This window comes from Jaculus jaculus, chromosome 4, assembly GCF_020740685.1.
Source record: "Jaculus jaculus isolate mJacJac1 chromosome 4, mJacJac1.mat.Y.cur, whole genome shotgun sequence".
Classification (NCBI taxonomy): domain Eukaryota; kingdom Metazoa; phylum Chordata; class Mammalia; order Rodentia; family Dipodidae; genus Jaculus; species Jaculus jaculus.
Genome location: NC_059105.1, coordinates 168,100,634 through 168,219,154, shown reverse-complemented (window position 1 = coordinate 168,219,154; position 118,521 = coordinate 168,100,634). Strand labels below are relative to the sequence as shown.

Here is a 118,521-nt window from a genome sequence, read left to right as displayed (position 1 = left end):
CCAGGTGACCTGGAATTCACTCTGTAGTCTCAGAGTGGCCTCGAACTCATGGTGATCCTCCGACCTCTGCCTCTCGAGTGCTGGGATTAAAGGCGTGCGCCACCACGCCCGGCTTCCTGGTATTATTACCCCCCTAGTCTTTTTGGATGAGGATACTGCTTATTCAGGCATATTAGCAGTAAGGTTTCATGGTCACCCAACAGACAACATCGAAATTACTCTCCTTTGGTCTCTTGAGAAGGCTCTGTAAGTAGGAAATAAGTCCAGCTAGTCTAGTCAGAATCTGGATTGGCAGTGATGCCAGGTTTTAGTTGATTCTTGAGGTAAAGAAAAAATGAAGGCTAAGAAAGAAACGTTACATCTTATAGGATTTCCTCAGGATCCTGACGTGCTTACTTAAGGAAATCACCCCTCCTCATGTACAGGCTTGGCCTGGAATTAATACTGCTATTTGCTTTTTAGGTGTTAATGGCCAATATTCCATAACTGCAGTAAAGTAAAAATAATGCATTAGATGGAACGAGGCTGAGTATGAATTTAGTTCAATATTCTTGTTGCCATTAGTCTTAAAAACATTTGAACCGGGTGTGGTGGCGCACGCCTTTAACCCCAGCACTTGGGAGGCAGAAGTAGGAGATTGCTGTTTGTTTGAGGCCAGCCTGGAACTACAGCGTTGAGTTCCAGGTCAGCCTGGGCTAGAGAGAGACCCCACCTCAACCTGCCCCCTCCAAAAAATTTGAGTTGGTTGATGACAAGTGTGTGATCATTAAAGGAACAGATATGTGGATGAGTGAAGTGAAGTTCAATTTAGGTTTTTGTTGCTGTCTCTTGGCACATTGTCACAGTCTTCCATACAAAAGGGATGCAAGACTGGGTAATCCTGCTAGGAGTTATGAGATAGGATGGGGTATATTCAGCTAAGAATCACATAATTTTACTTTACTAATTCATTCGGATTTCCAATATTACAAACAAGAGTTACCCCAGGGATGTGCTGAAGAGGTGGCTTAGTGGTTAAGGTGTTTGCCTGCAAAGCCAAAGGACCCAGGTATGATTCCCCAGGACCCACATAAGCCAGATGTACAAGGTGGCACATGCATCTGGAGTTTGCAGCAGCTAGAGTCCCTGGTGCACCCTTTCTCTATCTATACCCACCTCTCAAATAAATAATAAAACTTAAAAATATAAAAAAGAGTTACCTCAGGGATACAAGATTCTTTGTGATTTTCCTGTGTGCATTTGTAGACTATTTCAGTTTATTATAATAGGGTTGCTTGGTATTTTATTTCTGAGTGTGTGTGCACACTTGTGTGTGTAGGGTGTATGTGTGAGAGTGCATGTCAAGGCTAGAGGACAACCTCGAAGGTTGTTCCTCAGGAATGCCGTCCAACTTTTATCTGATATGGGTTCTGTCACTGGCCTGGAGCTAAGCAGTTAGGCTCGCCTGGCTGGCCAGTGCGCCCCGGGAACCCATCTCCATGCTGGGTCACAAGGCTCCCTACCATGTTTGGCAGCTGCTCATGGGTTCTGGTGAGTAAACTCAAAGCAAGCACTTGATGGACTGAGCTACCTCCCCACCACTAAAGATATATGTTTTATTATTTAAAAAATCTTAATTTTTTTTTAAATCTTAATTTTTTTTTAACATTTACTTTTATTTGTTTATTTGAGAGAAAAAGAGATAGAGAGAGAGAGGGAGGGAGAGAATGGGCATGCTAGGGCCTCCAGCTGCTGCTAACGAACTCTGGATACATGCACTACCTTGTGCATCTGGCTTACATGGGTCCTGGGGAATTGAACCTGGGTCATCTGGCTTTGTAAGCAAGCGCCTTAACCACTAAGCGTTCTCTCTAGCCCTTCCCCCGCCAAATCTTTCTTGCAGGTAATTTCTAAAACAGTTCACAGAAAAGAACATTTCATCAGTCTTGATAGGATCTTAAAGACTGAAACATTCTTTGAATTCAAGAGCAGTATCTCCGTATCTAGGACTAGGGCTATTGACGAGCTGTAGCTGGGAGCGTGAAGAGGCGTTTCACTGAGTTCCTGGGTGGTCTTTGCCAGCATTATTATTTGCCTTTGGAATTGCCTTCCTGCTTATCCAGGAGCTGTCTCTTTTGTGCCCTAGTTTGCACATACTTTAAAGGCCTGCTGCTGACCTCACCTCCAGTGACACCAGAACACGCCTAGAATCTCTGGAAGTTGCGTGTGTACCGTCTTGTGCTGTCTTTGGTGCCACAGCTGGGTGGGGGGCACCCTTGATCACAGTTTGTCACCAAGTGTGGAATGGCTCTGGTAGGCTGCTTGTCACTAATGCAGAGGTACTAGAACTGGCCACTTGGCCCTCCCTTTTGTTACTTTTTTGTTTCCACTTGATACCAGTATCTTACATTTAAGCCATAAGGACATTTATTTTTTATTTTTTGAGGTAGGGTCTCACTCTGGTCCAGGCTGACCTGGAATTTACTATGTAGTCTCAGGGTGGCCTCGAACTCATGGTGATCCTCCCAAGTGCTGGGATTAAAGGTATGTGCCAGCACTCGTGGCTCATAAGGACATATTTTCCTCTACAAGTTCAGGCAGGCAATTACTTGTCCTTTTTAAAGTTTATTGTGCTAAAAATACATATATTTCAACAGTGGCTCTAGACTGTTCTTTTGGATGTTCCCAGTGTGATAAACTCAACCCTGGAGAAACCAAGAAGTACAAACTCCCCAGATAAGCCCATTGTTCCAAGACATATCGCAGAATCGGAACCGGGTGCAGGTACCTGTGTGGGTAGGTGGAGAGAACCTGCACTACATCCTGAACCTGGTTAGGTTTCTCCCCTAAGCCACGCAGTCTGCGTCCTGGCACAGCAGAGGCTCACTTGAGTACCTAGTTGGCGCAGGCAGTCATGACAATGGCCGCATCGGGAAGTCCGGAAGGATCTCTGCGACCTTTCGGCGGAGCTGCTCTCTCCTCGCCTCTCTCACTCTTTCTTCTTTCGTGAATTTGACAAATTCTTTCCATCTCTGAAATGTGATGCTGCAAATCTTCCTTCAAGAAAAGGGGATTAAAAAGTAAAAGGTAGTCATCAGGGAAATGCAGATTAAAACTACATTGAGATTCCATCTCACTCCTGTCAGATTGGCCACCATCATGAAAACAAATGATCATAAATGTTGGTGGGGATGTGGAAAAAAGGAACCCTTCTGCACTGCTGGTGGGAATGCAATCTGGTCCAGCCATTGTGGAAAACAGTGTGGAGGTTCCTAAAGCAGCTAGAGATTGATCTACCATATGACCCAGCTATAGCACTCCTAGGCATATATCCAAAGGACTCATCTCATTTCCTTAGAAGTACATGCTCAACCATGTTTATTGCTGCTCAATTTATAATAGCTGGGAAATGGAACCAGCCTAGATGTCCCTCAACAGATGAGTGGATAATGAAGATGTGGCACATTTATACAATGGAGTTCTACTCAGCGGTAAAGAAAAATGAAGTTATGAAATTTGCAGAAAAATGGATGGACCTGGAAAGTATTATACTAAGTCAGGTAACCCAGGCCCAGAAAGCCAAGCGCCACATGTTCTCTCTCATATGTGGATCCTAGCTACAGATGACTGGGCTTCTGCGTGAGAATGAAAATACTTAGTAGCAGAGGCCAGTAAGTTGAAAAGGAGACATAAAGGGTGGAGAAAGGAAGGGAGGAGGATACTTAATAGGTTGATATTGTATATATGTAATTACAATGATTGTAATGGGGAGGTAATATGATGGAGAATGGAATTTCAAACGGGAAAGTGTGGGGGTGGGGAGGGAGGGAATTACCATGGGATATATTTTATAATCATGGAAAATGTTAATAAAAATTAAAAAAAAAAAAAAGTAAAAGGTTAAGGAAAAGTTGAAGTACATTAAAAAATTCCATGTTTGGGGCTGGAGAGATGGCTCAGTGGTTAAGCGCTTGCCTGTGAAGCCTAAGGACTCCGGTTCGAGGCTCAATTCCTCAGGACCCACGTAAGCCAGATGCACAAGGTGGCGTATGCATCTGGAGTTTTTTGGCAGTTACTGGAGGCCCTGGTGCACCCATTCTCTCTCTCTCTCTGTCTCTCTCTGCCTTTCTCTATCTGTCATTCTCAAAAAAAAAAAAAAAAATCCAATGTTTTCCGTTGACGCTTATTAAAAACTTCTGATGTGAATGAGAGATATAGTAAGGGTATAGAAATCACACCTGGGATCCTGACAGTATAAAATGCCATGAAAAAAATCAAGTCATGGAAGAGGAGGATGGTCTTAGAGGATGGTTGCTCACAGTTGTGACTGGGTGGTCAGGCAAAGCCTGCGGTGAGGTTCACACACACACCTCTGCTGTGAGCACAGGCTGTGAAACACTCGTGGATTATCTGGTACAGGCTGTATACTGTGTCCAAACCAGGACCGGGGGCACGGACCAGGGCTTGGGCAGCCAGGATGCTGAAGAATGAGCTCATGACAGGCATTGAGGCCCGGTGCTTGCAGCAGAGTGTAAAGGCCGCTTCACCTTCAGCATTGCCAGAACGTGTCTGGAGTGCAGTGCAGCCGAGTGTGGGCTGTGGGGCAGCAGGTCTGGCCTGAGGACTGACCAAACCTACGCCAGCTACATGCTGGGGCTGTTGAGGTGAGCGAGGTAGTCTCCACCTAAGGGTGCAGCCACCCCGCTCAGCGCCTCAGGTGGAGGGAAGGGACGGCGGGGGGCTGCAGGGCAGCGTGGGCGCGTGGGAGGACGTGTCTCAACCGAGTTCCTGTGTGGCCCGGGCAAGGCTTTCCCAGAGAGGGCACGTCTCGGGGAAAGACCCAGGGGTGAGTACTGTGGTGCGGGGGGATCACAAGCAGTCACGCCCCAGAGCGCAGACCCGTGACCACTGTTTCCACAGTGAGATGCCACGGTGAGGTTTGTCCCGCGCCTCTCAGCCAGGTAATGAAGACCCGGGGTACATCACAGCCTCTGTTAGCCTTACGAGGGTTTACTGGTGATGTTGGGGATGGTGCTGATTTCTGTTGGCAGAAATGCCACTTTCAAAAGGGTGTGAGGGCTGGAGATCTGGCTCAGTGGTTAAGAGCACTTCTTCATGAAGGCCTGAGGGGGCCTGAAGCCACCCGAGTTTGACTCCGCAGCACCCACAAACAGCTGGGTGTGGCCATGTACGTCTGTAATCTGTGGGAGGCTGGGGGCGCATAAAAAAATGGCAAGCTCTGGAACTGGTAAGAGACTGTGTTTAATGGACAAAAGGTGAATAAATAATTGAGAGGGGACACCTGCTGTTCTCTGGCTTCCCAAGCAGACACCCCCCCCAACACACACACACGGGGCGCTGCGTCAGCACATACATGTGCATACACCACACCACACATGCTGAACACATGCACGCAGAACAAACACAGCTAAATTTCTGTCCACTCAGCCCACCATCGATACCTCGCGGCCTCCTTTCTAGGACCCTCTCCAGCCTGGACACCGGCTCCTGGCACAAGCTGCTCACAGCCCCTCCCCACACTATCATCTAGGTCTGACTTTTCTATTTTAGCTCCTACTGTTCTGCCCTACTGAGATCTCTGTCCCTCTGGGTAAATGCCTAGAGCAGATAAAGGGATTGAGAGCAGCAGAGGCAGCAGGCAATGCCTGAGCAGAACTGAACGTCGGGAAAGCTGAGAGCACGTGGACGCCGGAAGCTGAAGGGAGCAGCGTGGTGTGTCTGCAAACAGAATGGGAGGTGGGAGGGGCAGCAATGCAGGGACAGAGGAGCAATGCCGGGGATCAAGCAGCCACAATGCATTTTTTGATCACTGCACAGAGCTCGATGCTGATTTCCGAGCATCAAACCCTGAATAAGAACATGATCTTACCTCTACACACTTGACACGTGACAGTAACTTTGGAACATGGGAAGGAGTTTGATGTGTTAAGAAGAGAATATTCTAGGGTGAGAAAACCTGGTATAGAGTCGAGAGAGCCTCCGGTGCTCTTTGTGCCTGGCGGGTGTGATTGTTCCCTTGCCTGAAAGTGGAATCATGCCCACCCAAACCCACAGTCACACTGTAGTCAGGTGAGGTGGCCCAGGAGCCCCAGCCTGTGAACGGAAAGCGGAGGCAGGCAGAAAGGGTGCTTCATCACGTGCATTCAGGCGACACTGGACTCAAACACATACTGAATGCTTTACCTTGCTTAGTCTTCAGAGCAACCCCTGGTTCTGCAGTCACCCGCACTTGTGAGAGGAGTGGGAAGTCACACAGATACCAAGTCCTGGCTGCCTCACTCTGGAGCCAAAGCATTTTATTCAAAGGCAAGTCTTCTGAATACTCTCATTGCATATTTATTTTAATTTAGACAAAAATTATAAAACTTCAAAAAAAAGCCGGTTGTGGTGGTGCATGCCTTTAATACCAGCACATGGGAGGCAGAGGTATGAAGACTGCAGTGAGTTTGAGGCCACCCTGAGACTCCATAGTGAATTCCAGGTCGGCCTGGACCAGAATGAGACCCTACCTCGAAAACGCACACACACACAAATAAAATTATAAAACTTGCTTATCGGTTTCCAGTCCACTGATCTCCAGAGAGTCAGAGTTTCCTGAGAGATCCAGGCCTCACCTGTCGCAATGTTCTGCCGCAATCTTGAGCTGGATCTGAGAGTCATCCCTCGCCTTCCTGACCATGGCGAGCCAGGCCATGGAAACCTTCTTCTGCAGGAAATGTTCACAGAATTTTCTCCCTTCTTCCTCCAGAGCAGCCACATACTGGGAATGAGGACAGGAAATACAAGGGGACAAAAAATCAGTAGACACAGACTTAAAAAAAGTAAACAGTGCAAGCAAGAGAACTGAAATAGCGACACAGCACAAAGGACACCAGCGACATGAGGAGGAAGGAACAGCAAGCTGGCAGCCAAGGTAATAGCTTCTGTAATATACTTTAAAAATAGAGGCGGAAGTGGAAGCAGGTATGAGGTCACAGCAAGATTTCTAATGAAGACAAAAACCAAGAGTCAGTATAAAAGCAAAAGCTGATTTAAAGGACACACACTTTGTGGTAAGAGACATGTGCTTAAGGTTTTAACACTAACAGCGTTTGTTAGGGTAATGTTTAAGATTTTATACTAACAAGTGTCTCGCTATATACCCCAGGCTGGCCTTGAACCCAGGACAGTCATCCTGCATCGGCCACCCAGATGCTGGGTTAGAGGCAAACATCACCAGCAGCAGCTCAGGAAGTTGTATTGCCCGTGTCCTTCCCCACGGCCTCACCTGTATCCAGCTCCGGATGACTCTCCTAAGCAACAGTTGGGAATAAAGCTGACGGGCCAGGGCTGTCTTTGTAGCCAGACTTTCCTGCCAGTAGCTGCGCCAGCTCAGCAGGCACTTCTTCTGTAAGGCCAAAGAATGATGCTCGTCTGCCACCTGGAGAAGAGCAACTCCGTCCTTACGTTTGAAGTCATGTGAAGGAACACACACCAGCTTGGCGAGTGATGCTAGATACATTTTGGCAGTTACTGAGAGCAGTCCTGGGGTGTGTGTAAACCCGTCCTAAGAGCTGTGATGACTGACCCCGTTCTGTGGAGGTTACGGACTCGCCTCCTGCACAGCCTTTCAAAGCTGACCCCCCCGGTTATGGAAATGGGACCAACACGCTTCAGAGCGACCACTGCACGTCCACTGAGTGCTGGACTGGGCGGCTGGCAGGATTCCGTGTGCTCTCCTAGAACCTGGACAGCAACTGCTGAACAGGCCTCTCTGCATCATGTACTTAACCACCGTCTAATTGAAGAAATGCCAATACTTTCAATTAGTTTTGTAGAATGAGCTGTCACCAGGATTGAAATTTAGACATTATCAATAAGCCCCAACACTGATTAAAAAAAAATAACATCTTGAGCTTTTGAATGTCTTACTGACTTAAGTGGCTCAGAATATCATTCTATCAAAATAAACATAACCCAGTTTACACATTTGAAAAAGCAACATTATTTTAAGAGACAAGAGGAGAAAAACCCTTCTTGTTTCAGCCTTTTCTAGGCAATGCACTTTTCTAAGCTTAATCTACCCGTCTGGCACTCTGAACCTGATTTATCCAAGCAAACATCTTGCCGGTCATATTTACTGGCCAAGATGATCATTACAGGGCGTTCTGTGGCACAAGTGGCCCGAAAACCACAGGCAAGGTGGCATTTCATCTGTTCTGAATTTCGTCATCATTTACACGGATGCCTACTTTTTGTACCTGTAAACTTGTTAGGGAAAGTTTGGAAGTTTCACTGGTGTTTGATTTCTTGTCTGTGTGGCAGCGCGCAGGGCTGCTCTCGAATAGCATTCTCCACTTGTACCCTTTGCAATGTGGCCTCACAGCCCTTGCCAGTGAAGCCTCCCCTGCCATGACCTTGAGTTGCATCTTATTATTTGATTTGTCCAGTGAAATACTAGTGGACGGCCTTAGGTAGCTGGTTAAGATATTAGGACCATGGAGAACACTAGAGTTGGACCCCATTTCTCTCAAAAACTCAGCAGCTTGTAAAATCAAGCACTGTAAGTACAGGATTCTGGCCACTGGTCAGAAGAATGGGATCTGGGTATACCTCTGGCTCTAGGGGAGACATGATAGTTTTAACTGCCTAGAAGGTTATTAACTGATAACTATCTGACCCTTAAAGGTTACAGTCTAGCCAGCAGCTTTCTGATAAGGAATAAGAAGATAGGATTGCCTCCCCCAATCCAAATGGGCCTGTCAGTCACCTAGACAGGAACAAACCCCTCTGGAAAAGTGGCTTACTGTGGAACGATAGAAATAGGGTAAAACCTGCCTTAAAATACAGAACAGGAAAATGTGAATATACTCAAACCACCTATGTCCTGCTACAAACCCTACCTGGTTCTCCCTACCCTCCTGTGTGATGCACACACGTTCTCAGTGGAGTCACGAGGACCAGGGAGCTGAGGGAAGGCCAGAGTGAGGTCCTGGTGACAGACTACAAGGTTTCCTGTGGTTTACATAATTTGGTCTTTCATTCAGGTCTGACAGTTGCCAGTTGGGAAGCACTCCCTGAGGAGCTGTGGAACCAGGGTGAGTAGGGACTGGGAAGAGGCCAGAACCTGCAGTGAGGAGTGAACATTGAGTCGCAACCCACTGACATTTGGGGGTGGTTTGTCGTGCAACTTTACTATAGCAGATGTCTAATAAGCCTTAAACTCTGCTAAGATGGACAGAGACCTCTATTCATCTTATCTTGGTGATCTTTTCTTTACAAAAGTAATTCTAGATTTTTGCAACCTGTTAAATTACCAGTCTTTAAAAGATGAAATCTAAACTCTTATACAAAGCATAAGACATATACACACTCCAACCATCTATCTATGTGGCTTTTATGCAACTAAAGTCACCCCCACAAAGCCCAGCTGGACCGTCCTGCTGTTTGAAAAAGCCCCTTTCCTAACTGGGGTGATGTGACAAGGACGCACCTGAATGTTTCGCTCGCTTTGCATTCTCAATCTCATCCACGGCTCCAGACCTTTCTTTCTTAGCAAAACCTTTTCATAATGTCCTTTGGCTACTGCTTCCAATTCATGGTTTCTCTTTATTCTCTTCTGTTTCTCTAGTTCTTTCTGGGAAAAAAAAATAATGAAACAAAAAAATGTGATAAAATTCCTGATGAATTTCATTTCAACAAAAAGCTAATGACCCTTTCGGCCGGAGCCGCCACCTTCCAGTAATTTGCCAAGATGACAAACACAAAGGGAAAGAGGAGAGGCACCCGGTATATGTTCTCCAGGCCTTTCAGAAAACATGGAGTTGTTCTGTTGGCCACGTATATGCAAATCTACAAGGAGGGTGACATTGTAGACATCAAGGGAATGGGTACTGTCCAAAAAGGAATGCCTCATAAATGTTACCATGGGAAGACTGGAAGAGTCTACAATGTCACTCAGCATGCTGTTGGCATTGTTGTGAACAAGCAAGTCAAGGGCAAGATTCTTGCCAAGAGAATTAGTGTGCGTATCGAGCATATTAAGCACTCTAAGAGCCGAGACAGATTCCTGAAACGGGTGAAGGAAAATGACCAGAAGAAGAAGGAGGCCAAAGAGAAGGGAACCTGGGTGCAGCTGAAGCAGCAGCCCGCTCCGCCCAGAGAAGTGCACTTTGTGAGGACTAATGGAAAAGAGCCGGAGCTGCTGGAGCCTGTTCCCCATGAGTTCATGGCTTAATAGATGTCCTAAATGAATCAGACCTAGATTGTCAAAATGCTTTTCTTCATTAAAGTATGGTGTCCTCACTTAAAAAAAAGCTAACGAATTTAATTTTAATAAGCAACCACCAAACACTGTCCTAACCATTGAAAGAGAGCTCTAGAACATTAAAAAAAGAACTCTGCTAAAAGGGTCAGAACAAGTTGGTTACAAGTCCTTCAAAACTTAGGGCTATGGCTGGAGAGATGGCTTAGTGGTTAAGATGTTTGCCTGCAAAGCCTAAGGACCCATGTTCTACTCTCCAGATCCCACATAAGCCAGGCACATAAGGTGACACAAACTCAAGGTTGCACATGTGTCTGGAGATCAATTTCAGTGGCTGGAGACCCTGGCATGCCAATCCTCTCTATCTGTCTCAGTAAAAAACAACCATAACAACAGGCCTATGCTCATTCCTGGATTTGGTTAACACTACTGCAGAAATGATCTACTTCTCCCTACATCTCTAGAAAGTAAAACTGATCAGGAGAACAACTGAGAAATATTCCCTCATTATTATGGAAAGCCCAGCAATGCAAACTCTTCAATTAAATTATGAGGTAGAGTTTTATATATAAATAATACTGGTCAAATTTAAAATACTACATCAAAAATCAAGAGAAATTTTCTTACTTGTGTATCTGTAATCATCAAACAGCCTTCCCTCCTCTGAGGAGAAAGATTAACTACCCTAGTGGTCCACTGAAAAAGGAATCTCAGGTCCCACGCAGCACACCAGCACTGCGGAGCCATTGAAGGGAAAGATGACGGCAACTCAATGGTCTCCCTCCCCGTGTCACTATGTACAGCAACTCAATGGTCTCCTCCCCGTGTCACCATGTACAGCAACTCAATGGTCTCCTCCCCGTGTCACTATGTACAACAACTCAATGGTCTCCTCCCCGTGTCACTATGAACAACAACTCAATGGTCTCCTCCCCATGTCACTATGAACAACAACTCAATGGTCTCCTCCCCATGTCACTATGAACAACAACTCAATGGTCTCCTCCCCATGTCACTATGAACAACAACTCAATGGTCTCCTCCCCATGTCACCATGTACAACAACTCAATGGTCTCCTCCCCGTGTCACTATGAACAACAACTCAATGGTCTCCTCCCCGTGTCACTATGTACAACAACTCAATGGTCTCCTCCCCGTGTCACTATGAACAACAACTCAATGGTCTCCTCCCCATGTCACCATGTACAACAACTCAATGGTCTCCTCCCCGTGTCACTATGAACAACAACTCAATGGTCTCCTCCCCGTGTCACTATGAACAACAACTCAATGGTCTCCTCCCCGTGTCACTATGTACAACAACTCAATGGTCTCCTCCCCGTGTCACCATGCACAGCAACTCAATGGTCTCCTCCCCATGTCACTATGAACAACAACTCAATGGTCTCCCTCCCCGTGTCACTATATACAACAACTCAATGGTCTCCTCCCCGTGTCACTATGTACAACAACTCAATGGTCTCCTCCGCGTGTCACTATGTACAACAACTCAATGGTCTCCTCCCCGTGTCACTATGTACAGCAACTCAATGCTCTCCTCCCCGTGTCACTATGAACAACAACTCAATGGTCTCCTCCCCATGTCACCATGTACAACAACTCAATGGTCTCCTCCCCGTGTCACTATGAACAACAACTCAATGGTCTCCTCCCCGTGTCACTATGAACAACAACTCAATGGTCTCCTCCCCGTGTCACCATGTACAGCAACTCAATGGTCTCCCTCCCCGTGTCACCATGTACAGCAACTCAATGGTCTCCTCCCCGTGTCACCATGTACAGCAACTCAATGGTCTCCTCCCCGTGTCACCATGTACAGCAACTCAATGGTCTCCTCCCCGTGTCACCATGTACAGCAACTCAATGGTCTCCTCCCCGTGTCACTATGAACAACAACTCAATGGTCTCCTCCCCGTGTCACTATGTACAACAACTCAATGGTCTCCTCCGCGTGTCACTATGTACAACAACTCAATGGTCTCCTCCCCGTGTCACCATGTACAGCAACTCAATGGTCTCCCTCCCCGTGTCACCATGTACAGCAACTCAATGGTCTCCTCCCCGTGTCACCATGTACAACAACTCAATGGTCTCCTCCCCGTGTCACTATGTACAGCAACTCAATGGTCTCCTCCCCGTGTCACCATGTACAGCAACTCAATGGTCTCCTCCCCGTGTCACTATGAACAACAACTCAATGGTCTCCTCCCCGTGTCACCATGTACAGCAACTCAATGGTCTCCCTCCCCGTGTCACTATGTACAACAACTCAATGCTCTCCCTCCGCGTGTCATTATTACTTCTACTTTTGTCCTTTAATAAATGAAGCCTCTATTAGAGGCTTGAGAGAAAAAAGTCTAAAAAATATGGCAAGTGGTACAGAAAGACAGACTGTAGACCACTTCACAGTGGAAATCACCTATGGACATATGTACATATACCTTCCAGTTTCTTTTTCTTTTTATCCCATAACTTCATGTGAAAGGGGAAGTGGTGAAATGGCTACTTTGACAAGCTATTTTAGGTGCCTGAGCCTCTGCAAGAAAAAAAATTATCGAAAGCAATGGAATATTTCTAATATGAAAGGGAGAACTGTTCTCATCTCCCAATGCAAACCGCTTATTTCTGTACACGTCTCTGAAAATGAAACGTTCATTCTCTCTGAAAAACTGAGCCAAAATAACCCTTATCATCTTCAACTCAGGCTCTTCAGTTACTTGTTGAATAGGATGGCCAGAAATAAGAACTGTTTATAAGAACTTCTTCATGAGTGGTTTGAAGAAGGTAAGGAAAGGAGGGAAACAGAGAATTGGTTGTTTCCACGTGCACTTGTCCCTTCACAAGGCTGCAGCTTGCAGACAGAAATTCAACCTAGACTACAGTCCTTTGGAAAAACCCTCAGACTCTGCCAAAAGAACCTTTCATAGATTCTTGAAACTTATGGTATATCTTTCTTCCAAGAATTCTAACCCGTGGCTAATAGTTTAGGCTCCAAAAGGAAAATCACTTTCACATGATTGCAAAGAATAGCAAAAACCGACAGCCAGGCTTGGAGGCCCATGCCTTTAATCTCAGCTTTCTAGGAAGGCTGAGGTAGGAGGACCATGTGAGTTGGAAGCCAGATTGGGGCTATAGACTGAGTTCCAGCTCAACCTGGGATAGAGTGAGATCATACCTTGAAAAAAAAAAAAACAAATAAACAAAACCCACAAAAAGAGCTCACTGTATTTCTGTGGGAAAAATACAAAGAAAAACAGAGTTCTTCATGAAGTAAAAATTTTGTATTTTTACATGACTTAACTCAAACAAGTAATTTTTCCCCCTTCAGTTAAGGAGGATTCCTTACTAGTGTTGTATTGAAGCATTTTAGGTGGACAGGACCCCAAAGCGAATAGCTTTTTCCTTGACTAAATTTGGGAGCTGTCTTTGGGCCTGTATGGGAAAATCTAGGTCATTACACTTTACTACAGGGCAGCAACATCAGACGAGTCTGGCCTCTCTTTATCTATGCCCCCTTAGGGAGTCCTTCCCGTCTCTTCTGGGAAGGCCCTTCCTAGAGACTTACGATTTCTAAGAAGATTGCCCTTTTAAGAAATCTGGACCCCAGACACCTAATATCAGGACTAGACTGGCTAAACCAGCTGTCTATCCATGAGGTTCATAAAAAAACCCCAACTTGAGTCTCAAGGTGGGCTTCTCAAACCTCCTCTTGCCTCCTGGGCAAGAGCTCTACCTTCCTGTCTTCTTTTAAATCCAGAGCTTCTCAATCCCCATCTTACCTCCTTAGGCAAGAGCTCTGCCTGCCTTCTTCCCTCCCTCCCTTCCTGTCTTCCTCCCCCTTCCTCCCTCCCTCCCTCCCTGCCTTCCAGCTCATCTTTTCTTAAAGCTGTAAGCTATAATAAAATTCTTCTGAGCTTTATTCTCTGGTCTATAGATTTCATTCTTCAAATTCATAACATAAGAATCTGAAAACAAACCCAGATTCCTGGTGCATTTGGAATAGCATATTGGTGCATTGGTGAGGACTCCCCAATGCCTGTATTAGTATCCATCACTACTATTTTATTTTATTACTACTATTTTTATTTTATCTTATTGTCCATCTCCTTGAACACCAACTGTATAGCAGCTATTTCTAGTGTGCTGTGAGATGACATGATGACTGTGCTCTGACATAGTATTTATACTGTGACCTATACAAAGGGAGGATTTCAAAAAGCACAAAGTCCCCTCAAATTAATAAGGAATATTAAATACAGGTTTCTCTCTGGCATAACTTATGTTTTATATAATTGTAAATAACATACAAAAAAATCTACTTTAAATGTTTATCTGTATCGACCACTATTATCTTAAGAGATAGATCAGGAATTGCAGTAATGTTAAGAAAAATACAGGGCAGTTAACATTGCTCAAAACTAATTTCTTCCTTGCTTCTGGACCAACATCAGAATGTAAACATGTGCTGGTATCTCCCAAGTAAAAGAATAAATAAATTAATAAAAGAAAAGAAAACTACAACACAATCATAGAAAAAAACTCCTTTGTTTCAGTGTGGCTTCCCGTGTGTAGTCTATTCCTCACCGATCCTCTCCCCTGCTGGAAAGGGGCTCCTCTCCAAGTAGCCACTGAAAGAACTCTTGTCTAGCTCATGAATGGTCCCCATGTTCCCCAGTCAAAGAATCACTTGTCTTTCTTCTTAACTGAGCTCCGTCATTTACCATGACCACCACCCCACAGGGAACACTTCTCTCAGGCATTTTGATTTTAAGCTCCCTGGTCTTCTCTCTTCTCTAGCTCACCGGCCTCCAGGTGAGTAAACATTTGCACACCCTAAAACCTGGCCCTGCACGCTCACTCCTGCAAGTCTAGGTGATCTCCCGGTTCATTGCCCTGACTGCTAGGGCACTGACACCCTGACGTGATCCCCGCGTCCACACTCTGCTCTTGCTATCTGGGCTCATGTGTGATGCTGCCTAAGTGATGTCTCCTTGTGGACTAATCTAATCATTACCTCAGTTGAATTTGTGCAGACTGGTCTGGTTTCTCTGGATCCAGCAGCTCAGATATCAGTTCAGCTCAGAGGTTTCTGCCCCATCTTGTCTGTCCCGTTACTCTTTTCCCTCCCTGACTCGTTACATGTTGACTTATTACCTGTTTTTCCAAACTAGCACCGATTCTTTCTGAGGCAGGCTAGTGTGTGTCTTCTTTATTGCCCTAGTCTAAACGTTCAGAGCAAGGAAAGGCATGTAAGTAGATGTTTCACAGGTATTTTTTCAATGAACAAATATATTTACTAAACATGGAGGACTTCAAATCTTGCCTTCTATTCTCAGATAAAACTCTTTTCAACCACAAAAGTCAAGTGTTTATAGTCAAAAGTATATTTATATGACACAAAAGTAAGTGCCTGATAAGTATTACAGGAAAATAAGCACCTGACAAGATTCAGAGAAATGGGATTTTAAGAGGAAGTTAGATTTTCATTTTCAGGTCATGAATGACAATCTTACTGCTGCACATAACATGGTCTCCTGTCAGGGTCACAGAGACACGAAGCCACAGTCCTGTCTTATGCCTACGCCCCGCCCCCTTCCTGAACATAGAAGACCAGCTTAACATGAGCTCACCCATGAAGAATTCTTCTAATTCTTTTGCTCTAGAGCATGTTATTGGGCCATTCACACACATAACTATCCTCATTTTATATTTTATATCCAGAGAAACATATGTGATTACCCCTTCTCTCTTCTCTATCACATCATCAGCATGCTTGTTCATCTGTAAATTAGGAAATATGGTGCCTTGGGCTGGAGAGATGGCTTAGCAGTTAAGGTATTTGCCTGCAAAGCCAAAGGATGCAGGTTTGATTCCCCAGGATCCATGTAAATTAGATGTACAAGGTGGCACATGCGTCTGGAGTTCATGTGCAATAGCTGGCGACCTTGGCACACCCGTTCTTTCTCTCTCTCTCTCTTTCCCCCTCTTTTTCTCTCAAATAAATTAATAAAATTAAGAAAAAAAAAGAAAATACGGTACCTCTTTTGACAGTATGCTGATAGACTCAGTGAACAAAAGAACTGGTCAATGAAAAGAGGCAAGGCAGACTTCCCTCAGACTGCCAGCCACATGCAAGTGACAGAGGAGTCCCAGCAGGCACTGGCTCACACACGCCATTCACTTTCTGCTGTCCACAGTGATGGCATTACCCAGGTGTGGGGCTGCTCATCAGGATCAGCGACCTAAGTATGTACAGAAGACTGGAAGGGCTGGAGCACAGTATGAGGCCTGAAAGCGTGAGGACCGGTGGGAAATGGGGCGGGGTAGCACGGGTGCATAGCACGGAGTCACCGAAGGAAAGGCCGACAAGGGCCTCATGCACGGTAGAGCCAAGGCCGCTCTCAGGGAGGACTCCCTTACAGCCAGTCTGCAAATGCACTGATCCCAATCTAGAAGCTGAAGATTGACTATATGGAAACTACTCCATGTGAAAACAAAACAAAACAAACAAACAAAAAACACACCTCTTTGTCTATTGCTATGGACTGACACTGCTAAAAAGGAAAGATCTGGGCTTGGAATAATGAAATAAAACAGATCTTGGCCTATAATACATTTTCTACCATTTTTTGTATGCACAAGCAATTTGTGTCCAACAAGATAAAGCTGGACAGACAACAAAATGAATTTCTAATCAGAAACACATAATCACTCCCCAATCTGGAGCGACAGAGACCTTTAAGAAGCCACAGGAGAGTTCAAATATTTGCCTACCTGAGGCAGAAACTGAGGCAATGAGCTAGTGAGACAAAGAAATAGAAATTTGGGTGAATTGCTGGGGACTGAGAAATCACCGAGGTGAGAAGGATGCAGCTCTTAAGGAAGTGGTTCCCACTCCTTTGTAGGTTTTTCCTCCAGGCACGCCACATGTTTTTCAAAAAGGGGGGGGGGATTTGGAGGAACTTTCCTGCATGCTTCTGGCTGGGAGAGAGAGAAGAGCATCAACTGCACATTCTCCCCAGACCACCGCTCCCTCAGAAACTGAGTTTCCAGCTTTGTGGTCCGTCTGAGAACATGGGGGTGGAAGGCGCACTGCATCCTGGGGACTCTCAGACACTCTGCCCCCTACTGCTAGAGTGGGGGGCTTAAGATCATGGAATGAGAGAACGGTGGAAACCTACCATGGTGAACAGGAAATCAGGGGACAGAGAATTCTAGTTCTGCAGCAGAAGCAGAAATTCTTGTGCTCAGTCCTGGGAATTCCGAAGCCTGAAATGTAACTGGAAGTCAGAATGCTCCCCTTCACCCATACCCTGCCACCATTCTTTACAAACCTCCAAGAGCAACACCAGGTGGCAGCTAGAACTGGAAGGACAGGGTCTGGGGCATGGCACAAAGACAAGACCCAAACCCAAAGGAGAAAATCAAAGCCACTAGAGAAACAAGAGGTCTCTGGTGCCATAGCAACAACAAACTTCAATGGTAGTAACCATAGCAACAACAAACTTCAAACAAAGCCCAATTCCTGGCTAGATTAACATAAATCTCCACATTAAGTCCTTCTTATTTGAGTACTGACTGTCCAAAACAAAATGACTGATTTTCAACAACAAAAATGTGATATACCAAAAAAAAGAAAGAAAGTCTGAAAAGAAAACAATCACCAGAAGAAGATATGGATATGGCACAGATGGTAGAACTGTCAGACAGAATTTTAAATAATGTCTGACGGTGTTAGAGGCCCCCGTGGAAAAGGTGGACCTCATTCAATATCAGATAGGCAATCATAGCAGACATGAAAACTATGATTCAGAATAAAAATGCCAGATATCACAAACACATGGAAACAGAAATAAGGGCCTCCACTGTGCTTATTTCTAGACGAAACAGCTAAAGAAAGAATCGGGAAACATGAAAATGCAATCATGGAAGTCATGTTAGCTGAAAAGTAAAAAGAAAAGAGAGTGACAACTACCAGTGCCACTGTGAACTTGGGGACAATGTAGTTCAGGCAAAACAGAACTCAAAAGGAGAATGAAAAGATTAGGACAGGTGAAATATTTGAGGAAATGAAATAATAAGTAAAATATTCTGAAATGTCGTGACAAAGCACAAAACTATATGCTATCTCTTACTCCTCCTATTCAGTCTCATACTGTAAGTCTTAGCTAGTAGGATAAGGAAAGAAAAAAAATAAAAGATTGAAAAGGAAGAAATAATACTGCTTTGTTGTCAGATAATGTAATTATCTTCATAAATTTTTTTTAACCTACCAAAAAATCCCTACAAGTGAAAAATGAACTTATGAAGTTGCAGGATTTGGCCAACATATCAAAATGAACTGTGGTCATACATATTAGAAATTAATATATAGAATATGAAATCTAAAGACATTTATAATAGTACAAAATGAAACATAGATATAAATCTATAAAATACACATGAAATCTGTGGAAAGCTAGAAAAGGTCTAAAAAAAAAAACAGGCTGGAAAGATGGCTTCGTGGTTAAGGCTTTTGCCTGTGAAGTCTAAGGAACCATGTGTGACTCTCCAGGTCCCACGTAAGCCAGATGCACAAGATGACGCAAGTGCGCACAGTTGCACATGCGCAAAAGGTGGCACACGCACGTGGAGTTCAACTGCGGTGGCTGGAGGCCCTGCCATGCTAATTCTCTCTTGTGAGCATACTCTCTCTCTCCTAAAAAAAAAATTACAAAAGAAAACAGAAGGCATTTCCAGGTGGTAGAAATGAAGCCTTCTATCTCCCTGTCTCAGAAGTGTTGCTACTGGCAAGTACTGTTGCAGGAGGCACCTTTGTGGGGGCACGGTGTAGAAGCTGGGCACACTCAAGATGGCAGGTAGACACCTGCATGGCTTCCCTCCTAGGATGGCACAACTACTTTCCAAGCAAGACCCTCACAGACTACGCTTTCTCCTGTGCGGGAAAGTGAGAACACAGTCAATGAGCAGCCAGCTCCATCAAGCGTGTGGAGTACTGCCCAAGAGGCAGTTTCTTTCACCTCACCCAGACTTCTGAGATGGTCTCCACAGCTCAGGGGTTTGGAGAGGATGGAACTACCAAACAGAAACCACGAGCCCCACTACCCAACATACAGACCATTAACAATCATTGAGATTAAATCAGTAACTAGAAAAAAGCAAACAAACAAACTCCTGCTGGGCATGGTGGCGCACACCTTTAATCCCAGCACTCAAGAGGCAGAGAGGTAGGAGGATCACCATGACTTTGAAGCCACCCTGAGACTACATAGTAAATTCCAGGTCAGCCTGGTCTAGAGTGAAACCCTACCTTGAAAAAACAGCCAACAAACAAACAAACAAACAACTCCCAACAAAGAAAAGTTCAGGATCTAATGTCTTAATTAGTGAAGTGATCTATCAAATGATCAATAAAGAATTAATGTGAGTAGGAATAAAATTCAGTACCAGAGGCCAGTAAACTTGAAAGGGGATATAAAGGGAAGAGAAAGGGAGGGAGGGGGGGTACTTAATAGGATGGTATTATATATATATAAGTAGAAGAACAGAGAAATGAGGGTGAAAAGGCCTAAGTGAGGTCAGGGGAAGGTACTGAGTAAAGGAAAGGTAGAAGGAGGGCTAATTAAAATCTAGGAGAATATAAATAAGTTATATGGAAACCTACTTTTTTGGATAATGGAACACTTAGAAGCCATAGATTGTTACTTGAAAATTTTCAGTGCCAGGGATGGGATACCTTCTAGTGAGTTGTTGGCCAGGGAGGACCCTGATGCCCCCAAGACATTACGGGCCATTGTGTAGGCTCTTGGTTTCCCACCAGAAATAGATGGTAAGACCTTATTGCTGAAGACTTCATATACTTGGGCTGCAAGGTCACTGAGAAATCCTGCTGAAGCTGAGCTGATAACCTCCTCTATATAGATCAGCTGACAGAAAGCTGGAAGAAGCCATTCTGTATGCAGTTCAATGGGAGAAAGAGAAATCACTAGTGGAGATATTCAACAGTGGATGCTGCAAGCCTCCATTTTGGCCAGCTAGACCAAATGAGCCAATGTTATGGGGGAAACCAACTGCCCTCTAATTTGACTGGAGGCCTGCTCCATGGGAGGGAATACATCCCTCATACTGAAAACCTGTAACAGGGGTAGTCATGAGCCCTAGGGGTGTAATATCTGCTGGTGTCTGGCTAAATGTATATACTGTGCTCACCAAACTGCCCAGTAAGCACTTCTCTTAATATTCATACACATATATTAATGCTACTCTCATTTTTGGTTAGAGAAGCTTCTCTTTTCAGATGGAAATGACCTTGGGATGACTCAGAAGGCATCATGGTACTGAGAAGTGACAGAGGAATGCTCAGCACTAAAATATCTACATCACATCTTCCAAGGCTCAGGGTCCACTATGGAAGAGGTGGTGGAAAGAATGTAAGAGCCAAAGGAAGGGTAGGACTCCTTACAACGTGCTCCTCCAGACACAAAATGACCTGGATATCCATGACCTCACAGTGCCTGACACTACCTACACAAGACCATCATAAGAGGAGGAAAAAATGATGACATCAAAATAAAAAACTGATTGAGAGGTGGAGGGACAATGATGGAGAGTGGAGTTACAAAGGGGCAAGTGGAGGGAGGGAGGAATTACCATGTGTTATTGTCTACAATTATGGAAGTTGTCAATAAAAAAAAATAAAAAGAATTAATACTTCTCAAATTCTTGCAAAAACTTAAAGGAACATTTCCAATCAATTCTATGAGGCCAGTAGTACTCTGAAAGATGATATAAGAAAACTATAGTCCAATATCCCTGATGAACACACGTGCAAAAAGCTTCAATGAAATGATAGCAAACAAAATTCAAGAGTACATGAAAAGGATCAGTCATGTACCATACCAAGTGAGATTTATCCTAGGAATGCAAGGATGATTCAATGCACTCAAACCAATAAATGTGATATACTATATTAACATAATAAATAAAAATCCTATAATCAATAGATGTAGGAAAAGCATTTGAAAAAATTCAACATCCTTTCATGATATAATTTTTTTTTTTTTTTTTTTTGGTTTTTCGAGGTAGGGTCTCACTCTGGTCCAGGCTGGCCTGGAATCAACTAAGTAGTCTCAAGGTGGCCTCGAACTCTCAGCAATCCTCCTACCTCTGCCTCCCAAGTGCTGAGATTAAAGGTATATGCCACCACACCTGGATATGATATACATTTTTAATAAGTTGTATATATAAGGAATATACCACAATACAATACAATAATGATCACATATGATAAGTCATAAGTAACATCATATTCAGCAGGAAAAAGCTGAAACCTTTTTCTTTAAGATCAGATGCTGATCTTTGCTAGACCTGGTGCTATAGGTCTGTAATCCAGAGGCTGAGTCATGAGAAGCACAAATTCAAGGCTAGTTTGGCTACATAGTGAGTTTAAGGCTGGCCTGGAAAACTACCGAGACTCCGTCTGAAATACATATGTGGAGAGGAACAGGGTAAAGGAGGGCGGGCAGTGGGGCAATACACAAAACTAATGATGGCACAAATTCTCTTGAACAGCTAATTAAAAGACATAACTCCCTTAGTGACAGCAGGGGAAACAGTTTGGACAGAAGCGCCCTGCGGGAGTGGACAAAGCTAACCCTAAAACCACAGGCTACTGCTGGTCAACCCCAGTGTCAGAATGGGGTTAGCCCCCACACTGAACTGTTGGTCAGGGCTGCCCATGCAGGCCATTGCCAAAGTACTTGATTACCCACCAGATCTAAAGGGTAAGACCCCACTGTTAAAGACACAACAGGCTGTTTGCAGGACGCTGAGCGATCATGCTGGAACTGGGGTGGAAGCCTGCTCCCTGCTGGCTAGCTCCCACAGCGCTGGAAAGTGCTATGCAATCCCTGGCAGACTAAGATCATCAATAGCATGAGCAAACAGAGCATCTTGAAAGCTACAAAACTAACCAGCCAGAGAAGGTGCACACACCAATGAGACAGTGGCACACAGGCCATGGAGGTAATCTCCTGCTCTCTGATTGGATAAGAGGCCTACTCAATGGGAGGGACTTCATACTTCATACTGAGCACCAAGTCAAAAGCCTATGAAAAACTAGACAAGAAAAAGAGACAAAATGCACTGAAATTGGAAAGGAAAAAGTAAAACTTCAGTATGCAGAAAACATGGTATCACAAACAGGAAATTCTGAAACACTCCACGAAAAAAAAAGAAAAAAGAAAGAAGAACAGCCAGAACTAATAAATTCAGAAATGCTAGCCAGGCATGTTGCCCACCCCTTTAATCCTAGCACTTGAGAGGTTGAAGTAAGAGGACCACTGTGAGTTCGAGGCCACCCTGAGACTACATACTGAATTCCAGGTCAGCCTGAGCTAGACTGAGACCCTACCTCAAAAAACCAAAATAAAAATAAAAAATAAATAAATTTAAAAAATGAAACAAGCAGAAAAGCTACTGGATAACAAGTCATATAAAAATCACTTGTTAGCTTACAAATTGTCAGAGAGGGAATTTACAAATAAATAAGATGGGATAGGTACAAAGAGATAACAATAAACTCTTTTGTTAAGCTAGAGACATTAGCATGAGTTTATGCTTAAATATGTGTGGGTGTGTATGCACATTACATATAAATGTGAATATGCATTTTCTATAAAGAAATGGCATAATTAGGTGTGAACACATGGCTTAGTATAGAAATGTATATTATCTACCTCCAACTACCAAGATCGTAGAGTCTGTGATATTCTAATATCAGTTAGCATCCCTCTTACTCATATCTTGTTTTCCAAACCCCATGTATAACTAAGGCATGTTGGAAAAATGGATGTTTTTTTAGGGCTGGGCAGTGAAAATATGAGAAGAATGGCATCAAAATATAAAGTGATCAAAAACCACATCAGGATGAGGATATGTCTTAAGGGACCTAGGAGCCAGCCTTAAAGAACTTCCAAAGCTGGTCTAATCCAGAACAACTTAAGTAATAAAAGAAATAACAGGACTTTTTACCACCCAAAGTATAAAATAAATGTCATATATATGAATTACTAACTAGATAAATGGAGGAAGAGCAAATCTTATATACAGAAGAATTTTAAGTAATATGTACCCTTTCCTCCCTATTTTGAGAGTATACTGGATTTATTTATTTATTTGGTTTTTTTGAGGTAGAGTCTCAGTCTATCTCAGGCTGACCTGGAATTCACTATTTAGTCTTAGGGTGGCCTCAAACTCATGGTGATCCTGCTACTTCTGCCTCCTGACTGCTGGGATTAAAGGTGTGCACCATCAGGCCTGGCTGGATTTTTAAAAAATGTATTTTATTTATTTGAGAGAACGAGACAGAGAATGGATGTGCCAGGGCCCCCAGCCATTGCAAATGAACTCCAGATGCATGTGCCTCCTTGTGCATCTGGCTTACATGGGTCCTGGAGAGTCAAACCAGGATCCTTTGGCTTTGCAAGCAAATGCCTTAACTGCTAAGCCATCTCTCCAGCCCCATACTGGTTTTAATGCATTGCTTCCAGAGGGTAAAGTAAGAAAAGGGAAGAACAGTGACCTAACATGGACAAGCCTTCCAGGCACGGCTAAAATTAGAGTTAACACGAGCAGCGATGAGCCCTCTGGCTGCCACGCTTGCAAAGCCTGCTAAGGCGCGATTCAGAAGGCATTCACCTTGCTGCCATTCTTCCTACGTAAGAACCCAGAAAATAGTAAGAAAAACACAAAACACAAATGGAGGGACAATCTACAAGATTACCTGACCAGCAATCCTCAAAATTTTCAGTCTTTAGGAAGGTCATGACAAACAAGGAAAGGCTGAGAAACTGTCACAGGCAAGAGGACACCAAGGAGACAAGACAACTGCAGGGAATGTGGTATTGGGATGAGTCAGATCTTGAATAGCAATGGGAAAACTGATAAAACCTAAACCATTTCTGCAAGTCCATGTTCCTGTTGATTTTTAACAAATGTATCACGGTAACAGGTGATAAGAGGAGAAACTAATGGAATGAGTTACATAGCATGTTTTCTGCACTACTCTTGTAATTTTCCTACGAATCTACCTTATTCCAACACAAAGATTATTTCTTTATTTTTATTTTTTAAAATTTATTTGACAGAGAAAGAGGGGAGAGAGAAAGAGAGAAAGAATGGGTGAGCCAGGGCCTCCAGCTACTGCAGATGAACTCCAGATGTATGCGCCCCTTGTGCATCTGGATAACAAGGGTCCTGGGGAATTGAACCTGGGTCCTTTGGCTTTGTAGGCAAATGCCTTAACTGCTAAGCGATCCCTGCAGCCCTATTTTTATTTTATTTTATTGGTTTTCTAGGGTAGGGTCTCAGTCTAGCGCAGGCTGACCTGGAATTCACTATGTAGTCTCAGGGTGACCTTGAACTCACAGTGATCCTTCCACCTCTGCTTCCCAAGTGCTGGGATTAAAGGCATGTGCCACCACACCCAGCTCAAAGATTACTTCCTAAACAACATTTTATATATAAATGAAATGGCCTTAAGAATTCTGAATGGCAAGAATATACTTATGATAAAATCTAGAAATTATTTTAAAAAAGCAGTTATCACAAGAGAAAAGATCAGCTGCAGATATACTAAATAAATAGTAATATACTTATGACTGTTAAGTTAGTATTTAGCTCAGAGAATTTTTTCTTCTTCTGTTTTAGAAATATTTGTATTTATTTGTGTGTGTGTGAAAGAGAGAGAGAAAGAGTGCAAGAGAGAGGGAGAGAGAGAGAGAGAGAGAGAGAGAGAGAGAGAGAGAGAGAAAAAGAGAGAGAATATGGACATGCTAGGGCCTCTGGCCCCTGCAAATGAACTCTAGACACCTGGGCCACTTTGAGCATCTGGCTTTACATGGGTACTGAAGAGCTGAACCCAGGTCAGCAGGCTTGGTAAGTAAGTACCTTTGCCCACTGTGTAATCTTTTCAATCCCATATTTGTTATATTTCTCAATATTTTAAACTTAAAAAAAATTTATTTTTATTTATTTATTTGACAACAGAAAGGAGGGGGGAGAGAGAGGATGGGTGTGCCAGGGCCTCCAGCCACTGCAAATGAACTCCAGACACATGTGCCTCCTCGTGCATCTGGCTAATGTGGGTCCTGGGGAATCAAACCTGGGTCCTTTGGCTTTGCAAGCAAAAGCCTTAACCACTAAGCCTTCCCTCCAGACCCCTCAAATTTTCTATGATGTTACTGGGTACTTGATAAAAGGGGACTCTGTAGTCAGATATATGTGACTATATATATGTATTATGTATATGTCATATTATATCCCTCTTCTGGAGACTCCTAGACATAAAAGTTCTGAGAAGTCAGGCTGGAGAGATGGTTTAGTGGTTAAAGTTGCTGGCTTGCAAAGCCTGATGGTCTTGGTTTGATTCCTAGTACCCACATAAAGCCAGATGCACAAAGTGGTGCATGTGTCTGGAGTTCATTTGCAGTGGTAGAGGCTCTGGAGTGCTCATACTCACTCTCTGTGTGCCTTTCTTTCAAACAAATTATATATATTAAAGTTCTGAGAAGTCAACCAATGAAGAATTTTTTTTACCTTAAACAGCATTTTCCAAAATTGTTTGACTACAGAATTTATACTTTCTCAAAACAATTTATTTTCTCAAGAACTTTTAGGATCACAGAGAATCTAGCACATGGTAGAGAATGTGACTTGAAAACCCCTCATCATAGCTTTTAAGGGAAGAAACAGCTGTTCGTAGAGATTTCTTAGACTGACGTTGTGAAAGATGAAAATGCTTTTACACCCTCCAAAATATTCCTAGATTTTGGCATGCATGAGTTCTTAAACCTCTTTTGCTGTGTGTAGCGCATGACAGCAAATGCTATATTGTCTTGATAAATATGCATTTTTAGGCAGTGTCTTCCCAAGTATAATTTAGTGACCTTAAACAGGAAGAGATTTGTCTCTTATTTCTTCTGTATGTATTTTCTTCCATTTGTTTATTAATTTTTTTAAAAAAATGTATTTATTTATTTGAAAGCAGAAAGATGAAGAGAGACAGAAAGAAGAAGAAGGAGGAGGAGGAAGAAGAGGAGGAAGATGAGGAGGAGGAGGAGAAGGAAGAGAGGATATGTGAGCCAAGGCCTCTAACCACAGCAAACAAACTCCTGAACTCCAGATGCCTGCGCCACTTTGCCCATCCAGCTTTACGTGGGTACTGGGGAATTGAACCTGGGTCATTAGGCTTTGCAGGCAAGCACCTTACCACTGAGTCATCTCTCCAGCCCTGTTTATTCCTTTATTCGTTCATGAGACATGTTTGCTGGATGCCTCCTATGTTAAAATCACACTGCTGGCAAAGGCAAGACTGAGCAACTCCAGACTAATTGTTCCCTTTATTCTTTTTAAAAATTTTTTCTTTTTCTTTCTCTACTTATTTATTTGGTTTTCGAGGTAGAGTCTTACTGTAGCTAGCTCAGGCTGACCTAAAATTCACTATTGTAGTCTCTCCACAATCCTACCTCTGCCTCCCGAGTGCTGGGATTAAAGGTGTGCGCCACCACGCCCGGCTTTCTTTCTCTATTTATTCATTCATTTGCTTATGCGTCTGTGTACATATGTATGCATGTGCGTGGGGTGTATGTGTGCCACTATGCACGTGTGCAGATCAGAGGAGCCGTCTGTGCTCCACCTTCTTTGAGACAAGGCCTCACTGCTGCAGATGAGCTTAGCCCATGAGCAGCTTTATGTGGGTGCTGGGGAATTGAACCCAGGCCAGCAGGCTTTGTTGCAGTTGCCTTTCAATTGCCAGGACAAACATCTGGCCAGGAGCACCTTATGGTAGAAGAAGCTGGCTGGAGGAAGAGTTTAACTCAGGCTGAGGGACTCTCAAGAGCAGATCTAAAGCAGAGTGAGAAAAACTCACAGCAGCAGCACAGACAGCCAGAGCTCAGGCTTCCTCCGTATACCTTGTGGGTCTGGACTGAAGAGCCATCTCCAGTGACATGCCTCCTTTAGCAGGGCTCTGCGTGCTGGAGACTTAAGTAGGAAGTTTAATCTTAATGAAATAATACCTGAGTCCATGGGGACATGCACTTGCATTCAAACCATCATAGCAAGTGTCTTTAACCACTGAACAATCTCCTACCCTTCTCTTTCTCTCTTTTCTCCTTTAAAAATTTTTTTTCGTTCATTTTTATTTATTTGAGAGTGACAGACAGAGAGAGAAAGAGGCAGATAGATAGATAGATAGATAGATAGATAGACAGACAGACAGATAGATAGACAGATAGATAGAGAATGGGAGCCCCAGGGCCTCCAGCCACTGCAAATGAACTCCAGACGCGTGCACCCCCCTGTGCATCTGGCTAATGTGGGTCCTGGGGAATCGAGCCTCGAACTGAGGTACTTAGGCTTCACAGGCAAGCGCATAACCACTAAGCCATCTCTCCAGCCCTCTTTTCTCTTTTTTGAAGCAGGGTCTCACTCTAGTCCAGGCTGATCTGGACCTCATTCTGTAGCCCCTGTCTGGCTTTGAACTTATGATGTTCTCAAGTGCTGAGACTAAGGGCCTGTATCACCACACCCGCCCACCGCCTCTATTTATTCTTAAGGGGAATACAGTTTTGCTGGGGATAGAGAAATGAACGAAATAACCACAAAAGAGATGAATAACTATAAGCATTAGTAGTGCTTCCTGGCCTTAGATGGCAGGGAGTCAGCAGAGTAGGAAAGGCTCATTTGGATGAAGCCGTGTTTGAACTAGAGCTGAAGCGGTTTTACTGAAAAGGATGGAGAAGGGGGGTTGGAGGTGCATAGTCTTCCAGACAGAAGGTCTGGGTTGGGGACTGTGCACAGGGCTACAGGTTTATACACAACAGGACTCCACTAACCATTCTCTTCAGTCTCTTTTCTTCTCGTTTTCTCTCAAGCTGCGCTTCTTTTTCTTCTGTCTCCCTCTTCTGACACTCTTCCTCCTGGGCCTTTAGCTGGGCCTGATGAGATTAGAGTGCAAGAAAGAGAGTCAGGGCTGAAGGGGTGGCTCAGTGGCTGGAGGTGCTTGCCAGCAAAACCTGATGCGCTGGGTTCAACTCCCTAGGACCTCCATAAAGCCAGATCCATAAAGTGGCACATGTACTTGGAGTGCATTTGCAGTAAAAAGAGGAAATGATGTACCCACTCTCTCTTTACTCTTTTTAAAAATTTCTTCTATTTCATTTATTTATGAGAGAGAGAAAGGGTGCACCAGGGCCTCCAGCCTCTGTAAATGAACTCCAGACACGTGTGCCCCCTTGTGCATCTGGCTAACGTGGGTCCTGGGGAATCGAGCCTCGAACCAGGGTCCTTAGGCTTCACAGGCAAGCGCTTAACCGCTAAGCCATCTCTCCAGCCCTCTTTACTCTTATATAAAAATATAAATGAGAAAACCAGAACTTCCTTATTCATAGGCAAAAGATATTTTGTGTTGAGGTTCAGTCAAGCATTTACCAAATGCCTGCTTTGTGTGTGAAATACATCTGGCTTGTGATAAAAGTGGAAACCACACTGTGTGTTATCAGTCCTGTAACAAAAAGTTTCTCTTAAAGGATCCCTTTCTATAGTGAGGGTGAGGCTGAAGGTAAATAAGGCTATAGTTTGCATGATAAATTATTTTTCAGTTCTTACTTTCATCTGTGAGAGACAAAGTTTAGTATGGGGATTTTTTTTTTTTTAATTTCACCAAATCATTCCAACCCCCAAACTGTTAGAATGGTTAATTTTTCTTAGTAGGTACAAAATTTACTTTTGACAGTCTAGGTTAAAACTGCATTGGGTCAGACATCTATCTGTAACATAATAATACTAAACTTGATTATGTGTGACTCTTCCAATTTGCTAGTGCTCATTAATTTTAGTAACTTTTCCCATTCTGCTATGCTAATGATGTTAATATTCTGCAAACCTTCACTTTTTCCCTAAAGTTATCATAGAAGTCAGAGTTGTCCTCAAGCCAGTTGCAAAGCTGGTTTAACTCTTTTTATTTCAGAAGGCTTGACCAAGTGAAGTTTCACTTTTTAAGATTCAAACACATAGTTTTTCTTGCTTCAGTTTGCATTCTGAATTTATTACCAATTTCTCTTCTTCTTGTTTTTTCTTCCTTTCTGCCAAGATCCGCCTACGTTCAGCTCGTTGAATTGCTCTCTCTTCCATGGCTAAAAAATAGTAACATAATTCTAGCATGAAAAATATGAAGAACTCTACTAAAGTAATGCCTTCATCTCATAGTGACATTTAGGGTTATCATTAGTGTCCTTGTGAGCATTCACTAACTCAGAAAAAATCATATATGTGGACCTTATGTAATTTGACATTAAAGACCTATGGTGCCTTTCTTGGCAATGTTGTATAATTTATGAATTCACCATGATTTTGTTTATATTTTCTTAGAATAATTTTTATTGATTTAAATCACATAAGGTACTTGGATGATAGACTTTTAGTATGTGAAAGTCAGAAGCCAGAATTTTAATTTCATTATGTCTGATGAACACAGAAAAAAAAATTAACTACAGCTAACAAATACTTGTAGATTAGAAACATTCCTTCAATCCCAGTTTGAGTGAACCTGCTAATTTTTCTGGAGTAAACTGTCCAGGTGTCTGTGTAGGCAATAACAATAAGAAAGATCAAGTTTGGGGTCACAGTGAATATATTTTAATGCAGTTATAAGACCTAGATATCCAGATGGGCAGGAAATGGAAGTGTACCAGTCATTTGGAGAACTGGCATCAGAACGAATCTGAGTGTTAGACTCCTGTTCTTGACAGTTTATTAAATATCGATCCAAAAGAAACAAATGTGCAAGATGGTCTGATAATATGACTCTGTAGTCAGCCGGGGCTTTCACAGGAAGTGGAGGCACAGGCAGGAAGAGCATTGAGCTCTGCTCACTGCAGCCGGCCAACAGTTACTTTCAGTTCCTTGGGCCATGTTACAGAGAATTGAAGTCCAAGTTTTAAGAATTAATAAACAAAAAACTTCCTAAGCTATTTCTTACAGATATTAAGTGTCTGCTCTGCCATAAAAGATGAGAGGTGGTGCCACAGAGAGCGGGAGCAGGACTGCCCTTAAGAGGAAGGAATACACTAGAGGATTGAAGTGAGAGGCCCGAGGAGGCAGTCTCAGGGCCACATCCTTTCCCCATCTTTTCTAGAGTGAATCATTGAAGTCTACTTGAAAAACAGACTAGGGTTCTGAAATAGCTAACTCCTGGATCAAGCAATAATTTTCACCAAGTTATCACCCTGAACTGGGCATTTCCTGATTAGCCTTAGACGTGGGCAAAGTTGGCATAAGCAGCTGTCCTGGCAGACAGTTGGTGCCAAGACAGCCAATTTGTTCAGTGACAGAAGTAATTGCAGGCACAGTGTCTGCACTCAGATGTCATTATTCTTGTTAGGGCAGCAATCCTGCCACAAGCAAAAAAAAAATTGAAAACCACAATACCCAAGTGCTGACCACCATATATAAACATGTGTAGCAATTACCCAAGTGCGATAAAGACAATTAGAAGGTTTTCTAGGTGGGTAAATCTGAGCAATGCCCCTAATCTCATAGTATTGTTCAGTTTGGAAATAAAGGCTTCTATGTACATCTAAAATGTTATCAAATTAAAATGTCTCATTTATACATTTCATGACCAAAATCCTATCATTAAGAGAAGATTCATCAAGAAGTAACACAATGACTTCACTTGGACTGCTATAATCAATATTTTAGCATGGAAAAAGTACAATGGCAGGTGATCTTTATCAGTGTTTAATCTTCTAAGCTACTCAAAGTTCTCATTGGTGTAATTTTCCTATTATTTTTTCACAGTTCAAATCTCAAATTGCAGAAAAATAATACCCCGTGTTTGTGTGTGTGCACATGTGTACACATACGCACGTGTAGTTAGTGGGCAAGGCCACAGGGTTGGTAAAAGGAACGGGAAAGAGGTCGTGGAGCTCTCTGGTGCTCCACTGCGCCTGGCGCCTGTCTCACAGTCCAGGCACGCCAGGGCCCGGCCCAGTCCGCGCTCTACTCCAGGAGAAGACAGCCACCACCCACGTTGTCACCGGGACCTGCCTCTCAGTATGGGATGGGGTGCCGTTAGTGGCTTTGGGGTCCTTCTGGATCCAGAAAGAAAATTTTTGGAGTCATTTCTCCCATCTTCAGTTCTAGGAGTAGAAACAGATGAACTAGAAGGAAACAAGAAGAGAAGAGAATAACAACTCAGACCAATAACCAGCTTCCTTCAGAGCCTTTAACCCGAGGAAGTGATAGCACTGTAGCACATTTAGTGAAGCCCTCCTCCGAGACACAGGGTGTTACTGTACCCGACTGCACAGTCGCGTCAGGATACGTGGGGGGTCCGCAGCGCAAGTTGGGCACTCTGGCTCCTACCCCAGTGCATCCAACCCACACTCTCACTGCTTTTCATCCTGCCTCCTGTCGCCCAGGGAGGGTGTCTCGAGCACCCTGGAAACCATCGGAAATGACTTTTGGGGAATTTAAGTTCCTATTCCAAGTTTCAAAGACACTGACTTTCATTCTGAAAGATTAAAGAGTCAATCTAGGCAATTAGCCAGCCCCAAGACTGCTCCTGATTTTAACTGGTCTGACTTCTTAGCACTAAACACAATTAGAAGCCCAGAAATCTAGTTAGAGCAAGTATTTTTCTCTTTGCCTAGATAATTACAGAGTTCCTTTCACAAAGGTGGCTGTGACCCAGATGCCAACTGTGTATTGGGATACGTATAGGTGGCCACTTGCTCTAAATATCTACTTAATACCTGTCATGGACAAGTTAGAATATATGTGGCTTTTCTGCTTTGACAGGGCACAGCTGGGCTGGAGATGGCTCAGCAGTTAAAGGCTCTTGCTTGCAAAGCCTGCAGGCCAGGGTTTGATTCCCCGGCTCCCATGTAGGGCCAGGTGCACAAGACGAGAGCGCACACTGATGTAAAGATCATGGGGTCCACAGGCAGGCACAGATGACCCGCTGCCTCTTCATCTCACGGCAAAGCAAAGCATCAACACAGCCCAGGGCCCTGGCACAAACAGCATACTTTGGAAGCATCTGGCAGGCTCCTTGTGGCTCCCCTGCTCCTCTGAGGTTAAGAGCCTGTGCTTGCATGGCAGCCGCCCACCGGGCCTCTGCCAGCCGCTGGTTTTCCTTCAGCTCCAGAATGGTTTTCTGCTGTTCCTGAAGTTTCCTCTTTTGTTTCTCGATCATCTGCTGCTGGTAGACGTGGCGGCTATGGAAGTGCTCCAAGCAGGCAGGTTCCGCTTGCTGGCCTGTGGCGCCATACTTCTTGTTGCCACCAGGCTGTTGAGAAGTCTTGGCTTCTGGGGTCTTGTGCTGCTTCAGGTCAGCTGTGTCCCCAGGGACATTCTCAAGAGGACCCCGAGAATTATCCTTTGTTGTTCTTCCTGAGGAAGGGCTGAGCATACAACCACCACTTCCCAAAGGTGGCTTTTCCCACAAAGGGGGTATGACAGTGACCTGAAGAAGAAAGATGATATTCCAACTCAGCCACTTAAAGGACTAGGCTGATAAGATCCAGCTTTGGTCTAGGCAGCACTGTTTTGTCCAGTGCTCAACTCTGGGAGCCCCAGCCTTCGCCCTTGCAATGTGTACTGGCCTCACTGAGAAGAGTAGGTGTAATATGGCCTCAGCTTGAGAACTGTGGCCAGGAGCCAAGACAATAGGGAAAGCACTCTCTTACGAGTCCCAGTCAATCTCACTCACGCTTTGCCTTCTGTCTACCTCTCCCTGCTCCCCCCTTACCCTCCACATTGGTTTTATGACATGGTGTAGCCCAGGCTAGCCTGGAATTTATTATGTAACCAAAGCTGGCCTTGGATTCCTGATCCTCCTGACTCCACTTCCCTAAAGTGCTGGAATCAGACATGTGCCCACCTTGCCTGGTCTTCTTTCATGAAGTGCTAATTTGGATGCTTCATTTTTGAATTGGGCAGATTATTCTAGATACATGTTGTGAGAAATTTAATATGAAAAAAATGGGCTTTATAATTTGAAAGTTTTGTAGTAAAGGATATGCTCTTTCTCAAGGACGTTTGGAAACTAAGGTATATCTTCACAAATGAATAATGCCTGTGTTCCTTCAAAGTCCTAAACTAATCCTTTGATGAAGGATAGCACATAAATTAATTTCAGCACCAAGTTCTGATTTAAAGACTAGACTCTGCCTACTTAGCTACTATTTGTATTTGTGGAAGTACTTGAAAGGCCAAGATTACTAGGCAAATATATGTATTGCATAAGATAAGCAATACCTAAATATTATGTATTAACATTTGACAATAGCTTTTAAAGCTTTATCATGCATATTCTCTTTAACAGAATTAATACTTTGTTATAGTTTCTGTACCGTGGAAAGAAAGAAAAGCAGTAAAATTTTTTTTGTTTATTTTTTTTATTTCTTTGAGAGTGACAGACAGGGAAAGAGAAGGAGAGAGAGAGAGAGAGAGAGAGAGAGAGAGAGAGAGAGAGAGGGAGAGAATGAGCGTGACAGGGCCTCTAGCCACTGCAAACGAACTCCAGACGCGTGCGCCTCCTTGTGCATCTGGCTAACGTGGGTCCTGGGGAATCGAGCCTCGAACTGGGGTCCTTAGGCTCCACAGGCAAGCGCTTAACCACTAAGCCATCTCTCCAGCCCAGAAAAGCATTTTTTAAAGATTTATTTTTATTTATTTATTTATTAGAAACAGAGAGAGGGAGATAGAGAGAGAACCGGTGTGCCAGGGCCTCTAGCCATTGAAAACACACTCCAGAGTCATGTGCCACCATGTGCATCTGGCTAACATGGACCTGGAGAATTAAATCTGGGTCCTTAGCCTTTGTTGGCATGCGCCTTAACCACTAAGCCATCTCTCTAGCCCAAGAAAAACATTTTTGATCAACAAATATCCTGGCCAAAATTCATGTCAAGTTAAAATGTCTCCCTTCGAATGGTTTGATCCCATGATCCCAGGTCTGATCATGTACTGATTCTTCCATTTGCAACGGCATAAGAGGAGATCATCATGGGGAGTTTCTGTATTTAACAAAGTGCCATCCTCAAGTACTCAAAGATAATTTTGATGATGATGGAAATGCTCTCTGTAGACTTGGCTGAAGTGAAAGATGCAGTATATGAAAACTGTGACACATTAAAGACTTTTAAAATAACCTTTCCTTTCAGAAATGTCAATGGACATTTATTCACACGAACACCTGCTTATGTAATTTAGCATCCGGCAGAGTAGATGTTTTAGGCTTCTTTTAAACGTTGTGGTAATGACACGTTATTAACCCAGCAAGACTGTGTAAAAGCCTTGAGTACAGTAACAAGATTTCTTTTGGATCATGGTAATTTCTTAAGGTTAAAAAAATAAGAGAATGAAACAAAATCCTAATGGTACAGATTGTACTTAATAGAAAAGGACTGAGTGGCCTGGCCTAATTAGAGAAAATTACCTATTAGGTAACTCATAATTTTGAAGAAATTTTAATGTATAATATGAATTCTTGGTACATGAGTTTCTATGCTTGTATAATTAATGAGCATCTAACTAAAAACTTTGTATTTCCAGTTGTTCATGTTTTACTTTACATTCTAGAAAAAGACTGAGCCTATTTAGTCACCTGCAGCGTCTACTGCAGCCCTCTACTTTCATTTGCTCTCCTTGTTACAATCTTATCCTTCCTTGATAAAATCTGTTGTTCTTGATTTCAGATACCTGGCAGCTTTTTCTTAAGTCTAAACATGTATATATACACACACACATATATATGTGTATTTGTATATATAATTCTTTCCATTTTTGTACAAAAATATTTTCTGCTGACTTTTAAAAAAAATGAATAAGCTTTGTAAGGGAAAAATAACTTCAATTCAGCTATTTCTTAAGATACAAGTCTCTCCTGGGTTTCAACAGAGACAAAGTCATCTAACTGATTTAAAGGTAGATAAATTGCCTAGGGGACGGGACACAAGGTTACATAAGTCCCAGTAAGCATTCTTCTGGTCTCCCTTTGCTGAGAGGCTAAGCTTAATAAAGCCAGACTATCTGCTAGAAGCACTCAGGGTAAAAAGCAAGGTTAGGGCCCTCAGGTGGCCAATTTAATTTTAAGTGTATGAATTAAGCTAAAATAGCATTATGAGGAAGGTAAGGGAAAGGCGGTGAGGATGGCTTTCTCTTTTGAAAAAATATTTATTTTATTTATATAAGTAAAAGAGAGACAGAGAGAGAGAGGGAGGGAGGGAGAGAATGAGCACTCAAGGGCCTCTAGCCATTGCAAATAAACTCCAGATGCATGCACTACCTTGTGCATCTGGCTCACATGGGTACTGGGGAATTGAACCAGGGTCCTTAAGCTTTGCAGGCAAGCAACTTAACTGCTAAGCCATCTCTCAAGCCCTAGAGATTTTTTTTTGAGAAGGGTCTTACTACGTAGCTCAGGCTAGTCTGGAAATCATCATGTAACCCAGGTTAGCCTTGAAATCACAATCTTCCTGCCTCGGGCTTTCAAGGGCTGGGACTATAGGTGTGTTTTCTTTATTCTCTGTGATTTTCTTCTACCAAATAGTTACAATTAGTATGCAGAAAATTTCTCATTAGAAAACTATTTTAACATTCCTTCTTATGTCACAAGCTCATTTAAAAAGAAAATGTATAGAAGGTGGAGAGATGGCTCAGCAGTTATGGTGCTTGCTTGCAAAGCACAGCAGTCCAGGTTCACATGCATCTGGAGCTTGTTTATAGTGGCTAGAGGTCCTGGCATATCCATATTTTCTCTCTTTCTCTCTCTGCTTGCAAATAAATAAATTAATGAATAAAATATTTACAAATATATAAAATATTTAGCTGGGTGTAGTAGCATAAGCCTTTAATCCCAGCACTCTGGAGACGGAGGTAGGAGGATCACTGTGAGTTTAAGGCCAGCCTGAGACTACATGGTAAATTCCAGGTTAGCCTCAGTTCAAACAAGACCCTATATGAAAAAAAATTTTTTTTTAAGGACATGTATAAAGATCAACCAAGAACAGTTCAAGTGAGATAACCATTGTATTAACTCTTTCTAAAGGAATTTCTCAGTTAGTTACATTCTCTCCCTATAGTATGTCCTTATTAACTTGCAACAATCCCGACGTTGACACAGGATGACACCCAAGATTCAGTTGAAGAAAATGATCCCTGCCTGAAAGGGGACCTCTGTGCCCACTAGCAGCTCCCGCCTTTGGATAGCCCAGATGAGGCAATCTGACTACAGCTGTCATACCATAGCAGGCCACGAACGTGCAAAGCTCAAATGCTTGTGCGTTAATAAACAAAAAGACCAAGAAAAGAAAAAGCAACGCACCTCTCCACTTCCCCCCGGCGGGCTCGCCCCGGCCGCTGCCTCCTCAAGTAGGCCAGCGCTGGAGGATGCGCTCCTGAGCTTCCCGAGAGCCACCGCCTTGAGCAGCTCGTCCACCTTCTTCCTGGTTTGCTCCTTTGCCAGGGCAAGCTCCCTCTTCAGCACCTCTGAGCCATGCCAGTGCTGCCACTGAGCAAAGCAGTGCCGCAGAACTTGTTTCCGGTTGTACTCAGTGGCCAACTGCTGTTTTCTATGAGACAAAGCAGTTCTGTTAAAATAAAGAAGTCACTTCCAGTGTGTTAGTTGATAACGGAAATGAAAAGCCCAAATAATCCTCAGAGTGCTCTATCTGGGCTCCAATTTGAGTTTTTATATTAAGCTATTGATGCAAAGGGTCTCTTTATCACAGGCATCAACACCTCAACACCTTCAGAAGAAAGAGTAATTGTTCTGTTCTGTTACATCACAAAGACACTAAAAGTTTGTGATGGGAACATGGCTCGGTTGAAAGTGCACAAGCAAGCCTAGCAACCAGAATTCAGATTCCCAGACCTCAATGTAAATCCAGACACAAGTAGTCTGCAATCCCAATGCACCTCTGGCAACAGGAAGAATCTCACAGGCCAGCTATTCACAGTAGCAAAACAAGAGACCCTGTCCCAAAACAGGGTGAAAGGCACGTACCATCACCCCAAGCTTGCTTCTGACCTCCACACATGCATCGTGGCCAGTGAGTGGACACACACACACAGCACTGAGTTTCTTATTATTATTATCATAAAATAGTTTCTAAGGCTTTTGGAGGGGAAGGAACAAAAAGAAAAAGAGGGCCTGGTGTGGTGGCGCACGCCTTGAATCCCAGCACTCGGGAGGTAGAGGTAGGAGGATCACCATGAGTTCGAGGCCACCCTGAGACTCCATAGTGAATTCAGGTCAGCATGGGCTAGAGTGAAACCCTACCTCAAAAAGCAACAACAACAACAACAAAAGAACATAAATAACTATTTATTTATATTATTAATTATTATTTTTTAATATTTATTATTATTTATATTATTTATTTATTTATAAAAATGTAGTTGGGTGTGGTGGTGCACACCAAGGCATAGGTAGGAGGATTGCTGTGAGTTTGAGGCCAGCCTGGCACTAGAGTGAGATGCTACCTCAGGGGAAAAACAATGTGTGAGGGAAAGTGAGGTTCAACTAGTAGTGGAAATCTAAGAAAAGCAGGTTTAGGATAAAGAGAAAAACCAAAACTGTATCACTTAACAAATGATGTTAACAATTAAGACTAAGACTTAGCAAAGTTAAAGTCCAACTCTTAAAGTAGATCTTATGACAGACTTTGGGAAAGATGGCTCAGCTGCTGAAGTCCCTTGTTTGCAAAGCCTGCTGCCCAGTGATTAATTCTCACGTCACCCATGTAAGCCAGACACCAAAAGTGGCTGAAGTGTCTGGTGGTCATTTGCAATGTCAACAGACCCTGGCATATCCTCCTTAACCTCCTCCCCCAACATGCTAATAAATCAATAAAATTTAAAATAAAGTGTAAAGAAGAGACCTGGCCGAGGAAAGGGTCACTGATAAAGAGGACTCACTTAGCAAACCCTGAAGTGAATAAAAGCCCGTCTTGTGGATGACACAGCTAACTGGTGGACACGTGAGGGAGACACAGGCCAGGCCCCAGGGCTCCTGGAGCTCACCCATTCCATAAGGAACAGTTTGTTTGGCTTCCTGGAAACTTGATAAGCGTTAGGATACCTGCCTGGGTGGAGCTGTGTGGTGAAGGCACTGCCTTCCTGCCAGAAATCTTCCTCAACAGACTTTGGTGGTAGCTTGTCAAGAATTCAAACCTTGGGGACTGGAGGAATGGTTCAGTGGTTAGGGATGCTTGCTAGCAAAGCCTCACAGCCCAGGTTTGATTGGCCAGTACCCATGTTAAGCCCGATGCTCAAAGTGGTGCATGCATCTGGAGTTCGTGTGCAGAGGCAGAAGGTCACTCTCTGTATATACCTCTTTCTGTCTCTGTCTCTCTCTCAATAAATAAATATTTTAAAAAAGAATTCAAGCCTAGACATCCGTGACATCTCTGTGAGCTTAGAACTTAGGTGGCATCAGGAAGCAGTTTGAGAACACATATGACTGTTGTGATGTTGTTAATATGCTCACTTGATTTTATCTTGTCAAGGGGACTTAGTTCTCTGTACCACTGTTTACATAGCTGTTTCTGTTAAACATGCATAATATTTACTTCTTTTCATGGATTCTGGGATCTTATCAAGAAAATTATATGCTTTTAGATAAGTGAGTTAGGAGAATATTTCTATCATCCTTAATACTAATGTGACTTTTAACTTTTTTATTTTTTATTTTTGCAACTTGCAGTGAAAAATCTATCCTGTAACTCAGTATTCAAGTTTCTGGGTATACATAGCTGAAACAAAAGTTGCCAAACAGCATTTCCCCTCACTGGAGATACACTGTTACTTCTTTTCTGATCTAGTCTAGATCCCTGCGATGGTTCCTCTCCACTGTCAACCAGATTGGATCCAGAATCACCTGAGAGACAAACAGCAAATCTCTGGTATATCTGATAAAGTTCCTCGATTAGGTTTAATGAGGTAAGACACACCCTGACGGGGGGGGGGGGGCACCTAGGGTCCCACAGTGTCTAGAACAGAGAAAGAGAGCTGAGCTCAAGCCTTCCTCTCTCCTTCCTGACTGCAGCTGCCTCCGCCCTGCGGCCACGCCTTCTTCACCACAGTGGACTGTGCCCTGGACTGTGAGCCAACACAAACCTTCTCTCCTAAGGTTTGCTTTTATCAGGTAATTCCCACGACACCAGAAAATAACTGATGCGATGTTCCCTCCAAAACAAATAAGGAAATGAATTCCTGCTGTAGGGGCACAAAGAGATGGGCCTTTGGAAAGGACACTGGGAGGCTGGAGATGGTAGCTCAGTGTCAGAGAGCCTGCCTACCACGCCAGTCAAACAAGCATCAAACAGGTACTTGGGTCAGGACTCGTTTGCCTGCATGAGTGATTAATGCTATTATTTTGGACGTGGGCTCCTTAAAATAAAATTTAAAAAAAAGGACAAAAGCCTTGTTGTAATGGAAAAAAAAATGATCTAATTTGAAATTGACTAAACTTGAGATAAAGTTTTAAAAAGAAATAATAAATTAAGCAGCAGTACAGGTAGGAACAAGGCTACAAAAAATTGTATACATAGGGAAAAAAAATCCTAAAGATTTCTCAAGAGAATAAAATCCATAAATTTTAAGACAGAATATATATTACTCCTCTGATTAATGCGAATTTCAATTTACTTTAATCTGCACAGGAAGGAGGAATATGATCTTTACATAATGTGTTAATTTCATGTTTTTATAGCACAAACAGCCAGAGGCAACACTGGGCTTCTGTCAGAAGGATTATTTGGACACTATAAAAGGCAAAGAGAAATATATTTCTATGACTATAAGTAGACCAGCAGCTAAGAAAATGAGTAAAAAGACAAAAAGCCATGTTCACTGTAGTGCACAGAATCCACTCTGTAACGATTCTGTGGGAGATCTGAACTGCGGCTGTGACATCTGCACCTGAGGCTGAGAGGAAGGACTGAAGAAGGAAACCAGTAAATCTTGTTCCGCTCCTGCTCGCTGCAGTTTGTTTTAGTAGAGTAACAGTAAATATTTGTGAAAGGGGAAAACTAATCATCAAAATTTCGTAAGACATTAACTATAACTTGCTTGGCTAAATTTATGTAAAGAAATGACTCAAGACACAGTTCTACAGATAACTAGAAAATAAAGGACAGAATTCCTCATGGAAAACAGCCCGTCCCAATAGGCGTGTGAGCGAAAATCACAACACTTCTAGCAAGCATGTATAAATTGATCATCATCATTATATAACTGCATGCAAAGAAAGGCTGCCTCTGCATACTTAAGAGCACGAAGCATGAGAGGTTGAGAGATGAATTCAAGCGTGAGCCTCGCTGCCCAGGATCAACACCTCCAGTGAGGCTCAGTGAGAGGTGCAGTCGAGAACGGAGGAGTCAGGACACTGCACACGGGATCAGGACACCGGAGAAGTAGGGCCTGTTTCCAAGCTGCATACTTATGCTCAGAAATGGTGTTGAGACAGTGTACACTGCCTATCCTGTAAAGACTTCTTTCTCTGAGAATCTATTTAAATATTTAGAATAAAGCCTGAACATGTACAATGAAATTCGTATGTAAGGCAGTAATGCTCTTTTACATCAAGACTACTGCATATGTAAAAAGTGTCTTGAATTTTTAAAAAGGGACTGAGGGGCGACAAATAATCACGTACCAGTGATCTGACATCTGAGGCAGAACGTAAAAGCAGCGGTGACAGGAGCAGCTGCGTCTGGGATGAGCAGGTTCGGCATGGATAGGAATGAGTGGCTAATGCAGCCAGGAACGCACTAGGTAGCCACTAGGGTACCGGGGGAATAGAAGAGAATTTTCCAGGAGAGGTTTTAGTGAGACAAGCTATCCAAGTCTATCTCTTGGAAGCTTGGCGAGCTGCACATATCACGTGGCTTCTGGCCACTCACCTGGGTAGCCAGGTGAGCACAGGGGGAAGGACAACTGAACATGACTAATGGGGCGTTCTGTACATGACTGCCCCAAAGAAGGCCAAAATCAGTGCTAGAAATGAACCACGGGCAATCGAGAATCACAGGAACAGAGTGAGGGGCCTAGAGGGGTGAAGGGTAGAAACAAAAGCATGTTTCAGGGAAGAGCACTTGTGCAAAAGAAGGCAGGACTAGGGCCGGAGAGGTGGCTTAGCAGTTGAGGAGCTTGCCTGTGAAGCCTAAGGACCCAGGTTCAACTATCCAGTACCATGTGTTGCAGTCAGGTTTGCATTGCTGGTAGAAATCACCCAACCCAGAGCAGCTTGTGGGAAAGAAAAGGTTTAGTTTGGCTTACAGGCTCGAAGGGAAGCTCCACAATGACAGGGGAAAACAATGGCATAAGCAGAGGGTGGACATCACCCCCTGGCCAACACAAGGTAGACAACAGGAACAAGAGAGTATGCCAAACACTGGCATAGGGAAACTGGCTATAATACCATAAGCCTGCCCCCACCAATACACCACCTCCAGGAGACTTCAATTTCCAATTGCCATCAGCTGGGGAACCTAGCGTCCAAAACACCTAAGTTTATGGGGGACACCTGAATCAAGCCACCACACCATGTAAGCCAGACGTACAAGGTGGCGTATGAGTTGAGAGATTGTTTGTGGTGGCCAGAGGCCCTGGCGCACCCATTCTTTCTCTCCCAAATAAATAAATAGAAAATAAAAAAGAAGGCAGGACTGAAGATGCACTGAGGCTAGCCCAGTAAAGGGCAAGACACTTCCTAGGAAAGGCCTGTGAAAGCAGGGTTTGAGAAGGGCTGACAGAAGGTGATGAAAATATACCTTTTTGCACTTTTGTTTAGGGCTTGTGGGCTTGTCAAGGACAAAGGAAGAGAGGAGACAGAAGACTTGAAACTAACTTGCAGAAGAGAACTTGGTAAAGAAATGAAAAATGTCAATTTTGTTGTTGTTTCCAGGTAGGGTATCAATCTAGCCCAGGCTGACCTGGAATGCACTGTGTAGTTTTAGGCTGGCCTCGAACTCACAGCGATCCTCATACTCCAGAGTACTAAGTACTGGGATTAAAAGTGTGTGCTACCACACCTGGTTAAAAAAAAGTTGAAATTTCAATACCATTGTATCAAAAGTGTTAGTACTGCAGTTTTGTCGCATCACCTTAAGTAAATCTGGAAATACTTGTTAATGTTAAAACTATGATATTGTGTTGATTTTTTTTTTTTCAAGGTAGGGTCTCACTCTAGCCCATGCTGACCCAGAATTAGGCTCAGGCTGGCCTTGAAATCACAATTATGCTCCTACCTCAGCCTTCCAAATATTGGGATTCAAGGTGTGTCCCACTATACCCAGTGTTTTTTTATTGAGAACTTTGTTATAAGAACATATTGCAAAAAACAAATAAATAAAAAACAAAAAAAGCTGTGCATGCTGGTGCATACCTTTAATCCCAGCACTCTGGAGGAAGAGGTAGGAGGATCACCATGAGTTTGAGGCCACCCTGAGACTACATAGTGACTTCCAGGTCAGCCTAGCTAGAGTGAGACCCTACCTCAAAAAACCAAAAACAAACAAGCAAACAAAAGAACATATTGCATATTGATCATTTTTTATTTTATTTATTTAATAGAGAGAAAGAGGCGGATAGAGAATGGGTGCAGCAGGGTCTCTAGCCACTGCAAATGAATTCTAGATGCATGTGCCACCTCGTGTACCTGGCTTACATGGGTACTGGGGAATCGAACCTAGGTCCTTAGGCTATGCAGGCTAGTGCATTGACTGTTAGGCCACCTCTGCAGCCCGCATATTGATCATAGTTCCATCAGGTTATACTCTTATGTTCCCTCTTTCCTTGTCCCCAATCTGCTGAGAGCTCTCCTCAGTGGGGTTATTAGTATTCACTGTATGGGACCAGTCATTGAATGTCCAGTCTGTTGGGGGACAATGCCTCAGAGTACACCTTCCCACTCGGTGGCTCTTATGTTCTTTCCACCCCTCTTCCACAATGTTCCCTGAGTCTTGGAGGGAGTGTTGGAAGTCTGCTTTGGTGTCGAGCTCTCAGCAGTCTCTGGTTCTTTGCCTTGACGAGTCTCTTCAGTGTCTACTGCCATCTTCCTGGAGTGGTTCTAGGCTAGCGGTGAGGGCAGCACTCAATTTTATAACACCATCAGTTATAATAATTACATGATTTTTGTGCTTTGTTTATTCAGCGTAGGGTCTCCCTCTAGCCCAGGCTGACCTGGAATTTACTATGCAGTCTCAGGGTGGCCTTGAACTCATGGCGATCTTTCTCCTTCTGTCTCCTGAGTGCTGGGATTAAAGGTGTGAGCCACCACACCCCACACTCACCACCCACTTCTGCTTAGTTTTTTTTTTTTTTTTTTGGAGACAGGGTCTTCTGTGACCTAGGCTGGCTTCAAACTGACCTTAGACCCCGATCCTCCTGACTCTACCTCCCACGTGCTAATATCACAGGCCACCCTGGCACAATAACGAGTTTCAAAAGAAAAGAAATGAATAAAGATAGAATGACCATGGTTGTTATTAGTGAAATCAAGACGCATCGTAGGGTTAAGTGGAGAAACCACTAGAGTGAGGTGAGACTAAGTCCAGGCTCATCAAGAAAAGATGGTTGCTAAGACATGGATAAATAGACAGGGATCTGTTGTTGATTCTGTGAGTAGAAGACATAAGAGGGCCTGCAAGCTGGCCCTGCATAGGAAACAGGCCACGAGGGGACACAAAGGTGGGCACGGGAGCTAGAGGACAAGGACTCGGGTGATGTCTGAACAAGAGATAACATCAAATGGTTTCAACAGCTTAGGCTGGGCCACAGGTATCTATTCCTTAAAGGCTAAGTTCCTAATGATTATAATACACATTCCCAATTGCTTGGCACGCACTAGGAAGAATGCATGTGAACCCTCTCAAGTTAAATTGCAAGAGAGGAAGCCACTGAGCCTCTGTGCACTCACTGGCTACTTACTACTCAACAAGCATGCGTTCAGTGTCTGCTAAGGCACCAGGAGAGGCCCTGGCCAGCACGGTGAACACGGTTCTGCCTCTGCCGACACAGCCAGGCCCTTGGTCTCTGCTTGTAGCAATGACTCTGGAACTGATTCCCTCTACCTTTCCTAATCCAAGTGTCTTTGAACAAATTCATGCAGCGGAATTTCCCCACACAATTTGTAGGGCAATGCACACCATGCAGAAGGCTGGGTTTTTAGAGTCAAGTCTGGGAGGAATAGCTCCTTCTGCCTTATATAGTCCTCAGAAAAACTCTTGGTTCTCATTTGTTACCATCTAAAGCAATGCCAATGCAGTGGACAAGATGGCTGACCTAGGGAGCCACAGCCCAGACGCCATCTGCTTTAACGATGAAGTGGTGGGCGGAGGAGAAGCAGAAGTCCCAACCCTAACAAGGCTCTCCTCCCGGACCAGGGCTCTCCTTAGCTCTGTGACTGGTGGCCACTTCCCCCAGCTGGGCTTCCTTTTTATCCTGAGCAAAATGAGGGGCTGAATCATACAATCGCTAAGGTGTCTTCCTGGCATAGTTTTTGTTCTAAAGCTTTATAGTAAAGGATAAGTTAAATATTTTCTAGTTTCAAGAGTTAAAAAAAGTACCCATTCTGAACATTTAAAAATAGACACCTGAAAATAATTCAGATACCAGACGAAAAGTTCTGAGATCTTAAAAAGAAAAGTTGGCACATCATACTATTTTGAAATCCCCATTTAGTGCTTTTATATTTAAACTGTTTAATTGGAATGGAATCCTGAGTTATACAGATTTTTCTTCTACAAGTTTCTTCTAGCATGCAAATCTCATGGGCCACTTTTAACTTTGACATCTTGCTCTATGCCCTTACATTATTCCCGTTTTACAATTCTCCAACTAACAAATGCTCCCATCATCCATTTTTTTTTAGTAAGCTGCTATCCCCATTCCTTACATCAGTCACCAAGTCCTGAATTCTGAAAACAGATTATAGAGTTTTCTACATTGATCTTTTTCTTCTTTAAAAATATTTTTAAATTTATTTTTTGGGGGGGCTTCTTTTTTTCTGAGGTAGGGTTTCACTCTAGCTCAGGCTGACCTGTAATTCACTACGTAGTCTCAGGGTGGCCTTGAACTCACCTCATACCTCTGCCTCCCGAGTGCTGGGGTTAAAGGTGTGCGCCACCACACCCGGCTTTTAAATTTATTTTTATTTGAGAGAAAGAGGCAGAGAGAGAGAGAGAGAGACAGAGAGAGACAGAGAGATAATGGGCATGCCAAGACCTCTAGCAGCTGCAAACGAACTCCAGATGCATGTACCACCTTGTATACCTGGCTTATGTGGGTCCTGGGCAATTGAACCTAGGTTTGGCTTCGCAGGCAAACACCTTAACCACTAAGCCATCTCTCCAGCCCAGTCTTTTTCTTTTTTCACTGAAGAATCACCCCAACATACTATAGAAAAGGGTCACTCTCCTACTTGAAAACCATCAAGAACTCACCTTTTCCTCTGGGAAGCTGATGGACTTGATGGTCTCCAGCAAGTCCAGATGGCTGTACTTCATGCCACCCCCAACCCTCAAGACCTATCCTGAAGCCTTTTCCACACAATCTTGGGAAGCCTCATCTGCCACAGAGACACTTCCCTCTGCCACGTTCTCAGCAGAGACGGGAAGTTATTCCTCAGTGTACGATACTGCTTAACATCTGTATGTCTCTAGGTCTTGTTTTTTTCCCATATGAAGGTAAGGGGCCATGTGCCATTCTCCTACAGTACCTCCCACAGCTTGACGCAATCAGCGATTTGCATAGTCATGCCCTTCTCCGGAACATTCATTCACATATCACTTGCTTAATTTTTCATCTTGAATGAATGAAAGTTGTCAGGAATGCTGCACGTAAGAATACGAATACTCTTTCCACCAAAATAAACAAATGGCTCCTCTACATTGAAGATACTAATTCTAGCATACACACTGGGTGGGCCAGGGGCATGTAGCCCAGTAGTAGAATATGTGTTTAGCATGTGTATAGGTACTGGGTTCACAGCCAGCACCACGACACAACACAACACACACACACACACACACACACACACACACACACACACACACACGGAGAACAGACAAGAAATTCAGAATGCAAAATTGAACTAGGAAATAAGGAAAAAGGCATTTAATTTTAAGACCATGGAATACAGAAAGCTTTATTTGAAGACAAGTTCTGTGTGACAGTACCAGCATGAGAGGGAAATGATATAAAAGTGTCAAAAGCCCCTAAATAAGGTGTGGAACAAAAGACAGCAGTGTGGGAGGAATCGTTCTTGGCAGGTTGGCCCTCCCAGATGGATGTTCCCATGTCCTTAATTAACATTCTGTGTGCAGACAGAGATTTCTATCAATGAGAATTATTGCCATATAAACCAAATTCCCTCTTTAGAACTGTAAGATGTGCAGAGCACAATGCTGCTCTATTTGCTTTAGGAAAAGCCCAATACTCCTTTAAGGAAACAAAATGAGGTTCATCAGTACATTTTATTTATTTCATTATTTATTTATTTATTTTGGTTTTTCGAGGTAGGGTTTCACTCTAGCCCAGGCTGACCTGGAATTCACCATGGAGTCTCAGGTTGGCCTCGAACTCACGGCAATCCTCGTACCTCTGCCTCCCAAGTGCTGGGATTAAATTTTCAGTTCAATTTTTCTAGTTGGGACACAGTATCAAAATCCCATAATCACCCTATTTATACGTGGCTGAGATGTCCCATTGGACAGCGTTTTGGGAGTTTAGGTTCTTTGGGAGGCAGGTGTCCTAGATAATGACATGACAAGGAATTTCACAGTACAAGCCATGGTACCTGTTTTCTTCTCTGAGATCATTTTCTAAGGCATGGGTCTCCCGCCTCAACTTCTGGGATCTTGTATAACCTCTCCAGGCTCTTAGCACCTTCAGTTGAAGCTTCCAGTCAGACAGGGTCCCAGCTTTTCCCAGCTTAATCCTCTGATCCAGAATTAGCTGGTGCCAGGCAGAGAAGTACCGTTTTTGACACTGCAATGGGAACATTTGGAAAAAATCACCACCAATCAGCGTTAGTGTTTCAAATATGTACTATTGAGAGACTTGTCCTCAGATTCCTCCTTATGCTCTTTCAAACAAATCCACTAACTGTGGTCCTCATAGAGGAGAAGAAAATACAATTCTTTCATGCTTATAGTGATGAGAAATATTCAAGTCATGCAAATGTGGCACTCTCCATCTCACAACTTAAACGAAAAGACCCGATTGTCACTATAGGGCACTGTTCCCAATGAAAGCTGGGATAACAAAACACACCTAAGATGGGAACAGAAGGATTTAAGAGACTTGAAAGACCTTCTTCTAACATGACCTGCCCTCTAAGCTGACTTGGAGCTTAAAATACTAAGTATTTACTTCATTTCTGTTACCAGTACCACTGATATCCTACCCACATGGGAGATCACAGAACAGAATGATACTTTTGGTCCCTGAAACAAATGTCAATTTTAGCTAGGGAAATTTACTCATGGTCCAGATCTCTGAAAATCACCACAACCTGGTCCTTGCTTATACCTTCTATCTCCTAGCAAACTTTGTGTTCCTTTAGTTTAGTCTACTTTCACTGCTGGTCTCAATACCACCCAAACTACCTCACACGTTCCTATGTAGTTATGCCAACTTTTCTATCTTCCTTTTCTCTCCTTCCCTTACGACTTCAGGATTCAGCCTCTCCCACTGTGTTCCAAGAGCACCCTATGCTTTCCTCAGGCAAAGCACTAGCCACACTGTATCAGTTATATTCCCAATTATACAAAAACATGATGTTAGAATTTCTTATTGAGAGAAACCATGGAAAACTCAAACTCCCTGTTCCTGGGGCATCATTTCAAATGAAGGCATGATTTTTAGAACCTCATCTTAAACACTAAGAGGGAGAGAGGGAAAGAAAGAGGAAGAAGAGGATGGAGAGAAGAAAAGGAGATTGTTCTGGATATAGGACATATCTTTAGCTAGAATCAAATGATCTACAGCTGCCAGGTTAAGGGGTATGAAGTTTTAGGTTGTCAACTAGATAGTACTTACAATCATTTGTGAGGGATCATGTTTCTTAGGTTAGTCTCTGTCCACTTTGGGGGGGGGATTATCTTGAGTAGGTGAATTAAGGTAGGGAGAGCCTCCTGAACTGTGGCTGGCACCATTCCACGAGCCGAGGTCCTGGACTAGGTATGGAGTAGAGAGATGGCTGAGCTGTGGGCGTGGAGTGAGTGTGAGCAGCTGCCTCAAGCTCCTGTACCACGTCTTCCCTGACATGATGGACTGTAAACTGGTCCATGGAACTGAACGCTGAAATAACCTTCTTCCTGTAAGTGGATTTTTGTCAGGTATTCTAACAGATACAAGGGCTATGCTTTTTTTTTTTTTCTGCATTATTATCTATCTTATAGGATATAATTTTTTTTAAACATTTTATTTATTTATTTGAGAGCGACAGACACAGGGAGAAAGACAGATAGAGGGAGAGAGAGAGAATGGGCGCGCCAGGGCTTCTAGTCTCTGCAAACGAACTCCAGACGCATGCGCCCCCTTGTGCATCTGGCTAACGTGGGACCTGGGGAACCGAGCCTCGAACCGGGGTCTTTAGGCTTCACAGGCAAGCACTTAACCGCTAAGCCATCTCTCCAGCCCAGGATATAATTTTTTAAAGATTATTTTGGGGCAAGGGATATGCCCAGTGGCAGAACTTTGACCGGCACATATGAAGCTCTGCATTCAATTCCAACATCACAAAAACAGAAGGAGTGAGCAATCCCTCTTGGTTGATTTAGTATAACATTCTATGCACAGCTGTCTCTAATTTCAACTTCTGGATTATTTACCATGGCAAAACATTACAACTTAACAATAATATTGTAAGTGTCCCTAAAGTCTATATCCCTCTTTTCAGTAATTGTAAAGTAAGCTGTATGTACTATGTATTTTTTAACTAATTTTTTTGTTTGTTTTTTCAGGTAGGGTCTCACTATAGCTCAGGCTGACCTGGAATTCACTATGGAGTCTCAGGGTGGCCTTGAACTCAAGGCAATCCTCCTACCTCTGCCTCCCAATTGCTGGGATTAAAGGCGTGCGCCACCACGCCTGGCTATTTTTAACTAATTTATTAACTATTTATTTATTTTATTGGTGACAGAGATCAAACCCAAGGCTTGCACATGCTAGGAAAGTGGTATGCCATTTAATTTTTATACATGTACTATATTTTATTAATTTTAAAATCATCATTACAAAGGAGATAGTGTAAGTATTCTTATGATTTATATCACCAAGTTAAAACTTCAAATATGAAAAGGTCTAATGACTAAATTCACAAACCAAAGCATTAGTGTTACATCCGAGGACCAAACTCAAATGTTCTGGCATCCTGATTACTACTCTACTAGGTAATTAGTCTATCGTACAAGTGAAGGGAAAATTCTTTACTTCTTTTTTTTTTTTAATTTTTATTTATTTATTTGAGAGCGACAGACACAGAGAGAAAGACAGATAGAGGGAGAGAGAGAATGGGCGCGCCAGGGCTTCCAGCCTCTGCAAAAGAACTCCAGACGCGTGCGCCCCCTTGTGCATCTGGCTAACGTGGGACCTGGGGAACCGAGCCTCGAACCGGGGTCCTTAGGCTTCACAGGCAAGCGCTTAACTGCTAAGCCATCTCTCCAGCCCTTTACTTCATTTTTAATGGAAGAAAACATAACTACCATGATAGAAAAGCATTGGTTAGGAACTCAACTGGAGCTTCCAGTGAAGATAGTGGCACAGGAACCATGCCAAAGCAGTCTAGGGGAGAAAAAGCCCCCCCCCCCAAAAAAACCCCAGCAAAATACACTCTTCTACTAAAAAGTGAGGTGTATAAGAAATTAAAATGGCAGCAGAGAAGTATAAGAGATCAGAGCATCCAGAGCCCACACAGGCCGGCAGAAGTGGCTCCAGCAGCAGCGGCACCAGGTCTGTGGGGCCCCAGCTGCCAGGTTCGCCTTGAGGTGCAGGAAAAGCCAGGTGAGGGGATTTTCCACTAAAGAGATTTTACACTAAAGAGAGACCCAAGCAGGAGCGTAGCATAACTGAGACCAAAATCATCCCAAAAGGTAACTGGGACTACAACAGGTCAGTACCTGCCAAATAAACCTGGTATATAGGCCTGAACTGGAAGTGCTAATTGCACCTTCCATATCAGGATAAATTATATGTTACATCTATGGATGGTCAGATTTGCCATTCTTTTTTTTTTTTTAATATTTTTTGTTCAATATTTTTTTATTTATTTATTTGAGAGTGACAGACAGAGAGAAAGACAGATAGAGGGAGAGAGAGAGAATGGGCGCGCCAGGGCTTCCAGCCACTGCAAACGAACTCCAGACGCGTGCGCCCCCTTGTGCATCTGGCTAACGTGGGACCTGGGGAACCGGGCCTCGAACCGGGGTCCTTAGGCTTCACAGACAAGCGCTTAACCGCTAAGCCATCTCTCCAGCCCAGATTTGCCATTCTTAAATAAGCTATATTTTGGGCTTGTTATTTGTTGCTTCTTGATTTATAGTGGCTTTGTTTCCTCTTCTGTTATACATTAGGGGAGGGTCTCTCTTGGTCACAAGCTGACTTGGGACCCTCAACAGACGAGAAATCTTAACCTCTTTGTTGTCAGGATTAAGGGTGTGGGACACCACACACCCTAAGGAACAGTTAGAGGATCTGGTTGTCATAATACCTACTCTTGCATAAATACTCTGTGCTGGTTTTCACTGAAAGTGTACATTGTTTAGTTAAATTTTAGAATCTGCCTGTATTTTGTTACACTCAGCCTACTTGAATACTCTAATAGCAGGCAAACCCAACACCTAGGTCACTTTTGTAGATACTCTGTGTCTTAAGAGCCATAACTAGCACCTTAAGCTCCTGCCCTGAAGATATATAACATCAGATTGATTGATACATCTAATAATACTGCAGCTAACTAGAAAACCCAAGCATTAAATTAATCCAAGATGCAAAAATATGTACATTATAACACAAGAAACACCAAAAATCAAGACAATATAAATCCACCAAAAAGTATTAATGCATCAGAAATGACCTCCAGTGAGAATGAGTTAGAGGAATTGCCTGAGAAAGATTTCAAAAGAATGATTGTAAATATGTTCAAAGAAGTCAAAGAAGAAATCAAAGGAATGCAAGAAGAAATCAAAGGAATCAAAGAAGACACAGGATACCAATTTAATGACATAAAGAGGTCAATACAAGACATAAATAAGGAAATAGAAATAACAAAGAAAAAACAGCTAGAATTACAAGCAATGAAGAACACAGTCCATGAAATAAAAAACTCTGTAGAAAATCTCACCAGTAGAATGGATGAAGGAGAAGACAGAATATCTAAGCTAGAAGACCAGGTAGCAGACCTAATGCAGTCCAACAAAGAGAAAGACAAACTAATAGAAAAGTATGAGTGGGAATTTCAAAATATTCAGGACACTATGAAAAGATCAAACATAAGAATTCAGGGCATAGTAGAAGGAAAAGAATTCCACTCCAAAGGCACAGTAGGCGTCTTCAACAAAATCATAGAAGAAAACTTCCCCCAAATTGGGAAAGAGGTGCCAATGCAGATACAGAAATCCTTTAGAACACCAACCAGACAAAACCTGGAAAGAACCTCTCCTTGCCATATTATAATCAAACTACCAAACACACAAACCAAAGAAAAAATATTGAAAGCAGTTAGAGAAAAAAAATCAAGTTACCTTCAAAGGCAAGCCCATCAAGATCACAGCACATTACTCCATACAAACTTTAAAAGCCAGAAGGGCCTGGAGTGATGTATTCTAAGTTCTGAAAGATAACAACTGTCAACCAAGGTTACTTTATCCTGCAAAGCTATCCATTCAAATAGACAGAGAAATAAGGACATTCCAAGACAAAAGCAGGCTAAAGGAGTATTTGAAGACAAAACCAGCTCTACAGAAAATACTTGAAAGAATCCATGCAGAAGAGAAAGGAAAGCACACATATAATGAACCTGGAAAAAATAAACAATACTGAAATACTAGTTAACACAAGAGAGCAAAGGTAGAACCAGAATTACAAAGAAAAAAAAAGGCCCAAAATAAACACACACCTCTTAATAATATCTCTTAATATCAACAGCCTCAATGCTCCAACCAAAAGACACAGGTTTGCAGACTGGGTTAAAAAGCAGGATCCTGGGCTGGATAGATAGCTTAGCAGTTAAGCACTTGCCTGTGAAGCCTAAGGACCCTTGTTCAAGGCTCAGTTCCCCAGGACCTATGTTAGCCACATGCACAAGGGGGTGCATGTGTCTGGAGTTCATTTGCAGTGTCTGGAGGCACTGGCACGCCCATTCTCTCTCTGTCTCTCTGTCTGCCTCTTTCTTCCTCTGTCACTCTCAAATAAATAAACAAAAATAAAAATACAAAATTTAGAAAAAAAGCAGGATCCTTCAATTTGTTGCCTCCAAGAAACTCACCTTTCTACAAAGGAGGGATACTATCTTAGAGCAAAAGGTTGGAAAATGGTGTTTCAAGAAAATGGGCCTAGAAAACAAGCAGGGGTTGCTATCCTAATATCTGACAAGGTAGACTTCAGTTCAACATTAATTAAGAAAGATAAGGAAGGTCACTTTATATTGATTAAAGGCACACTCCAACAGGAGGACATTACAATCCTCACATATATGCACCTAACATGGGGGCTCCCAAATTCATCGAACAAATTATTAGAACTAAGGTCACAGATAACACTGAACACAGTGGTAGTGGGTGACTTAAACACCCCACTCTCATCAATTGACAGGTCATCCCGGGAAAAAATAAACAGAGAGGCATCTGGACTAAATGAGGTCATAGAAGAAATGTATCTAACAGACATATACAGGACATTTCATCCAAATGCTGCAGAATATACATTCTTTTCAGCAGCACATGGAACATTCTCTAAAATAGACCATATATTAAGACACAAAGCAAATCTTAACAAATACAGGAAAACTGAAATAATTCCTTGCATTCTATCTGACCACAATGGAATCAAACTACAAATCAATAGCAAGAAAAGCTATAGAGCATACACAAAATCATGGAAACTAAACAATACACTACTAAATGATGAATGGGTCAATGAAGAAACCAAGAAGGAAATCAAAAAATTCATAGAATCAAATGATAATGAGAACACAACATACCAAAACCGTTGGGACACAACGAAGGAACTGAATTTAGGAGAGGCCCATTTGAGGCCCGTATGCTTCTTTTAAAATATGGCAGTTGAGGGGATGGAGATATAGATTAGTAGTTAAGGCATTTGCCTGTGAAGCCTAAGGACCTACGTTTGATTCTCCAGGACCCACGTATACCAGATGCACTAGGAGGCACATGCGTCTGGAGTTCGTTTGTGGTGGCTAGAGGCTTTGGTGTGCCCATTCTCTCTCTATCTGCCTCTCTCTCTCTTTCAAATAAATAAATATAATTTAAAATACTGCAGTTGGGCTTTTGATAGCAAAATGGTTGGTTCTAAAGGTGTGTAAGTCAGCTTTATTATACAGAAACTAACACCAGTAAAGGAACAGACTCATCCAGCAAGGGTTTTACTGAAATTGGCTTGCTGCTGTTTATTCTCTACCTGCTCTAAAAGAAACACTATTAAACTATAAAATTAAAAAGCATGAATCAAAGCTGCCTCATTATTCTTGATTCATAGCAAATATTATTGAAGTAAACATAAGTTCTGGGGCTGGAGAGAGGGCTTAGCAGCTAAGGTGCTTGCCTGCAAAGTTTAAGGACCCAGGTTCAACTCCCCAGTACCCACATGAGATACATGCACAAGGTGGCACATGTATCTGAATTTTGTTTGCAGTTGTTGCCCATTCATTCTCTCTCTCTCTATTTTATTTTTTTTCTGTCTCTCTCAGATAAATAAATAAAATATTTTTATTTTTTAAAATATTTTATTTTTATTTGTTTGACCAAAAAAGGAGAGAGAGAGAAAGAATGGGTGCACCAGGGCTTCCAGCCACTGCAAACAAACTCCAGACATGTGCACCCCGTTGTGCATCTAGCTAACGTGGGTCCTGGGGAACAGAACCTGGGTCCTTTGGCTTTGCAGGCAAATGCCTTAACCATTAAGCCATCCGTCTAGCTCTAGCCCTGTTTATATTGTAATACATATACATATATATATATATATATATATATATAATATTTTAAATATAAAATATTTTTTAAAACCTAAGTTCTGATAAGCATGCTTGACAGAAAATACTGGTGAAAGGAATGCATTCTCAGTCTTTCTCTGTGTTTATTTATAAGGGACCAGAAGTGGCAAACTTCCACAGATACCATCTATGTGTTTGTTCACCTCTTTTCTACATTAGTTACTAGTCTCACTGCTGTGACAAAATGCCTGGCAAAACCAACTTAAAGAAGAGATAGTTTATTTGTGCTCATGGTCTGAGGGCACACTACGTCATGGTGGGGACAGCATGGTGGTGACAATGGTTAGGCTGTAGCCACAGGAGCTTGAGGTAGCTGGTCATGCTGCTCTCGCACTCAAAAACCAGAGAAGAGGTGGGGGAGAGATGAGTGGTGGTGCTTGTCTCACTGCCTCATTGTTCCTCTTTTTATTCTTTCTGTATGATATCCCAGTCTATGGGACAGTGTTGCTTCAACTTAGGGTGAGTCTCTCGCCTCAGTTAAACCTCTCTGGAGGGCTGGATAGATAGCTTAGTGGTTAAGCACTTGCCTGTGAAGCCTAAGGACCCTGGTTCGAGGCTCAATTCCCCAGGACCCACGTTAGCCAGATGCCCATGGGGGCGCATGCATCTGGAGTTCGTTTACAGAGGCTGGAAGCTCTGGCGTGCCCATTCTCTCTCTCTCTCTCTCCCCCCCTTTCTCCCTCCTTCTCTCTGTTGCTCTCAAATAAATAAAAATTAAAAAAAATTAAAAAAAAAACAAGCTCTCTGGAAACAGCCTCACAGATAGCCAAGAGGTGTGTCTCCCAGGTGATTCCAAATCCAGTCAGGTTAATGGCAATGATTAACTGTCAAACTTCCCTCTCAGAGAACTCCCCCCTGCTCCTGACTAACTGCACTCTGGAACTACAAGAGTGCTCTATCTTTTTGTTCTTTGAAACAAAAATTATATTAAGGCATAACTGGGTTAGAAGACAAATGTGTTCTGATTAAGCCAGAAGAACTTAAATGTTTTAAATGCTTATCCTGATCTATATTTCTTTCTAATTTTATTTGTTTCTGTACCATGTTTTTCTTCCTGATAGGCTTTCAAATATAGTCTTACATTCTTTTCTTGGTTTCTACCATCTCTTTATCATCGTTACAATGATGGGCTTGATATGGGTTAATGAAACAGAGAAAAATCACTGTGGGGATGAGCTGCTCCTAAGCACATGTCAGTAATAATTTTTCAAGTAAAATACTACAACATGAAATTTAGAAAGTTTTCAACTGAAATGCTTTCTTCCCTTAAAATCTTCCACAAGACACCATTTGGTTTTTAAGAATTCCACTCAAGAGAAGAAATGACAGCTCGCCCTGCTAAATTTATTACCTGCACTGGAGTTGCCCTTGTTCTGTTGGCAAGAAAAGCTCTTCCCTGAAGTGTAATCACACTGCTGTCACTGGAAATGATTGACGCTGGGTGGAACAGCAATTTGCTATCTGATCTTCATTGTAATTCTAACCCTGTCGCTAGAGATGCTTGTTCTGATTAATGAAGTGGGTAACTCATCAAAATTCCTCAGCTATTTCCCTTTTGTCAGAAAGCTCAGTGATAATTGCATCAAAATTCCCTGTCATGGAAAAATAAACAATGAATTGTAAAGAGGACAAAAATGTCAACAAGTTTACAATTTATTTCTGCTGAATGGAACTAGCTATGGGGCAACTAGTGGTCTTGGGGACTTGGCCCAGGTTCAAATGTCAGGAAGAAAACTGCACGCCTCCTGAACTCCCAAGTAACACCTAGCTTCTCCCATTCTGAGAGGAGCAGACATCCCGTTGCTGCAATAGGATGTCCTTTTATCCTTTGGGGAACCACTGTAGATAAGTGAAAGACCCACCAGATGTGACAAAGAAGGCAGGGCTTGGGAAAAGAAGATCTTTACCATGGCAATATAAATCTCTGGAGGAAAGGGCAAGTCATGAAGTTTAGAATGGAAAAGGAGTGATCTATGACTTCTGCTCCCTTTTCCCCATCATTTTGCCCCCTACAAGAGAAGAAATTATGATACCTCTCCTTCCCCAGTCATATATAACTGATTATATTAGAGGGAATATGTTCAGTTCCAAGGACACTCAGCTAAGACCTGGGTTTCAGTTAGGTTTTATAGAAAAACCTAGAGACCTAATGTTTGACAACCTCTTCCAGGAGAAATTCTGGTATTTAATTTTTTTTCTTTCCTTCTTCTTTTTTTAAATAGCCCACTGTTACAGAAATTTAACAAACATATCCAAAAGTAGGATAAAAGAATAAACCTTCACTTAGCTTCAAAAGCTATCAGAATTTTGTCAATCATGTTCCATCTGTCTCCCAGCACCTTTTTCCCCACCTGCGGGATTCAAAAATAAATCCCAGACATCAGACACTATAACATTTTACACACAAATGTGTCAACATATACCAGTAACATAAGGATATTTTGTAAATTCTTAGTTCTGCTAATGAGTTTCAATCAACAATACTACTGTATTTATTTAACAGTTTTTCTGTCTTACTCTAGAAGTAGTAGAATTTTAGGAAGCAAAACGTTCACCATTACTGGGAAGATGGTTCATAGGTTACAGGGACTTACTTTTGCAAAGCCTGATAGCCTGGATTTGATTCCTCAGTACCCAAGTAAAGCCAGTTAAAAAAAAAATGGCAGATGTATCTAGCATTAATCTGCAGCAGCAAGAAACCCTGGCATAAATAAATAAAGTTTTTTTAAAGTGTAATTTAAATTATTTATCATAAGGTAATTTTTTTGTTTGTTTGTCTTGGTTTTTTGAGGTAGGGTCTCTCTCTAGCTCAGGCTGACTTGGAATTCAGTATGTAGTCTCAGGGTGGCCTCAAAGTCATGGTGATCTTCCCACCTCTGTCTTCTGAGTGCTGGGATTAAAGGCGTGTGCAACAAAGCCTGGCTAAAGTAAATTCATAACCAGCAGGAATTTCTGGCCTCTTTTAAAGAAGAATGACCTTTATATACCTATAAAACCTACAAACTGACAAGTATTAGGGCACTGCTCCTTCCCTAACATAGGCTAGACCAACTCTCAGGATGCCATCATGTCTTTAGAGAAGGAAGACCTGGGCTGGAGAGATGGTTCAGTGATTACAGCGCTTAACTACAAAGTCTAAGGGCCTGAGTTTGATTCCCCAGTACCCATGTAAAGCCAGATACACAAGGTGGCACATGTATCTGGAGTAGCATTTGCAGTGGCTAGAGACCTTGGTGCACCCATTTTCTCTCTTACTCTATCTGTTTCTTTCTCTCTCTCACACTGTCTCTCAAATAAACAGATAAATAAAATATTTTTTAAAAGAAGGCAGACCTGGTGCTCCCCCTTGTTTTTCTCTTCCTTTGAGACTTTCTTGCACCTCTCCATCAAGCTCTACTCCCTGCTTTCTCTTCCAGGTACCTGGCCCCTTATTGGAAACAAACAAGCAAATATTGCTGAAGGAGAACCTCTAGGGTCAAAACAAGGCTTACAGAACTTTGAAAGGCAAAATACTGGCTCAAAAGTACTTCTGTAAGTTAGTTCTCATTCTCCTCGGTGTGAGGATGCAGGGTGACACAAGAAGAATGACAACAAAACAAGCAATCTTTTGGTTAAGATCAAATTTTAGTTGGAAGCTGGGCATGGTGGCGCACACCTTTAATCCCGGTGCTCAGGAGGCAAAGGTAGCAGGATCACTGTGAGTTCAAGGCCACCCTGAGACTACAGAGTGAATCCTAGGTCAGCCTGGGCTAGAGCGAGACCCTAACTTGAAAAACCAAAACAACCCAAAAACATGCAAACAAAATTTCAGCTGGAAATTTCTAGAGAGTGAGCTACAGAAGAGTAACATAAAATGACTTCTCATTCAAACACCTCAGAAAATGTACACCATGCATTGCCTCTGGCAGGAAACGTCAGGGGCAGAGTGTCATGAACCTCTGTCCTCTTCGTCAGTGGCCCAGCAGTTCTCTCTGCAGTCTGATTGGCAGGAACGTTCCCTGAACAGCACACCCCGCTGAGGACAGTTGCTATGTGTCAGTTCAGAAGCGCTTCTGCTTCCCCGCTGTGTAGGACGTTCTGACAACACTATGATTTTTGGAAGGAATCATGCTACATAAATGAGGTACTTAGCCACAGTTTCCAGTATCCTGCCAGAAAAAAAAAAAAAAAAGCAGGTTTCTTTTCCATATATTGCCATGCTTCCTAGGTTTACTCTGGGAGGATAGATCTCTGGGAGGACAGGTTTCTGGAAGGTTCTATGCCACTAGCACAATACTAAAAGTAATTTCTTTAGGTGATTATTATCTTAATCTCTAACAGAAAAACCTAACCAAATAAGCAAATCAAAATCTTCCCCCCAGAGAATTAAGATTTAGGTTAGTATTCATTATCTTATCTTATTTTCCATTGTTCTCTTCAATTTTCATAAGCAGAAAAGATCATAGGGTTTCTAATCTTATTAAGAAAACAAAAATGTATTTCAGGACAGACTGAGAATTAAGAAAGGCGCTTTCCAATAGTGTAAGAATTTCAGAGTTAATCCCTTGTTGTTTCTTCTAATTAGCTGTGACATGTGAATTGCTGGATCTCCCTAAGAGATTTCAGTATAAGATCAAACAGAAAATAGAATAGGCTTAAAGTGGAAAGCTTCTATACAAAAGTAACTCTCTGACACAAGAGCCTTGGCAAGGAACTGGGTAGGAAAGATGCGTGAAGAGCCTGCACCAGAATTTGTGTGACGATTAAAAAGACAGTGCATTCTTGGAAAGTCTCCTAACACATGATGTGGCCCGCTGGCCACAGGGGGCTCATGTGTGTAAACCCAGCACTCAGGAGACTAAGGTAAGAGGATTGTCAGGAGTTCAAGGCCAGTTTGGGCTACAGTATAAGGCCCTGTCTCAATTTTATAGCCCAAATAGGATGTTAAGAATTTGGTGGGGCAAATAAAATCCCAGAACCAAAGCTCAAGGAATCACAGGAATTAAAGGAACCCAAACTAGAAACCGCTTCTTTAAGAAAGGTCTTCCTACAAATATGCTATACAAATGTTTCTCTTGGGTTTGAGCCAGATGAATGTTCTGAGAAGCCGATGTAAGTTCCTAGGTACCTTGCTGCTAACGGTGTTGCACATTTTCCTCCTGTGCCTAGTGCAGGCTGCTGATATACAGGTTTCCTCACTCAAGGGAGGCTTCAGGCTTCTTTAGAACTGGGCTGGGAATGTGGACCTGGACCAACATGATGATCCTGGAGGGCCTGCCTACTGGGTTGGAATTTATCAGGGAAGTTCTCTGTCTCCAGCCAAGTCTGTACAAACATTAAGTTGGGATGGAGAGAAGGCTCGTCATTAAGGCACTTGCTTGCAAAGCCTAATGGCCTGGGCTTGATTTCCTGCTAGCCATGTAAAGCCAGATGCACAAAGTGGTACATGCATCTGGAGTTTTCTTACAGTGGCAAGAGGCCTTGGCATGCCCATTCTCTTGTTCTGTCTCTGTCTCCCTCTGCTTGTAAATAAATGATATATATTTTTTTGAGATAGGGTCTCACTCTAGACCAGGCTGACCTGTAATTCACTATGTAGTCTCAGGGTGGCCTTGAACTCATGGTGATCCTCCTACCTCTGCCTCCCGAGTGCTGGGATTAAAGGCATGCACCACCACACCTGGCTTATAAATAATATTAAATTTTTCTGTTTATTTTTATTTAAGAGAGACAGAGAGAGAGAAAGAGGCAGTTAGATAGAGAATGGGTGCATCAGGGCCTCTAGCCACTGCAAATGAACTCCAGATGCATGTGCCCTTTGTGCATCTGGCTTACGTGGGACCTGGAGAATTGAGCCTTGAACTGGGGTCCTTAGGCTTCACAAGGAAGCAGTTAAGCTAAGACATCTCTCCAGCCCATAAATAATATTTTTTAAAGTAAGAAGTCTGGTAGGCGGATTTTTACTGTTTCATATATATACTGCAGAAATCTAAATTAAAGATTCACTCCCCACACTTTAATGTAATAATGTAATAATGAAGGGGAAAGGGAAGAAAAGAGCTTAAATAACTTTAGAAGATAGTATTTTGACTAAATACTACAAGACTAAAAAATACTATGCTTTAGTAAGTACATTTGCTTTCATGGTTGCAGGGGTTAGCAATTCTTTTTCCTGTTTTTGTTTTTATGGGACAGGGACTCATGAAGTCCAGCTTGGCCTTGAACTTACTATGTTGCAGGGGATGACTTGAACTCCTTATCAGCCTATCCTACCTTCCAAGAGCTGAGATTATGGGCATGTTCCACCACAGCTGGATGATGGGTTCGTAATTCTAGTTTCAGCTCTTTTATACTAAACTAGAATTAAACTAACAAGCAAAGAGCATGTGGTTGATGAGGGCCAGAGATTCCATTGTCAGAGAAAGAAGCAATACATACTTAAGAGAGAAAGTCTTCACTGGTAATATCATTATGAATTCACAATGACCCGGGACATATTCAGAGATCGGGTGTGTCCAGGGTGCTATGGCAGCGACGCTGGTGCTGCTTAGTACATATTCATAGAGTCCACAGGTAAGTCACAAATAAGGAAAGGAAGAGATATCACATGACTCCTGTCTTTGTGCTGGTATACTGGAACTAGAGGTATCAGAAGGCACTCATGGATTTTAGCATGTGTATGATATAAATGAATAGAAATAAGTGTGGGTATACACGCATTAGTAGACACACAGATGTCTTAGCTCTGTTTGCTGAGAACAGAAACAATGACGCCCAGCAGCAGTGCACACACGGGTCATTCTCCCGTAACAAGAACCGCTGTTCCCCGCAGGAGACAGGGCAAGCACGAGACGAGTCTTGTGGTACAGCACAGAAGGGGGTGCTTGAAGAAGAGTGGGGCATGCTGGAAGGGCCAGGGAGATGACACCCTGACAGCCTCCCCAGTGCTCAAAGTTGGAGCAACTTAAGTAATAAACCGCAGCACAAGCCACAGGACAAAATGAGTACTAGTGAGTCCACACGAACACGATGATTATGCAAACAATCAAATAAATGAGAGACAGTTCTTCCTTCTACAAGAGTTTCAATGAATAAACAGAAAAAATAAGAGAACCCCGCTCCCACCGTCTTTAGTTAACTACCACATCAATAACTGGTACAGGCAAGATCTCTGCCTCAATTGGTGGGTGAGAGCTTATGAAGGAATAGGTTATTTACATAGTTGCATAATTTCTCCTGGAAGACATTTATGTAAGGGAAGATAATAACTTTTTAACAGAGAAACCCAGCAGACACAAAATTCTAACCAAGTGGGTGAGGTTAATATCAACAACATGTACTTCCTCAGATGGAGGGAAAGGTGAAGTATCATTTCATATGGTATTCTTACCAAAAATGTACAATCTCACTCTAAGCAGTAGACAAAAATGGAAGACTCAAATTGAGAGGTATATTACAAAATGCATGTTGTAATTATCTTCGCATTGCTGGGACAAAGCACCCAACCAAAAGCAGCTGATGGGACAGATGTTTTGAAGCTTCATGACGGCAGGGAAGGCATGATGTGAGCCGAGGCTGGACATCACCTCTGCCCCAGCAGGTAGAAAACAGCAGCAGAAGAGTGAGCGAAACTAACACTGGCAAGCCAGAGGCTAATAAACCTGAGTCCACCCCCAGCAACACCCCTACCTCATCTAGCAAGACTCCACTCCACCTCCCAAACTGCCATCAGCTGTGGATCAAGCAAGCATTCAGAACACATGAGATTATGGGGGACATCTTATTCAAGCCACCACCATACCTAGCCAGTTTTTTTTTTTTTTTTTTCGATGTAGGGTCTCACTCTAGCCCAGGCTGACCTGGAATTCACTATGGAATCTCAGGGTGGCCTTGAACTCATAGCAATCCTCCTACCCCCAAGTGCTGGAATTAAAAGTGTGTGCCACCACGCCTGGCTCTAACCAGTTTTTTATGATTATTTTATTTATGTATGTGAAAGGAAGAGAGAGAATGGGCATGGCCAAGACTTCCAGCCACTGCAAAGGAACTCCACATGCATGTGCCACCTACTGCATCTGGCTTATGTGGGGACTGGGGGATCAAACCTGGGTCTTTAGGCTTTGCAGGTAAATGCCTTAACCACTAAGCCATCTCTCCAGCCTTGCCAACCAGTTTTTTTAAATAATGATGTCAGGATCTTAAAATACAAGGAAACATGTAAGAATTATCATTTATTGCAGAAAACTGGAAAAAAATGAATTAAAATTAAAGAAATATGATTCATGGAATAAGTTCTGAAACAAAGGATATCAGTGGGGACACTCTAATGGGGTCTATTAGTTATTGGTATCTATAGTACTGATCAACATTAATGTCTCTGTTTTGATCATTATACTGTGCTAATGTAAGAGCTTAACATTGGGAAAAGCTGAGTGAATGGTATTCAAGGACTCCAGTATTTTTGCACCTTCTCTGCCTACTAGAAATTATTTGAAAATAAAACCTTAACAATAACAATATATAGGCACAAATCAAGCAGAATCTGTGGCAAAATAACTTATTCATAATCTGTCATTTCCCTTATTTAAATACAATGGAGTGTCCTTTTAAAACCAAGTAATCTGATTTAGATGGGTCACTGATTTTGTTAAATTCTGTGTCAAATTTTACAACTAGCAGATCTACCCCCAAAATATACAATTTCTATGGTATACATGATTTCTTTTTACGTAGTAGACTTCATTTTAATTTTTAATTTTTTTATTGACAGCTTCCACAATTATAGACAATAAACCATGATAATTCCCTCTCTCCTCACATTCCCCTTCGCAACTCTACTCTCCATCATTGTCTGACTGTAATTTTTAAATTAATTTTTATACTATTACATAGATTTCAAAAGTTCAGTAATAAATGTTAGCTATTGCTCTTAGTAGAGTATAGGCAATATTCATGGGTTTTTTGTCGTTATTGTTGTTTTTCAGGGTAGGGTTTCACTCTAGTCCAGACTGACCTGGAATTCACTATGTTTTCTCAGGCTGGCTTCGAACTCACAGCCATCCTCCTACCTCTGCCTCTTGAGTGCTGGGACTAAAGTTGTGCACCCCCACGCCTGGCTTAAAACTAATGTTTTAGAGAACACATGTCTCATTCATCTCTGATTGGCTGGGTAAGATATTATGGTTGTTTTTCTCTGTGCCTTCTCAAGATGCCCCTTGACTACTCATTTCTCTTCCTACACTCTCTTGGAATCATCACCATTATGCCTGTGTCCTGAAGGACGTCAAAGCTGAGTCCACGTATCTGTCTCAAAAAAATTAATTTAATTTATTTTTTGAGATAAGCCCAACAGACTGGCTTCCACCTCCCCCCTCCCCCCCGAGGTAGGGTCTCACTCTAGCCAAGGCTGACCTGGAATTCACTCTGTAGTCTCAGGGTGGCCTGGAACTCATGGTGATCCTCCTACCTCTGCCTCCCGAGCGCTGGGATTAAAGGCGTGCACCACCACGCCTGGATAGACTGGCATTTTTTTTTTTTTTAAATGAGCATGAGAGCAGGGGAGAGAGACCCACAGCCAGTGTACTCAAACTCCAGATGCATGTGCCACCTTATGTGCATGAGCGACCTTGTGCATGTGTCACCTTGTGCATCTGGCTTATGTGGGATCTGGGGAGTCAAATGTGGGTCCTGAGGCTGAGCAGGCAAGTGCTTTCACCACTGAGCCATAAAATGCTACTCTTAACTCTTAACATTTCCTCCATGTTCATCTCTGTTTCTGAAACCAAAACTGACCAAATTTACATGTAATATTAAAAAGGTGCAACTTCCTGCCCATCATCCAACATGTCACCATCAAATGTGCCTATTTTTTTTAATCACATTGACTACTTTCTTTATGTCATGGTTATCCATCTCATTCACAAATTCCTGTTACTGATTTCCAGAGCCTTAGTCATTCCTCCCTTTTGGGAGGTACTTGGATAGAATCAACGTCCTTATACATACTAAGCAAGCACTCTAGCACTGAGCTATATCCCCAGGCCTCTGGGGCCTTTATACGTCTGTTCTTACATTTCTCCATATCACTGAATACCTTCCTAGGTTCTTTCTTTTCATAAGTCTATTCATTTATGTTTTCAAGTCATTAACTTTCACATATTTTAGCCATGCCTAAGGCCCTAGAGTAAGTGTAGTGAAGAACAGAAAATATACATATTTATTTTTCTTATCCAACTACCTCAATTACAAATAAGTCAAGTAATTCATTTCCCATGGGAAAAAAATATCTGCTCAAGTAGCCAGAGGAAGTACTATGGTTCCAATCTGAAATGTCCCCCACAGGTGCGTGACTTAAGTGCTTGGTCCTTAGCTGCTGGTGCTATTTTGGGAGATTCTGGAAACCTTTGGAGGTGGGGTCTACACAGAGGACGTAGGTCACTTGGCAGAAGGTCCTTGGAGGTATATATCAGTGCACATTTTTTTGATGTTTCCCTCTGTTTCCTATCTGCTGTGGTGTGAACAGCTATCTTCTACCACACACTTCTGCCACCACGATGTGCCTCATGTTCCCAGTGTATGGTGGCCAAGCAATCATGGACAGAGCTCTCTAAAACTGTCAATGAAAACAAATCTTTCTTTCTTCAAGATTTTTCTGTCAGGCATTTTGGTCACAGTAATTTAAAAGTAAGTAATCCAGGAACATACTCATTTGTTAATATATAATTAGGCAAATATAATTTATAAAAAAAGTAAAAGGAAGCAAGAGAAGCACAAACATAAGCATATCACTGTGTTAGCGTTTAAGATTTGTATCTTCTGAATAATTCAGGCATAGAGGTCCTTGAGACTGTCTATGTGGAAGTCAAGTATTAAATGCACAAGTAGTTTACATACTACTCTGAAGAGGGAAACACATCTCCCAATTTCCCAGGATTTCACCCTGCATTTCTATGGCATGAAAAGAACAACCCAGAGCAGGGATCTGGTGCCCTGCCCTGTAGACCAAGTCATTAGCAGGTCATCTGGTGGTCAATGTGAGTATTTAGGATGAGGCTTTCAGTGGGTTTAGTGATTACTTCATATTCATTTATTTGTTCATTCATTCATATTCATTCTTTTCTTCCCTCTCTCATTCTTTCTCTTCACCACCAAGGTTTTTGAGATGAATTCTCATTATATAGCTTAGGCTGGGCTTGAACTTGTAGCAATCCTCCCATCTTGGTTTCCCACGTGTGAGCCACAATGCTACACGCAGTTTACTCCATACTTAATGGAGCTTTGTCATTCATACTTCAGAATATGAAAATTTATCCCACCTGTTGATTTTCCTTGAAAGTTCAGATCAGTATCTCCTTTGTCAATTTATACTTCAGAATGTGAAAATTTATTCCCACCTGTTGATTTTCCTTGAAAGTTCGGATCAGTATCTCTTTCAGTTTCCTTTGTTTTTCTTTTTCTTCATCCAGATGAATGAAAGCACCTTGAAGCATACCTTTTTCTAGATTCTTTTGAGAATTTTCTTCTTGCCTTTTCTTTTCTCTATGAATAACAATTTAAACATACATATGTAAGCAAAATAGATTGAATAATAAGTACAACATATTTTAGTGGAGTGAACACTAACTTTTATGGAAGACACTGAATTTTAGATCTGGCTTGACAACTACATAGCAAGGTAATTTTCTTTTGCCTTTCTTTATTAGCCTATAAATATGGATTAAGTGAACTAGAATTGCTATAAAGTGCCTTTACAAACAGCCCTAATATATGCTTTAATAAATTATTATATTGAGTTTAATATTTAGCTATATTTTGATCAAAATTTGAGAGTTAAATATAAAGTTTTCTCTAGACATGTTTCATATTTTACTAGAGAGCAAAGAATTCCTTAAGTAAAAAAGGAATGAGATTCTTGTCATGGGTTTTTATGAGTTTTCTAGGAAGAAAAATAATGGAAGAATAAAGTCTTACTAAGTAAGGAGAATGGAATAGAGGAAAAATAGCACTGAATGACACAAGGAAAAGGACATTAGGGAGTTACCAAAATCTTTTATTTATTTATTTATCTATTTATTGCTTTTTTGTGGTAGGTTCTCACTCTAGTGCAGGCTGACCTGGAACTCACTATGTAGTCTTAGGCTGGCCTTGAACTCACAGCAATCCTCCTACCTTTACCTCTACCAAGTGCTGGGATTAAAGGCATGTGCCACCAAATCTGTCATATTAATTTTTAAGAAATATTTTATTTATTTATTTATTTAAGACAGACAGAGAGAGAGAGAGAGAGAGAGAGAGAGAGGGAGAAAGGAGAGAGAATGGGTACACCAGGGCCTCTAGCCTCTGCAAACAAACTCCAGACTCATGTGCTACCTTGTGCATCTTGCTTTTTATGGATATTGGGTAACTGAACCTGGGTCCTTTGGCTTTGCAGGCAAGTACCTTAACCATTACATCATCTCATCAGCCCTTATTCATTCTTGTATATCATAATGAGGGCATACAGCATCATGCCTGATTACTGTAATAACGTCACTTGGCTAACGAAGGTGACTTATCTAGGGTAACAAAGCCATTATTTTTCTCTTTGTAATGAAGGCTCTTCAAGGAAATGCTTTATGCAATGAGGTGGATTCAGGATAGCTTAGAAATAAATTAAAAAGCTCTATCAACAACAATATTTTATTAACTGTTCACAAACTACTAGTTCTATACAGTGGGTGTTAAATAAACATTTCTAGGGATGGAAAGATGTCTTAGTAGTTAAGGTACTTGCCTGCAAAGCCTAAGGACCCAGGTTCAATTCCCCAGTACCCAAATAAGCCAGATGCAAAATGTGGCACATGCACCTGGAGTTCATTTGCAGTGGCTAGAGGCCCTAGTGTTCCCATTCTCTCTCTGTCTCTTTCTCTATCTCTCAAGTAAGTAAATAAATAAAATTCAAAAAATATTAAAAGAAACAGTTCTAAGAGCTTGGGATAGAGCTCAACAGTAGTGTGTTTGCTTCACATTTTCAAGTTCTTTGGTGAGTTTCCTCAATGCAAGTTTCCATCAGTACACACGTATACAGATACATACTTGCATATGTAAATACCATTTCAATTTTTATTTTATTTGAGAGAGAGAGAGAGATAAAGAGGAAGATAGAGACAGAAAAGGAATGGGTGTGCCAGGACCCTCAGCCACTGCAAACAAACTCCAGATGCACACGTACCTTGTGCATCTGGCTTACATGGGTTGTGGGTAATTGAACCCAGATCCTTTGGTTTTGCAGGCAAGAACCTTAACTGCTAAGCCATCTCTCCAGCCTTGGATCTGAGTTTTAAAATAACATTAAAAGATACATCCTTATGAATGTAATATCTGCTTAATGTGAAAAAATGGAGAGGTATAAGAACCATACATTTTCTCATGCAAAAATAAGCATTAAATAGCTTGTCAGTCCTGCCTCAATGCACAACCATTTCCCTTTAAACTTTTATTAATGTAATATAACAAATAAGACTATTTAGTTATCATTGCACATGTATCTTTGAGTTTCTGATGATTTTCTTAGGGCATTTTTCCCTTAGGAAAAATTTCCAGGTCAAGGAATAATACCACTTGATGACTCTTGTTGTTTGATGCCAAATTGCTTTCTGCAAAGTTTAAATTAGTTCAACCACCTAAAAGTAGAGCACATTATCTGTCTCACTGTAACCATGGTGAGATTTAACTTTCATAAGAAATGACTGGTCAGTGAACATTTGTTGAGTACCCACTGTGAGTGAACCGAGAGCATCCTGCTACCATCAAATGTTACTTGTTTTCACAATTTATTTTAGGTCAGCCTAGTTTTTCCAGGCTTGGGAGCAATCTGAAAAGCGGGGCTGACCTTAGAAAGAGCACACTAAGACACTGGTGATTGCTTTCTGAAAGGAATGGCACCTGGAGGAGGCCTGAGCCTGACACTTGAGGACTGAAGCACACGTGCGCTGCTGAGCTGATTAAAGTTGGGCAGCGCCACAGCCATCAGGATGCCATGAGGAGGGGCGGCAAGGGGAGGCTCTGCAGGAAAAGATTATCTGGCAGACCTTTCAGGCCTCTCGGCTTGAGCATTTCAGACACTTTAGTCACGTTGTTTTGAAATTTTTGTAGCTCCTGCATCTGCTATTTTTCAGAATAAATACGTTAGTTATTTCACTTATGAAGCTCATTTTCCACATAAGGATGGATAACAGTACTACATCCTGCAAGGGCTGTTTTCATTTTCCTCTTGTCAGATTTATACACATATATATATGGATGGACTTTTTTTTGTCAGTGGAAATAAGGTGATGGTGGCTTGCTATATGATTATCAGAAAAGGCAGTAACACAATTCACTGTAGGACGAAGGACATTTACGAATCATGCACAATACATAAGGAAATAAGCTCAAACTGAAAATATTATGCAACCAAAGAAATGAAAACCAATTAATATGATACCTATTAAAGTTACAAAAATCTTGAATATGTGTTTGTCATAAAGAAGAGTGTGGTAATCTGGTCAGTGATACTATAGATAAGAATAAGCTATTTCAGAGACTACATAGTGAATTCCAAGTCAGCCTGGGCTAGAATGAAACTCTACCTTGAAAAACAAACAAACAAACAACAACACCAAAAAGAATGAAAGAGCTGTCGGAGTAAAGATGTTCACTGTAATTGTGATAAATCTAGAACAGCCAAAATGCTTATCAATGTGGGAGAAGGCCATTATCTAAGCTCAGGGTAGAGAAATGGAGTGGAGTAATATACAGACCTCAGGGCTGCCAGCATCACAACAAAGGAACAAACGAAATGTGCCTGTGGTTGTAATTAAATGTGTAGAGGGGATGTGAGCAGGAGAAAACATGGAAAGAGACAGTTACTTTGTTGAGATGGCCGACTAGTGAGTGACTTTCTCTTTTGCATTTTGTCTTGTGATGTTGGGACATGCTTGCGTCTTTAGAGCACTTCCAACGAGACTGCTTAGACACCCACCCTCCACCCTGCCTCTTACGCAGGCTTACGTTTTCCACACTTCCTCCACGGTATGTCTCCTCTCGAGGATCTCCCTCCTCAACTTTATCATCTCCCTTTGCATCTCCTCCTTTTCTTTCTTGGTCTCGAGAGCCTTCCTTCTCTTCTCTTCTTGTACAAGAAACTGGGCCTCCAAGAAGGCGGATTTCTTCAGGGCATTTTCGAGTCTCTGCTGCTGTAGTTGTTTCTCCCGTCTTAAGCGGTTTTCTTTTACCTTAGAGAGAATAAACAACGGTGAATGCAGCCTCTTCAAGCAGAAGGGATAGATAAATCCTGAGAACACACTCGAGCTCAGAATACGGTAGTCTGGCCCAGAGCTCCACTGGTCATTGGCAGAACTGGGGCAGTTCATTTGCTTCCTGGGTAAATGCCAATACAAAGTTTTACAGATAGTCAGATGAAGATGACTAACCATCCAGGAACGATTTGCATTGTGGAAAACTGAGTCCAGTGGATCTGATCCCAAGTTCTGGGTTCTGAATTAGCAATGACTTGCCACACCCTTAAGCCTATCCCAGATATACATGGCTGCTTTATACTTAGGCCTTAAAAAAGAATCAAAACACATTGTGTTAGCTATGTCACAGGTAGGCAGACGTTGGGCTTGGAAGGCACTGAAGGATGACCCCTACCTCCTGTTTCCCTCATAACATGAGAAAGGAAACAACCATTTTCTCCTGACCAGAGCACCAAAGTTCTCTGCTCCTGGGTGGACCCTGTCAATCACTCATCTGGTCAAGAGACTACCTCTCATCTACAGATATGTTAAGGAGCTGGGGGGAGTGAGTCCCTTTATGAGATAATGTACTTAAACCCACAGAAGCCCCTCCTTGGTGCTGCAGACCCTCCTAGTGCATGGCACTCTTCTCTGAGATCTAACTCGAAAAACCTAACTTTTTCTTCTCTCGTTCTTTTCTTTCTTCTTCTTCTTTTTCTATATTTTTCAAAAAAATTTTTGTTCATTTTTATTTATTTATTTGAGAGTGACAGAGAGACAAAGAGGCAGATAGAGAGAGAGAGAGAGAGAGAGAGAGAGAGAGAGAGAGAGAGAGGGAGAGGGAGAGAGAATGGGCACACCAGGGCTTCTAGCCACTGCAAACAAACTCCAGATGCGTGCGCCCCCTGGTGCATCTGGCTGATGTGGGTCCTGGGGAATACAGCTTTGAACCAGGGTCCTTAGGCTTCACAGGCAAGCGCTTAACCGCTAAGCAATCTCTCCAGCCCGTCTTTTTCTGTATTTTTTTTAATGTGGGCTGAAATCCTAAGCCTACTCACCCTGACACTTTTGGATATTTCCAACTTTTTCCTCAATAAATATCGTTGGCCTTATTCATGTCTCATTGTCCCTGTTTCTAAAATTTTCTGGTCTGAGACAAAGAACTCAACAGACTGAAACTTGGCAACAGCTACCCAGTGAAGGATAGAATAGTGATCCATTTACATTCTTAAGGATCACCAACCATGATTCTCCATTCATTCCTATGGCTACTTAGATATGCCAGTAATTATGGATATTAGCAAACCAAAAATATGACTATTGCCAATATTTCTGACTAAGCACATTCTTCTTTTTCTTTTTTTTCCCCCCAAATCTACTGAATCTTTAGAAATTTGGCTGGCTGTGAATTAAGGAATGGCCTTCCCCTTACTGTACTTAACTGCCCTTATCTTCCCTTCCAGTTGTAACAAGGCTTACAGCAATGACCATATATCTTATTGAAGCCTCTCTCCTCCCTTCTATCATACATGAAGACCATTTCTCTAACATTCCCAGGGATGATCAGTCATATCTTAATTTTCAAATTTGACAATCAGAAATTTAGTATTATAAAAAGATAACATACACACACATATTGATATTAATTCCAGGTCTGTCTTAGTCCTCGATGTTATGTCCATGAAGTTCCTTTCTAAGCACTGAGACAGTCTTTTCCCTAATACCTACTATGCCTTTTGAGGAAAAGAAAGTTCCCATATGCCTTCCTAATTCAAAACAGCTGAACTAGATTTAATTCAGATCTGTCCTCTTTTTCAAATTATAATCACAAAATGAGTGAATTTCAGTTGTCTAGAAAAGAATTACCCTTATAATATTCAGCAGAATATTCATGATAATATATTAATGTCACAATCCGAAGACCAAATTGAAGCAAGTATAATCTACATATTTATAATAGGAAGTACCACATTCAAACTAATGGAGTTCAGTTCAATGCTCAACTGGTCAAAATCAATTACTCTATTTTTGGTTATTTCTTAAATAAATTGTTTCCTACCCTCCATTTATGAGAATTATTTTTCTTCTGAAGTTCTTATATTTTATTTTTATTCTTCCTTACCAAACCACAGATGGCACCCTTTTTCATAATAAAGCCTAAGTCTTTATTTAAGCTTATTAAATGTGTTACACAAAGACTGCTTCCTGTTATCCATTTTAATTTTGTTTTTCCCTCCCACCTGCTTATGTCTCATCTCCATGGTAAGACGAGGATCCTTCTGCTGCTTCTTGTCTTGGTTTTCCTTCATTCCAAGATCTTCCATCATCACAGAAGCCACCACTTCTTTATGAAGCAGATGGTCTATAAATTTTTGAACAGTGGTACTTTCTTCTTCTTCTTCCAAATAGTCACAAAAATCTGGGAGAACAGAACAACAAAAAAGGAATAAAAAATAATATTAATATATAATATTCATATATATAAAGAATCCTAAACTCTGCAGAGCTGTGAATATTTAATAAAAAGAAACTGATAATTATCAGCCCCTAGTGACCTTCAATGAAGAGGACAAAGCTCCATTCATCAGGAGTTGACCTCACCCACATCCTTAAAGACTTCCTCACAGCCAAATCCAAAAGATATCACTTCAGTGTAAATAACTGAGAACTCCACTGCTGTTTTCATAAGCCACATGTTATTAATCATAAATTCTAGGGTCAGAGATGAGATATTTCCCAATGAGGTGCTGACTACAGAGATCCCTAAAACAAGATACTCCATTGATATTGCTTTTGGTTGCCCACCAAACTAATCCCTAGTGCTGAAGATACAACATTTTTCAGTTGCAGTTCATAGTGAAATTGAGGTAGAATTGAGCTAGAAGCTTCCTCCTTGCCAGCTAGCTTTCTGCATGCCAGAAAGTGTTATGCAAGCTGTTGGAGGAGAAAAGCCATCAACATTCCTGCACAGCTGTGGACCTTGTGTACTCCATAACTGACCTACCAAGCAAGACATCCCCTCTGGTGCAATAGTGGCATGAATGGTATAGGAGTAACCAATAGCTCTCTGATTGAATTTGAAGCCTATTTTCACAGGAGGGATTTCATGCCTAGTATTGTAAAGCTGGCCAAAAGTGACCAGGTTGGGGGGGGGGAAATTACTACTACTATGGTTATGTTAAGCAGATAGCATGCCAAACTGCCCTCAAATCTATATACTTGTTCCCAAAGGTAAGTACTGTCTTACTACAATGGGCAATGGTTAATGCAGAGCCCATATGAGGGGAGGGGAGAGGAGTTTAACTGTGCAATAGGTATATAACTGGCATAGAACTAATGATGAATATTTGAAATCTACTATAAATGGGTATTATTTTGGCTTACAGATTCAGAGGATGAAGTTCATTATGGTGGGAAAGCAAGGCAGGAGAAGGAAAATGGCATCACTTCCTCACATCAGCAGTGAGGAAGTAGACAGAATGATGGATACTGGTGCTTGGCCAGCCTTCTCCTTTCTATGCAGTCCAGGATGCCCAGCCCATGGAATGCCGCTGTCCACAGTTAGAGTGGGTCTTCCCACCTCAATTAATCTAACCTGACAAATCCCTAATGGACATGCTAAGAGATCTGTCTGTTTCCTTGGTGATTCTAAATCTTGTCAAGTTGACAACCTGAAATAAACCATTACAGTCATTAAATCATGTGTTGATGGGCATTTGAGTTATTTCTAGATTTTGGCTACTACAAATAAAGCTACTATAACCATTTATAACAAATTTTTGTATGAACATAGGTCTTCTAAGAAAATGCCTACTAGTATAATTTATAGATTATATATGTGCATACTAAACTTTTAAGCAACCATGAAATTAGGCAATCTTAAAGTACTAGTTTGACTTTCAGAACTTATGATTGTGACTCCCTAGCTGGGGATTTTGTAGAGTCCTAAATAAGAGGAATGCTATCATCTGGGTTCATTCAGGCTATTTGAGTCACACCTGGGAAATTGCCCCACAATCACCATGCTTGGTCCATCAAAGAAAAAAAAACTTCAGGGCTAGGCGATGGTTTAGCAGTTAAAGGTACTTGTTTGCAAAGCCTGCAGGCCTGGTTCAATCCCTAATAACCACACATAGCCAGATGTGCAATGTGGTGCATGCATCTGGAGCTTGTCTGTAGTGACTAAAGGCCTTCTTAGCATGCCCATTCTCTTTGTCTCTCAAATAAATAAATAAAGATATATTTTTTAATTTTTTTGTTTATTATTATTTACTTATTTGAAAGTGACAGAGAGAAAGAGGCAGATAGAGAGAAAGAGAGAGAGAGAGAGAATGGGCACGCCAGGGCCTCCAGCCACTGCACAGGAACTCCAGACGCGTGTGCCCCCTTGTGCATCTGGCTAATGTGGGTCCTGGGGAATCGAGCCTCAAACCGGGATCCTTAGGCTTCACAGGCAAGCGCTTAACCGCTAAGCCATCTCTCCAGCCCAAATAAAGATATTCTTAAGTAAAGAAAAAAAACCCCTTAAAACATAAGTAATAAGTACATAATAATAAGTACATTCAAGGAACTCTCATAAATTAGCTATTTAACCTGTCTAGTGCTAGTTTTCCATAAAATGGGGTAGGGTGGTGGTAAGGAAAGTAATAATTTCCCTTGTAAGTAAAAACTAGTCAAGATATAAGAAGCATATGACAAATACAAAATGATACATGGATATTTAAATGCAGTCTTCATCAAAAGAAGTAGTTATTGGGCTGGAGAGAAGGCTTAGCGGTTAAGCGCTTGCCTATGAAACCTAAGGACCCCGGTTTGAGGCTTGATTCCCCAGGACCCACGTTAGCCAGATGCACAAGGGGGCGCACACGTCTGGAGTTCCTGTGCAGTGGCTGGAGGCCCTGGCGCGCCCATTCTCTCTCTTCCTCTGCCTCTTTCTCTCTCTGTTGCTCTCAAATCAATAAAAAAATTAAAAAAAAATATTTTTAAAAGAAATAGTTATCTAATGATATATAGACAAGCATCACTTTTAATTGCTATTGTAATCATAAGCAAAAGTTATAAATAATGGAGGATTTTAATTTTGAAAACCACCAGGGATTTACTGGTTGCATAGCATAAGCGATTTATGTCCTGAATCAAGAAAAATTAAATGATATAATAAAGATAAACCAACCACAGAAATGTCAAAGCAGGTATCATTTATTATTTAGAACAACAAAAACAGCACTTCTTAGGAACATTCCTTAGACATTGAAGCTCAGAATGATCAGATAAAGTCTTACCATCAAACTTGTCATATTTTGAATGGTCACGGGCTTCTGGCATAGGAGTGATTCCTGACACAGTGTTCTCAGCGTCACTTTCTCCATCACTTGCTAATTCCTGCTTAAGCTTCGTGTCTAACCAGTCATTGACCAGCTCCTGAGCTATCAGCAACACAAAAACATCTTTTAAGTACTTTAGTTCCTTTAGAAACTTCCTCTACTTACTGTTTCTAATCATTCAGTAAGTATCACTTAGACATCATGTGACAAGTACTGTTTTAGATAATGGGAATATAGCCCTGAACACAATGAGAAAAATAAACGCTACAAGAGTGAGGCATATGCTAATTATAGCAGAGGCAATAAATAAGAGAAAGCAGGGAAAGGGGAAATGGAGTATAGGCTGGGTGCTTTTCTTAGAGATAGCAGGGGGTGGGGGAGGGAACTGGCGCACCAGGGCCTCCGCCACTGCAATATAACTTCACATGTTTGTGCCACCTAGTGCATATGTGTGACCTTGTCCTTGTGTCTCCTTTGTATGTCTGGCTTATGTGAGATCTGGAGAGAGATTGAGCATGGGTCCTTAGGCTTCATAGGCAAACATCTTAACCACTAAGCCATCTCTCCAGCCTTGGTGGTGTAATTTTAAATTCAAATAGCTCATCAGTACGTGACAATTTGATTCTGGTTCTCTTTTTCCCCCACACTAGAATATATACTCCATAAAACCAAGAGCTCTGTCTCTGTTGTCTGTAGCCAACACTTCCAGTTCCTAATGCAGTGGAATAAGGCTACCATATGAATGTACTGAACAAATGCAATAGCTAGGGACATATTCCAAATAGAAGCTGGCTTGCAGAGCACAACATTCTGACTTTCTTCCTCCCTCAGCAGGTGATCCTTCTCAGTCTCCTTTTTTGATTCCTTTTGGTCCCTTGAATCTAAGTGGTTTAGTTCTCTAGCACCTTAGCAATTAAAATACTAAATTCCAAATGATGGGGAACTTTGGGAAGGTACTGAAAGTTAGCCTAGTTTGAGAGTCACTCATAAACAACCAACCTAGCTGGTAACCAACGAATGAATCATCACCACACACCAGACTGGGTTAACATGGCGCCACCCTGTCACACCAATACCGCACACCCCTCGCCAGTTACCAGGTGCACATCAACCTGCCTCTGCAAGTGGCCTTCTGTGTTAGCTCCAGATGGATTAGCTCCAGAATGGATTAGCTTCAGGGCAGTAGAAATAAGCAAAAAATCAAGATCAAATAAGAAAAAGCTTCTATTCTATACTTTGAAATGCATTGTGGGTTGTGCTTTAAGAACTGTTGACATCACAGCAAAAAAAAAAAAAAAAAAAGAAAAAAAGAAAAGAAAGAAAGAAAAACAAAACAAAACAAAAAACCCCAAAAAGTATTCTCACCTTCTGCATAGACTTCATCAGCCTCTGCTTGCTTCCATGTTTCCAAGTCTGTCATTTGGTTCCAAAGCCTTCCAGGTAAAACTGAAGTTTTGGCAGGAAATGCATTCGAAACTGCAAATTCTGAGACTTTATCCATTCTCTTTAGTATAACAGAAAAAAAAAAATTCCATAAGATGATAGCAATCCCTTTCTGGGTTACAGAGTATCTCCTCTATTCGTGAATCTGATTTTCTACCAACTTGTATTCTTTCATTTTCCGACGTTTGTATGAACTCTGGGTAACACTTTAGTTTACCACATAATATTAAATTAATTGCAGTATTTTACCAAGTTCTAACAGATGTTCATAATGTTTCTAAGAAGGTTATTTAGAGATAACTTTTATTAAACAAGGTCTTTTAAAAGATTTTTTAAAAATTTTATTTACTTATTAGAGAGAGGGAGAGAGAGAGAGAGACAGTGAGAATGGGTGCGCCAGGGCCTCTAGCCACTACAAACAAACTCCAGATGCATGTGCCACCATGTGCATCTGGCTTACATGGGACCTGGAGAATCAAACTGGGATCCTTAGGCTTTGCAGTCATATGCCTTAGCCATTAAGCCATCTCTCCAGCCCTAGAGATAAATTTTAAAAATAATAATTTTTTTTTGAGGTAGAGTCTCACTCTTGCCAAGGCTGACTTAGAATTCACTCTGTAGTGAAAGGGAAAGTGTTTGAAGTTGTGATTAGGTTGTTGTGGTGGTTTGAATGGATATACCCCAGTTGATTCAGGCGTTTATTAACGCTTGTAATTAGATCTCCAGCTGCCTGGCTGGAGGAGGTATCACCATGGGCAGATCCTAAAGTCCAACCCTAAGGCGTGGAGATGGATTTGAATTGCAGTCTAAAGATATGCAATGTGCTACAGCTTTGCCTGGAGTTCCTGAGTGCTTGCTCATGGTATGGAGGTAGTAGCTTTTCTCTCTCTGCTTGGATCTGTGAAAGGGGGCCAGCTTCTCTTTCCATTATGGGGCTTCCCCTCTATCTGTAAGCTTCCAGAAGTCCCTTCCTTCCATAAACTGTGTCTGGTCTGGAGGTTCATCCCAGCCATGTGAGGCTGTATACTGCAGTTGTTGGAAAGGGTGTGGGGCTTCTCAAGCTGAGCCGTATGGGAAGGATTCACACTGGTTCTCAGACAGGACACGGCTTCCAGGCTGATGCTTCAGTATATGTCCAAACAGAAGGAACACCTACTTGATGGAGGGGAAGGAAAATGGCACGGTGTGAGGGGTAGTCACAGATCATTTAGTCACAGATCATTAGTATAAAGGCTATTTCAAGTAAACTGATAAGAGTTTGATTCACAGAGGTTGTTTGATGCTCACCTGGAATTTACAGCTTCTTTTGATGGCACACAGAATACATGTTTAGAAAGCTCAATCAAGTAACAGGAGGATGCGCTGGAGTAACAATGCTTCCATCGGGATGGAGATGTGAATTGGACACCATGGAGTATTGCATTTAGTACTAGCCAAACATGTGCTTGATTCTAAGAAATTTTAACATTTCCGAAGATGACCCATCAACACCTCAGCCTCAAGGTTTGCTGGGCCGTCTGCACTCCAACAGCATTCCCCTCCGCCAGCACACGCATCCTGAACCATGATACACAGACAAATTTCTATTCCTTGAGCCACACTGATGACCCTCTCTCCAGCGTCAACCTCCTGTCTACTCCCTGTTCTCTTCTTCTCAGTCACACTTATCTATGCACTCACTTGATGATGAGTCCATTACAGAGCCCCTCATTCCTATTCAGGGGGAATATTCATCTGCTATCTTGTACTCAAGTCCCTTTCCTTTGCTTTTGTAATGACAACCTTGAATTGCCCTAATCTACCAAGTTTAAAATTTATTTATTTATTTATTTGTACACAGTGAGAGACAGAAGAGACCGAAAGAATGAATGGGCATGCCAGGGCCTCTAGCTACTGCAAATAGACTCCAGATGTATGCACCACTTTGTGCATCTGGCTTTATATGGGAACTGGGGAATCAAATACGGGTTGTTAGGCTTTGTAGGCAAGCACCTTTAACCACTGAGCAATCTCTCCAGTCCCAAACTTTGGTACTATAAAAACTATGGTTACCTATTTACTGCTGGGTATTCCTTTTCTGTTCTGAAGAGAGGACTTTCTGGACCCTCGCTCCACACCACAGAACAGAGTCTAAGCTGCTCCTGAGTGGGGGGTCCATATCAGTGGATTTGCAAGTTTTAGGCTGAAAGGTTCTAACTCTTACAGTACTTCTGAAGTTGTAATGCCGTAGGAAGCAAAACTGAAAAGAAGCCAGAGAAATTAATAGAGAGATAACAGAAGCAGGAGAAAGCAGTGCTATAAAAAAAAATAACAAAAGAATGGTGTAGAGGATTTCTCAGCCACAAAAGTGGTAGCTGTCACATGTCACCTGAAGAAGTGTGACAACCATCTAGATCGTATTGGATCTGGCCAGGAAATCATTTGTAGCAGGAGTTTCTGTAGAAGACAAAGTGAAATAAGATTTTTTCTTTTGGTAGTTTTGGGGACTGAATGAACTATGAAGCAGAAGTAGGCGAAAAAGAATTGTGGACTCAGGAGAATAATACCAGTACAAAGGCAATGAATCTACATGGCGTATCTGAAGACAGCTGATAAGAGTGAAATCAATCTGTGACCAGAGAGGACTACAGGGTCAAATAAGAGCTTACTGATTTTTTGCAAGATGGGAGACTTGAGGACACAGCAGAGAAAGAGCCACTCCAGAAGTTTTAAAGGAATGAAAAAGGGAAAGATAAAAATCTGAGTCGAGTTGGCTGACAGCTGTATGAAAGTGGAAAACAGTTAGAGACGAGACAGAACAGAATGTTGTCCTCCTGTCTTAGTTAAATCTCTCCTTCCAGCAGAGATGGCAGCTGCCTGTGTGACTAAGGCCTGCAAGGACCCAGCGCAGACTTGGGTACTGCCGTGCAAGCTAGGCTTACCAGAGGTTGGATGGTCTTCCAGGGCCTAGGTGTGTTCATGATGTGGATTTATTTCACTGCCTTCTGCAGTAGCTAGGAAGTCTTTCCTAGCCCCATCTGCATCCATCCATTCCATCTGTAATTCTCTTTATCCACTTTAGACAAGATGTTTATGCTTCATTGGACTGTAAACTCTGGGAGGACAAGAACTGTACGTGGCCTGTGTCCTTTTTAGCTCCAGTGCCAAACACAGTGAGCATGTGTAAATGTCAGACAACTGAATAAATAGCTAAGAATTGTTATATCTGGTCTAGGTTCTGTCTGGCCTGGTGCTCATACTTCCTGTCAATTTAGGTAAGTAATAACTCTGCAAAATACTATCAGACAGGATATTTTCTTGGATAAGATACTGAATGATTTTGAACTATCTGACACACAAAAGAATTGACTATAGCAAGTAGCCAAGTTGACACTCAGAGGTATGCTCCTAAAGTAGTTTTAAGGTACTTCCAAATCAAACAGTACCTGGACTGAAAAATACACATGTTAGGACTACATGAGGACTCAGAGGCTATCTAACCTAATTCCTCCCCCCCCCCCATGGATGTTCAAATATAATTATATATATATTTATATATATGTATAAGCCAGGGGTGGTGTCTCACACCTTTAATTCCAGCCCTGGGTAGGCAGAGGTAGGAGGATCACCATGAGTTCCAGGCCAACCTGAGACTACACAGTGAATTCCAGATCAGCCTGGACTAGAGTGAAACCCTACCTCAAATAATAAACAAAAAACAAAAAAATTTTTTTTAGTTATTTATTTGAAAGAGACAAAAAGGCAGACAGAAAGAGAGTGAGTAATGGGCATACCAGGGCCTCCTGCCTCTGCAAACAAACTCCAGATTCTGGCGCCATTTTGTGTACCTGCCTTCATGTGGGTGCTGGGGAATTGAATCCAGCATGTCAGACTTTGCAGGCAAACACCTTTAACTGCCGTGCTATCTCTCCAGCTCTCAAACATAATCTTTTAAAAAAATGTTTTTGGATTTATTTATTTGAGAGAGAAAGAAAGTGTATGTGTGTGAGAGAGAAAATGGGTGCCCCAGAGCCTCTTGCCTCTGCACTTGAACATGCCACTTTGTGCGTCTGGCTCTGTATGGATATTGGGGAACTGAACCCATAACAGGCTTTGTAAGCAAGTACCTTTAACCACAGAGCCATCTTTTCAGAGGGTCTCCAGCCCTCAGATATAGGCTTTATTACCCAAACATTAAGTGGCTGTGTAGAGTCCACCTGAATACTTCCAGTGACAGAAAACACATTTCACAAAGAGACTTCTCACTGCATTTTTAGATTGTTATAGAAATCATGGACTGGATGGGGCTGGACAGACGGCTTAGTGGTTAAGTGCTTGCCTGTGAAGTCTAAGGACTCAGGTTCCAGGCTCAATTCCCCAAGACCCACGTAAGCCAGATGCACAAGGGGGTGCATGCATCTGGAGTTTGTTTGCAGTGGCTGGAGGCCTGGTGCGCCCATTTTCTCTCTCTATCTGTCGGTTTCTGTCTGTCACTCTCAAATAAACAAACAAACAAAAAAAAAATAAAAACAATTAAAAAAAAGAAATCATGGACTGGAGAGATGGCTCAGCAGTTATGGCACTTGCCTGCGAAGCCTAACTACCTGGGTTCAATTCCCTGGTACCCACAGAAAGCCAGATGTACCAAGTGGCACATGTGTCTGAAGTTTGTTTGCAGTGGCTGGAGGCCCTGGCATGCCCATTCTCTCTGTCTTTCTTCTATCTCTCTCTGCTTGCAAATAAATAAAAGTACTAAAAAAAAAAAAAAAAAAGAAGTCATAAAATTCTGCTGATGTACCTATTGTTCTTAACCACTGGCTTTGTGCAGTGTAACTACAGAGCAACATTTCCAGCACCTGAAGAAGACCACAGCATTCTCTCCAAAGCTCCTGCTTTCCTTGAACCTTCTCCATTTATACTCATGGCAGTTGAAAGGCCATATCTACATACTTGGTTTTTTTTTTCCATCATTTATACTTAAATGCTTTAATGAACAATAACAGAATAGTAAAAGAAGTATTCAAAAGTACAAAATTGATGGCTCACACCTTTAATCCCAGTACTTGGGAGGCAGAGGTAGGAGGATCGCCGTAAGTCTGAGGCCACCCTGAAACTACATAGTGAATTCCAGGTCAGCCTGGACCACAGTGAGACCCTATCTCGAAAAACCAAACCAAAACAAAACAAAAAAATGTACAAAATTGAGAAAATATACATAATAACATGGGAATAAAGAGAGCAGTATGTGTAAAGTAGAGATCTATCAGTATTTCTTTTCCATCTGATTATGCCTGACTCTCAATTTTCTTCCTATCTGAGTGATAGAAAGAGTTCTTACCTTCATCCAGTGTTCCACATTGTCAGGGTCCAAAGCAGGCTGTAGGAAATAGACATAGAATATTAATAAATAGCAACATTTTGATCAACATTACCATTTAATCTATCCTTCCCACTACAGCACATGGAAATGTATCTTTTATTCTTTCCTCAAAACTTTTCATTGAGAAGTTCAGCACTGACTAGCAATTAAAGATCACAAAAGCATAGTACAAGAAAACAAAATCCTTTTCTGAGACATTGTTTTTATTTTTTCTAATCTATGCCAATCTTGAGATTGTAATTTAATTGTTCTGGGGTAGGGCCCAAGCACCCTTAAATTTTTAAAGTTCTCCAGGTTTAAGAGTCAAAGTATATTGCTGGGCGTGGTGGCGCATGCCTTTAACCCCAGCACTTGGGAGGCAGAGGTAGGAGGATCATCATGAGTTCAAGACCACCCTGAGACTACGTAGTGAATTCCAGGTCAGCCTGAGCTACAGTGAGACCCTACCTTGAACGACCACACACACAAAAAAAGTCAAGGTATATAAATGCTACATATAATATTTCTCATAGAACCCAAACAAAGTGATTAACTTTTTTGACTAACCATGCATTTTCTGCTTGGAGACAGGTGTGGTCCCCTCGTTCCTCTTTTCGGGAACAGCCTGTAGCCAGAGGCCATTCTATAGTAGAAGATGTTGGTTGGTCCAACAAAAGATGGGGAGTGGAATAAAAGCTACTTAATAAGACTTGTGCTGTTTCACAGAGCAGAAAATGATGTAGAAAGCAAATTAGTCTCCACCCAGATCAATCAGATAATCAGAAAATCATAAATCAGACCATGAGGAACAACCTTTACTAATCGCTTAACTCCCAGAAGCTTATAGAATCCCCCTGTGATAATCACTTAACAAATTATTTGCTTAGCAAATATATTTAGGTGGGTTTTCAAGACAAGGGGACATCTAAACTAGCATAATGACACATAGCAGTTGGTGGGAAAGGCATGTGATTCTCACTTCCCTAACCACCTTCAAAGCACCTTACGGATAACTAATGAATGCAGCTGTCCTGCTGAATAATTTTGTCACTGCGACGAAGAGCCGATCCTATTAAAACACAACTGAATTTCAAGATCTTGTGTTCTTACTTTTTCAATACTGCAGACAGTAGGAATAAGCGCTATCAGAAACAAACAAACAAACAAACAACAACAACAAAAAAAAACCCTCCACCTCTTTTTGGAGCCCTAGGAAATTTGTCCTAAATTTTGGCCTTTCATCAAGTCTCTAGTCATAAGATATTGTGGATCCCATCTGTTAGGCAAGTGATACATGCAGGAGGAGCAGCCTTACTTCCCAGTCTCTTGGCCTATGACCTCTAGTATCTGGAGTATCTAGTGTCACTGTGGGGAATGTGTCCAGTGCATGGAGTTGGTATGTTTATAATAAACCACAAGACCAATGGTCCTGGGGCTTCACAAAGGCCACACACATCTACAAGACCCTTTCTTTTCCTTTTCTTTCTTTCTTTCCAAGGCAAGTGTAACTAAAGGGTGAAAACAGCTGGTGAAACTGCTCTGCAGCTGAAAGTTGAGAAATATCTCCATTTTAAGTACTCTCATTTACACTTAAAAATTTTATTTTTGTGACTGTTAAAAAGGTATCCTGGAAGGCACACACGTTGTGACTGTAACCTTGCATGTCACATACATATTTCTAGTTTAAAATGGGGTTATCGTTTTTTTTTTTTTTCATGCCTTCAAGAGCTAGGTGCCTTAAAAAGAAGTTACAAGATAGGGAGATCTGATCTTTGAATATTTGAAGAACTCAGAAGTTCTCATATAAATTGAGTATTGGTATGTTCAATAACCACTTGGTATTCCCTCCCAAGCTCATTTTAGATATTCTAATGTAAAACTGGGAAGGGAGTACTCTTCCTTTCGATAAAGATTAGCGTACAATAGTTATGTACATTTAAGATACAGTAATTTAAATATGGGTCTCAATCTGAAAAAAAATGGCCAAAACAATTGGATTTAGAAAGTATAAAATATGGCCTGGAATTGCTTGTCAACTTTTAAAATGATGAATAAATGTTTCAACTTTGGATTACAAAACCCCATTTGTGATTTATTTATTTATTCATTTATTTAACAGAGAAAGGGGGGGGGGGAGAGAGTGTGAGAGAATGGGTGCGCCAGGGCCTCCAGCCACTGCAAACGAACTCCAGATACGTGCGCCCCCTTGTGCATCTGGTTAACATGGGTCCTGGGGAATTAAACCTGGGTCCTTAGGCTCTGCAAGGAAACACCTTAACCGCTAAGCCATTCAGCACCCATTTGCGATTTTTAAAAGATACTTGAAATAAAAATGATTAAATTAAAAAGAAAAGATTAGTCACCTCATACTTGAAAAAGGGAAGGGTGAGGGGAGAAAAAGGGAGGGAGGGAAGAAGAGAAGGGAAAGGGGAGAGGGATGCAGGAAGTGTCCTATAATTGGTGACAGACAAATGGATGGGTTGGGGGCAAACTGCTCTCATCTTGTGGGCACAAGCAGGCCTGTCCGATTAGAGGAGAATGTTCTTCTATGATGCTGCCCAGCAAATCCTTGAGTACCCAGAACCCGGAGGCTCCTAGGAACCCCTGCACTCAGGGCCAGGTAGGCTCTGGCGGTCCAGGCCAGGTGAGGCTGCCACTGGCGGAAGAGCGCGAGAGCGCAGGGCGGGAAGCGCCGGGCCTAGTCTTGGGCCGCTGCCTGCCACTCAAAGCTCCCCACTGGACCACTGGAAATCACCTTGGGATGGGACTTCCTTGTGAGCCGTTCCCAGCGCTTAGGTCCCATCCTTTTCTTTGAGGAAGACCTTCCCCGGCCCGCCAGCAGCATGTTCCACGTTCAGGCCCAGACCTCCGCGGAAAAAAAAAAAAAAATCACACAAGCCGGCCTTCGGCTCTCTGGGAGTTGTAGTTCTATCACGCTCAAGCAAGGCAAGCGTCAGCCGCCGCGGAACTACTACTCCCAGGAGGCTACAGGCGGGCAGCTCGCGTTCCCTCCGTTACCATGGCAGCGAAGGCGCTCACTGCGCTTTCTGCGATAGGTCCTTCGCCTTCCCCTGGCGCTTACTGATGACGTAGACATCCCTGATTGGCTTCGCATCCGAGGCGGTGGTTTAGGGCCGGGAATCTCTCACGCCGGACACGTGTTAGCGCGCTGCGAGGACTTTGGGGTCCTGAAGGCGGAAGGAGTTGGGAGGTGTGTTGAAGGGTGTTGGTAAGTGTTCTTTTCCCCTGCTGGGGCGGGGCAATGGGGCGCGTGAGTCGTGCGGCGCCCACCCTTCCTGGTTGTGGTGTAGAAGTTGTACTCTTGACTTCCACCGTCTCTTCCCTTCCCTCTTCTGTGTTGGCCCGGTGGGTCTTGGCTTCTGCAGGCTCGGGTTCTCCAGGGTCGCGTGCATATCGGCTCGTGTCCCGAGGAAAGGGCCTTTCAACCAGCCCTTGCCGGAAATTCTCCAAGTCACCCAGGTACTTGGGAAATCTCTGAGTTTAGGGGGCTTCGCTCGGTCTAGGGCCTCGGGGATGGCTAAAAAAACGAAATCAAATACAACTTCGCTTTTGACTGATCTAGATGTTCTTGGGAACAGTCCACCAAGAACACACGCACGCACACACATATGTTAATAAGGTGGAGCGAGATTTAGAGCTGCAGCGTTGGAATCAACTAGCTACCTGTTGGGATTTAGTTTCCTCATCTGCAAAATACATGATACCTAAACTATATCGGAGTGCTGTAATGGTTGAAAGTCAGTGTATGTAAAACATTCTGCCATGAAACACAAGCCACGTTTCACTTAAACTGGTGAAAATGTGGTCAGGAAGCTGTGCCCTCAGGCTTTGCAGTGATTCTGGAACCTGCCCTTAAAGTTGAGTGTCCACCAGAAAGATGATGGTTGAGGAAGTTCTGTGGCACGCAGACTTTTCACTGTCACAAAGGTAGTGCTTTTAAAAGGGTAAGTTAGTTCTGCGTGGATTCCTCGGGAGAGATGACATCTTGCATTTCTAGGAAGAAAAGAGCAAATTGCAGAGGTCATATAATAATGGTATGTTTCCATCAAACCCCCTTTATTTTCTTTAATTAAATTAAATTAGCTTATTCATTCGAGAGAGAATGGGCGTGCCAGGATCTGCAGCCACTGCAAACAAACTCCAGACGCATGTGCCACCTTGTACATCTGTCTTACATGGGTACTGGGGAATCGAACCTGGGTCCTTCAGGCTGTGCAGGCAAGCACCTTAACTCTAAGCCATCTCTCCAGCCCAAGCTCCCCTTTTTTGTACAAGTACATGATAGATGTATGGATAAGTGTGGAGATAAGTTGTAGAGGCAGAAGGTGTGTGTGTTCATGTGTGATGTGTTTGCCAGGCCAGCTAGCCTGCAGTCTTCTGGGTGATTCTCCTGTTGTCTCCTCTGTTCTCTCCTTAGGTGGACTAGGATTATAGACAGTATCCTGAACTAGTCCTACAGCGTCCTGCTGGACGTGGGTTCTGGAGATTTGAACTCAGGTACTCACACTTGTGTAGCAAGCACTTTACCCACTGAGCTATCTCCCCAGCCCTAGAGTTATATCTTTTATAAATTTATTTATTTATATGTAAGCAGAGAGAGAAAAATTGGCAGGCCAGGGCCTCTAGCCACTGCAAATGCATGTGCCACTTTGTTCATCTGGCTTTATGTGGGTAGTGGGGAATTGAACTTAGGTTGTTCGACTTTACAGTCAAGTGCTTTAACCACTGAGCCATCTCTCTAGCCCCTTGAGTGATGTCTTAATACTACTTAATATGTAAACATTGCATGTGTTCAAGTTGTAGCATTTCCTAAGCTTCTAGCCCATTAGGGTGTAGCCTTCAAAGCTAGACTTCTATAATTTACAGACTAGTTCTGCCCCTTAACCGTGCTGACTTTATTAGCTTCACTTTCCTGATTTGTAAAATGCAGATAATAATGTCATTTATTTACATTATGTGTTTGGTATGAAGGTTAATGGAAATAATTAACTTTGTTTATATGCCTGCATGTGCGTGTCTGTGTGTGTAGGTAAAATATGTCTGTGGGTGTGTGTGTGCATGTATGTGAGCTTGTATGTGGAGGCCAGAGGACAAACTCTGGTGGTGTTCGTCAGAGCACTGCCCACCTTTTTTGAGACAGGCTGGAACTTGCCTGGAATTCACCAAATAGGCTAGACTGGCCAGTGAGTCCTAGGGGTCTGCCTGGGGCATTGGGATTACCCACGTGACCTGGCTTTTCTTACTCGGGTTCTGGGGATGGAATCCAGGCCTGCATGTTTGCAAGGCAAGGACTTCACTGACTAAGCTATCTCCCCAACCCTGTATTTTCTAATGTTTGTGTACTTTATTTGATCTTTTTCTTGCTTCTGTTGGCTTAATAATTTTTTTCTGTGTCTTCCTGTATGGCTCCCCAACAGAGCTGGTCATTTGCATTCTGTCTATTTCCTTAATGATTATTTCCAAACTTAAAAAATACAATATTTTATTTATATGAGAGAAAGAAGCAGAGGGATAGATAGAGAATGGTTGCTCCAGGGACTCCAGGGACTCCAGCCACTGCAAATGAACTCTAGGTGCATGTGCCCCCTTGTGCATCTGGCTTATGTGGCTACTGGGGAATTGAACCTAGATCCTTTGGCTTTGTAGGCAAGCACCTTAACTGCTAAGCCATCTCTCCAGTCCTATTTCTAAACTTTTTTTTTCCCCCAAGGTAGGGTCTCACTCTAGCTCAGGCTGACCTGGAATTCACTAGGTAGTCTCAGGGTGGCCTTGAAATCATGGTGATCCTTCTACCTCTGCCTCCCTAGTGCTGGGATCAAAGGCATGCACCACCACGCCCGGCTTATTTCTAAACTTTTAACACACATAACTAGTAAATTTAATATTATTATCTCTCCCTACCAAATGATGTAAGTTTTTTTTTTTTTTTTTTTTTAATATTCTTCCTCCAGTCTCCTCATTTTCTGGTGCTGATGCCTAGAATTACAACATCTATCATTTCTGAGTCAGCTCAGGACCTCTTACTGTCCTAGAAGCCCCCACACTTTTTCTGTGCACGCATTATTATTACTGAGGCTGTATGGGGAGTGAGGGGCGAAGGGGCTGTGTACTTATAGTTTCCCTTTCACAAAAGGTGTGGCATCAGCGAGTTTTGGACATCTTTCCATGACAGTATGCAGAGAATCCATTTAAGAGACATTTTAAAAATTCCTTCTCTCCTGACAGGTGAAGGACAGGAGTAGTACTAGCAGTGTTAGGTACAGTATTGCCAGAAGCACAGGGAACCTTGCTAGCCTTTGTGATACTAATGGCTTCTCACTTATGCCTGCACTTTGATAGTTCTTCCTTAAGGCTTTTCTAGAAACTCCTGTATAAGTGAAGTGACCATTTGTTACCTAAGAGATCATTGGTCTGAAAGGGCTTAGAGTTATATCACTTTAGAAGACCCAGTGATCTCCTAGATAACAAATGGTTTTGTATTTATTTTTTATTATCACCCCTTCCCTTCCCTTGTCTCTTTATACTGCTGATGTTGTGCTTTTCACTTTACTTCTACAGGAGTTTCTAGAAAAGCCTTAAGGAAGAACTATCAGTTGCTGACTTGAGTTTCATTTTAAAAAATTGCTAAGTGATTTTTGGCATAGGATTAAGACAGAATTTCTAACGATTTCTGAACTGGCCCTAACATACCCATGCCATTTTTTAGAGCATATGTTATGCAAAGTGGCCTTCTCAGCATTAATGATTATAAAATTAAAATACTGGGCTGGGCATGGTGGCACATGCCTTTAATCCTAGCACTGAGAGGGAGGCTGAGGTAGGAGGATAGCAGTGAGTTTGAGGCCAGCCTGTGACTAGAGTGAGTTTCACTGTAGAGTGAGCTGCAATGATACCATGCCTTGAAAAAGACCAAAAAAAAAAAAAAAAGGAAAAGGAATAAAAGAAGGGGAAAGTATTGATCAACTTTGAAGTGTTGAAGGTGTTCTGTATCTTACAGTATCAAATATTCAGCCAAGATTTAATTCTTTTCTTGGCTTTTCAAGGTAGGGTCTTGCAATAGCCTAGGCTGACCTGGAATTCACTGTGTAGTCTCAGGGTGGCCTCGAACTCTTGGCTGTCCTCCTACCTCTGCCTTCCTGAGTGCTGGGATTAAAGGCAAGTGCCACCATGCCCAACTAATTTTTTGTCTAGAAATAAACACATCTACCTCATTAGTATGTAAATTGCTTTTGTCTTTCATAGATGGTAAGACTATGCATACTAAAGAGTCACTTTCATTTTTTTTTTCTTTTTTTGTTTTTTGAGGTAAGGTCTCGCTCTAGCTCAGGCTGACTTGGATTTTACTATGTAGTCTCAGTGTGGCCTCGAACTCATGGTGGTGATCCTCTTACCTGTGCCTTCTGAGTGCTGGGATTAGAGGTGTGTGCCACCACGCCCAACTAAAATATTTTTTTAAAGAATTCCCATTCTTTTTTTAAAAAAACTTGATGTATTTATTTTGTTTGTATGTATGAGAGAGAGATGGAAAGAGAGGGAATGAAAGATTAGTGTGCGAAAGCCTCTTGTCGCAGCAAATTGACTCCAGATACATGCACCACTTTGTGCCTTTGGGCGCCTGGCTTTATGTAGGGTCTTACCTGATTATTGGGGAACTGAATCCTGGTTGGCAGGCTTTGCAAGCAAGTGCCTTTAAATTTTGAGCCATCTCCCCAGCCCTAAACCAATTTTTTTGTGATTTGTTATCAATAAGTTTGATTTGTATAACTCTTTTGTATAACTGTATGCCTAGGGTCACATTAAAATTTCTTGGACAAAAAGGTGGTGTCAGTGGTGAAAGTTTGAGAAGCTCTTCTCTAGAGTTACAAAGGACCTTTGGTCAAGTGTAAAAGGGGCTAAGCCTGGTGTAGCGGCTCATGCCTTGAATCCCAGCGCTCCAGAGGCTGAGGTGGGACTGCTGTTTGTTGAAGTCAGCCTGTAGTCAGAGTAAGTTCCAAGTAAGCCTGGCCTGGAGTGAGACCTTACCTCAAAAAAGAAAAAAGGAAAAAGAAAAGGATGGAAAGAGTTGTTTCTTCTGTTGGGGCAGGAGTGGGGAAGGGAGATGTGTGAAAATGCTGTCAGACTTAAGTTAAAGTGATAGGGACAAGGACAAGCCCATTCTTTCCTAATATCAGGAAGGAACTGGGTGTTTCCCAAGAGCAAAGTGAGTCTTGAAGCCAAGAGTCCAGGCGTCTCGATTTGAATGCCCCTGCGCGATTGGGGAGTGCCCTCAAGGGGTTCTGAGTTGCCTTTCTGAATATCACGGCACTTGTCTGCCGTGCACTCGGCGTTCTGTTCAGCTCCTGTGTGGCCTTTCTACGGGGCAGCAGTGTACTGCACTGGCTCCTGCATTCCTTCCGAGTCTGACCTTTGTGGTTTAGCCTCCTACTGAGGTTGGTTGGTTTGAGCCTGTCCCTAAGTGATGGATGTGGGCGGGTGTGGACAAGATCAGGCACAAAGCTTTTAAAGGAAGGCCAGACCTGACCAGTGGCTGCCTTCCGTGCACATGTGTTGTTCTGCTGGTGCGGGTCAAATGGTGTAAGAAATACTTCTGTTTATGAATTTCCACAGTATATTCTTGGTAGGGGGAAATGTTTTTACACATTTCTTTTTTTTTTTTTAAAGTTTTTATTATATTTATTTATTTGAGAGCGACAGACACAGAGAGAAAGACAGATAGAGGGAGACAGAGAGAATGGGCGCGCCAGGGCTTGCAGCCTCTGCAAACGAACTCCAGACGCGTGTGCCCTCTTGTGCATCTGGCTAACATGGGACCTGGGGAACCGAGCCTCGAACCAGGGTCCTTAGGCTTCACAGGCAAGCACTTAACCTCTAAGCCATCTCTCCAGCCCTTTACAGATTTCTTACATGAATGTGTGTGTGTGTGTGTGTGTGTGTGTGTGTGCGCGCGCGCGCACATTTATGTGTGTATGTATATGTATATATTTGCAAGGAGAGAGAGAGAGAGAGAATGAATATGCATGCTAGGGCCTCTTGCCACTGCATACTCCAAACACATGTGCTACTCTGTGCATGTGGCATTATTACATGGGTACTGGGTAAACAAATCCAGACAATCAGACTTTGCAAGCAATTGCCATAACCACTGAACCATCTTCCCAGCCCCCTTCATATACAGTTTTTAAAAATCACCTGTTTCTCTGTGTGGCTATGCTGTGATACAGGATGTGTGTGCACATGTGTGACCAGAGCATATCTTACAGCATATCAGATTTACTCTCACCCAAAGAAAGCATGTTATAAATAGCACAGGCCTCTTTCTGGAAGGTTTGTGTTCTAGATCACATCTATGATTATTCTTGCTGAGGTTCAGATTCGTGATTATAAAATGGCAGAGCAGGTGATGATGGTGATGAAGAGTTCCCAGGCTAAAGTCTGCCGACCACGCTGAACCCCTAGAAACTGCTTGTAGCAAATCTAGAGTCAGATGGCAGCTATACACTATATGAGACACTAAGCACAAGGTTACCGAAGTATTGGGAATTTGAGTTTCCTCGTCAGAAGCCTTATGTCATTTATTATTAATAAAATAGAAAAGCAAAGCCATAGGTTTGATGGAAAGAGATCATGAAAACTGGTGACATTCTAGAACCCTAAACTTTCTTCTTTTACATAATAATTATTACTGGGTGTGGTGATACACTTGGGAGGCAGAGGTGGGAGGATTGTCATGAATTCGAGGCCAGCCTGAGACTACATGGTGAATTTCAGGTCAGCCTGAGCTAGAGTGAGACCCTACTTCCAAAGATCAAAATAAATAAGTGATAATTGTTAATTATGCATATTAATTATATATTGCAATTGCACAATGGGATTGGATGTGACACTCCCATACATACATATGTGGTGCTTCATTTGTATGTAGTACCCACGCTTCCGCCTACCTCCTTCTTACCTGCTTTTCCCCTCTCCTCTCACCCTGATAACAGTCGTTCTTCCTTACTACCTTCCCTCGTAGTGCCTCTGCTATTTTCAAGTCCTTTAAAATTATTACTAGTTGTTATTATCATTTTAGGCTAGCATACCAAGTAATGAGTTTTATTATGCTATTTTCATATAGATCCTTTTTATTCTAGTTTCCACATGTGAGGAAAAACGGGACACTTGTCATCTGTGTCTGATTTATTTCACTTAACATGATGAGTTCTATTTCCATCCATTTTCTTAAAAGTGACATAGAGTTTTTCTTTATGGTTGAGTATTACTTCATTATATACATATATCACATTTTCTTTGTCTACTCATCTTAAACTTTAATTTTCAAAATATATTAGCTTTACCCTCTAAAGGTTCTTACTGCCTTTAAATATGAATTTAATTTAAAAATACAACTCTTAGGCTAGGCATGGTAGTGCACACCTTTAATCCCAGTACTTGAGAGGCAGAGGTAGGAGGATCACTGTGAGATTGAGGCCACCCTGAGACTCCATGGATCGGTACCTGTTATTCTGAATGAACCAACCATTAGCCTCATCGTCTTCGCAGTGCCTTTCTTGTCACTGTGCCTCCATGCTCCCCAGCCTACTGAGGTTGCAACACTACCTTTCATTTTGCTATAGAATTGCTTTACTGCATTATTTGTTTAAAATATGAAACTATTTTTAACATGTAAAATAAGTGTAATCTGATAATAAAGAATGTGATTCTTCTCATATTTTTTAGATTATATTCTTATTAGGCTGTAACTATGTTTTTATAATTTGACAGGATGAATTTTCTTCTGCTATCACTTATAATGTCTATCAACAGGATTTTTAAATTGCTTTTACAGTATTCACTGTTAAAACATAATTTTCCCCTTAACTTTTGTTTGTATGAGTTCTAATGACATTAATTTTTGTTTCTGCACTTGTGACAACTTATAATAATGATGGTATAGTCAGAATTTCTCTTTTGGGGGGTGGTTTTTCAAGGTAGGCTTCCCCAAGGTGACCTGGAATTCATTATGTAGTCTCAGGATGACCTCGAACTCACAGTGCTTCTCCTGCCTTGGCCTCCAGAGGGCCAGGATTAAAGGTGTGTGCCACTACACCCGGCTGGCTCATCAAGTTTTGTAGTGCAGTTTAAAAGTAGAACAAGAGTTTTCCACACTAAGTACTAATTAATGAGCAGTATCCTACAAATAAAGGATGTTTTCTATGTTCCGCCTCCTGTTGTGTCCATAGAAATTAGAAATGTGCCCTTTTCCTTAAACAAAAACTTGTCTTTCTTAATTACAAAAGTAATGAAAACTTGTCTGTGGACCATTCATCTGCTTTATGTAGTTTCTCACCTGTTGGGATAGAATATGAGAATGAACTGGAATACTATCCCACCCTAGAGACGACCTGTTTAGTTTTTGCTTTATGTTCTTTGAAGCATCTTCATGTTTTCATGAGTGTCAGTATGCTGTCTTTGAGTCTTTTCTTTACAGAAAAGCATTATTAGTGAAAACAAGTATATTGCTTAGTATTCTCTCAAAGTAGAGAAAGAAGAAAGTAGTTTAAGTCAGTAACATGCAGACCCTTCCCTGTACACATTGACATACAGTATGACCCTTCCCTATGCATGCTCTCAAGATCCGGTGTATCAGCTCGATGACTTTTTACACGATTATAGTCTTCCTATTTTCGTCCTCCCATTTGCTTTTTTTTTTTCAACTTAGGGGGAAAAATCCATGACCTGATTAAAAAGTGGTTGATGTCATCGTACTGCTCTGGGGCTTTGGGGAAGGCTCCTAGTCTGTCTTTTCATTCATGCTCAAGAAATAGGTAACGGTAATAGACAGGCATTCGTTTTCTGGCATAGTGTTTTCTTTAGAAAGTGTTTAGCCTTTCCATGTCATGAAGCACCTGAACCTAATGCTCTTTCCTTGCCAGGTTCCGGAGGAGTCCCTAAGGATGAAGCTAAGTCTCACCAAGGTCGTTAATGGCTGTCGCCTAGGCAAAATACAAAACCTAGGCAAAGCGGAGGACCGCACCATGGACATTCCAGGCTGTCTTCTGTACACCAGGACTGGCTCCGCCCCACACCTGACTGATCACACACTACATAAGGTCCAGGGGGTTCCGGCCATGGCCCAGCTTACACTGTCATCCTGGTGAGTGTCCAGCCCTTAATCAGGGGCAACAAAGAATTCTTTTTCTCATATGTGTAGTTTGTAGATTTTCAGAATAAACTCAGAAGAGAGATTAGATGTCACACATCATTCGGTCCTAAGCTGGAGCTACAGGTTGGTCAGACTGTTAGCACTGCTTGCCGTTTCCTTCAGCCCTCCAGACGTGTTCTACCCTTACTGCTTCTGCTCCCTGGGTGGCAGTATAGTGAATGCTCTGGAAGAACTCAGCTCATGGCTGTCAACATACACCAGTCTCTTAAGGTTTTTCTGCTTTCTACACCTTACTTACCTGTACTAGCATATGGGGTAGAACTAAGAGTCAAGTCATACTATGGAAATACAAGCCGACTTTGCTTGAGGAACCTGCTGTATGGTCAAGAAACTCTGAGTTTAGCCGGGTGTGGTGGTGCACGCCTTTAATCCCAGCATGCGGAGGCAGAGGTAGGAGGATCACCGTGAGTTCGAGGCTACCCTGAAACTACATAGTGAATTCCAGGTCAGTCTGGGCTAGAGCGAGACCCTACTTTGAAAAACCAAAAAAAAAAAAAAAAAGAAAAGAAAAACCAAAAAAAATAAAAATAAAAGAAAGAAAGAAACTGAATTATTGTGTTAATAACTGATTATAAATGGGCAAGAGAAGGAAGCAAATCCAAGTGTTGCAAAACAGTTGATCTTTACCCACTTCTGTTCTCGCAGAATGTCTTGCAAACTACAGACCTTAACTTCTGACTAGTGAATGCAGGCTCATGAGTTGGAACTCTTTAACTAATGATGCCTTACTTGGGTGAGAGGAAGAAAGCTTTCGTTATTGTACATAGCTCCTACAGACTGAAATATTGCTATTTTACTTACAGGGCAGAGCATCATGAGGTCCTGGCAGAGTATAAGAAAGGAATTGGAAACTTTATAGGTAAACGTTATTTCAGTTGTTTGTGTTTGTGACTTTTGATGTGATTGGAAGTGCTGCGGACTTAATGATATTCATTTGTACACTTGTTTGTTTGTTAAGATAGGGTCTCACTCTCACCCAGGCTGACCTGGAAGTCACGCAGGGTAGCCTCTGAACTCACAGTAATCCTCCTGCCGTGGCCTCCCGTGTGCTGGGATTAAAGGCGTGCGCCACCGCACCCAGCTTTATTCATTATTTTAATAAACACCTTTGGAACATGTGTGAACTAGGTTTTGGGGATTCAAAGTTGAATAGGAAACAGTTGCTTCTGCCTGCTCTGCAGAGTCCAGTATGCACCCACAGATCACGACGCCTGTAAGAAGGAGCCCATAACCTGCTCTGAATCCATGTGGAAGGTGTGGAATAAAAGAAGGGTTCTTGAGGGAGAAAATGAGGGCCATCTGTGGCGACGCAAAAGAGAGCAGTTGTGAGTCAGGATTGGGAGCCATGGTGCAGCTGTGGTGGTGGACAGGGGCGGGGCACACTCTGGGCAGAGGCCACCGCAGGGAGTCCACGTTGAAGCCTGAGCTTCAGAGCGGTCCGCATACGTGACCCTCAGTCATGAAGAAAGAGTGTACACACGGCCATGTTCGGATCTGGTAACTGCCTTGAGTTGTGGCAGTGGACTTTGTGCAGATCCACGTGCTCAGTTAGTTAGAGGGAAGCTTAGCTCAGGTGACCCTCTGTGAATGGCTTTCTTCCGATTCTCTTCTCCAGGAGGCAGGACTCACTAAGAGAAAACCTCTTTCTCAGTTACTCATTTTCTGCTTAAGGAAACAACATGATACCTTGTTGGTTCAGGAAAGGAATTTATGTAATTGCATTCTCCTCGACCTGAGGCCAATTCTAATCACCAGGTTGAAAGTGTGTGAACCTCTGATTAAGTCAGTGTAGCTAACATAAGTTTTCTAGAGATAATTATAACAATTGAAAATTGGAAAATAAGGTAGAGAACTGCAGAGGTTTTTAATTTGCTTTGTTTTTTTGTCTCTAAACCCATTTTTTTCTTATGTAAAATAGCATATGAAATTTAAGTGTATATGGTTTATTAATCATTTTGAGGATTTTGAAAAAGCAATCTTACCTTTTTGATATAAGAATCTGCAAAGTTATCATGTTGCGTCTGTAAAACATAGAGATCCAAATGAGATCTGTTCAAAGAACCCTATAGCTTCCCTGTAATCCTGATCCTCAGTATCCATGACTAGTATTAATGAGATTTACTTATTATTAGTAAGATTACCTTTTGACTGTATCACTCCGTCTTTCTAATAGCCAGTTCTGCACATAGTCTGCACCAGATTCTGAGCCAGGGAGAGTAGTGCGGGCCCGCAAGCCCAGCAGTGGGCAGGCGAAGGCAGGAGGGTCTGAGTTCAAGACCAGCCTGAGTAGACTATCTCTGAGAACAGAATGTACTTTAAATCAAAATGACAGGACTCAGCCTGTCACTAAAATCTCACTGTATCTCGTACGTTACGATGTGCCTTTCTTTACCTCATAGAAACTTTCTACATTGTTAGACATGAGCCTTTATCGTTAATTCTTCTTGGAGGATGACAGTCTCAGAGTAATCATCCCTATCCTGTTTGTAGGCCTTCTGGAATCCCAAGGTTAGGTTCCTACTGCTTACTGTGAGTAGACTTGCTTTATTTGCCACTACAGTGTGCTCTGCGAAGCTCTTCCCTGTCCAAAGGCCCGCAGTGCAATTATCGATGTAAACACTCTCATGGTTCTTTTTGATATTTATGCAGGTATGCCAGATTCGCTCTTCTATTGTTCCCTGCATGATCCAGTGAGCCCCTGCCCAGCTGGCTATGTAACAAATAAGGTGTGTTCTCAGAAGGGTCCCCTGGAAGTCAGCTTATTCGTGGTCCTCAAACGCTAGAATCCCCATGTCTGGAATAATGGCACCATGCCTTCTGTTTGTGGTGATGATCTTGTTGGAATGGAATGGCTTGTGGGAGTGGGTCGGGCTGCCTAAGCTTGAGTTAGGGCAAGGGCTATATCCTCACCTTTCTTGTTACAAAACTTTCGAGGTAGAGGAAGGTCAAGTGAATGCCAGAAAAAGAAACTGCCATGAGGAGAGCATGAACAATAGTCTTTTTTTTTTAATATTTTATTTATTTATTTATTTGAGAGCGACAGACACAGAGAGAAAGACAGAGAGAGAGAGAGAAAGAGAATGGGCGTGCCAGGGCTTCCAGCCTCTGCAAACGAACTCCAGACGCGTACGCCCCCTTGTGCATCCGGCTAACGTGGGACCTGGGGAACCGAGCCTCGAACCGGGGTCCTTAGGCTTCACAGGCAAGCGCTTAACCACTAAGCCATCTCTCCATGAACAATAGTCTTTTGATACCATGCTTTATTTGCAGTTTTCACAACTTCAGGGAGAGTGGGAAGGTGGCCATTGAGCGTCGTCATGTGCAAGACTGTGTATAGCAGAGCCTGGCTGTAGAACTGCCTGCTGGGCGGGGAGAGTTTGGAAAGGCTGGACCCTGGCCAGCGGTTTTAACTAGTCAGGAGTGGGATCAGGGGACCTTGTCAGGAGCTTGCCCAGAGAGGCAGTCCTGGTGGCCCTGGCTCTGAGGACAAGGGCTGCAGTGTGCACCATTGCTCCCCAAATGCAGTCACTTCTCTGGCACTCGCTTGTTAGCTGTCGACAGTACCAGTTAACTGTACCTGTGAAGACTATGTCCAGGTTTTCATTTGGAGCTGTTTTTCATTTCTTAAATTTGTATTCAAAAGAAAATATTTTTTTATTCAGTTACCTATCCCATTTGACACACAGAGAGGGTTAATTTAAACAGTATTCTTTTTTCTTTTTCTGTTTGTATTTAAAACAGGGCTCCACACAGCCCAGGCTGGCCTCAAACTCCTGATTCTCCTTTCTCTACCTTCCAAGTGCTGCATGTGCCACCATGGCTGGCTGACTGCTTTTTCTTTGCATGTGCGGCAAGTGGTTCACCGCTGAGCCCCGGCCCAGCCCTAAAGAGCACCCCTTGTACCGCACTGCCAGCGAGAGGAACTGCACGCAGGCTCTCCATCTGTATCTGTCGTGTGGGCTCTTCAAAGAACAGACGCTGTTGGGAGAGAAGTAGCCAGAGATGGACCATTCATAGAGTCTTGTGAACTACCACACTTAAGTCTTTACACACAATTCTGTGTCTACCTCAGACTTAGAAGTGTGTGTAAATGTCAACGAGTCCCCTAGTCTGCTTTGAGGATGTAGACATGAATTAGCTCACACTAGTTAGACAAGCATACAGTAGCGCCTGTCGTTTCTAAAGGAGTAACAGTGAAGCATAAGAGCTCAACAGAACCTTAGCAATCAATTATATTCAAGAAACTTTGGGGGAACACATTAGAGTAGGACATTCAAGTTTAGTTTCTCAAAGGATGAGTAGTGTTTAGCCAGGCAAAGAAGTAGAAGAAGGGTATTTCAATCAAAAGGTAAAATGCAGGGCTGGAGAGATGGCTTAGTGGTTAAGATGCTTGCCTGCAAAACCAAAAGACCCAGGTTCGATTCCCCAGGACCCACGTAAGCCACGTAAGTTGGCACATGTGTCTGGAGTTTGTAGCGGCTGGGGGCCCTGGCAATTCATTCCCCCCAGCCTTCAAATAAACAAATGGAATGTTTTTTAAAAAAGGGAAAAATGCAACTGAAATTAAGAAGAATTAGTCTGTGGTTTAGGCAGGCACTGGAAGTATGAGATGGGGTAGAGATGATGGGACAGAGGACAGTGGAAGGTTTTGTCAGAGATCGGTAATAAACACTTCTTTGGAGGCTAGATCAGAAGTTGGCTTGCATGGCCATTACGTTCTATCTGGGCCATGAGGTCTCCAGAGAATTTGGAGTATAGTGCATCTCTTATTCACCGTGTCTAGGATGTTGAATTAACACCATCTCTCCAGTTGTGAAAATAAACTCCTTTCCTTTCATGTGCATTTTACTCCTGCTGATTCCTCATCGTCTTACTCCATGGCAGTCTGTGTCTGTATGGGGTGTTGGAGGTCGAGTGGAAATGACGGTTTCCAAGTTCATGGCAATTCAGCATGCCCTGCAGCCAGACTGGTTCCAGTGCCTCTCAGATGGTGAGGCATCTTGTGAGGAAACAACTTCCAGAAAAAGAGCCAGAAAGGCTGTGGACCGATCACTTCTGTTCTTGGACAACTGCCTGCGGCTACAAGAAGAATCAGAGGTGAGGTTGCCCACTAACTGCCCCCTTGTGTTGAAGCTTTCACTTTCCTTCACTGCACAATATGCCTTTAAAAAAAAAAAAAGAGCTGGGCGTGGTGGCGCACGCCTTTAATCCCAGCACTCGGGAGGCAGAGGTAGGAGGATCACATCTCCATGAGTTCGAGGCCTCCCTGAGATAACATAGTGAATCCCAGGTCAGCCTGGGCCAGAGTGAGACCCTACCTCGAAAAACCAAAAAAAAAAAAAAAAAAAGATTGGGCTGGAGAGATGGCTTAGCATCAAGCGCTTGCCTGTGAAGCCTGAGGACCCCGGTTCGAGCCTTGACTCTCCAGGACCCACATTAGCCAGACGCACAAGGGGGCACACGTGTCTGGAGTTGGTTTACAGTGGCTGGAAACCCTGGTGCTTCTATTCTCTCTTTCTCTTTCTGTTTCCTTCTCTCTGTCGCTCTCAAATAAATAAATAAAAATAAAAATAAATCATTAAAAAAAATATTTATTTATTTATTTGAGAGTAAGAGAGGGAATGGGCACACCAGGGTCTCCAGCCACTGCAAACACACTCCAGACGCGTGCGCCCCCTTGTGCATCTGGCTTGCATGGTTACTGGATAATTGAACCTGGCTACTGAGGCTTTGCCAAGCGCCTTAACCGCTAAGCCATCCCTCCAGCCCACAATATGCCTTTTCTGTTCCTTCTCTACTTCTCTGCTCCTCACTTCATTTGTTTAGCTCATTTCTGTTTTCTTTGCGGAACCCTGGGAGTTTTATTTCTCTAGCATTCTGTCTAAATGCTGATCACCACATTGAATATATTGTCCCTAAGCAGCTTTCCCTTAATTTTCATTGTTGAATAATTCTGAAATTATATCTATTATCCGGATCATCCCACTTAGCTTCAGAATTACATAATGACTGTGCTATAGCTAGGTTCTAGTTCTAGAATGTCCCTCCAACTCAGGGACTCAGACTCCTTGTCTTACCTCCTCTAACCTGTTCTTTCTCTTGCTCTTCCTCAGTGCTTTCATCTCGTTCATGGCGACCACCAAGTCCTGCCGCCCAGGCATTTGAGTGTAGACTCGACCTCCTTCCTCACCCCTTGGGAGACCCCACCTTGAGCCATGGCGTCGTCACCTCTTGTGTAGACAGTTGTGTTTTCTCCCTGCGTTCTCATTTCTGTCTGACATCTCAGGTCTGCTTGCCCAGCGTTTGCTGTAAAGCACAGATGTGAGTCCATTGCCTACATTGCTGAAAGATTTCATGGGCAGTTGGCATTCCCTGGTCTCTACTTACTGCTTCAGCTCCTTTCCTGTGACTGGCACTGTGACTGTTCTGATTTGCAGTTCCTTGAGGCATTCATCTGTTTCAGTTTTCTAAAATTACTTATTTATTTATTTATTTGAGAGAGAGAGAGAGAGAGAGAATGGACACACCAGGGCTTCTAGCCACTGCAAATGAACTCCAGACACATGTGCCACCTTTTGCATCTGGCTTGTGTGGGTACTGGGGAATCAAACCTGGTCCTTAGGCTTTGCAAGCAAGCGCCTTAACCACTAAGCCTTCTCTTCAGCCTCATCTCTTTGATTTTGGGATACCCATACTTACACTGTCTTTTGGATCTTTTTCTTTTTCCTTCCTCCCTACCCCCCACATGTATATGTCTGTGGTGTGCATGCATGTATAGGTGTGCATGTGGAAGCCAGAGATCAACATTGGATATCTTCTTCAATTGCTTTCCACCTTACCTTTTGAAACAAGTGTCTCACTGAACCCAGAGCTCACATCTCCAGCCATGTTCCTTCTCAAGCTTCTATCAAGCTGATTTCTTTCATCATTCTGTGAAACTGGCCTCTTGACACTTCCAGAAAGTTCCAGTCATCTTTTGTTATACCTTGCTTTTGTATGTGTGCTGTGTTACAGCCCTTATCATACTGTATTACACCATTTTTTATGCATTTGCATTTATTAAACTATAGCCTCCATAGGCTCAGTTCCTGTATGTCCTTTTTATATCTTTGTCAGATAGCAGAATGTCTGACACACACAGTAAACTCTCAGTAGTAACTGTTTGCCAGTGGTTACAGGGAGTTCATGAAGATGAAGGTAGCAGAAAGTCACAGAGCCCCAGGCCCAGAGTCCAGGAAGCTGGTTTAGGATGCATTGCTTCTTAGAAAACAGAGGAAGTAAAGGAACGAAAGATGAGTATTGGCCAGGAATGGTGCCTCGTGTCTGTACTTCCAGCACTCAGCTGCTAAACACTGGGAATACTGAGGTAGAAGGATCATGAGTTTGAGTCTAGCCTGGGCTATGTAGCAAGAACCTGTCTCAAGAAAAATGGAAGAAAAAAAAAAGATAATCAGCAATTAGAGTTTCGGTGTCTGACATCATTTGTGAGGAGTAATCCTGAGCAATGATCAGGCACCACTAAGCAAAGCCCCTGGAGCTTGAGGGACATTGTTATTTTGACTTTGATATGGGAGCTGGAGAGTCAAACATGGGTCTTAGGCTTCACAGGCAAGCGCCAAAACTGCTAAGTCATCTCTTCAGCCCTGTCCACCGTTTTTATTTAGTATTATTATTATTTTTTTAATTTAATTTTTATTAACATTTTCCATGATTATTAAAAAAAATCCCATGGTAATACCCTCCCCCCCACACTTTCCCCTTTGACATTCCATTTTCCATCATATTACCTCCCCATCTCAATCATTGTACTTACATATATACAATACCAACCTATTAAGTACCCTCTTCCCTTCCTTTCTCTTCCCTTTTTATTTTTTTGATTTTTTGAGGTAGGGTCTTGCTCTCTAGCCCAGGCTGACCTGGAACTCACTCACTCCATAGTGTCAGGGTGGCCTCAAACTCACGGCAGTCCTCCTACCCTCTGCCTTCCGAGTGTTGGTATTAAAGGTGTGTGTCACCACATCCAGCTCTGTCCACCTTTTTTAAAAGGAATTTTTAGGCTGGTTGTGGTGGTATACACCTTTAATCCAGGACTCGGGAAGTAGAGGTAGGAGGATTGCCGTGAGTTCAAGGCCACTCTGAGATTACAGAATGTATTTCACGTCAGCCTGAATTAGAGTGGAACTCATTCTCAAAAAAAATTTTTTTTTTATTATTATTTACTTATGAGAGAGAGAATGGATGTGCAAGGGTCACTTGCCACTGTCAATGAGCCCTAGATGCAAGTACCACTTGTGCATCTGGTTTTACGTGGGTACTGGGAATTGAAGCCATACTGGCAGGTTTTTGCAAGCAAGCGCCTTTAACCACTGGGCCATCTCACCAGCCCGTCTATACCCATCTTTAACCATGCTCACCCTTGACTTATTCTTCACACTAAGGCAGAGAAATAGTATAACTCTCTTTCTACTTATGCTAAGGAGCAAAATTCCTCCTCACAGAGCTCCCTATCCCTTCCCTGTTTCCCCAGACAGCCACTCTCCTGTGCATCCTGCAGAGTTTGTCTTTGATGGTTACTTACATATTCAGTGCACAGATAGATATGTACATGTATGTACATGGTCTTACGCTCAACAGTTTGCTTAGTTTTTACTAACTCCTAAATTTTTTTCTTTCTCTCTGTCTCTCTGTCTGTCTATCTAAAAAGTAGCAGCATAAGTAGCCCTAGACATGCATACCATCATTTGTTTAAGCCTTTCCTCTTTTTTTTTTCTTAAGCCTTTCCTCTCTTGATGTAGATTGATTCCAGTTTTCATTATTTTGAACAGCTTCGTAACGTATTTTAATACATGCGAATGACCAAATGTGTAAGAGATTGTTAGAACTGGAATTTTAGAGTGTGATGTTACAGTTGCCTTCTTACTGCTGGGACAAAGTTCCTGACCAAAAGTAGCTGATGGAGGAAGGGGCTTCATTTTGGTTTACAGACTTGAGGGGGAGCTTTATCACAACAGGGGCACATGACACGAGCAGAGGCTGGGCATCACGTCTTGCCGCACCCGCTGGTGGGAAGCAGCCAGATTGCGCGGGCTCTGGCCAGAGTGACGCTGGGCCGAACACCCCTAAGCGTGTCCTCAGCAACGCGCCTCCTCCAGCAAGGCTCCACCCCAAACTGCCATCAGCTCCTGGGACAGTCGAGGGTGACGATGAGAATGAAGCTTACTCACCCACCCATGAGGCTGTCGGGACACTGCACGCTCAGAGCAGCACGTTGACGGTAGAAAGCATTGCCACACGCCCAGCCCCAGCACTCGGGAGGCAGGGGTAGGAGGATCGCCATGAGTTCGAAGCCACCCTGAGACTACAGAGTGAATTCCAGGTCAGCCTGGGCTACAGTAAGACCCTACGTCAAAAAACCAAAGGAAAAAAAACAAAAGCATTGACATTTTCATAAATGGTATCTTGCCCTCCTAAGAGCTAAACTAGTTTTTGCGTTCTGGTTTTCAGGATATAAATATACGTATATGCCATTTCTCTTGCACTTTCACCGCTCATCTGTTACCTATGCTTCATGTTTTTTTGGCATTGAGATGGGCATCCCATTGTTCCCAGTCTGCCCTTCCTGTATGCATGTAGTGCATACCTTTATCTTTCTGGATTTCATTTTCATGTATTCTACCTAGATTTCTGTGAGATTTGCTTTTCCTTGGCAGACTTGTTGGAAGTCTTTCTATAGCGTTGGTATTTAGTCCACCAATGAGCAAGTTCTTCCTTGCCTTTGACATATTTGTGTTGAGAAGTTGACTGCTTTCATGTTTATACAGGTCACCCTCCTTGTGTGTGCCTTAGCTTGCTTGGGAAGGACTTCCTGACGAAGTGATGAAAGAAGTAGTCAAGTCATACTTGGAGTCCTTGTGCATTTTTTTATGCTTATATTAGTCCCATTGAATTTTTTGAGGAAGGTATACAGTAGCCTTTTTCTTTTCCAAATGGATAGTCAGTTCTTAAAATCTCTGTGGCTAAGTTGGCCTAGAAAGTCATCAAATCAGAATCACGGTGTGGGGGGTGTCTAGAGAGATGGCTTAGTGGTTAAGGTGCTTGCCTGTGAAGCCTAAGGGCCCAGGTTTGATTCCCTAGTACCCACATAAGCCAGATGCATGAGGAAGTACATATGTCTGGAGTTCAATTGCAGTGGCTGGAAGCCCTGGCATGCCCATTCTTTCTATCTGCCTCTTCCTCACATTTTCTCTTCCTGTCTCTCTTGAATAAATAAATAAATAAATTAAAAATCTAAAAATGGGGAGGACTCCCTATGGGAACAACTTAAGAGACTGTGCTTAAAAAATTAAATAAGTAAAGAAAGAAAACACTCTTCCAGGTGGAGGGATTGATTAGATGGCTTAGCCTTTAAGGCGCTTGCCTGCTAAGCCTAAGGACCGAGGTTCTATTCCCCAGTACTCAGGTAAGCCAGATGCACAAGGTAGCACAAGCATCTGGAATTCATTTCCAGTGGCTAAAGGCCCTGGCACACCCATTCTCTCTCTTTCTATCTGCTTCTTTCTCTCAAATAAGTAAATAAATAAAATTTTTTTTAAACAACCTTTTTCTTTTATCCTTTTGTGTCTGCACAGAACACTTAGATTAAGATAGAACATGAAGCATGTGCTGGTTGTCTATGTTTTCCTCAATATTTACTTTCCTATTTGATTTTTTTTTTTTTGTTATTTGTTTGTTTGTTTGTTTTTTTGAGGTAGGGTCTCACTCTGGTCCAGGCTGACCTGGAATTAACTCTGTAGTCTCAGGGTGGCCTTGAACTCACGGGGATCCTCAGTGCTGGATTAAAGGTGTGCGCCACCACGCCCGGCTTGGCTTTTTTTTAATGATTATTCATCTTTGTGTGTGACAGAGACAAAGGCAGAGAAAGAGAAAGAGAAAGAGAAAGAGAAAGAGAATGGGTGCACCAGGGCCTCCAGCCACTGCAAACAAACTCCAGACGCATGTACCCCCTTGTGCATCTGGCCTACATGGGTCCTTAAGCTTCGCAGGCAAACACCTTAACCATTAAGCCATTTTATAGTGTATACATTAGCGCCCAAAAAGTTCTTAAATGCACCATCCACTTTAGATGTTTCATCTGTAGTGTTTTCACAAAGCTCTTGTCTGTCCATTGGACTCCATGAGAGATTTGGGTAAGTAAAGGTCTTAGATACTGAAAATAGCTAAGACTGTTCAATCTTCTCATCTCAGCTTCTTCAGAAAAGTACGGTCATTGGAGTGATCGAAGGTGGAGATGTGATGGAAGAGAGACTGAGGTCGGCACGCGAGACAGCCAAGCGACCCGTAGGGGGCTTCCTCCTGAACGGCTTTCAAGGCAATCCAAAAATCCCAGAGACGAGACTGCACCTGCTGTCATCAGTCACTGCTGAGCTGCCAGAGGACAAACCAAGGCCAGTGTTGGGTCAGGACGCGGGCAGGCCTGGAGGGAGGCAGGGCAGGGGCCTGGCACGTGTGTTCACGAGATGCTGGGCCTGTGTGCGCGGCCCCGGTCCGTGCCTCCACCGGGCCTGCTTTCAGAATGTAACCCAGAAGATAATTGACAGGACAATTATTTCATTTGATCCTCAAAACTCAGGACAGGTGGTGCACTATTTCCTCTCGTTCCTGTGCTAAAGACAAGCACTGCTTGTCGCTCATTATAGTGGTATCTAGGGACAAGTGTGAAGCCTTGTGCAGCTGTAGTTTAGGTAAAGGAGTGTGGAGGGCAGATCCAGGGTGTCTGATAGGATGGATTCTGCTGGTAAGAGCATTTAAGAAGATTTTGCTTTTTGCTTGAGGTAGGGTCTCACTCTAGCCCAGGCTGACCTGGAATTCACTGTGTAGTCTCAGGGTGGCCTCAAACTCACAGTGATCCTCCTACCTCTGCCTCCCGAGTGCTGGGATTAAAGGCGTGCGCCACCACACCCGGCAAGATTTTGCTTTTTAAAGCAGTAGTGAATACTGTCTTTTTCTTTAAACCAGGACTGGCAGCAGCACTGGGTGGTTTCTTGGTTCCATTTATCATAGGACTCACCGTGGCGTGCTGACAGCAGACAATCTGCTGAAATTCCACGTTTCTGAGCAGCTGATGGCATATTAGGCTACATGAATTTTAATTTTCTTGCTTTAAAATCAGACAAACAAACAAACAAAAAACCTGGGTGAACCCAAATGTTACCATAGCATAGAGAGAGAGATTGCATGAGCTTAGTCATGTGTCCTCTGAAAATCTTGGTCTCGTAGGAGTATAGACTACAGGACTGGGTGGTCAAGGCTGGAGAATTGGGAAGATGCTAGTCAAAACATTCGTAATTATAGTTAGACCAGAGGAATGCATTCAAATGATCTGTTGTACAACCTGGTGACTACAGTTCATGATGGTAGATCAGAGACTGCAAACAAAAGGGATATTAAGTGTCCCACCATACAAATGACGTGTGAGATAATGCATTTGTTATGTGGCTAGATTTAACCATTTCACAGTGTGTATAGTTTGCAATATGTTTAACATGACAAGTACATATATATCTCTAGTATTTTTTTTGCTTTGTTTTTTTTTTTCAAGGTAGGGTCTCACTCTAGCTTAGACTGACCGAGAACTCAATCTGTACTCCCAGGGTGGCCTCGAACTCATAGCAATTCTCCTACCTCTGTCTCCCTAGTGCTGGGACTAAAGGTGTGCACCACCACGCCCAACTTTATGTCAGTTTTTTCCAAAAACAATTTTATCATCTTAAGCTGGGGAGGCCGAAGTAGGAAGATCACCATGAGTTCAAGGCCACCCTGAGACTACATAGTGAATTCCAGGTCAGCCTGTGCTAGAGTGAGACCCTCCTTTGAAAAACCAAAATAAGTAAACAAAATAATAATAATTGTTACCTTTCCCCCCTTTGGTATGAATATATGTGCATTTGTTTTCCTGAAGCTATATTAAGAAGTTGGGTTATAGGCTGCCAGTTTGTTCTTCTTGAGGGCTGTTGACTGGGAAATAATTTTATCACTTTACTTTTACTTTTATTTTCAAATTTTATTTATTTATTTATTTGACAGAGAAAGAGGGAGAGAGAGACAGAATGGGCACATGCCAGGGCCTCCAGCACTGCAAACAAACTCCAGACATGTGCTCCCCCTTGTGCATCTGGCTCACATGGGTCCTGGGGAATCAAACCGAGGTCCTTTGGCTTTGCAGGAAAATGCCATAACCACCAAGCCATCCTCCAGCCCTAATTTTATCACTTTAAAAACCCAGGTGTAAGCCAGGTGTGGTGGCGCATGCCTTAATGACAGCAGTTGGGAGGCAGAGATAGAGGATCACCTGGACACCTGGAGTTCAAGGCCACCCTGAGAATACAGAGTGAATTCCAGGTCAGCCTGGTCTAGAGTGAGACCTTCCCTCGGAAAAAAAAAATCCAGGGGTAACATTCCTAAAGTGTGTGCTCAGTGAATGTGCACACCTGTATACAGCTGGTGTTGAAGGACCTCCATGTCCCCCCCACCCCCGACAAGGGCTTAAGCCACCCTATCTCACCTTCTCTCCTTCCTGTGCTCATCTCACTGTGCTGGAGATGAACAGCTCAGCGTGAGCCTTTCTAGTCACATCCAGGACATTTTTGTGCTAAGTGCTCACAGATGTCTGTTACTGAATTTAAAAGCTGGGACTGTTTGTCTCTCTTGAGTGTGTAGAAATGCCAGCTTCAGTTGGAGAGGAGTTCTGAAACCTCACAGGGCTTGAAGGAAGCTTGTCGTCAAGAAAACTGGCTTACAGTTAAGGGTTCTGCTTGTTTAATATTACATAAGCCTTTTTTTTTTAAAACTTATTTTAGAAATCAGAAAGTACGTAAGCTTTTCTCTTCCAATTCATAAAAAGGGGCAGAAAAACAAACATAAAATGTAGTTCCAGGCAGCCAGCTCTGATCAAGTACATTTCCACGTCTTGTTTTAGTAGCAAAACCTGGTTGAAAAATTACAAACACTCCCAGACTGCCTTGCCATTTGCCTCAGAAAACACCATTTCATTTTATTAACAGAAAAATCATGAAGAAAGCCAACTAGATTGCTTAGATCCTGTGGCTAGACCTGAGATTCCGAGAGTATGAGCAGAATTTAAATGAATCTATCAGGAATAAAGTAGATAAAATGCCTTTATTGGGGGGCTGGAGAGATGGCTTAGCGGTTAAGCACTCGCCTGTGAAGCCTAAAGATCCCGGTTTGAGGCTCGGTTCCCCAGGTCCCACGTTAGCCAGATGCACAAGGGGGCGCACGCGTCTGGAGTTCGTTAGCAGAGGCTGGAAGCCCTGGCGCGCCCATTCTCTCTCTCTCCCTCTATCTGTCTTTCTCTCTATGTCTGTTGCTCTCAAATAAATAAATAAAAAATGAACAACAACAAAAAAAATTTAAAAAAAATGCCTTTATTGAACAAATTTTGAAAATAATTATAGGCAAAATCCAGTTAAAATGAAGCAACTATTGAAAGAGAAATAAAGCACACAGCTTTGCATTCTTTAAAAAAAAAAAATCTGGGACAGATGGCTTAGCAGTTAAGGTGCTTGCCTGCAAAGCCTAAGGACCCAGGTTCGATTCCCCAATGCCCACATAAGCCAGAGGCACAAGATGACACGTGTCTGGAGTTGAGTGGCTGGAGGTCCTCGTGCGCCCGTTCTCTCTTTCTGTGTGTGTCTCTCTCAGATAAATTAATAAATAAAAATTAAAAAATGTTTAAAAAACAAATCTGCCTGGTGTAGTGGTGCACGTCTTTAATCCTAGCCCTTGGGAGTCAGAGGTAGGAGGATCGCCATGAGGTTGAGACCTGACGCTACATAGTGAAGCCCAGGTCAGCCTGGGCTGCAGCGAGGCCCTATCTCACAAACAAAGCAACAGCAAAACCCCCTGTGTGTTTTCAGATGTCCCATCAGACCTTCCATGGTTCTGCAGAGGTATACTGTTGCTGACTTTAAAATGAGAAAACTGGAAGTGGGATGTTAGGGTTTGCCCAGAGCAGCACGAGGAGGACTGGGGAACGAGTGCAGTGAGGGTTTGAGCGCAGGCCTCTTCCTTCCCGCCACGGACTGCTGTCTGCCCTGCCACGCGCCCCTCATTACTGTTTTCTACTGCTCTTTCAATGCCCTGTCGATGTGGAAGCACTCAGATGTCATTCTTGGCATGACCTCATGTGTGCTTTTGGGGTGTGTGGTGTGTCATGTATGCACATTTTATGTACAGGTCTCTACCCGCCCCCTCTCCCCACTGCCCGTTGCATGTGTGTGGAAGACTGTTTTTGATTGAGCAGGAAACCCCAAGGAGTCTTCTGTCTCTGAACCCCTTAGGACTGGGGTTACACACATGAGTGTCCATGCCTGCCTTGTATTATTATTTTATTTATTTAATTTATTTGAGAGAAGGAGCCAAATAGAGAATGGATGCACGAAGGCCTTCAGCCACTGCAAAAAATCTCCAGATGCATGCGCCACCTTGAGCATCTGGCTTACATGGGTCCTGGGGACCTGAACCCAGGTCCTTAGGCTTTGCAAGCAGGCGCCTTACCCACTAGACCATCTCTCCAGCCCCATGCCTGCCTTTCAGCTTGGGTGCTAGTTTGAATTCAGGTCCTTATGCTTATGCTGCCAGCACTCTTATCCCTGAGCTATCACCCCACCCTGTCACAGGTTTTTTGTTTTTTTTTTTTAATATTTAATAACAGATAGAGACAGAGAGTGAGAATGGGCATGCCAGAACCTCCTGCCATTGCAAACAAACCCCAGACACATGCACCACTTTGAGCATCTGGCTTTATGTGGGTACTGTGGAATCAAACCCAGGGCCATCGGGCTTTGCAAGCAACCCATCACAACTCTTGTTATTTTTGCAGGCTTATTTGTGGTGTCAGCAGACCAGATGAAGTACTCGAGTGTATTGAGAGAGGAGTGGACTTATTCGAGAGTTTTTTCCCTTATCAGGTGACAGAGCGGGGATGCGCCCTCACTTTCAGCTTTGATTACCAGCCAAATCCCGAAGAGTCATGTAGGTCTTTTGAAGTGAATCTTATCTTTACATTTCTTCTGTTTCCTGCCAAAATTTGGCCTGAATCACAAGACAGAAATATGTACACGTAGCACCAGTCTTCTATAAACCTCTGTCTGTCTTATCTATACTCCGTGGCATGCCAGCACCTAGAACTTGGGCATTTAATACTGTATGTAGGCCATGTCCGTCAGTATTCGGGTGTGATTCTGCAGTGAGCCAAAACAAGACCTCTTTTGTTCGCAAGCTGAGAAAAAAAATATTCAGAGTGAAATGTGATGGGAATCTAAGAAAAGAAAACCTTTGGACTGCTTAGTCAAAGTTTGTGGGTTTTTTTGTTTCTCCACAAAAGAGTTCTTGTGTGCTTTCTGCAAAGCCCATGCCATTCAATTCCAGGGTCTCCACGACCTGATTCTCGGGTTGTTTTTCTCTTCTGCTTTAGTTTTCACACACTGAAATATGAAAGCTACTTTCTTCTGCTAATAGTTCTTTTTTTTTAAATTTTATTTATTTATTTATTTGAGAGCGACAGACAGAGAGAAAGACAGATAGAGGGAGAGAGAGAATGGGCGCGCCAGGGCTTCCAGCCTCTGCAAACAAACTCCAGAACGCGTGCGCCCCCTTGTGCATCTGGCTAACATGGGACCTGGGGAACCGAGCCTCGAACCGGGGTCCTTAGGCTTCACAGGCAAGCGCTTAACTGCTAAGTCATCTCTCCAGCCCTGCTAATAGTTCTTTGCAGTAATTCCGTTTTATTTTACTGGGTAGTTAGCCTAAAGTCATCCAAGCAGTTTTAGATTCCCAGCACTACCTGGCTGTGGAAAAGCCTGAGACACAGGCTGTGGGCGGGACCCCTCGAAACAGTTCTTCAGGCCTGTGTGGCTTGCCTCCCTCTGGTTTATAGAAAAGGGCTTCCTTCTCCTTCTACTTGCTTGTCTGTCTTACTGCAGCCCAGGCTGACCTGGAACTCACTTTGTAGTCCCAGACTGGCCTCGAACACTCATGATGATCCTTCTACCTCTGCCTCCAGAGGGCTGGGCTTGAAGGGGTAGCCTCCCAATCCCAGTTTCCTATTTTACTTTCAACTCTACCCTGGTGACTGCCAACTTTCTGTTTGGATCTAAGACATCTTTAACAGTTCATTTTATTCCCCATAAGTGATTAAGTTTTATTCAGAAAGTGTCACACTTTTGTGAAGCAACTTAACCCATTTATCTAAATCATTATTTCTGGAAACAAAATAAGTTAGATCGATCAATTTCTTATATTTAGGAGGTCACTTTTGTCCTTTTAGTTAGATGAGAACATAACATGCATGAATAAGCACCCCTTTGACAATTTGTAACTTTTCAAACTAAGTTATTTTCACCAGGATGGAGATTAACAGTCATTTGCTGTTCTAAAAAGAAACTAATATTGAGTTGTCTGTAATGCACCATTCCTTTTTGGGTAGAGAATGCCAAGTTTCTTCATGATTATGAGAACTAAAATAGTTCAAATGTTTTTATATAAGCATTAGTCATATTTGTATGCATGTGTTTTAGAAATTAATGTCCATTGCCAACTACACCCTTCAAAATTCAGAGTGAATTTTTTTTGTTTATTTTTATTTATTTATTTGAGAGTGACAGAGAGAGAAAGAGGCAAAGAGGCAGATAGAGACACAGAGAGAGAACGGGAACGCCAGGGCCTCCAGCCACTGCAAACAAACTCCAGACGCATGCACCCCCTTGTGCATCTGGCTGACATGGGTTCTGGGGAATTGAGCCTTGAACTGGGGTCCTTCGGCCTCACAGGCAAGCGCTTAACCCCTAAGCCATCTCTCCAGCCACAGAGTGAATTTTTTTTTACAAATTTTATTTGTGAGAGACCTACAGAGACAGTGAGCAGGCGAGCATGGACATACCCAGTCTTCTTGCTGCTGCAAACGAACTCCAGGCAGGTGTCCCTTGGTGTGTCTGGCTTTATGTGGGCACTGGGGAGCTGAACCTGGTTTGTCAGGCTTTGTAAGCAAGTGCTTTTAGCCGCCGAGCCATCTCCCCGACTCCACAGTGAAGATCTTAAAGAACTTGTCAACTATTCCCCTAAATGACAAAGATTTCCTCAATCGTTAGGGCTTTTCTGTGTTCCTACCTCAACACACAAATTCATGTGAACGAAATCTCAACACCTATGCTCAGTGCTCAGGTTACTTCCTCCACTGGCCTGGACAGTTGCTGTCCTAAAACCATCTGTCTAGTCTCAGCAAGTCAGCACAGACAGTTCTCCTGTGGTCCTCAAAGACCTCTCATTTTGCCCCTGTTCACAGTGCCTGGCTATCTATAAAGTAGCCAGGATTTCTTTTGCAAGTCTAGAAATGTCTCTTCATCAAGCAAAGAGTTCAAGAGAACAACTCAGGTTCCCATTTAATTCTGGACAGTCTGGGTCCCTGGAGGGCTAGAGTGTCTCACGGAATGCATAGTGCAAACTGTTCCTCTGTTTCCTCCTTGGAGTATAGGCTGTTACAAAGCCCAGTTTATTTGCATGTACATTGTGATATGGCATAGAGATTAACTCCACACAAACACATTTTGCTTTTAAAAATCATTCTTTGATGCTGGAATTATATATTGTTTGCTTGTATCCGTAATTAGCTTAGTCACTGTTGGATACCTTAAACTGTTTTGATGTAGATAATGGGTCTCTAGCCATCTGGATACATACTGCTGTGGGTTTTTTTTTTTTTTTTTTTTTTTTGGTTATTTTTTTTCTTAACGTGGTTTCCTTGGGATAATTCTAAGGTGTAGAATTGCAGGGTCAAAGGTCATGAAATAAAAAGTAAAATAAAAATTTTCCAGTGTTCATTCTGTCTGATCTTATTTCAAGATTTTTTTTTATTGGTTTTTCTGTCAGTATTACAACAAAATGGGATACAAGAAGAAGTAAAATATGTGGATCAAATAAAGAAAATTAAAACAACCGATTGCAATCAAGAAATGACATCATTTGAAATTAATCTGAAGGAAAAAAAGTAAGGACTTTTTTAAGTTTAGATTTTGATTTGACTTTTTAATTTTAGTATGTTTTAAAAGTTTATGTAACTATTCCCCTTTTAGTTTTTGGTTTCATAAAATATTTATAGTTGGATATTACTTAGCCCTTCACAAATTTGGTTCCAGAAAAACTTTCTTTTTCTCTGCAGATGAATGTGGGTATTTTGTCTTGTCAAAAAAACCTAAGGCTAGCTGGAGAGATGGCTTAGTGGTAAAGGTGCTTGCCTGCGGAGCCTAAGGACCAAGGTTTGATTCCCCGGGACCCATGTAAGCCAGATGCACAAGGTAGTGCATACATCTGGAGTTTATTTGCAGTGGTTGGAGGCCCTGGTATACCCAATCTCTCTCTGTCTGCCCTCTCTCTCATAAATAAATAAATAAATAAATAAAATTTCTTTTAAAAAAACTTAAAAAGAAAAGCTGACAGAGAGAGACCAAATAATCTGTTTGTTATCTCTTACTCCTGATTGCTGTAAACAGTAGCAAATCAAAATAAGGATTTGCAGACAAAACACTACAAAGCTTGTAAATTGAACTAAGTTGTTTTTTTTTTTTTTTTGTCTTAGTTATTTACAGGGAATAAACAAGTTATCAGTAAAGAACTAGTTTGTCTTGTGACTTTGCATTTGACCAGTAGGGGGCAGTGAGCGTTTTTGCAATGAGTTGGGTGCTGGGGTACTTGTTGGTTCATGGGAAGTGATGCTTTAGGGATTCTGACTTACATGTCTGTCTAATAAGGGTACAGATTTGAGAATTTATGAAAGAATATAAAAATCCTACTTCCTATGTATTCTGGAGCTGGCTTTCTTAACCCCCCCCCCAGACTCAGAGATTACACCTGTGAGAGGAAAACTCCTGAGTCCTCCTGACTCCTTGTGTTAATTTTTTTTTAAAAAACATTAAAAAAATTCATTTATGAGAGGACAGACACACAGAGAATGGGCTCACCAGAGCTTCTTGCCACTGCAACTGAACTTATTCCAGATGCATACAGCACTTTTGCATCTGGCTTTTGATGGGAACTGGGCCAGCAAGCTTTGCAAGCAAGTACCACTGAGCCATCTCCCCAGCCCATCCTTGGGTAAACTTTTTCTGACATCGCCATCTTGAGCAGGTGACCGGCATGGCATACTTGCCATTGACTTGAGTAACTGTCGGTCACCTCGCCAGCAGGACAGGTCGCCTGGGCTGTGGGTTCTTCAGCTCTTCCTGGCCAGGACTGTCATTATGACTCCTTTCTCAGGTACCAGGAAGATTTCAACCCCCTGGTGAGAGGATGCTCCTGCTACTGCTGCCAGAGTCACACGCGTGCTTACGTCCACCATCTGCTGGTGACCAATGAGCTGCTGGCTGGGGTCCTGCTCATGATGCACAACTTTGAACACTACTTTGGATTTTTCTGCTCCATCCGGGAAGCACTAAAGCGTGACACGCTGGTGCAGTTGAAAGAGCTCATCCTGAGACAAGCATCTTGAGAACTCAGAGATCTGACTTTTCCCGTGGAGCTTGTGCCATCACTGAAACAGGAAAAGAAGCAATGATGGGCAAACATCTGTCCCAAACTGCCCACGTGAGGTGAGAGGTGTTGTCCAGGCACTGAAATAGGCTCCACTGATAATGAGTTGAGCCGTGACCATTACATTTTCTGGGCCGACTACTAGTTGATAGAGATTCACTTAACTAAAGACAAAGGCCTCGGAGCCAGGCATGTTGGCACAAGCCTTTACTCCCAGAGATAGGAGGATCACTGAGAGTTTGAGGCCACCCTGAGACTGCATAGCGGATTCCAGGTCAGCCTGGACTAGAGTGAGACCCCACCTCGAAAAACCAAAAACAAAAAATAAAAAACACAGGAGAAGAGAGAAGTCTTGGAAGTAGGAGACCAGGTTCGGGGACCGCCGAGAGGCGACGATTGCAGGAGCGGCTTTGTCCCCTGCACCTGCTGTTGCCTGAGGAAGGCGTCTGTCTGACTCATCCATGGCCTTGGGGGTTCTCTGGGCTTCTGTGCCCTGGCAGTGCGGCCACTCAGAAGGGCACCTGTGACAACCCTGCTCACCTCTCCCTGGAAAGCGGGGCCTACACTGTGCTTCTGTGACCTGTTGATCCAGGTCAGAGTCTTTCATTTGGCTACTTGGTCTGTTTGTGTCTTCCAAGAGCCAGTGTTTTTGTCTCTTAGGATCCAAAAATTTACCTAGCTCCTTTTGTCTGGTGGCACAGATCCAAAATATTCTGCCCCAGGCTCATATACAGTCTGACCATGGAAGGGCTAGTTAGACTCTGTTGCTGGTGGAGAGTGACACCCATATCCCTGTGGACAGCCCTGGCCTGGCAATTCGATCAGTTTCTGACCCACTTGCCTTTGAGGCTGAGTGAATAAATCACCTAACTTCTACCGTGCCTGTGTCTTTACATATGTATTTTATTTATTTGTTTTTGAGGAAAGGCAAATAGACTGGGACCTTGTGCCACTGCAAACAAATTCTAGACCCATGTTCCGCTTCGAGCATCTGGCTTTATGTTGGTACTGGGGAGTTGAACCTGGGCCAACCTGGGCCGAGAGGCTTTGCAAGCAAACACCTCTAACTGCTAGGCCATCGCTCCAGCCTTCCATGCCCGTGTCTTCATGAACACATGGGGACAGGCAGAGTGAATAGGACTAACCTCTGAGCATCTGCTAGCTTTAAAATTTGAATGACCAAGTTTTAAGAGTCCTGGCCATAATTGTCACTCTTATTTACTCATCACTGTTCATGTGAAGTTTTTGTTTTGTTTTTTAATCGCAGCAGTACCAGGAGACAGAGATACCTAGGAGATTAAAGGCATGGGGCCCGTGTTTTATTGTTGTTGTTGTTACTGGTTTTTTTTTTCCTCTTTCAAAATGGGACATGCTAAGGCCCTCCAGCTATTGCAAATGAACTCCAGGTACATGTACCACCTTGTGCGTCTGGCTCATGTGGTCCTGGGGAATCGAACCTGGGTTCTTTGGCTTTGCAGGCAAGCACCTTAACCGCTAAGTCATCTCTCTGGCCCTGGCCTGTGGTTTATGAAGTGGTTGACAAATCGGTACCTTGGGTCCTTCCTAGGTTCTTTCTGATTCTATGATTTTGTTCTGACAGTTTTGTTGCAGGCATGACAGTGACCTTTTTTTTATGCTTTTCTATATTTATCAAGTTTTTTAAATAAAGTTTTTATAAAAATAACAGTAACAAGAGCAAAAAAGATGCCCCATTTTTGTAGGGCTAAGAAACGCATTTGTTATTCCCTTTTATGTTATATTTTTCTGTTTTTAACTTTTTAGTGGGCATTCTTGAACACCGTGTGTAGTAATTATGTGATTATTGTATATGTTGGGACATCATTTTTGTTTTTCTTTTTGGTGGTGTAACTTCTCCATGAATGGCAAGAGTTATAGAAGGCATCAAGAAATGTATTTTGTACTTGTTCATATGTTTATATTCTTATTTCGTACTAAACCCATTATTGAAGAAGTATCAATAAGCATCTGAGAATCACATAAAATTTATGAGCTTATGGCCAAAACACTGAAAATTCCATTCAACATTGTTCAGTTCTATGGTTCTTTTTCTTATTAGCACATTTTTAGAAAATATTTTATTCCTTTAATGTAGTAAAGCCAATAAACATTTTTAATTAAAACATGCACTGTGTATTACTTTTTTTTTGTAGATGGAAGTGAGTGTGTTAAAATATTAAATATCCATGGTACCAGGGATGCCCTAGAGATTTCTCATAGAAAACAAATTTTTATTGTATATTTTTCTATTTGCATAAGTCCATGCACGTACAAAATACCAGTAAACGCAGCCCCACTCTCTGGAGCATATTTAATGCGCCACGCAGCTTAGCAAATGCTCGCATTCTTCCGTGGCCGGTAGAGCGTGGCTGTGGTGTGGGTATTGCTCTTGTCATGAATGGACTCTCAGTGGCAGGTCGTTTCAGCCCTCTGAGGGTCTGCTAGAATTTCAGGCAGGTCAACTCACTTGTCCAAGAGCACATCATAGTCAACTCCCAGGCTTGACTCCAGTTCCACCTACGTAAACTTCCGCAGCTAACCGTTGCGGTATAGAGAGTCTTAGTGATGGTCAGGCATGGTGGCACTTGCCTGTAATTTTAGCTTTCGAGAAGCTGAGGTGAGAGGGTTGTGAGTTCAAGACCAACCTGAGCCACCACTTAGCAAGTCCTTATCTCAAGAGCAATCAATCAATCTTATCTAGTTCTTGTTTTGTTTTTTTTGTTTTTTGAGGTAGTGTCTCACTGTAGCTCTGGCTGACCTGGAATTCACTAGTCTCAGGCTGGCCTCAAACTCACAGCAAGCCCCTACCTCTGCATCCCGAGTGCTGGGATTCAAGGCGTGCGCCACCACGCCCAGCACTAAAATATATATACATATTTAAACCAAATGCCTGTATAATTACAGCAATCTAGTAAAAATTTCAAAGACCATCAAAGGGTCCGGGCTAGAATGGGAAGTAGCTATCTTATCAGAGATGTTTTCTCCATAGAGGCAGCTTGGAGCTGACTGAGAAGCCAGAATTAAATGATCACCCTGTGCTTTCTGATGAGGAACAGGCTGCTCTCTGAAGTTTGATTAGTCTTGCTTGTCGCCAGGGGCTTTCAGCTTATTAAAACTGACTGCTGTGTAAGGCGGGGGTCCTGGAAGGTCAGACTTCCATGCATAGCCAGCCCCCAACAAGGTTCTGCCCTCACCTAGAGACTTGGTGTAATTGGCATTCATCTTCATATTCTTTTAAATATCTGCTTTCTTTGCAGCCTTCATGTCCTCCATGTTTTATACTTTTTTCTTTCCTTTCTCATGGTTCTCAGATCTGTGAGCACAAATCCCAAATCATAGTGGGCAGAGCACATCAGTATAAACAAACGACAGGGTAATCTTAGGTCCTTATTGCTTAAAATAGCCCCAGTATATGCCTGTGATCTAGGTAATTACTAATGGTGCATCATTTCACCCCCTAAAGTACTCTAGTTTGTACAAATGATATGCTCGCAAATGTGAGTGGTAGAGCCAGTGTCTGTCTGTGGACAGCTGCTGCCCCTTAGGTCCATAGCTGCCAGACTGCAGAACTGCAACAGCTTCTAATCTTGTTCAAGTTAAGCCAAAACTATTGAGTTTTCAACTTAAAAAAAAATTTTTTTTAATTTATTTTTATTTGAGAGAGAGAATGGGTGCACCAGGGCCTCCAGCTGCTGAAAACGAGCTTCAGATGCATGTGCATCTGGCTAACGTGAGTCCTGGGGAATTGAACCTGGGTCCTTT

At 42.5% G+C, this 118,521-nt stretch overlaps 3 protein-coding genes across 6 annotated transcripts; 2 read left to right on the top strand and 1 right to left on the bottom strand.

The window, feature by feature from the left end:
- Positions 1–2,615: 2,615 nt before the first annotated feature.
- Ccdc191 (coiled-coil domain containing 191) lies at positions 2,616–84,780 on the bottom strand. Its single transcript, XM_045148247.1, has 17 exons — positions 84,670–84,780; positions 81,894–81,932; positions 76,499–76,637; positions 75,092–75,235; positions 72,050–72,228; positions 69,583–69,806; positions 65,946–66,090; positions 47,140–47,330; positions 36,661–36,907; positions 32,360–32,796; positions 31,377–31,489; positions 29,379–29,461; positions 28,163–28,264; positions 9,473–9,616; positions 7,268–7,420; positions 6,615–6,760; positions 2,616–3,036 (listed from the first exon to the last, which is right to left on the bottom strand). The coding sequence occupies exons 1-17, from the start codon at positions 84,757–84,759 to the stop codon at positions 2,892–2,894; spliced, it is 2,721 nt and encodes a 906-aa protein (XP_045004182.1). The 5' UTR covers positions 84,760–84,780; the 3' UTR covers positions 2,616–2,891.
- On the top strand, positions 9,721–10,291 carry LOC105944657 (60S ribosomal protein L21-like). Its single transcript, XM_045148248.1, has one exon. The coding sequence runs from the start codon at positions 9,734–9,736 to the stop codon at positions 10,214–10,216; it is 483 nt and encodes a 160-aa protein (XP_045004183.1). The 5' UTR covers positions 9,721–9,733; the 3' UTR covers positions 10,217–10,291.
- Positions 84,781–85,019: 239 nt separating the features above from the next.
- Qtrt2 (queuine tRNA-ribosyltransferase accessory subunit 2) lies at positions 85,020–116,075 on the top strand. 4 transcript variants are annotated; one of them, XM_045148321.1, is made up of 10 exons: positions 85,024–85,143; positions 86,353–86,432; positions 93,851–94,071; positions 94,944–94,999; positions 96,790–96,866; positions 99,025–99,237; positions 105,388–105,587; positions 110,042–110,193; positions 113,086–113,203; positions 114,469–116,075. In XM_045148321.1, the coding sequence occupies exons 3-10, from the start codon at positions 93,872–93,874 to the stop codon at positions 114,698–114,700; spliced, it is 1,248 nt and encodes a 415-aa protein (XP_045004256.1). In that variant the 5' UTR covers positions 85,024–85,143; positions 86,353–86,432; positions 93,851–93,871; the 3' UTR covers positions 114,701–116,075. The 4 variants fall into 4 exon arrangements, with proteins under 4 accessions (XP_045004257.1, XP_045004256.1, XP_045004259.1 ...); XM_045148323.1 differs by lacking the exon at positions 85,024–85,143 and adding an exon at positions 85,294–85,394; XM_045148322.1 differs by lacking the exon at positions 86,353–86,432 and having other exon boundaries at positions 85,020–85,143.
- The last annotated feature ends 2,446 nt before the right edge of the window (positions 116,076–118,521 follow it).

What these genes read in the sequence shown, in the direction of transcription:
- Ccdc191 (XM_045148247.1), bottom strand. Translation starts at nt 84,759, where the DNA reads ATGCTGCTGGCGGGCCGGGGAAGGTCTTCCTCAAAGAAAAGGATGGGA. An exon ending in CAAGGAAGTCCCATCCCAAG is followed by an intron (nt 81,933 to 84,669) that starts GTGATTTCCAGT and finishes TATTTCCTACAG; the next exon opens with CCTGCTTTGGACCCTGACAA. An exon ending in TGATGAAGTCTATGCAGAAG is followed by an intron (nt 75,236 to 76,498) that starts GTGAGAATACTT and finishes TGTTGCTGATAG; the next exon opens with CTCAGGAGCTGGTCAATGAC.
- Qtrt2 (XM_045148322.1), top strand. Translation starts at nt 93,872, where the DNA reads ATGAAGCTAAGTCTCACCAAGGTCGTTAATGGCTGTCGCCTAGGCAAA. An exon ending in CTGGCTATGTAACAAATAAG is followed by an intron (nt 96,867 to 99,024) that starts GTGTGTTCTCAG and finishes ACTCCATGGCAG; the next exon opens with TCTGTGTCTGTATGGGGTGT. An exon ending in CTGCCAGAGGACAAACCAAG is followed by an intron (nt 105,588 to 110,041) that starts GCCAGTGTTGGG and finishes TTATTTTTGCAG; the next exon opens with GCTTATTTGTGGTGTCAGCA.
- LOC105944657 (XM_045148248.1), top strand. Translation starts at nt 9,734, where the DNA reads ATGACAAACACAAAGGGAAAGAGGAGAGGCACCCGGTATATGTTCTCC.